The 128,110-nt window shown below is 45.4% G+C and overlaps 1 protein-coding gene and 1 long non-coding RNA gene across 3 annotated transcripts; one reads left to right on the forward strand and one right to left on the reverse strand.

The window, feature by feature from the left end:
• The first annotated feature begins 5,641 nt into the window (after nucleotides 1–5,641).
• On the forward strand, nucleotides 5,642–10,776 carry LOC123491581. The gene is made up of 4 exons (XR_006661431.1): nucleotides 5,642–5,699; nucleotides 10,391–10,501; nucleotides 10,585–10,617; nucleotides 10,767–10,776. It is a non-coding gene; the product is annotated as an uncharacterized LOC123491581 (long non-coding RNA).
• A 13,790-nt stretch (nucleotides 10,777–24,566) lies between these two features.
• LOC121573394 (AF4/FMR2 family member 1) lies at nucleotides 24,567–117,627 on the reverse strand. 2 transcript variants are annotated; one of them, XM_041885334.2, is made up of 19 exons: nucleotides 116,512–117,627; nucleotides 98,609–98,726; nucleotides 87,136–87,951; nucleotides 60,890–60,931; nucleotides 60,150–60,236; nucleotides 59,674–59,710; nucleotides 56,931–56,988; nucleotides 48,705–48,858; nucleotides 43,956–44,927; nucleotides 40,490–40,584; nucleotides 32,731–32,920; nucleotides 30,876–31,009; nucleotides 30,708–30,771; nucleotides 30,447–30,583; nucleotides 29,915–29,986; nucleotides 29,630–29,723; nucleotides 25,482–25,522; nucleotides 25,005–25,231; nucleotides 24,567–24,788 (listed from the first exon to the last, which is right to left on the reverse strand). In XM_041885334.2, exons 1-19 carry the CDS (start codon nucleotides 116,526–116,528, stop codon nucleotides 24,664–24,666), a joined length of 3,480 nt encoding a protein of 1,159 aa, XP_041741268.2. In that variant the 5' UTR covers nucleotides 116,529–117,627; the 3' UTR covers nucleotides 24,567–24,663. The 2 variants fall into 2 exon arrangements, with proteins under 2 accessions (XP_041741268.2, XP_041741267.2); XM_041885333.2 differs by having other exon boundaries at nucleotides 25,005–25,234.
• Between the last annotated feature and the right edge of the window lie 10,483 nt (nucleotides 117,628–128,110).

Below are 128,110 nucleotides of genomic sequence, written 5' to 3' on the forward strand. Positions count from 1 at the left end.
TCATGCTTTGGGGCTGTTTTTCTGCAAAGGGACCAGGACGACTGATCCGTGTAAAGGAAAGAATAAATGGGCCATGTATCGTGAGATTTTGAGTGAAAACCTCCTTCCATCAGCAAGGGCATTGAAGATGAAACGGGGCTGGGTCTTTCAGCATGACAATGATCCCAAACACACCACCCGGGCAACGAAGGAGTGGCTTCGTAAGAAGCATTTCAAGGTCCTGGAGTGGCCTAGCCAGACTCCAGATCTCAACCCCATAGAAAATCTTTAGAGGGAGTTAAAAGTCTGTGTTGCCCAGCGACAGCCCCAAAACATCACTGCTCTAGAGGAGATCTGCATGGAGGAATGGGCCAAAATACCAGCAACAGTGTGTGAAAACCTTGTGAAGACTTACAGAAAACATTTTACCTGTGTCATTGCCAACAAAGGGTATATAACAAAGTATTGAGACACTTCTGTTATTGACCAAATACTTATTTTCCACCATAATTTGCAAATAAATTCATAAAAAATCCTACTATGTGATTTTCTGGAGAAAAAAAATCTCATTTTGTCTGTCATAGTTGACGTGTACCTATGATGAAAATTACAGGCCTCTCTCATCTTTTTAAGTGGGAGAACTTGCACAATTGGTGGCTGACTAAATACTTTTCCCCCCACTGTAACTGGGCAGGGGCTCAGCCACTGGGGAGCCAGGCCCAGCCAATCAGAATGAGTTTTTCCCTACAAAAGGGCTTTATTACAGACAGAAATAGTCCTCAGTTTCATCAGCTGTCCGGGTGGCTTGTCTCAGACGATCCCGCAGCTGAAGAAACTGGATGTGGAGGTCCGGGGCTGGCGTGGTTACATGAGTTCTGCGGTTGTGAGGCTGGTTGGACGTACTGCCAAATTCTCTAAAACGACATTGGAGGTGGCTTATGGTAGAGAAATGAACATTAAATTATCTGACAACAGCTCTGGTGGACATTCCTGCAGTCAGCATGCCAATTGCACGCTCCTTCAAAACTTGAGACATCTGTGGCATTGTGTTGTGTGACAAAACTGCACATTTTAGAGTGGCCTTTTATTGTTCCCAGCACAAGGTGCACCTGTGTAATGATCATGCTGTTTAATCAGCTTCTTGATATGCCACACCTGTCACGATCGTCTGAAGAAGCGGACCAATACGCAGCGCGTGGAGTGAACATGATGACTTTATTTAATAAAGCAACCACGAAAAACAACAAATGACGATAGTGAAGTCCTCTGTAACACTGACAGAAACATGGAACAAAAACCCACAACCACAAAGTGAAACCCCACAGTATAAATATGGCTCCCAATCAGAGATAACGAGCCGACAGCTGACACTCGTTACCTCCGATTGGGAGTCATTGACAAAACCTAGAAATAAACCCGACAGAAAAGCAAACATAGAAATACACCCAACAGAAAATGAACAACCCTGGCTCAATAATCAAAGTCCCGGAGCCAGAGTGTCACAGTACCCCCCTAAAGGTGCGAACTCCCGGGCGCACCAGCATACAGTCTAGGAGAGGGTCTGGGTGGGCGTCTGTCCACGGTGGCGGCTCTGGCACTGGTCGTGGTCCCCACCCCACCATAGTCACTACCCGCTTTAGTAACCTCCTCCACATGACCACCCCCCAACTAAACCCCACAGGATTAAGGGGCAGCACTGGACTAAGAGGCAGCACCGGACTCAGGGGCAGCACCGGACTAAGGGGCAGCACCGGACTAAGGGGCAGCACCGGGCTAAGGGGCAGCACCGGGCTAAGGAGCAGCACCGGGCTAAGGGGCAGCACCGGGCTAAGGGGCAGCACCGGACTAAGGGGCAGCACCGGGCTAAGGGGCAGTACCGGACTAAGGGGCAGCTCCGGACTAAGGGGCAGCACCGGGCTAAGGGGCAGTACCGGACTAAGGGGCAGCTCCGGACTGAACGGGCGGATCCTGGCTGGCTGGCTCTGGCGGATCCTGGCTGGCTGGCGGATCCGGCTGGACGGCTCTGGCGGATCCTGGCTGGACGGCTCTGGCGGATCCTGGCTGGACGGCTCTGGCGGATCCTGGCTGGACGGCTCTGGCGGATCCTGGCTGGACGGCTCCGGCGGATCCTGGCAGGACGGCTCCGGCGGATCCTGGCTGGACGGCTCCCGGGCGCGGATCCTGGCTGGACGGCTCCGGCGGATCCTGGCTGGACGGCTCCGGCGGATCTCTGCTGGACGGCTCCGGCGGATCCTGGCTGGCCGCCCGGGCGGATCCTGGCAGGACGGCTCGGCGGATCCTGGCTGGACGGCTCCGGCGGATCCTGGCTGGACGGCTCTGGCGGATCCTGGCTGGACGGCTCTGGCGGATCCTGGCTGGACGACTCATGGCTGGCCGACGGATCTGGCTGCTCATGGCTGGCCGACGGATCTGGCTGCTCATGGCTGGCCGACGGATCTGGCTGCTCATGGCTGGCCGACGGATCTGGCTGCTCATGGCTGGCCGACGGATCTGGCTGCTCATGGCTGGCCGACGGATCTGGCTGCTCATGGCTGGCCGACGGATCTGGCTGCTCATGGCTGGCCGACGGATCTGGCTGCTCATGGCTGGCCGACGGATCTGGCTGCTCATGGCTGGCCGACGGATCTGGCTGCTCATGGCTGGCTGACGGATCTGGCTGCTCATGGCTGGCTGACGGTGCTGGCTGCTCATGGCTGGCTGACGGATCTGGCTGCTCATGGCTGGCTGACGGATCTGGCTGCTCATGGCTGGCTGACGGATCTGGCTGCTCGTGGCTGGCTGACGGATCTGGCTGCTCATGGCTGGCTGACGGATCTGGCTGCTCATGGCTGGCTGACGGATCTGGCTGCTCATGGCTGGCTGACGGATCTGGCTGCTCATGGCTGGCTGACGGATCTGGCTGCTCATGGCTGGCTGACGGTGCTGGCTGGGCGGCTGGCGGTGGAGGCGGACCCCAGCCTCGGAGAGTGGTCATCACCTCCAGCAGGGCGGTTCCCATCTGCAGGAGCTGCTCTTGCTGGTCCCGAACCTGGGCTTCCAGTCTTGTACGGGCTGCGTCGGCTCCTGCTGATTCCATAGCTGGTGTATGCTTCTGTCTGGCGGAAGGCTCTAGCGGCTCCTGTCTGGCGGAAGGCTCTAGCGGCTCCGGTCTGGCGGACGGCTCTGAAGGCTCATGGCAGACGGGCGGCTTTGCAGGCTCAGTACAGACGGGCGGCTTATGCAGCGCTTGGCAGACGGGCAGTTCAGGCGCCATAGGGCAGACGGGCAGTACAGGCGCCGTTGAGCAGACGGGCAGTTCAGGCGCCCAAGCCATGTGCCCCCCCCCAAATTTTTTTTGGGGTTGCCTCCCGTCCTTCCGACGATAGCCCTGCCGACGCTGTTGCTCCTCTCGCCGTCGCCTCTCCACCGTTTCGCTCCATGGACGGCGATCCATCCCATCCAGGATCTCCTCCCACGTCCAGGACCCTTTTCCGTCCAACAGCTCCTCCCATGTCCAGACCCTTTGCTCCTGGACGCGCTGCTTGGTCCTTTTGTGGTGGGTTTTTCTGTCACGATCGTCTGAAGAAGCGGACCAATACGCAGCGCGTGGAGTGAACATGATGACTTTATTTAATAAAGCAACCACGAAAAACAACAAATGACGATAGTGAAGTCCTCTGTAACACTGACAGAAACATGGAACAAAAACCCACAACCACAAAGTGAAACCCCACAGTATAAATATGGCTCCCAATCAGAGATAACGAGCCGACAGCTGACACTCGTTACCTCCGATTGGGAGTCATTGACAAAACCTAGAAATAAACCCGACAGAAAAGCAAACATAGAAATACACCCAACAGAAAATGAACAACCCTGGCTCAATAATCAAAGTCCCGGAGCCAGAGTGTCACAACACCTGTCAGGTGGATGGATTATCTTGGCAAGGATAAATGCTCATTAACAGGGATGTAAACAAATTTGTGCACACAATTTGAGAGAAATAAGCTTTTTGTGCATATGGAACATTTCTGGGATCTTTTATTTCAGCTCATGAAACATGGGACCAACACTTTACATGTTGCTTTTATATTGTTGTTCAGTGTATATAGCAAATTCAAAACATAGCTTGTGGTATGGCTAGTTATTTCGTTGTTTCGCTATAAGCATTAATGTCGTTGACTCATTGTCACCTTTCCACCGTCACTGTTGAGAAATAAATCTGACACCATTATTGGAAAGCTGGCATTCCCCTCTATTAAACAGTAGGCTATCCATATAATTCAGACAACGTAAAAAATACTTAGAATAGCCTAATTGACAAATAAGTTCTATGCTGTGCATAGACCTCCCCTGAAACACAAATATTTTAACCTTACAAGGTTGTAGATAAACATGTCTATACAAGTAGCCATATTATCCCTGATTCATTTAATGAGGGAATAATTGTATAAAGACGTAAAAGTATTTGGTTGTAATGTTGCAATATTTTATATCAAGGGTGGCAACCATCCTCCAGGAGAGCTACTGGGAGTGCAGGCTTTTATTCCAGCCCCGCTCTAACCCACCACACTGTAGCCTAAACATCAGCTGCTCAACAGGACCTTGATAAGCAGACTCGGGTGTGTTTCAGGGTTCGATCAAAAGCCTGCACACCCAGTAGCTCTCCAGATGGAGGGTTGACCACGTGTTATATACAGCAGCCTAACAGTGCAGTTATCCAAATTTGTGGGGGGGTTAAGTGCCTTGATCAAGGGCACAACGGCAGGAGATATAATACATGGGATCAGAGACCAGTACCACATTAATGCAGACTTTTTCATGTAGGCTCCAATTATTGGTCATGGAAATTTGGTGATGGAAAAGTCATGAAATTCCGTCTGTAAAAATGTGTATGAACCCTTTACAGTGACTGATCAGAGGTCTCTATAGCATAATGTAATTCATTTGGAAATTTCTGTGAACATAGTCTGATGGACCGACTCCAGCACCTCTTTCATCCCAAGTCAAGCACTGGAGGCAGCACAGAACCTGGTAGGGTAATATTCTGTATTTTCTGCAGGATGGAATGAGAAGTGTCACTCACCACCTTCCGGAGACACTTGAAACCCCACCTCTTTAAGGACTACCTGGGATAGGATAAAGTAATCCTTCTACCCCCCCTAACCCCACCCCAAAGAAAAAAAAAGAAAAACATATTGTAAAGTGGTTATCCAACTGGCTATAAGGTGAATGCACCAATTTGTAAGTCGCTCTGGATAAGAGCGTCTGTTAAATGACGTAAATGTAAATGTAAGTGTGGCTCTTGGATGTCAGACCCATTCAATGACTACTGCTACCTGTTTAACTACCTGTCCATGAGGAAATGGGCTGATGCACGTGCTGACTGTGTGAACCAGGGAGGGGACCTTCTCAGCATCACCGAGCCCTTTGAACAGGCCTTCATTCAATGTAAAAATACTGCATAGGAATAACTTTTTTCCACACTAACAGTTCATTTACAACAAGATATGAAATAGTTCAATGGAGAACTCGTGTATAGAAATTAGAAATATTGAGCAGAAGTTCAATGTTTTGCATTTTGTCTATTTCATGAACAGCTCAGGTCCAGCTGATTCCTACGGGGGTGTCCATTTGGATGGGGGGACGTGACTCCAATATAGAGGGGGGCTGGGAGTGGACTGATGGCTCTCCTTTCAGATACATCCACTGGAACTCAGGTAATAGTCCTAATGCTTTCAGATATATCCACTGGAATGCAGGTAATAGTCCTAATGCTTTCAGATACATCCACTGGAAAGCAGGTAATAGTCCTAATGCTTTCAGATACATCCACTGGAATGCAGGTAATAGTCCTAATGCTTTCAGATATATCCACTGGAATGCAGGTAATAGTCCTAATGCTTTCAGATACATCCACTGGAATGGAGGTAATAGTCCTAATGCTTTCAGATACATCCACTGGAACTCAGGTAATAGTCCTAATGCTTTCAGATACATCCACTGGAACTCAGGTAATAGTCCTAATGCTTTCAGATATATCCACTGGAATGCAGGTAATAGTCCTAATGCTTTCAGATACATCCACTGGAATGCAGGTAATAGTCCTAATGCTTTCAGATACATCCACTGGAATGCAGGTAATAGTCCTAATGCTTTCAGATACATCCACTGGAATGCAGGTAATAGTCCTAATGCTTTCAGATACATCCACTGGAATGCAGGTAATAGTCCTAATGCTTTCAGATACATCCACTGGAATGCAGGTAATAGTCCTAATGCTTTCAGATATATCCACTGGAATGCAGGTAATAGTCCTAATGCTTTCAGATACATCCACTGGAATGCAGGTAATAGTCCTAATGCTTTCAGATACATCCACTGGAATGCAGGTAATAGTCCTAATGCTTTCAGATATATCCACTGGAATGCAGGTAATAGTCCTAATGCTTTCAGATACATCCACTGGAAAGCAGGTAATAGTCCTAATGCTTTCAGATACATCCACTGGAATGCAGGTAATAGTCCTAATGCTTTCAGATATATCCACTGGAATGCAGGTAATAGTCCTAATGCTTTCAGATACATCCACTGGAATGGAGGTAATAGTCCTAATGCTTTCAGATACATCCACTGGAACTCAGGTAATAGTCCTAATGCTTTCAGATACATCCACTGGAACTCAGGTAATAGTCCTAATGCTTTCAGATATATCCACTGGAATGCAGGTAATAGTCCTAATGCTTTCAGATACATCCACTGGAATGCAGGTAATAGTCCTAATGCTTTCAGATACATCCACTGGAATGCAGGTAATAGTCCTAATGCTTTCAGATATATCCACTGGAATGCAGGTAATAGTCCTAATGCTTTCAGATACATCCACTGGAATGCAGGTAATAGTCCTAATGCTTTCAGATACATCCACTGGAATGCAGGTAATAGTCCTAATGCTTTCAGATATATCCACTGGAATGCAGGTAATAGTCCTAATGCTTTCAGATATATCCACTGGAATGCAGGTAATAGTCCTAATGCTTTCAGATACATCCACTGGAATGCAGGTAATAGTCCTAATGCTTTCAGATACATCCACTGGAATGCAGGTAATAGTCCTAATGCTTTCAGATACATCCACTGGAATGCAGGTAATAGTCCTAATGCTTTCAGATACATCCACTGGAATGCAGGTAATAGTCCTAATGCTTTCAGATATATCCACTGGAATGCAGGTAATAGTCCTAATGCTTTCAGATACATCCACTGGAATGCAGGTAATAGTCCTAATGCTTTCAGATATATCCACTGGAATGCAGGTAATAGTCCTAATGCTTTCAGATACATCCACTGGAATGCAGGTAATAGTCCTAATGCTTTCAGATACATCCACTGGAATGCAGGTAATAGTCCTAATGCTTTCAGATATATCCACTGGAACTCAGGTAATAGTCCTAATGCTTTCAGATACATCCACTGGAACTCAGGTAATAGTCCTAATGCTTTCAGATACATCCACTGGAATGCAGGTAATAGTCCTAATGCTTTCAGATACATCCACTGGAATGCAGGTAATAGTCCTAATGCTTTCAGATACATCCACTGGAATGCAGGTAATAGTCCTAATGCTTTCAGATATATCCACTGGAATGCAGGTAATAGTCCTAATGCTTTCAGATACATCCACTGGAATGCAGGTAATAGTCCTAATGCTTTCAGATATATCCACTGGAATGCAGGTAATAGTCCTAATGCTTTCAGATACATCCACTGGAATGCAGGTAATAGTCCTAATGCTTTCAGATATATCCACTGGAATGCAGGTAATAGTCCTAATGCTTTCAGATACATCCACTGGAATGGAGGTAATAGTCCTAATGCTTTCAGATACATCCACTGGAACTCAGGTAATAGTCCTAATGCTTTCAGATACATCCACTGGAATGCAGGTAATAGTCCTAATGCTTTCAGATACATCCACTGGAATGCAGGTAATAGTCCTAATGCTTTCAGATATATCCACTGGAATGCAGGTAATAGTCCTAATGCTTTCAGATACATCCACTGGAACTCAGGTAATAGTCCTAATGCTTTCAGATACATCCACTGGAATGCAGGTAATAGTCCTAATGCTTTCAGATACATCCACTGGAATGCAGGTAATAGTCCTAATGCTTTCAGATATATCCACTGGAATGCAGGTAATAGTCCTAATGCTTTCAGATACATCCACTGGAATGCAGGTAATAGTCCTAATGCTTTCAGATACATCCACTGGAATGGAGGTAATAGTCCTAATGCTTTCAGATACATCCACTGGAACTCAGGTAATAGTCCTAATGCTTTCAGATACATCCACTGGAATGCAGGTAATAGTCCTAATGCTTTCAGATACATCCACTGGAATGCAGGTAATAGTCCTAATGCTTTCAGATATATCCACTGGAATGCAGGTAATAGTCCTAATGCTTTCAGATACATCCACTGGAACTCAGGTAATAGTCCTAATGCTTTCAGATACATCCACTGGAATGCAGGTAATAGTCCTAATGCTTTCAGATACATCCACTGGAATGCAGGTAATAGTCCTAATGCTTTCAGATACATCCACTGGAATGGAGGTAATAGTCCTAATGCTTTCAGATACATCCACTGGAACTCAGGTAATAGTCCTAATGCTTTCAGATACATCCACTGGAATGCAGGTAATAGTCCTAATGCTTTCAGATACATCCACTGGAATGCAGGTAATAGTCCTAATGCTTTCAGATACATCCACTGGAATGCAGGTAATAGTCCTAATGCTTTCAGATATATCCACTGGAATGCAGGTAATAGTCCTAATGCTTTCAGATACATCCACTGGAATGCAGGTAATAGTCCTAATGCTTTCAGATACATCCACTGGAATGCAGGTAATAGTCCTAATGCTTTCAGATACATCCACTGGAAAGCAGGTAATAGTCCTAATGCTTTCAGATACATCCACTGGAATGCAGGTAATAGTCCTAATGCTTTCAGATACATCCACTGGAATGCAGGTAATAGTCCTAATGCTTTCAGATACATCCACTGGAATGCAGGTAATAGTCCTAATGCTTTCAGATACATCCACTGGAATGCAGGTAATAGTCCTAATGCTTTCAGATACATCCACTGGAAAGCAGGAAATAGTCCTAATGCTTTCAGATACATCCACTGGAATGCAGGTAATAGTCCTAATGCTTTCAGATATATCCACTGGAATGCAGGTAATAGTCCTAATGCTTTCAGATACATCCACTGGAACTCAGGTAATAGTCCTAATGCTTTCAGATACATCCACTGGAATGCAGGTAATAGTCCTAATGCTTTCAGATATATCCACTGGAATGCAGGTAATAGTCCTAATGCTTTCAGATATATCCACTGGAATGCAGGTAATAGTCCTAATGCTTTCAGATACATCCACTGGAATGCAGGTAATAGTCCTAATGCTTTCAGATACATCCACTGGAACTCAGGTAATAGTCCTAATGCTTTCAGATACATCCACTGGAAAGCAGGAAATAGTCCTAATGCTTTCAGATACATCCACTGGAATGCAGGTAATAGTCCTAATGCTTTCAGATACATCCACTGGAATGCAGGTAATAGTCCTAATGCTTTCAGATATATCCACTGGAATGCAGGTAATAGTCCTAATGCTTTCAGATACATCCACTGGAATGCAGGTAATAGTCCTAATGCTTTCAGATATATCCACTGGAATGCAGGTAATAGTCCTAATGCTTTCAGATACATCCACTGGAATGCAGGTAATAGTCCTAATGCTTTCAGATACATCCACTGGAACTCAGGTAATAGTCCTAATGCTTTCAGATACATCCACTGGAACTCAGGTAATAGTCCTAATGCTTTCAGATACATCCACTGGAATGCAGGTAATAGTCCTAATGCTTTCAGATACATCCACTGGAAAGCAGGTAATAGTCCTAATGCTTTCAGATACATCCACTGGAATGCAGGTAATAGTCCTAATGCTTTCAGATACATCCACTGGAATGCAGGTAATAGTCCTAATGCTTTCAGATATATCCACTGGAACACAGGGAATAGTCCTAATGCTTTCAGATACATCCACTGGAACTCAGGTAATAGTCCTAATGCTTTCAGATACATCCACTGGAACTCAGGTAATAGTCCTAATGCTTTCAGATATATCCACTGGAGGAACTCAGGAAATAGTCCTAATGCTTTCAGATATATCCACTGGAGGAACTCAGGAAATAGTCCTAATGCATTCAGATATATCCACTGGAACACAGGTAATGCTATTTTTTCCCATGTATTTTAGAGGAGTGACTTCCCAGAGTGGCGAGGTGGGACAAATACCAAGCATGACATTTCTCTACCTCCTCTTTGCCTCACTCAGGCAACCCAGACGACTATGAAGGAGAGGATTGCCTTTCCATGCTCATCAACACCGGCTACTGGAACGATGACAACTGTGACTACAATAGAGGATACATATGCAAGCACAGAGGTAACCTGGTCCTGTACAAATGGTTGTGTCTTTGAAAATGTTAAAATGTTATTTTTAAACCCTACTTCCCTGGTTTCTTTCAGGAAACACACCAGTTTCTCCTCCACCCCACGATGGTAAGATAAATGAACCCTGCTCTTATAGACAAAGTATAAACTGTGGACTATTGATGCACATGTTTACTGTTGCCTTTTTTATCTGATTTAAGAGTGTGGAGACTCCTTTTTCACTATCCTTTTCACTAACGGCTGGTGATCTCCTGTAGGGTTTGAAACTGCTTACATCTGTGAGGATGTAAGCAGTTTCAAATCTTTCAATCTCCAAATACCTGGAAGGGGTGTACAGTTGTGAGAAAAATCCACATGATTGGTAGGCAACCAGACCCAATCCTAACCAGCCCCAACCCCCAACAGACCCAGCCCCCTCCAGCCCCAACCCCCACCAGACCCAACCCCCAACAGACCCAGCCACCTCCAGCCCCAACCCCCACCAGACCCAACCCTAACCAGACCCAACCCCCACCAGACCCAACCCCAACCCCCACCAGAACCAACCCCCACCAGACCCAACCCTAACCAGACCCAACCCCCACCAGACCCAACCTTCACCAGACCCAACCCCCACCAGACCCAACCCAACCCTAACCAGACCCAACCCCCACCCAGACCCAACACCCACCAGACCCAACCCTAACCAGACCCAAACCTAACCAGACCCAACCCCCACCAGACCCAACCCCCACCAGACCCAGCCCCCCTCCAGCCCCAACCCCCACCAGACCCAACCCCCACCAGACCCAGCCCCCTCCAGCCCCAACCCCCACCAGACCCAACCCTAACCAGACCCAACCCCCACCAGACCCAACCCCCACCAGACCCAACCCCCACCAGACCCAACCCCCACCCAGACCCAACCCCCACCAGACCCAACCCTCACCACATTTGGTATTTGTGAGAGAATTTGATTTTCCAGAAATGAACTTGAATCATGTTAATTTCCATCTCCTCTGACATCACCACAGTAAACTCCTGGATCCAGGTGAATCTGGGCGGGGCCAAAAATATCACAGGTGTCATGATCCAGGGGTGTCCTGGTGCAGATCACTGGGTGACTAAATTCAAGATCCAGCACAGTATGGATGGAGGCCAATGGACTGACTACGTAGACGACGGAGGGGTAAAAATCACATCAAACAAACAGGGCCAGTTTCCCAGACACAGTTTATGCCTAGTCCTAGACTAAAAAGCATTTTCATATTTTTTTGTCTAAGGCCAGGCTCAATATGTTTCTGGAAAGTTGTCCCACAATTTATAGGTCTTTGGTCCATCATTCCTGTTTGTCCAGGAATTCACAGGCTGTGTGGACAGGACCACTCCAGAGACACATCTTCTGGGCACTTCTGTCTCTGCCCAGTATGTCAGGATTCTTCCCCAGGAATTCAATGGACAGACTGGTCTTCCCTTTGACATCTTGGGATGTACGAAAACTGTTTTGCTACCCTCATATTCTGTTGAGAAATGTTTTGTGTCCACTCAGAATACTGAGAGATGTGTTTTCTTTTTCACAGATGCTGTGTCCTGTGATGCAAAGCCCAACTTTAACTTTGCCAATGAAGTCCCTGCATCTACTACCCTCTACTCCAAAATGCCTGCTCAGTGGCCCAGATCCTGATGACTACGCCAAGATCCTGACGACTATGCCAAATGTACCAGGATGGAAATGTGTGAAGTTATTTTGGATCTGGGCTGAGCAGGCAGTGTGAAGTAGAGGAAAAATATGATTTTAATAAGACATTAATGGAAAATACATTAAGCTAATTTCACATTGTGTATCTTTCAGTGTACACTGCCCAGCAGGATGTGCCCAAGTGCAATACACTGGGTATGGTTCTGACATATATCGTGGGGTGAGTGAATAAAGTGATTTAACCATCAACTCCCAATGCTTCAACAGAGAATTTGTAGAAGGAATGTGAGGACACTGATGTATGTTGATGTGTGCTTGCATTACATTGAGGACTCTGACATCTGTGCAGCTGGGATCTATGCAGGAGTAATCCTGAATGATATTGGAGGAGACTGTACTATGTTGAAGGAACCGGGCCAGAACTTCTACAGCGGCTCCACCAAGAACGGCATCACCTCCAGGCAGTTAGTGTCTCATTACTGCATGACGGTGCACTGTCACTGAGCCAGTTTCATCATAGCGCTTCATGGTTTTTGCGACTGCACTTGAAGAAACTTTCAAAGTTCTTGAAATGTTCCGTATTGACTGACCTTCATGTCTTAAAGTAATGATGGACTGTCGTTTCTCTGTGATTATTTGAGCTGTTCTTTCCATAATATGGACTTGGTCTTTTACCAAATAGGGCTATCTTCTGTATACCCCCCCTACTTGTCACAACACAACTGATTGGCTCAAACGCATTAAGGAAAGAGATTCCACAAATTAACTTTTAACAAGGCACACCTGTTAATTGAAATGCATTCCAGGTGACTACCTCATGAAGCTGGTTGAGAGAATGCCAATAGTGTGCAAAGCTGTCATCAAGGCAAAGGGTGGCTATTTGAAGAATCTCAAATATAAAATATATTTTGATTTGTTGAACACTTTTTTGGTTACTACATGATTCCATATGTGTTATTTCATAGTTTTGATGTCTTCACTATTATTCTACAATGTAATTTTTTTCCTCCAAACTTTTGACTGGTAATGTTCCTGAGACATAGCCTATACATTTTTGAGAATTAGTTAAAAATACATTTTTGTTATAAATAAGTGGGTAAATAATTCAAATATCATGAATGTTGAATATGAGAATGAATGTTGATAGCTTAAGGCTTGTTGTACTGCATATATTGTAGCTAATACATTGGTAATAAAACAAAAAACTAGAACAACTAATTAGTCTAATTATGTTTGACATAATGGCCCATTGCATTCAAAAGTACATTTTTCCTGTGTTTTGTATCATATTTACATTTACATTTACGTCATTTAGCAGGCGCTCTTATCCAGAGCAACTTACAAATACCCTATAGCCAGTGGGATCACCACTTTACAATGTTTGTTTTTTTGGGGGGGCTAGAAGGATTACTTTATCCTATCCCAGGTATTCCTTAAAGAGGTGGGGTTTCAAATGTCTCCGGAAGGTGGTGAGTGACTCCGCTGTCCTGGCGTCGTGAGGGAGCTTGTTCCACCATTGGGGTGCCAGAGCAGCAAACAGTTTTGACTGGGCTGAGCGGGAACTATGCTTCCGCAGAGGTAGGGGAGCCAGCAGGCCAGAGGTGGATGAACGCAATGCCCTCGTTTGGGTGTAGGGACTGATCAGAGCCTGAAGGTACGGAGGTGCCGTTCCCCTCACAGCTCCATAGGCAAGCACCATGGTCTTGTAGCAGATGCGAGCTTCAACTGGAAGCCAGTGGAGTGTGCGGAGGAGGGGGGTGATCATATTGTACAACAGCTGATGAAACTGTGAAAACATGTATTCAAATTCATGAAAATGTGTTCATTTAAGATACACTATATATACAAAAGTATGTGGACACCCCTTCAAACTAGTGGATTCGGCTATTTCAGCCACACCCGTTGCTGACAGGTGTATAAAATCGAGCACACCGCCATGCAATCTCCATAGACAAACACTGGCAGTAGAATGGCCTTACTGAAGAGCTCAGTGACTTTCAACTTTCAACACTGACTCAGCTCACCTTTCCAGCAAGTTAGTTAGTCAAATTTCTGCCCTGCTAGAGCTGCCCCGGTCAACTGTAAGTGCTGTTATTGTGAAGTGGAAACGTCTAGGAGCATCAACGGCTCAGCTGCGAAGTGGTAGGCCACACAAGCTCACAGAACGGGACCGCCGCGTGCTGAAGCGCGTAGTGCGTAAAAATCGTCTGTCCTCGGTTGTAACACTCACTACCGAGTTCATAACTGCCTCTGGAAGCAAGGTCAGCACAATAACTGTTCATCTGGAGCTTCATAAAATGGGTTTCCAAAGCCGAGCAGCCGAACACAAGCCTAAGATTACAATGCGCAATGCCAAGCGTTGGCTGGAGTGGTGTAAAGCTTTCCGCTATTGGACTCCGGAGTAGTGGAAACGCATTCTCTGGAGTGATGAATCAGGCTTCACCATCTGGCAGTCCGACGGACGAATTTGGGTTTGGCGGATGCCAGGAGAACGCTACCTGACCCAATGCATAGTGTCAACTGTAAAGTTTGTTGGAGGAGGAATAATGGTCTGGGGCTGTTTTTCATGGTTTGGGCTAGCCCCCTTAGTTCAGGTGAAGTGAAATCTTAATGCTACAGCATACAATTATATTCTAGACGATTCTGTGCTTCCATCTTTGTGATAACAGTTTGGGGAAGGCCCTTTCCTGTTTCAGCATGACAATGCCCCAGTGCACAAAGCGAGGTCCATCCAGAAAAGTTTTTTTGAGATCGGTATGGAAGAACTTGACTGGCCTGCACAGAGCCCTGACCTCATACTGTTGGTAGTGTCTTCATTTCCTTCTACCTGATACCTTTCATCAAGGTTTTCGATTGTGTTTATTTTTTTCGTAATCAAAAACCTTCATAAAAGGCATTGGGTAAAGGTAAATTAATTCACAAATATAATATAACATATGTCTTAAATTACCAAATGTTCATGAATTTGATGATATAAGCTTATATAAGCCCATTCAAAAACAGGGACCAGGAAGTAGGCAGGACTTTCATAGGGTATATAATGTTACCCAGGACCTTCTAATAAGCAGGTTTTACATGGGTGGAGTTTTGGCTTGCATGGTGACATCACTAGGTGGTATAAATCAATAGACCAATAACGAAGAGTTCCAAACTAGAGTTCCAAACTAGAGTTCCAAACTAGAGGGCTGCATTCCAGCCAGAACTTTGGGATGAAAATGTTTTTTTGGTCCCGCAGATTATAAGAGAAGCGGTCGTCTTTCTGCTTTGTATGCGTTAGCCTACCTATTGTATTAGACACGCCTCTTTTTTTATCTTTTTTTAAATTGTATTTTAGGGGTAGATCAGCTTTAATATTGTAGATAGATTGTAACTTCCATCAATGTAATTGTCTGCATCACTTCCAATCCCCCATATGTTTTTTTTCTCTCGCATATATATATATATATATCATACATACATATATACATATATACATATATACATACATACATATCCTTTAAAAATATATTTCCCTTTATTACTTTCCAACCCCACCATCCCCTCCCTAATTGGAGTAAACTAGTGAACAACAATGCTTAGGCCTCTACTTCATGCTTATACATACTATATACAGTGAGGGAAAAAAGTATTTGATCCCCTGCTGATTTTGTACATTTGCCAACTGACAAAGAAATGATCAGTCTATAATTGTAATGGTAGGTTTATTTGAACAGTGAGAGACAGAATAACAACAAAAAAATCCAGAAAAACGCATGTCAAAAATGTTATAAATTGATTTGCATTTTTATGAGGGAAATAAGTATTTGACCCCTCTGCAAAACATTACTTAGTACTTGGTGGCAAAACCCTTGTTGGCAATCACATAGGTCAGACGTTTCTTGTAGTTGGCCACCAGGTTTGCACACATCTCAGGAGGGATTTTGTCCCACTTCTCTTTGCAGATCTTCTCCAAGTCATTAAGGTTTCGAGCCTGACATTTGGCAACTCGAACCTTCAGCTCCCTCCACAGATTTTCTATGGGATTAAGGTCTGGAGACTGGCTAGGCCACTCCAGGACCTTAATGTGCTTCTTCTTGAGCCACTCCTTTGTTGCCTTGGCCGTGTGTTTTGGGTCATTGTCATGCTGGAATACCCATCCATGACCCATTTTCACTGCCCTGGCTGAGGGAAGGAGGTTCTCACCCAATATTTGACGGTACATGGCCCCGTCCATCGTCCCTTTGATGCAGTGAAGTTGTCCTGTCCCCTTAGCAGAAAAACACCCCCAAAGCATAATGTTTCCACCTCCATGTTTGACGATGGGGATGGTGTTCTTGGGGTCATAGGCAGCATTCCTCCTCCTCCAAACACGGTGAGTTGAGTTGATGCCAAAGAGCTCCATTTTGGTCTCATCTGACCACAACACTTTCACCCAGTTCTCCTCTGAATCATTCAGATGTTCATTGGCAAACTTCAGACGGGGATGTATATGTGCTTTCTTGAGCAGGGGGACATTGCGGGCGCTGCAGGATTTCAGTCCTTCACGGCGTAGTGTGTTACCAATTGTTTTCTTGGTGACTATGGTCCCAGCTGCCTTGAGATCATTGGCAAGATCCTCCCTGGGCTGATTCCTCACCATTCTCATGATCATTGCAACTCAACGAGGTGAGATCTTGCATGGAGCCCCAGGCCGAGGGAGATTGACAGTTATTTTGTGTTTCTTCCATTTGTGAATAATTGCACCAACTGTTGTCACCTTCTCACCAAGCTTGGCGATGGTCTTGTAGCCCATTCCAGCCTTGTGTAGGTCTACAATCTTGTCCCTGACATCCTTGGAGAGCTCTTTGGTCTTGGCCATGGTGGAGAGTTTGGAATCTGATTGATTGATTGCTTCTGTGGACAGGTTTTTTTTATACAGGTAACAAGCTGACATTAGGAGCACTCCCTTTAAAAGTGTGCTCCTAATCTCAGCTGGTTACCTGTATAAGACACATGGGAGCCAGAAATCTTTGATTGAGATGGGGTCAAATACTTATTTCCCTCATTAAAATGCAAATCAATTCATAACATTTTTGACATGCGTTTTTCTGATCATTTCTTTGTCAGTGGGCAAACATACAAAATCAGCAGGGGATCAAATACTTTTTTCCCTCACTGTACATTTTATGGACACAGTCAATAATTATATTTTGTTTGTTTTTACTCCTGAACTTCCTCCGATCATTTTCATGATGTCCTCTTTGTTGCATTATTCACACACTCTCAGCATTCACTGCTTCAAGTTCCTCTCCTATCCTAGTTGGAGATTTACAGCGCATTCGGAAAGTATTCAGACCCCTCTACCTTTTCCACATTGTTACGTTACAGCCTTATTCTAAAATAGATTAAATAAATAAAAATCCTCATCAATCTACACACAATACCCCATAATGACAAAGTGAAAACAGGTTTTTAGATCAAACATCTCTGTTGAGACCAGGAAATAGCTGTGCAGCGATGCTCCCAATCCAACATGACAGCAGTGTTGCCAATTTAGCGACTTTGTCGCTGTATTTAGCGAGTATTCAGACCCCTCTAGCAACACATTTTCAAAAAATCGACTAGCGACAAATCTAGCGTATTTTTCTGGTGTTAATGGAGACTTTTGGAGACTGTTCTATGTCTAAAATAAATCACTGCACAAAAATAAATCACTGCATTTGACTCACACAGCCTCAGTCAATTACTCACCTCGTCCACTGTGTGTGTGCCTCTCTGTGACATAAACTAAACATCTAGCTGGCTAGCTCATCATGTCTCAGTCTAAACTGTACACTCAAAAATACAGAAAGGAGTGAGAATCAAACCCTGAATTCAAAGGCTGGTTGAAGCCGTTTATTGGAGATGATACACGGGCATACTGCCTGTATTGTAAGGCTGATTTCTACGCCAAACTTAGTGATGTAAAAAAACACATGACAACTCAAAAACATACTCAAAAGGCAAAGCCTTATAACAGTTCCACCCAAAACAAGCTGCCATTTATTAAAAAGGCTGAGGCCACCATGGCATTAGTTATCGCTGAACACTGTTCCATGCTGGTATGTGATCACAATGGAGAAGCATATAGACCTGCTTTCTCAGACTCCACTGCTGCTACCCACTTCAAAATTCACAGGACAAAGTGCACAGAAATGATTAATGGTGTTCTAGCACCATACTTTCTGAAAAAGTTGGTCGCAGATGTGGGTGACCAGCGTTTCAGCCTCCTCCTCGATGAGTCCACGGATGTAAGTGTTTCTATGTACCTGGGGGTTGTGATAAGGTACTTTTAGTGACACCAAGCAGACAATTGTATCAACATTCCTGGGGCTTCTTGACGGAGGAGATGCCAAATCTATAGCCCGTGCTGTTGTGGCTTTCCTCGAGAAGTGTCTTAAAACAGAGAAACTCCTGGGGATATGGACTGACAATGCCTCTGTAGCTCAGTTGGTAGAGCATGGCGCTTGCAACGCCAGGGTTGTGGGTTCGTTTCCCCACGGGGGGCCAGTGTGAAAATGTATGCACTCACTAACTGTAAGTCGCTCTGGATAAGAGCGTCTGCTAAATGACTAAAATGTAAATGTTATGACGGGGATTAACAATGGGGTCCATAAAGTGCTGAAGGAGGAGTATGGCCTCAAAGATCTGGTTCATATTCGCTGTGTGTGCCACTCGCTGCAGCTTGCTGTAAGTCATGCTTCCAATGACACCATCCCCCGTAGTGTGGAGTACTTGGTACGAGAGACTTATAACTGGTTTTCAGTGTCTCCAAAGCGCAGGGAGGCCTACAAGGCCATCAACTGTGGGGGAGAAACCTTTACAGATAACCCAGGTGTGTGCCACACGTTGCCTCTCCATTGAACCTGCGGTTTCACGCATTTTGGACCAGTGGGAGGAGCTTAGGCTGCATTTCGCAGTCACCTAGTCCAGTGACCACTGCTACATGGCTGAGGTTTTATACTCCATGTACAGTGGTCCTCTGCAGAGATAGACAAGATTGTCCAGCAATGGCGTGCCATCCATCATAGTAAATGGAATGAGACAAAAAAACACACTGGGCTTCTGGAGTGAGATTTGGTGGGCTTCTGGAGTGCGATTTGGACGTTCAGGGATGCAGCTGATATCAACCCGTTTCAAGAACTTGCCATGGCTGCTGTGTCTGTGTTGTCCAGCCAGATAGCATTTGCTACGAAGACTGTTCTTACTGTATGGAAACCAGAGTTTGGCCACCAAAACAAGCTTCCTCTCATCATTATCCATACCCGAGCCATCTCTCCCTGGTACCTCATTATACACAATCACCAATTCATTCTACGGAATGCATTCTGTAGGTTATCATCACCAAACCATTCATAAAATCAATTGTCAGCTCCAGATACCCCTATCTCGAGTAAAACCCCATGTCCTTAACCAAACGCCTAGACTAGCTGCAGGGAGCTGAAGCAGGTAAACATATTACATGTTAATATTTCTCTCACAGTGACCAGAGTTCTTAAACCCCCATCGATTGGGGACGGCCCTTTTAGCTGTAGCCCCAGAGAGATCCTATTAAATTACTAATCATTCATTAGTATCCTAATTCTATGTGTAGCCCCCTATCCAAACTTATATTACGCTAGCTAGCCCAGCAGCAGCTGAAATGTTACTCAAGTGACGAGCTCGCCACCGGATGCTGGTGGTATCATCGTAGTAACGTTAGCTGCTATTCATCCCAATGCAATTGTCGAGGCAAAAAAAAAATGCAATGAACGGTTTACCTGACGACTGTGGATCCTTGTCTAACCGTTCATATTTAAATTTAAATTTAAATGAAGTGCGCATTAACAACTTTAAAATACTCAAAAACAGATTTGCAACATTGCTAGCTCTCGGAGTTCGCGGGTGTTCTGAGCTGTGGGTCGCACCAGAACTTCCAAACCTTCGGTCGGTGTACTGTTGTTGCCCATCAACGGTCCATCTCAAAACGTCCCACATACAACATATCATTCCGTTTTCAAAGTAGCGAGGGGGGTTACATGTCTTACCTTGAATTCATGTTTTATAGCAGATGTCATAATTATAAAATAAATAAGAATGCCATATTTCGATGTGGTACTGTAGTACTATAGTTATAACACAATAATTCACACAGCCAGCACATTTTCCCCAAAGTTTATTGCCTCAAACATTTTACAGTGCAGAGGTCTGGTCTAGATGGCGGAGATGTATTGTCGAGCCAGCTAAACTTTTTCAACAATTCATCTTCAGCTACAGCAGCCAAGCTACAAAAGGTCTGCAAAACAGCATCTTTGGAAAAAGGAACTTAAGAGTCAAAGAAAACCTAAATTCATTGTCAATCAGTCTTTATACATCTCTGTACATTGCAGCTCAAACTATTTACATATTTCCACAAGGCAAAAAAGTTTAATTACAAAACATTTCTGCACATTTTCCCAGTAAATGACCAAGGTGATGACGGTCCTTTTAGTGTGAGATCATATATTTATGGACAATAATTATAATTTTGCACACAGAATACCTACTGAAGCGCAAAAAAAAAAAAAAGATTTAAATGAAGCATGACAATGAAGCTTCAAAAATATGAAAGGACATGTAACATGACATAGAAACCAGAGCAATGTTTTAGTAAGTACAAATTGTAGAATGTTATCTCAAACATTCTACAATTGTTTGAGAACATTTAATTTCATGTGCAGTTTTTTGACATCCAAGTTGGGAAACTCAAAGTATGATTGATTACTTACAAAGCAGCCTACTTTGGGAGGGGAAAAAAAAATATATATAAAAAAAAAAAGAAAAGCCATGGTACCAGTGTACTCTATTCATACGGTTCATATTTGTGATCAAATACATACATAAAAGCATTGTTCTTTTGTGGTTCCAAGTGCAGCCCTTATATATTTGTACTCCAATAGAAATAGCTTTTCCAGTGAGTCCCCATTTTGTTTTTGTTTTACAGTATAGTAACAATAAAATAATTCATATAACTAAATGGCACATATTTAGTCAATTTAAAGCAAAGCATTTTATTATTGTTCTTTCTTTAATGTTCTAAATATTGTTTTTGCTTTTATCGTTCAGTTTTATTGCTCATAACCAAAATAACAACAAGCAAGAGGAAGTGACAGGTCAGGTCAAAGTGGTATTTTCAGTCCAACCCAGAGGAGAACACTGAAGGAAACCCGAAAATGATGCAAATGATGTTGTTGTTTATCTTGCTGTAAGCATTGATGTGTTAATGCTGAAATTAGAGGCAGGGTGGGAAGAAAATATCAGAATATTGATTGACTGATGCAAAATAAATAAGGAACACTAGTATTTTGCCATCGATAACATCCGTTAAACATTAAATAACCACTGATTTAATCAAATACGAGTGTGCAATTGTAATACCATCAAAAAAACCCACCTTTATTGAAATCCGAAAAACAAATACCATGATGTCATTCATTCTACAGAAATTGAACAGGGCTCTTTAAAAAGGGAAATGTCATTCATTCTACAGAAAGGCAGTGTCTAGGTCTGGTCATCTTTGATCTCCATGAATAGACGGTGCAATTTGGGACACAGCTCTTGTTATCGGGGGAGTTGTGTGGTCTAAAAATGGTGGTAACAGCCACTGAAGAGATAATGGCCAATAGGGTCAAAGGTCAGTCGTAAGATTTAGCCAATCATTTGCCCAGTCACTTCTGTTGACCTGTGTGGTACATAAACCTTAGTTGCAACTACTGTACGAAAAAACAGCAATCATTTAGATGTGTTGACAAGTGTTATTTTTCAAATTACTTGGGCTGTTATTGTATGTACGCACGGCTTGACACCAGATCTATGCAAAGGATGTAAACAAAAACAACCTGTCAGCGCTTCCTCACAGGTTGCCAGTCCTACGGTGAATCATTTCCAACTGTCATGGCTGTCAGTAAAGGGAAGAGAAATACTTGACCATCCTGCTCCCATACCACATACTCAGTCCACTTTTGGACTTCAGTTAAAATGGGACTTGATTTGTCATCGGCTCAATACAAGATGATACCATTGAAGAAGTATTCCATTTAGGGGAGAGGAAGTATCCTTTAACACCTCTAAGGCACTTGACTTTCTATTGAATTATGCCATGTTGTCTGTATAAAAACTGGTTACATGCACAGCTTCAGCCTGCGTGTTAAAAAGTATGTATGCTGAATAGATTGCAGACCTAGAGAAAACACTCTTAACCATCACACTAAACAACAGTCCCGCCCCTCCCTCCCTCCCGCCCCTCCCCTCCCCTCCCCTCCCCTCAGACAGCTTTACACTGCTTCCCATGTGCAGTGAAGATGAGGTAGTTACTTCCTCCTTCCTGTCTGAAGACTAGGGATCAGGCTACAGGTCAAACTCTACTCCATCAGCGACTATTTGGCTTCTTATCTCAAATGTTTTAGATGAACAGTTATTGTTGATAAAAAAAAAAGGAACTTAAAGTACAAAATCCAACTCAAATCAAAGCATATTTCTGTTATGACTGAATTAACATAGTGGACCCGCCCCCCGGCATGCAGAGTCCATCACTTTAGAAGAGAAAATAATAATATCGTCACAAAAAGCATCAAGGACCATCTTGTCTCCATGAATGAAAAAGGCCATTCAAGAATACTGACGTCCATATTTCAGGGCAATGCATCTAGCCACTTAAAAATACTTATATGGTAGAGCAGAGACATACTAATTATATCCTGCCGAATTTCACCAATATTATTATAGACGTATCTGGGATGGATGGATCCCTTCAGTTCTATAGGACTTTTCAGTTGGATGTGAAGTAAACATTGGCCACATCAACGCTTTTGATCAAACAAAAAACTTAATTGAAACATCAACAATATATTAATAGTGATAATAATGAAGACCATGATAATAAATAAGCTTTTTGTCGTCACTGCTTTTGCATTCCCACAGGAGAAAGGTGGGGCCTCTTTGACCCCAACCAAAAAGCAGGTTCTTCAGACAACCATCTCACAGGGACACAGGACCCAGGAGGGGTGGGCAGGCCACAGGGAGACTGGGCCCAGGGGGGTGGGCAGGCCACAGGGAGACTGGGCCCAGGGGGGTGGGCAGGCCACAGGGAGACTGGGCCCAGGGGGGTGGGCAGGCCACAGGGAGACGCCCTCACTGACCCCAGGACAGACAGGACCCAGGAGGGATGGGCAGGCCACAGGGAGACGCCCTCACTGACCCCAGGACAGACAGGACCCAGGGGGGTGGGCAGGCCACAGGGAGACGCCCTCACTGACCCCAGGACAGACAGGACCCAGGAGGGGTGGGCAGGCCACAGGGAGACTGGGCCCAGGGGGGTGGGCAGGCCACAGGGAGACTGGGCCCAGGGGGGTGGGCAGGCCACAGGGAGACGCCCTCACTGACATACACTGTATGTATGCATGCATGTGTGTGTAGTTGGGAGAAAATGATATAAAAAGGTGACTTGGTATCCATGTGAACAACTTATAGAGGGACATGGGATCCTGCTTTCATCTGACGGCCAGTCAATAAATAAAACCAAAATGGATGTCCTGGACAGGGGAATCCAGGGGTGGGCTGGGTATTGTCGCCAGGGCTGGGCTGGGTATTGTCGCCAGGGCTGGGCTGGGTATTGTCGACAGGGCAAGGCAGGGCTGGGAATTGTCGCCAGGGCTGGGCTGGGTATTGTCGACAGGGCAAGGCAGGGCTGGGAATTGTCGACAGGGCAAGGCAAGGCTGGGAATTGTCGACAGGGCAAGGCAAGGCTGGGAATTGTCGACAGGGCAAGGCAAGGCTGGGAATTGTCGACAGGGCAAGGCAGGGCTGGGAATTGTCGACAGGGCAAGGCAGGGCTGAGTATTGTCGACAGGGCAGGGCAGGGCTGAGTATTGTCGACAGGGCAGGGCAGGGCTGAGTATTGTCGACAGGGCAGGGCAGGGCTGGGTATTGTCGGCAGGGCAGGGCTGGGTATTGTCGGCAGGGCAGGGAAGGGCTGGGTATTGTCGACAGGGCAGGGCAGGGCAGGGCTGAGTATTGTCGACAGGGCAGGGCAGGGCTGGGTATTGTCGACAGGGCAGGGCAGGGCTGGGTATTATCGGCAGGGCAGGGCTGGGTATTGTCGGCAGGGCAGGGCAGGGCTGGGTATTGTCGACAGGGCAGGGCAGGGTATTGTCGACAGGGCAGGGCAGGGCATTGTCGACAGGGCAGGGCATTGTCGACAGGGCAGGGCATTGTCGACAGGGCAGGGCAGGGCTGGACATTGACGACAGGGCAGGGCTGGCCATTGTCGACAGGGCAGGGCAGGGCAGGGCAGGGCTGGGTATTGTCGACAGGGCAGGGCAGGGCTGGGTATTGTCGACAGGGCAGGGCAGGGCTGGGTATTTTCGACAGGGCAGGGCAGGGCTGGGTATTGTCGGCAGGGCAGGGCAGGGCATTGTCGGCAGGGCAGGGCAGGGATGGGGTAGGACCGGGATGCGAAGCGGTCACTGTGCCTCGCGGGTGTCCAGTCGGAGCCACTGCAGTCCCTGCCGAGTGTGACGCACCAGAGAGCTCATGGTGGACGCCAGGCTCAACGGTCCCAGAGCCAAGTCCAGCTCTGACAGCAAACCTAGAGAGACATGGAGAGATAAGGAAATACCAACAGACTGAGTAGGAGTAAAGAAATGCTCACATGAATATTACTACAAATGTCTATCCACGTCACCAGTATCTTTTCCCCACAGTGATCCTGACCTCTAGTGCTGACATACAGAACTACAGCTATAAAGAATCCATTCCTGTGTAATAATATCCCTGTGACTTTAACCCTCCGCTGCTCCCTCACCACTGCCTTTGTGGGCCAGCTCGTCAGCCTGCTCCCAGATGTCGTGAGCACTCAGGAAGAGTGCCGTGATGTTGACGTAGGACGACGCCACCTGCTGGATGACCTGTGGAATGGCCACGGTGCTGACGGTGCCCACCCCAACCCCGCTGCTGTGGTTGGAGCCCGGCCCAGAACTGGTTGTGCTGGCAGGAGATGGCATGGGAGACATGGGGGATGGGGTGCCAGTGCTTCTGAGGAAGAGAGAGCAAGCCAGGGCATGAGACTGAGCACGTCTACAACAGTCTACATACGTATTATGTTGGTTCACTGGGCTGTATATCTCACTGTCAATCAAACAAGTGTTCCTTATAATGCCCTTTTCATATCAACAGTATTGATTATTGATTGACTGATTTATTGTGCATGAGAGAAATGGTATATGTCTAAAAGGGAACAGGCTTTAGGGAGGACATACTGTACAATAGGTAAAATACTTACTTTGAGACACATGGCGAAGGAGCTGCAGACTTTAAAGAACTCTGAAAAGGAGGATGTGAGACAAAATCTAAATCATTTTTATTTCAAACGTAAAAAAAAAAAAACATAGGTTGACTGCTCCAAGGATCAGTTTCCCCAGACATACACTGAACAAAAATAAAAACGCAACATGCAACAATTTCAACATTTTTACTGAGTTACAGTTCACATAAGGAAACTAGTCAATTTAAATAAATAAATTAGGCCCTAATCTATGGATTTCACATGACTGGGCAGGAGTGCAGCCACTGGGGAGCCAGGCCCAGCCAATCAGAATGAGTTTTTCCCCACAAAAGGGCATTATTACAGACAGAAATACTCCTCGGTTTCATCAGCTGTCCGGGTGGCTTGTCTCAGACGAGCCCACAGGTGAAGAAACCGGATGTGGAGGTCCTGGGCTGGCATGGTTACACGTGGTCTGCGGTTGTGAGGCAGGTTGGACGTACTGCCAAATTCTCTAAAACGACGTTGGAGATGGCTTAAGCGAAATTAACATTCAATTCTCTGCAACAGCTCTGGTGGACATTCCTGCAGTCAGCATGCCAATTGCACGCTCCTTCAAATCTTGAGACATCTGTGGCATTGTGTTGTGTGACAAAACTGCACATTTTAGAGTGGCCTTTTATTGTCCCCAGCACAAGGTGCACCTGTGTATTTACATTTTAGTCATTTTAGCAGACGCTCTTATCCAGAGCGATTTCCAGTTAAGTGAGTGCATACATCTTCATACTGGCCCCCCGTGGGAATCGAACCCACAACCCTGGCGTTGCAAGCGCCATGCTCTACCAACTGAGCTACACGGGACTATAGTGAAGTGATCATGCTGTTTAAATCAGCTTCTTGATATGCCACACCTAGGGGGACGTTTTTGCCTGCGCTGCAGACGGCTATACAGGTCTGCTAATAGAAGACTATTAAAGGCCCAGTGCACTACTTTTGTGATAAATTAGATTTTTCAAAAATATGTATTTATTTATTCAGATTTTTCAGGGGGTGCTACAGCACCCACCGCTATGATGGGAACAACACTTTACATGTTGCGTTTATATTTTTGTTCAGTATAGATTTAAACCAGGTGAGAATGACTGCCCCCTCTCACTGAAACCATGGAAGTTTAAGACTGACCACGGTACTGCAGGCATTGTTTGCAGAAAACAGTATCCCCCCCATTATAGTGAATGGAAAAATTGCAATCTTCTTGGTCAATCGTCATGTAAATAAACAAAAGTTTAGATGACAATCTTGGTACCAATAATTGCTTCTAATAAACCAGGTGTATGTCTTTGAACCAATTATTTGAAAATCGCACACAGCAGAAGTTCTAAGGATAATTGAGTTGCTAATTGCAGCACCCCGGTCGACCTTCAACTCAAGTTACTCAATGAGTGGGGGCAGCACCGAGCTAGCCTGCAACGTCACTTCCTGGAGTAGCTCAAATGGCACGTTATGTCTCCATGAGAAGCCATCTTAACCAACTTAATTTCGCTTCAATGATCGGAGGCTTTGTCCATTCATATACAGTGCCTTCGGAAAGTATTCAGACCCCTTGACTTTTTAAACATTTTGTTACGTTACAGCCTTATTCTAAAATGAATTAAATTAAACAATTTCCTCAGCAATCTACACACCATACCCCATAATGACAAAGCGAAAACAGGTTTAGAATGTTTTGCAAATGTATAAAAAATAAAAAACTGATATACCTTATTTACATAAGTATTCAGTCCCTTTGCTATGAGACTCGAAATTGAGCTCAGATGCATCCTGTTTCCATTGATCATCCTTGAGATGTTTCTACAACTTGGAGTCCACCTGTGGTAAATTAAATTGATTGGACATGATTTGGAAAGGCACACACCCGTCCATATAAGGTCCCACAGTTGACAGTGCATGTCAGAGCAAAAACCAAGCCATGAGGTCGAAGGAATTGTGCGTAGAGCTCAGAGACAGGATTGTGTCGAGGCACAGATCTAGGGAAGGGTACCAAAACATTTCTGCAGCATTGAAGGTCCCCAAGAACACAGTGGCCTCAATCATTCTTAAATGGAAGAAGTTTGGAACCACTAACACTCTTCCTAGAGCTGGCCGCACAGCCAAACTGAGCAATCGGGGGAGAAGGGCCTTGGTCAGGGAGGTGACCAAGAACCCGATGGTCACTCTGACAGAGCTCCAGAGTTCCTCTGTGGAGATGGGAGAACCTTCCAGAAGGACAACCATCTCTGCAGCACTCCACCAATCAGGCCTTTATGGTAGAGTGGCCAGATGGAAGCCACTCCTCAGTAAAAAGGCACATGACAGCACGCTTGGAGTTTGTCAAAAGGCACCTAAAGGACTCTGACCATGAGAAACAAGATTCTCTGGTCTGATGAAACCAAGATTGAACTCTTTGGCCTGAATGCCAAACGTCTGGAGGAAACCTGGCACCATTTCTACGGTGAAGCATGGGTGGCAGCATCATACTGTGGGTATGTTTTTCAGCGGCAGGGACTGGGAGGCTAGTCAGGATCTAGGAAAAGATGAACGGAGCAAAGTACAGAGAGATCCTTGATGAAAACCTGCTCCAGAGCGCTCAGGACCTCAGACTGAGAGGCCCAGCCAGAGTCCAGACTTGAACCCGAATGAACATCTCTGGAGAGACCTGAAAATAGCTGTGCAGCGACGCTCCCCATCCAACCTGACAGAGCTCGAGAGGATCTGCAGAGAAGAATGGGAGAAACTCCCCAAATACAGTTGCCAAGCTTGTAGTGTCATACCCAAGAATACTCGAGGCAGTAATCGCTGGCAAATGTGCTTCAACAAAGTACTGAGTAAAGGGTCTGAATACTTATGTAAATGTGATATCAGTTAAAAAAAAACCTGTTTTTGCTTTATCATTATGGGGTATTGTGTGTATATTGATGAGGGGAAAAAACAATTTAACAATGTAACGTAACAAAATGTGGGAAAAAGTAAAGGGGTCTGAATACTTTCCGAAGACCTGGACTAAAAAAGCACTTTAGCAAAGATTTTTTATAACTAACCCAAGATAGACCACAGTCGTTTCCAATGGGAGCAAATTAATCATAGTGGGCAGAACAAGCAAGAAGGTGGGCAGAGCCAAGCACGAGCTAGCGAGATCCTATTGGCGCGTTCTAGCATGTATTTGCATATTTCCATTAGGGAGCGCCTACTCTGTGAAGTGCGTGTGTGCAATAACTCAATTCGCCCTTGCAATCCTAAACAATGCAATTGTTTGAAACTTTGGCAAACAGTAAATTAAATAAATAAAAACTTTGTCCACTCTGTTCGTAACAGATTATAGTTTTGGGAACATTAAACTGTATGGAGATCAAATGTTTAAATCGATTAGAACATTTTCAGAACGACGGCCAAAATATATCTCGCTCCATCTTCTTCCACTTCCTCTCATCACAATATTTGGTGGTGAGTGGAAATGCCAACCGGATGCTTCAGATTTATACATCCGGTGAAACTTCTGGCTCATTGTTCTATCTGTGACTTCAGTACTCCACTGGTTGATTCCTCAGAAGGCCACTGGTTGATTCCTCAGAAGGCCACTGGTTGATTCCTCAGAACGCCACTGGTTGATTCCTCAGAACGCCACTGGTTGATTCCTCAGAACGCCACTGGTTGATTCCTCAGAACGCCACTGGTTGATTCCTCAGAAGGCCACTGGTTGATTCCTCAGAACGCCACTGGTTGATTCCTCAGAAGGCCACTGGTTGATTCCTCAGAAGGCCACTGGTTGATTCCTCAGAACGCCACTGGTTGATTCCTCAGAACGCCACTGGTTGATTCCTCAGAACGCCACTGGTTGATTCCTCAGAACGCCACTGGTTGATTCCTCAGAACGCCACTGGTTGATTCCTCAGAACGCCACTGGTTGATTCCTCAGAACGCCACTGGTTGATTCCTCAGAACGCCACTGGTTGATTCCTCAGAACGCCACTGGTTTGATTCCTCAGAACGCCACTGGTTGATTCCTCAGAACGCCACTGGTTGATTCCTCAGAACGCCACTGGTTGATTCCTCAGAACATACGTGTAGACTAAGGAACATACGTGTAGACTAAGGAGCAAAGAACAAATTCAATAATCCTAAAAGCCTACCTTGAAATGATCTGTGAGGGTCCTTGAATACTTAAGTGCTACTTCTCTTTTGTAGCGAAACATGGCCATCTGTAGAAGGGACAGGCCCCTCATACTGCCAGACAGAAAATAACAACAAGGTTACGTTCCCATAATCCTCTCCAGGAACACTTCATTTCAATGACTTCTGAGGTAAAATAGATCCAAATGTGCCACTACTTTACATTTAACAGAAATATGGTAAACTATTGTTTGGTGTAGCAGAGTATACATTACAATACAGCAGGGTTGTGGTTATCTATTTACCATAAAACTGTAAAGTCCTTGTCTGTAGCAGGGGCCGAGGGGTTCACAGAGCCTTTTAGTTTCAGTATGAACCTGTGAAGACCGGCAGACGTGGCATTTAAATAAAAAAAATAACTAGACAAAGCACAGGAAACACAGTAAAGCAAAGGAGAGTTTCATATCCTGTCCTATGTCACACATCCAAACGGTGTTCGTCAGCAGTCAGAAGGGGACAGCAGAGGGAGTACTTTGATCATTATTTCATACATTTACATTTTAGTCATTTAGCAGATGCTCTTATCCAGAGCGACTTACATGAGCAATTAGGGTTAAGTGCCTTGCTCAAGGGCACATCGACAGATATTTCACCTAGTCGGCTCGGGGATTAGAACCAGCAACCTTTCGGTTACTGGCACAACGCTCTTAACCACTAGGCTACCTGCCGCCCCATACATGTCCTGTTTATATTAATCTGTGGGTAGTCTCAGTGCTCAGACTACTCACTACGGCTAAGGAGCTCTATCTAAAACATATTGGTTTTTTGTTTGCTCACCTGATCAGATCCAAGGTCTCAGCGAACATCGTATACGCCGACTTCGGGGTCTGGGGATCGGTTTCCATAGCGATGCCGCTCTCCACGAAGGACATGGCAGCATCTAGGTAGTTGAAAGCTTTGCCCACCTTATCCGGCTGGATGAAACACACAGACCTTAGTTTAATTGGGCCACAGAAACCACTGAGCTCATCTCTGATGACAAAGCGAAAGAGAAACAGAGAATTGAGAGAGAATTAGAGAAAGAATGGGGACAGTTACCGTGGCATCTGCTTTGTGCTTCAGTATTTTGGCTTCCTTCATATGATACTCCACTGGGTGCTGCCTGTGGGCAGCAGGAACATAGTTACATACCAGGCACAACAACAGCCCTTAGAGATGGAGAAATGGGCACTCACACAACAATGACAAACTGGGAGGGACGTTTACCTGTCCTCAAACTGGAGCAGGGGTCTGGAGGACAGGGCAGCCCCGGTGGGCTGGGCAGGCAGGGGTCTGGAGGACGAGGCAGCCCCGGTGGGCTGGGCAGGCATGGTGAAGGCAACACTGCTCTTGGGGGCATTCTGACAGAACCACAGACGAGACAGTATTAGAAAAGCCTTCATATCAACGTCTGATTCTCATTGATTTCATACAAGCTTTATACAACCAATTAATGCTACATAAATACTGAGCATCTTTCCTTTGTATAACATTAAAACATTACTGCAACACATGCATGAATGTACAGTACCAGTCAAAAGTTTGGACACCTACTCATTCAAGGGTTTTTCTTTATTTTTACTATTTTCTACATTGTAGAATAATAGTGAAGACATCAAAACTATGAAATAACACATATGGAATCATGTAGTAACCAAAAAAAGTGTTAAACAAATCAAAATATATTTTATATTTGAGATTCTTCAAATAGCCACCCTTTGCCTTGATGACAGCTTTGCACACTCTTGGCATTCTCTCAACCAGCTTCATGAGGTAGTCACCTGGAATGCATTTAAATTACCAGGTGTGCCTTGTTAAAAGTTAATTGTGGAATTTCTTTCCTTCTTAAGGCGTTTGAGCCAATCAGTTGTGTTGTGACAAGGTAGGGGTGGTATACAGAAGATAGCCCTATTTGGTAAAAGACCAAGTCCATATTATGGCAAGAACAGCTCAAATAAGCAAAGAGAAACAACAATCCATCATTACTTTAAGTCATGGTCAGTCAATCCGGAACATATCAAGAACTTTGAAAGTTTCTTCAAGCAAAAACCATCAAGCGCTATGATAAAAATGGCTCTCATGAGGACTGCCACAGGAAAGGAAGACCCAGAGTTCCCTCTGCTGCAGAGGATAAGTTCATTAGAGTTACCAGCCTCAGATTGCAGCCCAAGTAAATGCTTCACAGAGTTCAAGTAACAGACACATCTCAACATCAACTGTTCAGAGGAGACTGTGTGAATCAGGCCTACTAAAGGACACCAATAAGAAAAAGAGACTTGCTTGGGCAAAGAAACACGAGCAATGGACATTAGACTGGTGGAAATCTGTCCTTTGGTCTGATGAGTCCAAATTTGAGATTTTTGGTTCCAACTGCTGTGTATTTGTGAGACGCAGAGTAGGTGAACGGATGATCTCCGCATGTGTGGTTCCCACCGTGAAGCATGGAGGTATGATGGTGCTTTGCCGGTGACACTGTCTGTGATTTATTTAGAATTCAAGGCACACTTAACCAGCATGGCTACCACAGCATTCTGCAGCAATATGCCATCCCATCTGGTTTGGGCTTAGTGGGACTATCATTTGTTTTTCAACAGGACAATGACCCAACACACCTCCAGGCTGTGTAAGGGCTATTTGACCAAGAAGGAGAGTGATGGAGTGCTGCATCAGATGACCTGGCCGCAACAATCACTCGACCTCAACCCAATTGAGATGGTTTGGAATGAGTCAGATGGCAGAGTGAAGGAAAAGCAGCCAACAAGTGCAGAGCATATGTGGGAACCCCTTCAAGACTGTTGGAAAAGCATTCCTCATGAAGCTGGTTGAGAGAATGCCAAGAGTGTGCAAAGCTGTCATCAAGGCAAAGGGTGGCTACATTGAAGAATCTAAAATCTATTTTGATTTATTTAACACTTTTTTTGGTTACTACATGATTCCATATGTGTTATTTCATAGTTTTGATGTCTTCACTATTATTCTACAATGTAGAAAATAGTAAAAATCAAGAGAAACCCTTGAATGAGTAGGTTTCCAAACTTTTGACTGGTGCTGTATTACATACATATTGACTCAAATATCCTACCTTGGCGTGCTCTGTGCGTTGTTTTCCAGTGCTCTTCTTGTGCTTGACGGCCTCCCTGTTCCTGCGGTTGGCTGCCGAGGCTGTGCTGGGCTCTGGGGCATCCACTGCTTGCCGTTTGTGGCTCCCCTGCCCTTTCCCAGGGTCCTGCTGCAGAGGGACAGGAGCCCCCTTAGAACGCTTCCTCTCCGTCCTGTGAGACAGAACGCCAGACAGCATGTTACAGAGGGGTGAGCAGAATGCCAGACAGCATGTTACAGAGCGGTGAGCAGAATGCTGTGGATCTCTACAGGGGGACATTCCACGTCCGACACCCAGCCCAGTCTCTTGGGATATGGGCAAACAAGAGGTTATTAAAGGTGCTTGGAAATCACCAAACATCTCCAATATCTTTGTAATGTTATGGTATAGGTATACGAGAATAATGATATACCAGAAGTAGTTTGGGGCAGAGAAGCTATGGGTGGATGGGTGCGCTGCAGAGCTTTGAAGACACTAGCTAGGAGGAGGAGAGAGATGGTGTAGTGTTACTGACTAGCTAGGAGGAGGAGAGAGATGGTGTAGTGTTACTGACTAGCTAGGAGGAGGAGAGAGATGGTGTAGTGTTACTGACTAGCTAGGAGGAGGAGAGAGATGGTGTAGTGTTACTGACTAGCTAGGAGGAGAGAGATGGTGTAGTGTTACTGACTAGCTAGGAGGAGAGAGAGAGATGGTGTAGTGTTACTGACTAGCTAGGAGGAGGAGAGAGATGGTGTAGTGTTACTGACTAGCTAGGAGGAGAGAGATGGTGTAGTGTTACTGACTAGCTAGGAGGAGGAGAGAGATGGTGTAGTGTTACTGACTAGCTAGGAGGAGAGAGATGGTGTAGTGTTACTGACTAGCTAGGAGGAGGAGAGAGATGGTGTAGTGTTACTGACTAGCTAGGAGGAGGAGGAGAGAGATGGTGTAGTGTTACTGACTAGCTAGGAGGAGGAGAGAGATGGTGTAGTGTTACTGACTAGCTAGGAGGAGGAGAGAGATGGTGTAGTGTTACTGACTAGCTAGGAGGAGGAGAGAGATGGTGTAGTGTTACTGACTAGCTAGGAGGAGGAGAGAGATGGTGTAGTGTTATTGACTAGCTAGGAGGAGAGAGATGGTGTAGTGTTACTGACTAGCTAGGAGGAGGAGAGAGAGATGGTGTAGTGTTACTGACTAGCTAGGAGGAGGAGAGAGATGGTGTAGTGTTACTGACTAGCTAGGAGGAGGAGAGAGATGGTGTAGTGTTACTGACTAGCTAGGAGGAGGAGAGAGAGATGGTGTAGTGTTACTGACTAGCTAGGAGGAGGAGAGAGATGGTGTAGTGTTACTGACTAGCTAGGAGGAGGAGAGAGATGGTGTAGTGTTACTGACTAGCTAGGAGGAGGAGAGAGATGGTGTAGTGTTACTGACTAGCTAGGAGGAGGAGAGAGATGGTGTGAGTGTTACTGACTAGCTAGGAGGAGGAGAGAGATGGTGTAGTGTTACTGACTAGCTAGGAGGAGGGAGAGAGATGGTGTAGTGTTACTGACTAGCTAGGAGGAGGAGAGAGATGGTGTAGTGTTACTGACTAGCTAGGAGGAGGAGAGAGATGGTGTAGTGTTACTGACTAGCTAGGAGGAGGGAGAGAGAGATGGTGTAGTGTTACTGACTAGCTAGGAGGAGGAGAGAGATGGTGTAGTGTTACTGACTAGCTAGGGAGGAGGAGAGAGATGGTGTAGTGTTATTGACTAGCTAGGAGGAGGAGAGAGATGGTGTAGTGTTACTGACTAGCTAGGAGGAGGAGGAGAGATGGTGTAGTGTTACTGACTAGCTAGGAGGAGGAGAGAGATGGTGTAGTGTTACTGACTAGCTAGGAGGAGGAGAGAGATGGTGTAGTGTTACTGACTAGCTAGGAGGAGAGAGATGGTGTATGTGTTACTGACTAGCTAGGAGGAGGAGAGAGATGGTGTAGTGTTACTGACTAGCTAGGAGGAGGAGAGAGATGGTGTAGTGTTACTGACTAGCTAGGAGGAGGAGAGAGATGGTGTAGTGTTACTGACTAGCTAGGAGGAGGAGAGAGATGGTGTAGTGTTACTGACTAGCTAGGAGGAGGAGAGAGATGGTGTAGTGTTACTGACTAGCTAGGAGGAGGAGAGAGATGGTGTAGTGTTACTGACTAGCTAGGAGGAGGAGAGAGATGGTGTAGTGTTACTGACTAGCTAGGAGGAGGAGAGAGATGGTAGCTAGGAGGGAGAGATGTAGTGTTACTGACTAGCTAGGAGGAGGAGAGAGAGATGGTGTAGTGTTACTGACTAGCTAGGAGGAGGAGAGAGATGGTGTAGTGTTACTGACTAGCTAGGAGGGAGGAGAGAGATGGTGTAGTGTTACTGACTAGCTAGGAGGAGGAGAGAGATGGTGTAGTGTTACTGACTAGCTAGGAGGAGGAGAGAGATGGTGTAGTGTTACTGACTAGCTAGGAGGAGGAGAGAGATGGTGTAGTGTTACTGACTAGCTAGGAGGAGGAGAGAGATGGTGTAGTGTTACTGACTAGCTAGGAGGAGAGAGAGATGGTGTAGTGTTACTGACTAGCTAGGAGGAGGAGAGAGATGGTGTAGTGTTACTGACTAGCTAGGAGGAGGAGAGAGATGGTGTAGTGTTACTGACTAGCTAGGAGGAGGAGAGAGATGGTGTAGTGTTACTGACTAGCTAGGAGGAGGAGAGAGATGGTGTAGTGTTACTGACTAGCTAGGAGGAGGAGAGAGATGGTGTAGTGTTACTGACTAGCTAGGAGGAGGAGAGAGATGGTGTAGTGTTACTGACTAGCTAGGAGGAGGAGAGAGATGGTGTAGTGTTACTGACTAGCTAGGAGGAGGAGAGAGATGGTGTAGTGTTACTGACTAGCTAGGAGGAGGAGAGAGATGGTGTAGTGTTACTGACTAGCTAGGAGGAGGAGAGAGATGGTGTAGTGTTACTGACTAGCTAGGAGGAGGAGAGAGATGGTGTAGTGTTACTGACTAGCTAGGAGGAGGAGAGAGATGGTGTAGTGTTACTGACTAGCTAGGAGGAGGAGAGAGATGGGTGTAGTGTTACTGACTAGCTAGGAGGAGGAGAGAGATGGTGTAGTGTTACTGACTAGCTAGAGGAGGAGAGAGATGGTGTAGTGTTACTGACTAGCTAGGAGGAGAGAGATGGTGTAGTGTTACTGACTAGCTAGGAGGAGGAGAGAGATGGTGTAGTGTTACTGACTAGCTAGGAGGAGGAGAGAGATGGTGTAGTGTTACTGACTAGCTAGGAGGAGGAGAGAGATGGTGTAGTGTTACTGACTAGCTAGGAGGAGGAGAGAGATGGTGTAGTGTTACTGACTAGCTAGGGAGGAGGAGAGAGATGGTGTAGTGTTACTGACTAGCTAGGAGGAGGAGAGAGAGATGGTGTAGTGTTACTGACTAGCTAGGAGGAGGAGAGAGATGGTGTAGTGTTACTGACTAGCTAAGGAGAGAGATGGTGTAGTGTTACTGACTAGCTAGGAGGAGGAGAGATGGTGTAGTGTTACTGACTAGCTAGGAGGAGGAGAGAGATGGTGTAGTGTTACTGACTAGCTAGGGAGGAGGAGAGAGATGGTGTAGTGTTACTGACTAGCTAGGAGGAGGAGAGAGATGGTGTAGTGTTACTGACTAGCTAGGGAGGAGGAGAGAGATGGTGTAGTGTTACTGACTAGCTAGGGAGGAGGAGAGAGATGGTGTAGTGTTACTGACTAGCTAGGAGGAGGAGAGAGATGGTGTAGTGTTACTGACTAGCGAGGAGGAGGAGAGAGATGGTGGAGTGTTACTGACTAGCTAGGAGGAGGAGAGAGATGGTGTAGTGTTACTGACTAGCTAGGAGGAGGGAGAGAGATGGTGTAGTGTTACTGACTAGCTAGGACGAGGAGAGAGATGGTGTAGTGTTACTGACTAGCTAGGAGGAGGAGAGAGATGGTGTAGTGTTACTGACTAGCTAGGAGGAGGAGAGAGATGGTGTAGTGTTACTGACTAGCTAGAGAGGAGGAGAGAGATGGTGTAGTGTTACTGACTAGCTAGGAGGAGGAGAGAGATGGTGTAGTGTTACTGACTAGCTAGGAGGAGGAGAGAGATGGTGTAGTGTTACTGACTAGCTAGGAGGAGAGAGAGATGGTGTAGTGTTACTGACTAGCTAGGAGGAGGAGAGAGATGGTGTAGTGTTACTGACTAGCTAGGAGGAGGAGAGAGATGGTGTAGTGTTACTGACTAGCTAGGAGGAGGAGAGAGATGGTGTAGTGTTACTGACTAGCTAGGAGGAGGAGAGAGATGGTGTAGTGTTACTGACTAGCTAGAGAGGAGAAGAGATGGTGTAGTGTTACTGACTAGCTAGGAGGAGGAGAGAGATGGTGTAGTGTTACTGACTAGCTAGGAGGAGGAGAGAGATGGTGTAGTGTTACTGACTAGCTAGGAGGAGGAGAGAGATGGTGTAGTGTTACTGACTAGCTAGGAGGAGGAGGAGAGATGGTGTAGTGTTACTGACTAGCTAGGAGGAGGAGAGAGATGGTGTAGTGTTACTGACTAGCTAGAGGAGGAGGAGAGATGGTGTAGTGTTACTGACTAGCTAGGAGGAGGAGAGAGATGGTGTAGTGTTACTGACTAGCTAGGAGGAGGAGAGAGATGGTGTAGTGTTACTGACTAGCTAGGAGGAGGAGAGAGATGGTGTAGTGTTACTGACTAGCTAGGAGGAGGAGAGAGATGGTGTGAGTGTTACTGACTAGCTAGGAGGAGGAGGAGAGATGGTGTAGTGTTACTGACTAGCTAGGAGGAGGAGAGAGATGGTGTAGTGTTACTGACTAGCTAGGAGGAGGAGAGAGAGATGGTTACTGACTAGCTAGGAGAGAGATGGTGTAGTGTTACTGACTAGCTAGGAGGAGGAGAGAGATGGTGTAGTGTTACTGACTAGCTAGGAGGAGGAGAGAGATGGTGTAGTGTTACTGACTAGCTAGGAGGAGAGAGAGAGATGGTGTAGTGTTACTGACTAGCTAGGAGGAGGAGAGAGATGGTGTAGTGTTACTGACTAGCTAGGAGGAGGAGAGAGATGGTGTAGTGTTACTGACTAGCTAGGAGGAGGAGAGAGATGGTGTAGTGTTACTGACTAGCTAGGAGGAGGAGAGATGGTGTAGTGTTACTGACTAGCTAGGAGGAGGAGAGAGATGGTGTAGTGTTACTGACTAGCTAGGAGGAGAGAGATGGTGTAGTGTTACTGACTAGCTAGGAGGAGGAGAGAGATGGTGTAGTGTTACTGACTAGCTAGGAGGAGGAGAGAGATGGTGTAGTGTTACTGACTAGCTAGGAGGAGGAGAGAGATGGTGTAGTGTTACTGACTAGCTAGGAGGAGGAGAGAGATGGTGTAGTGTTACTGACTAGCTAGGAGGAGGAGAGAGATGGTGTAGTGTTACTGACTAGCTAGGGAGGAGGAGAGAGATGGTGTAGTGTTACTGACTAGCTAGGAGGAGGAGAGAGATGGTGTAGTGTTACTGACTAGCTAGGAGGAGGAGAGAGATGGTGTAGTGTTACTGACTAGCTAAGGAGGAGAGAGAGATGGTGTAGTGTTACTGACTAGCTAGGAGGAGGAGAGAGATGGTGTAGTGTTACTGACTAGCTAGGAGGAGGAGGAGAGAGATGGTGTAGTGTTACTGACTAGCTAGGAGGAGGAGAGAGATGGTGTAGTGTTACTGACTAGCTAGGAGGAGGAGGAGAGAGATGGTGTAGTGTTACTGACTAGCTAGGAGGAGGAGAGAGATGGTGTAGTGTTACTGACTAGCTAGGAGGAGGAGGAGAGAGATGGTGTAGTGTTACTGACTAGCTAGGAGGAGGAGAGAGATGGTGTAGTGTTACTGACTAGCTAGGAGGAGGAGAGAGATGGTGTAGTGTTACTGACTAGCTAGGAGGAGGAGAGAGATGGTGTAGTGTTACTGACTAGCTAGGAGGAGGAGAGAGATGGTGTAGTGTTACTGACTAGCTAGGAGGAGGAGAGAGATGGTGTAGTGTTACTGACTAGCTAGGAGGAGGAGAGAGATGGTGTAGTGTTACTGACTAGCTAGGAGGAGGAGAGAGATGGTGTAGTGTTACTGACTAGCTAGGAGGAGGGAGAGAGATGGTGTAGTGTTACTGACTAGCTAGGAGGAGGAGAGAGATGGTGTAGTGTTACTGACTAGCTAGGAGGAGGAGAGAGATGGTGTAGTGTTACTGACTAGCTAGGAGGAGGAGAGAGATGGTGTAGTGTTACTGACTAGCTAGGAGGAGGAGAGAGATGGTGTAGTGTTACTGACTAGCTAGGAGGAGGAGAGAGATGGTGTAGTGTTACTGACTAGCTAGGAGGAGGAGAGAGATGGTGTAGTGTTACTGACTAGCTAGGAGGAGGAGAGAGATGGTGTAGTGTTACTGACTAGCTAGGAGGAGGAGAGAGATGGTGTAGTGTTACTGACTAGCTAGGAGGAGGAGAGAGATGGTGTAGTGTTACTGACTAGCTAGGAGGAGGAGAGAGATGGTGTAGTGTTACTGACTAGCTAGGAGGAGGAGAGAGATGGTGTAGTGTTACTGACTAGCTAGGAGGAGGAGAGAGATGGTGTAGTGTTACTGACTAGCTAGGAGGAGGAGAGAGATGGTGTAGTGTTACTGACTAGCTAGGAGGAGGAGAGAGATGGTGTAGTGTTACTGACTAGCTAGGAGGAGGAGAGAGATGGTGTAGTGTTACTGACTAGCTAGGAGGAGGAGAGAGATGGTGTAGTGTTACTGACTAGCTAGGAGGAGGAGAGAGATGGTGTAGTGTTACTGACTAGCTAGGAGGAGGAGAGAGATGGTGTAGTGTTACTGACTAGCTAGGAGGAGGAGAGAGATGGTGTAGTGTTACTGACTAGCTAGGAGGAGGAGAGAGATGGTGTAGTGTTACTGACTAGCTAGGAGGAGGAGAGAGATGGTGTAGTGTTACTGACTAGCTAGGAGGAGGAGAGAGATGGTGTAGTGTTACTGACTAGCTAGGAGGAGGAGAGAGATGGTGTAGTGTTACTGACTAGCTAGGAGGAGGAGAGATGGTGTAGTGTTACTGACTAGCTAGGAGGAGGAGAGAGATGGTGTAGTGTTACTGACTAGCTAGGAGGAGGAGAGAGATGGTGTAGTGTTACTGACTAGCTAGGAGGAGGAGAGAGATGGTGTAGTGTTACTGACTAGCTAGGAGGAGGAGAGATGGTGTAGTGTTACTGACTAGCTAGGAGGAGGAGAGAGATGGTGTAGTGTTACTGACTAGCTAGGAGGAGGAGAGAGATGGTGTAGTGTTACTGACTAGCTAGGAGGAGGAGAGAGATGGTGTAGTGTTACTGACTAGCTAGGAGGAGGAGAGAGATGGTGTAGTGTTACTGACTAGCTAGGAGGAGGGAGAGATGGTGTAGTGTTACTGACTAGCTAGGAGGAGGAGAGAGAGATGGTGTAGTGTTACTGACTAGCTAGGAGGAGGAGAGAGATGGTGTAGTGTTACTGACTAGCTAGGAGGAGGAGAGAGATGGTGTAGTGTTACTGACTAGCTAGGAGGAGGAGAGAGATGGTGTAGTGTTACTGACTAGCTAGGAGGAGGAGAGAGATGGTGTAGTGTTACTGACTAGCTAGGAGGAGGAGAGAGATGGTGTAGTGTTACTGACTAGCTAGGAGGAGGAGAGAGATGGTGTAGTGTTACTGACTAGCTAGGAGGAGGAGAGAGATGGCGTAGTGTTACTCACTCAGACTTGCGGGAACCAGGACCTGAAGAGGAGGGTTTGAGATCTTTCTGCAGCTTTGGCTTCTTCCTTGGCACGGCTTTCACATCCTTCTCAGCCTGAAAAACAAACCGTATTAGAGACAGGCTCGCTCTTTTTACCGTTGAAAAGGGCAAACCAAGCGTCTATGGCGAAACCACCATTATTATTTTGTATTGTCTAAAAAGCAAAAACAGAGGGTTTACCCTTCGAGTAGATGACATTCTCCATTTTACTACCACATTCACTATATATAACGTTAGTCAACCGTACAGGTTGGCAGTCCTTACAGGGCCAATGACGCACAGCCTTGTTAAGAGCCTTGTGAAGGAGGCCAGGCTGCCCTGTACACCTCATCAGCAGAGAGCCTGAGGAAACAAGGACCAGATACTGTACGTATCAATTCTTTGCAATTTTGCCTGCTATACATAGACTGGCGTCTCTAAATGTAAATCAAAAAAAAATCTAGAATACAGTATATACAGTGGGGGAAAAAAGTATTTAGTCAGCCACCAATTGTGCAAGTTCTCCCACTTAAAAAGATCAGAGAGGCCTGTAATTTTCATCATAGGTACACGTCAACTATGACAGACAAAATGAGAGAAAAAAATCCAGAAAATCACATTGTAGGATTTTTAATGAATTTATTTGCAAATTATGGTGGAAAATAAGTATTTGGTCACCTACAAACAAGCAAGATTTCTGGCTCTCACAGACCTGTAACTTCTTCTTTAAGAGGCTCCTCTGTCCTCCATTCGTTACCTGTATTAAATGGCACCTGTTTGAACTTGTTATCAGTATAAAAGACACCTGTCCACAACCTCAAACAGTCACATTCCAAACTCCACTATGGCCAAGACCAAAGAGCTGTCAAAGGACACCAGAAACAAAATTGTAGACCTGCACCAGGCTGGGAAGACTGAATCTGCAATAGGTAAGCAGCTTGGTTTGAAGAAATCAACTGTGGGAGCAATTATTAGGAAATGGAAGACATACAAAACCACTGATAATCTCCCTCGATTTGGGGCTCCACGCAAGATCTCACCCCGTGGGGTCAAAATGATCACAAGAACGGTGAGCAAAAATCCCAGAACCACACGGTGGGACCTAGTGAATGACCTGCAGAGAGCTGGGACCAAAGTAACAAAGCCTACCATCAGTAACACACTACGCTGCCAGGGACTCAAATCCTGCAGTGCTAGACGTGTCCCCCTGCTTAAGCCAGTACATGTCCAGGCCCGTCTGAAGTTTGCTAGAGTGCATTGGATGATCCAGAAGAGGATTGGGAGAATGTCATATGGTCAGATGAAACCAAAATATAACTTTTTGGTAAAAACTCAACTCGTCGTGTTTGGAGGACAAAGAATGCTGAGTTGCATCCAAAGAACACCATACCTACTGTGAAGCATGGGGTGGAAACATCATGCTTTGGGGCTGTTTTTCTGCAAAGGGACCAGGACGACTGATCCGTGTAAAGGAAAGAATGAATGGGGCCATGTATCGTGAGATTTTGAGTGAAAACCTCCTTCCATCAGCAAGGGCATTGAAGATGAAAAGTGGCTGGGTCTTTCAGCATAACAATGATCCCAAACACACCGCCCGGGCAACGAAGAGTGGCTTCGTAAGAAGCATTTCAAGGTCCTGGAGTGGCCTAGCCAGTCTCCAGATCTCAACCCCATAGAAAATCTTTGGAGGGAGTTGAAAGTCCGTGTTGCCCAGCGACAGCCCCAAAACATCACTGCTCTAGAGGAGATCTGCATGGAGGAATGGGCCAAAATACCAGCAACAGTGTGTGAAAACCTTGTGAAGACTTACAGAAAACGTTTGACCTGTGTCATTGCCAAAAAAGGGTATATAACAAAGTATTGAGAAACTTTTGTTATTGACCAAATACTTATTTTCCACCATAATTTGCAAATAAATTCATAAAAAATCCTACAATGTGATTTTCTGGATTTTTTTTCTCTCAATTTGTCTGTCATAGTTGACGTGTACCTATGATGAAAATTACAGGCCTCTCTCATCTTTTTAAGTGGGAGAACTTCCACAATTGGTGGCTGACTAAATACTTTTTTTCTTAGGTACACCGCAGAGTGAAGGAAAATGGTTCGCTCCTAAAGACAGTGAGTCACGTGGCCTTGGCTTGCTATATAAAGCAGACAGACAGGCATCAAGGCATTTGGTTACGGTTCGATTGAATGTTAGAATGGGCAAAACAAGTGACCTAAGCGACTGATCGTGGTATGTTCGTCGGGGCCAGGCGCGCCGGTTCCAGTATCTCAGAAACGGCCGGCCTCCTGGGCTTTTCACGCACAACAGTGTTTAGGGTTTACTGAGAATGGCGAGACAAAAAAACACCCAGACAGCGGCAGTTCTGTGGGCGAAAACAGCTCGTTGACGAGAGGTTGAAGGAGAATGGCAAGAATCGTGCAAGCTAACAGGCGGGCCACAAACAGGCAAATAACGGTGTGGTACAACGGTGGTGTGCAGAGCGGCATCGCAGAACGCACAACTCATCGGTGCTCGTCACGGATGGGCTATTGCAGCAGACGACCACACCGGGTTCCACTCCTATCAGCTAAAAACAAGAAGAAGTGGCTCCAGTGGACACGCCATCACCAACACTGGACAACTGAGAAGTGGAAAAACAACAGCCTGGTCCGACGAATCCCGGTTCCTGTTGCATCATGCTGATGGCAGAGTCAGGATTTGGCGTAAGCAGCATGAGTCCATGGCTCCATCCTGCCTGGTGACAACGCTACAGGCTGGTGGAGGTGGTGGAATTTTTCCTGGCACGCGGTAATCCCTAAGGTACCGGGTGGTAGCCGGCTAGTAACAATGACTAAGTTCAGGGCAGGGTACAGGGCGGAGGCTGGCTAATGATGACTGTTTAACAGTGATGGCCTGGAGATAGAAGCTGTTCATCAGTCTCTCGGTGCCAGCTTTGATGCACCTGCACTGTCTCCTCCTCCTAGATAGAGGTGGGGTGAACAGGCCGTGGCTCAGGTGGCTGAGGTCCTTGATGATGTTCTTGGCTTTCCTGTGACACCGGGTGCTGTAGATGTCCTGGAGGTCAGGCAGTGTGCCCCCGGTGATGCGTTGGGGTGACCGCGCCACCCTCTGGAGAGCCCTGCAGTTGGCGTAATGTTTAGGCGATGTAAGAGGAAGGCGTACAGTCAGTACGGGACATTGTGTCTGGTGGTATGATGGCAAGCACAACCCCATTGTGTTTTAGAGTTGGATACTACTACTACTACTACTACTGATGCTACTGCTACTACTGCTACTACTACTGGTGCTACTGCTACTGCTACTGCTGCTACTACTACTACTGCTGCTACTGCTACTGCTGCTGCTGAACCCAAACCATCTCATAAATCCTAAACAACAACCACTACTATCAGCAACACCATGCATACCATATCATCATAACAACAAAAAGCCAACCCACCGGTCTCTTTTTGCAGACTTTGGTAGGGATGGGGGCAGTAGGGTTGGTGTCTCCCCTCTCTGGGGTCGTGTAGGGTCCCTTCCTGGTGGCTGGGTCCTGGCCCCCCGGAGAAGGCCTGGAGCCCTGGGGGGGAACCCTAGACAGCAGGCTCAGCTCTATCTTTACCAGCAGGGCCCGTGGAGGCCCCTGGCGGGCCCTGGAAGCTTTGGCTGAGGACTCCCGCTTGGCCTCGTGTGCTGCGGCTGGACAGTGGCGCCTGGGCTTTTTCTGGCCCCTCCGAGGGGCCGGGAGGGTCTCTGTCCTGACGCTGGTGGTCTTCACCACAGCTGGGGTTGGCTGGTCTACCCCCTGGGCATGGCTGGGACTAGGAGCCGTCTCTCTCTTACAGACCAGCACCAGAGACACCTTGGGGCCACCCTGTGACTCTGGTTGTTCCGTCTTCCTCTTCTCAGAGGCGCCGCGCTTGGCAGGCTTCCTGCTGTCCGTTTTGGCGCCGCCGCTCTTGCTGCTGCGCCCGGTTTTCGTTTTGACCTTTGGCCTGTCTGTGAACGAGGGGTCTTTGTCGCGGGGGGCCACCTCCACACTCTCCACCCGTAACCCAGCCTGAGGGTCTTCAGGGCGGGGAGCCTTGGCTGGTCTGGAGGGGTGTTTGTTCCCCACAGTCTTTCTCTGGCTGATGCTGCTGCTGTCCCCAACGTGCGAGGCGGCCGGCGACGTGTGGCAGACATGCTGGTTGTGGGCAGCGCCCTCACTGCGTTGAGGTTTGGCTTCACCGTCACTGAACTCTGGGTGGTGTGGGGGTGTGTGGGATTTGTAGTCCCTGGGAGGAATGGCCTCCTCCTCATCATGGCTCTGCTGCGGTTTGGGTAGAGGGCTCAGTAGAGCGTCACTCTGGATCTCTGTGCTGGGGTTCTGCTGGCTCACTCGGATCCAGTTATTCAACTGCCAGTTAGTCACCATGGGGCCCTCAGTCTAGACAGACAGACAGACAGACAGACAGACAGACAATATATAATACATGTTAAGAAACATATAGGCCCGATTTCAACATCCTGGACTCTAAAGCCCATTTAAATGGTTTGATTTGTGTTGGTCACAAATCAAACCATTTAAATGGCAGTTGGACAGACAATATATGATCAATGTAAGGAAACACAAATATATATTAGTGGAGGGGAGGACGGCTCATAATAATGGCTGGAACAGAGCGAATGGAATGGCACCATTCCACTCATTACCATGAGCCCGTCCTCCCCAATTAAGGTGCCACCCACCTCCTGTGGGGGAGAGATATATATATACACACACACACACACACACACACACACACACACACACACACACACACACACAGTACCAGTCAAAAGTTTGGACACCTACTCATTCAAGGGTTTTTCTTTTTTTTACTATTTTCTACATTGTAGAATAATAGTGAAGACATCAAAACTATGAAATAACACATATGGATTCATGTAGTAACCAAAAAAAAGTGTTCAACAAATCAAAGTATATTTTATATTTGAGATTCTTCAAAGTAGCCACCCTTTGCATTGATGACAGCTTTGCACACTCTTGGCATTCACCCAACCAGCTTCATGAGGTAGTCACCTGGAATGCATTTAAATTAACAAGTGTGCCTTGTTAAAAGTTAATTTAATGCATTTGAGCCAATCAGTTGTGTTCTGACAAGGTAGGGGTGGTATACAGAAGATAGCCCTATTTGGTAAAAGACCAAGTCCATAATATGGCAAGAACAGCTCAAATAAGCAAAGAGAAACGACAATCCATCATTACTTTAAGTCATGAAGGTCAGTCAATCCGGAACATATCACGAACTTTGAACGTTTCTTCAAGTGCAGTCGCAAAAAAACATCAAGCGCTATGATGAAACTGGCTCTCATGAGGACCGCCACAGGAAAGGAAGACCCAGAGTTACCTCTGCTGCAGAGGATAAGTTCATTAGAGTTAACTGCACCTCAGATTGCAGCCCAAGTAAATGCTTCACAGAGTTCAAGTAACAGAAATCTCAATATCAACTGTTCAGAGGAGACTGCATGAATCAGGCCTTCATGGTCGAATTGCTGCAAAGAAACCACTACTAAAGGACACCAATAAGAAGAAGAGACTTGCTTGGGCCAAGAAACACGAGAAATTGACATTAGACCGGTGGAAATTTGTCCTTTGGTCTGATGAGTCCAAATTTGAGATTTTGGGTTCCAACCGCTGTGTCTTTGTGAGACGCAGAGCAGGTCAACGGATGATCTCCGTATGTGTGGTTCCCACCGTGAAGCATGGAGGAGGTGGTGTGATGGGTGTGGGGGTGATTTGCTGGTGACACTGTCTGTGATTTATTTAGAATTCAAGGCACACTTAACCAGCATGGCTACCACAGCATTCTGCAGCGATACACCAACCCATCTGGTTTGCGCTTAGTGGGACTATCATTTGTTTTTCAACAGGACAATGACCCAAAACACACTCCAGGCTTTACCAAGAAGGAGAGTGATGGAGTGCTGCATCAGATGACCTGGCCTCCACAGTCACCTGACCTCAACCCAATTGAGAATGTTTGGGAAGAGTCGGACCGCAGAGTGAAGGAAAAGCAGCCAACAAGAGCTCAGCATATGTGGGAACTCCTTCAAGACTGTTGGAAAAGCATTCCTGGTGAAGCTGGTTGAGAGAATGCAAAGAGTGTGCAAAGCTGTCATCAAGGCAAAGGGTGGCTATTTGAAGAATTTAAAATATATTTTGTTTAACACTTTTTCGGTTACTATATGATTCCAAATGTGTTATTTCATCGTTTTGATGTCTTCACTATTATTCTAACGTGTAGAAAACAGTAAAAATAAAGAAAAACCCTTGAATGAGTAAGTGTCCCCCCAAACTTTTCACTGGCACTATATATATATATAATTACCTGAGGGCTACAGACAAGACAGACAATACAGCATCAATGTAAAGAAACACAGTGCCTTGCAAAAGTATTCATCCCCCTTGGCGTTTTTCCTATTTTGTTGCATTACAACCTGTAATTTAAATTGATTTTTATTTGGATTTCATGCAATGGACATACACAAAATAGTCCAAATTGGTGAAGTGAAATGAAAAAAATACCTTGTTTCAAAAGATTCTAAAAAATAAATAACGGAAAATGGTGTGTGCATATGTATTCACCCCCTTTGCTATGAAGCCCCTAAATAAGATCTGGTGCAACCAATTACCTTCAGAAGTCACATAATTAGTTAAATAAAGTCCACCTGTGTGCAATCTAAGTGTCACATGATCTCAGTGTATATACACACCTGTTCTGAAAGGCCCCAGAGTCTGCAACACCACTAAGCAAGGGGCACCACCAAGCAAGCGGCACCATGAAGACCAAGGAGCTCTCCAAATAGGTCAGGGACAAAGTTGGTTATAAAAAAATATCAGAAACTTTGAACATCCCACGGAGCACCATTAAATCCATTATTAAAAAATTGAAAGAATATGGCACCACAACAAACCTGCCAAGAGAGGGCCGCCCACCAAAAACTCACGGAGCAGGCAAGGAGGGTATTTATCAGAGGCAACAAAGAGACCAAAGATAACCCTGAAGGAGCTGCAGAGCTCCACAGCGGAGATTGGAGTATCTGTCCATAGGACCACTTTAAGCCGTACACTCCACAGAGCTGGGCTTTACAGATGAGTGTCCAGAAAAAAGCCATTGCTCAAAGAAAAAAAGTAAGGAAACACATTTGGTGTTCGCCAAAAACCATGTGGGAGACTCCCCAAACATATGGAAGAAGGTACTCTGGTCAGATGAGACTAAAATTGAGCTTTTTGGCCATCAAGGAAAACGCTATGTCTGCCGCAAACCCAACACCTCTCATCACCCCGAGAACACCATCCCCACAGTGAAGCATGGTGGTGGCAACATCATGCTGTGGGGATGTTTTTCATTGGCAAGGACTGGGAAACTGGTCAGAATTGAAGGAATGATGGATGGCGTTAAATACAGGGAAATTCTTGAGGGAAACCGGTTTCAGTCTTCCAGATATTTGAGACTGGGACGGAGGTTCACCTTCCAGCAGGACAATGACCCTAAGCATACTGCTAAAGCAACACTTGAGTGGTTTAAGGGAAAACATTTAAATGTATTGGAATGGCCTAGTCAAAGCCCAGACCTCAATCCAATTGAGAATCTGTGGTATGACTTAAAGATTGCTGTACATCAGCGGAACCTATCCAACTTGAAGGAGCTGGAGCAGTTTTGCCTTGAAGAATGGGCAAAAATCCCAGTGGCTAGATGTGCCAAGCTTATAGAGACATACCCCAAGAGACTTGCAGCTGTAATTGCTGCAAAAGGTGTCTCTACAAAGTATTGACTTTGGGGGTGAATAGTTATGCACGCTCAAGTTCTGTTTTTATTTATTGTTTGTTTCACAAGAAAAACAATTTTGCATCTTCAAAGTGGTAGGCATGTTGTGTAAATCAAATGATACAAACCCCCCCAAAAATCAATTTTAATTCCAGGTTGTAAGGCAACAAAATAGGAAAAATGCCAAGGGGGGTGAATACTTCCGCAAGCCATTGTATAGGACTGCTTTCCCAGACACAGATCAGGGGCCTAAAACCTAGTTCTGAGATTGACAGGACTTTTAATTTGTTTCCGGGAAACTGACCCACAGTGTATGTATGATCAATCAAAGACAAAGCAAGTCATTGAAGTGTTCTGAGTGCATGACTAAGCAGTGTGCTGTGTGATTGTACCTTGGGCACAGGTGGGCTGCTGCTGCTGAGGGGTTGTGGGGCCTCCTCTGTCCCACTCTCACTGCTCTCACTGCTCGACTCAGACCCTGGGCTGCTCTCAGAGTCACTGGAGCTGGCCGACTCCACCCCACTGGAATGTGCTGTTACAACCGTACTGAGGGACCAGAAAGAGCGAGAACAGGGTTACAACCGTACTGAGGGACCAGAAAGAGCAAGAACAGGGTTACAACCGTACTGAGGGACCAGAAAGAGCGTAGAACAGGGTTACAACCATACTGAGACGGAGACCAAGTAGGGTTACTTGCAACCAGAGAACACGGAGACAGACGCAGGTTAAATCAGAGCAGCAGGTGAGAGAGTAGGGCAGAGAATGAAAGTCTCATATCCTGACACAGCATGATAAAAAAAAAAAAAAAAGCAATACCGTTTAAAAAGCAATGTAGTGAGTTAAGATTAGGGCTGACATTTTGCCAGCCGGTTATTGTCATGCAAATGACTGGCGGTCTCACGGTAATTGACCGTTAATTAACAAACACGTTTAGCATCTCCAGGCCGCTGATATTTGGAACATCTACATTTAAAAATGTCTAATAAATCCGTTTAATATACACCATCACAACAAATGGATTGCGCATTCAGATGGAACAGAGTAAATAGGCATTTTAACGTCATAGATTTAGCCGGTGGTGATTTGAGGAATAGACACTGGCTGGAATGTGGTTTTAACCAAATCAGCATTCAGGATTAGACCCACCCGTTGTATAACTGGCTATGTGCCATGCCATAGGCTGTAGGCTAGTCCATTCCGGAGCGAGTGCGCATATGAAGTGGCTATGTTGAGCGTAAAAGCGATCATTTGAAACAGGTCTTAAATGCTGGAGATTCAGAGTTATTTGGCAACTTTAGTTGTGAATGATACAAACCCTAGAATGTCTTCGAAATCAAAAACATATCTGGGCTTCAGGATGCGACTATAGGCTATTGATGATTTGAGAAAGTCGAAGAAAAAAAAAAGATTGCGCTCTGTTCCTTGCCTCAGGCTGCACACCTGTTCTCTTTATCAAGTGATCATATTTTCAACCATCAGACTCATGGATAGAAAGTTTGGAGCGTAGCATTGGGTAACCAAGTCCATCCCGTATGCATAATAACACAGTCCACACTCAAAGGCGATTACTAGAATGTGTTTAATTTTTGGAGTATAGGCTAGGCCAATTATGTACCAAAGACATCTTAAATCACCCTGTGTAGGGTGTCGTCTTTCAGATGGGACGTTAAACGGGTGTCCTGACTCTCTGTGATCACTAAAGATCCCATGGCACTTATTGTAAGAGTAGGGGTGTTAACCCCGGTGTCCTGGCTAAATTCCCAATCTGGCCCTCATACCATCATGGCCACCTAATCATCCCCAGCTTCCAATTGGCTCATTCATCCCCCCTCCTCTCCCCTGTAACTATTCCCCAGGTCGTCGCTGTAAATGAGAATGAGTCCTCAGTCAATTTACCTGGTAAAATACGTTTTTGTTATACCATATAGCCAATTTACCTGGTAAAATACGTTTTTTTTGATACCATATAGCCAATTTACCTGGTAAAATACGTTTTTTTTATACCATATAGCCAATTTACCTGGTAAAATACGTTTTTTTAAATACCATATAGCCAATTTACCTGGCTATATGGTATATCAGGGCATCTTGTGCCTTATTGATTAATTATACTATATACAATACTACATGACAGGTCCATATAAAGGGGGCTTTGTCAAATGTCACAAATATCACACATCTTAGTGTGTCACAACCCATTAAGTCCCATTGCAGAAATTATCATTTATAATTAATTATAGTAAAATACGGTTAAAAAAATATGTATTTTTACATGTTTTTCTGCCATTCGTAATATGCGGTAGGCTATGCTTGGGCTCATTATAGACCTATGCATATGCATAAGCTCTAATATGCATATGGGTGTTTTTAATTAAAATCACCACCTTAGAAAGCGCTGTCCATTTCATTGTGTTAGGCTTTGAAACAACATCCACAACGACCATGTTTTCCACTCAGTTTCAACCCGTTGTTGAACATCTTTCTTCAAATTGATCATCACAGTGAGTTTTAAAAGCATGATACTGTTTTGATGATAAGTGTTTGATGTGATTTTTGATGTGATTTTGCGGGACAGTGTAGCCTACATGAATACATGTTTTAGACATGGCCAGTACCACATCCTTAGGAGATATATACACTACCAGTCAAAGGTTTAGACACACCTACTCATTCAAGGGTTTTTCTTTATTTTTACTATTTTCTACATTGTAGAATAATAGTGAAGACATCAAAACGATGAAATAACCCATATGGAATCATGTAGTAACCAAATAAGTGTTAAACAAATCAAAATATATTTTATATTTGAGATTCTTCAAATAGCCACCCTTTGCCTTGATGACAGCTTTGCACATTCTTGGCATTCTCTCAACCAGCTTCATGAGGTAGTCACCTGGAATGCATTTCAATTAACAGGAGTGCCTTCTTAAAAGTTAATTTGTGGAATTTCTTTCCTTCTTAATGCTTTTAAGCCAATCAGTTGTGTTGTAACAAGGTAGGGGTGGTATACAGAAGATAGCCCTATTTGGTAAAAGACCAAGTCCATAATATGGCAAGAACAGCTCAAATAAGCAAAGAGAAACAACAGTCCATCATTACATTAAGTCATGAAGGTCAGTCAATCTGGAAAATGTCAAGAATTTTGAAAGTTTCTTCAAGTGCAGTTGCAAAAACCGTCAAGCGCTATGATGAAACTGGCTCTCATGAGGACCGCCACAGGAAAGGAAGACCCAGAGTTACCTCTGCTGCACAGGAGTTACCAGCCTCAGAAATTGCAGCCCAAATAAATGCTTCACCGAGTTCAAGTCACAGACACATCTCAACATCAACTGTTCAGGGGACTGTGTGAATCAGGCCTTCATGGTCGAATTGCTGCAAAGAAACCACTACTAAAGGACATCAATAATAAGAAGAGACCTGCTTGGGCCAAGAAACACAAGCAATAGACATTAGACCGGTGGAAACCTGTCCGTTGGTCTGGAGTCAACATTTGAGATGTTTGGCTCCAACCGCTGTGTCTTTGTGAGATGCGGTGTGGGTGAACGGATTATCTCTGCATGTATAGTTCCCATCGTGAAGCATGGAGGAGGAGGTGTTATGGTGTGGGGGTGCTTTGCTGGTGACCCTGTCACACTTAACCAGCATGGCTACCACAGCATTCTGCAGCAATACGCCATCCCATCTGGTTTGCGCTTAGTGGGACTATCATTTGTTTTTCAACAGGACAATGACCCAACACACCTCCAGGCTGTGTAAGGGCTATTTTACCAAGAAGGAGAGTGATGAGTGCTGCATCAGATGACCTGGCCTCCACAATCCCCCGACCTCAAACCAATTGAGATGGTTTGGGATGAGTCAGACGGCAGCATGTAGGAAAAGCAGCCAACAAGTGCTCAGCATATGTGGGAACTCCTTCAAGACTGTTGGAAAAACATTCCAGGTGAAGCTGGTTGAGAGAATGCCAAGAGTGTGAAAAGCTGTCATCAAGGCAAAGGGTGGCTATTTGAAGAATCTCAAATATAAAATATATTTTGATTTGTTTAACACTTTTTTGGATTCTACATGATTCCATGTGTTATTTCAGAGTGTGGATGTCTTCACTATTATTCTACAATGTAGAAAATAGTAAGAATAAAGAAAAACCCTTGAATGAGTAGGTGTGTCCAAACTTTTGACTGGTACTGTACATATTAGTCATAAACGCAACATGACTGCAAAAGAGACAGGTTCGGAAGTCAATTCTCATCAGGTAAATAGGAAGTCTGATATGGGAAAATCTACCTTTGTAAATTAGTGATGTTTTAATTTGTTGATAGAATGCAGGAAATTATTGTTTGGTTGCGGGACATCATGTCACCTTATCTGGACCCTACACAGAGCCTCCAGGATCACTGAGCCATCTCCTGTTGTAACACCACCAGATGTGCTCCCCTCTCACCAGGCAAGGAGCTCCCCTCTCACTAGGCAAGGAGCTCCCCTCTCACCAGGCAAGGAGCTCCCCTCTCACCAGGCAAGGAGCTCCCCGCTCACCAGGCAAGGAGCTCCCCGCTCACCAGGCAAGGAGCTCCCCGCTCACCAGGCAAGGAGCTCCCCGCTCACCAGGCAAGAAGCTCCCCTCTCACCAGGCAAGGAGTTCCCCTCTCACCAGGCAAGGAGCTCCCCACTCACCAGGCAAGAAGCTCCCCTCTCACCAGGCAAGGAGTTCCCCTCTCACCAGGCAAGGAGCTCCCCTCTCACCCAGGCAAGGAGCTCCCTCTCACCAGGCAAGGAGCTCCTCTCACCAGGCAAGGAGCTCCCCCTCTCACCAGGCAAGGAGCTCCTCTCACCAGGCAAGGAGCTCCCTCTCACCAGGCAAGGAGCTCCCCTCTCACCAGGCAAGGAGCTCCCCTCTCACCAGGCAAGGAGCTCCCCTCTCACCAGGCAAGGAGCTCCCCTCTCTCACCCAGGCAAGGGCTCCCCTCTCACCAGGCAAGGAGTTCCCCTCTCACCAGGCAAGGAGCTCCCCTCTCACCAGGCAAGGAGTTCCCTCTCACCCAGGCAAGGAGCTCCCCTCTCACCAGGCAAGGAGCTCCCCTCTCACCAGGCAAGGAGCTCCCCTCTCACCAGGCAAGGAGCTCCCCTCTCACCAGGCAAGGAGCTCCCCTCTCACCAGGCAAGGAGCTCCCCTCTCACCAGGCAAGGAGCTCCCCACTCACCAGGCAAGGAGCTCCCCTCTCACCAGGCAAGGAGCTCCCCTCTCACCAGGCAAGGAGTTCCCCTCTCACCAGGCAAGGCTGGAGGAACTAGTACTACAAATCTACTATGCCACAACAAATAGCTGTTCTATAATCATAGTAAATTAATATAGCCTAGGCTAGGCTAGGTGGCGTAGCTGCAATTTGACAAGAGAGGGACACATATTCCATGAGCTAGCAAAATATTTTGGTCAAGCAAAGACAGAGCAGGGGTATTCAACCGGGGGTCCGCGGCTCCCTAGGAGTGAGCGGAGAGTAGTGATGCGCGGGTTGTCTCATAACCAAGTAAAGCCCCCCCGGCCAAACCCTCCCCTCACCCGGACGACGCTGGTCCAATTGTGCGCCGCCCAATGGGAATCCCGGTCACAGCCGATTGTGGGATCGAACCCCAGGCTGTAGTGACGGCGCAACACTGTGATGCAGTGCCTTAGACCGCTGCGTCACTCAGGAGGCCCTGTACATACCCCTTTTAAAGGACACAAAAAATGTTGTCTTGCCCATTCACCCTCTGAATGGCACACATACACAATCTATGTCTCAAATCCTTCTTTAACCTGTCTCCTCCCATTCATCTACACTGATTGAAGTGGATTTAACAAGTGACATCAATAAGGGAAGAGCAGGTGTCCTTAATGTTTTGTACACTCAGTACAAAACATACCTACAATAGAAAAGTGTAGAATATCTTCTAATGATGTGACCTTCATTTCTCAACTCCTAATATTGAGCAAATTACACTCATTGGAGTATCTGACATAGGCTTTGAAAAAGCACCTGCTAATTGGCTACCAGTGTGGCAAGTGCTGGCTGCTGGTTAGCATTCTTGACTTGACATAATGTTTTGCCAACACATGGCTAACCTCTGTTTAACCAGCTAAACAGCTGCTCTTAGCGAAAATGTGTTTGGAGTTACCTCTCTAACTAATAGGCTATTTTAGAGTTCACAGTTCCACTTCCAATTATAATGTGGGGAGGTCAAAATAATGAAAATCTATCTACTAATTCATTTAACTATTCGTTAAAAAAATGTTTTACTTCTCCTTGCCATTAACATTCACCTGATGATAAGAGATTCTAATTATTATTTTTATTTTTTTTACTAACGTATGACAGGGGTCCTTGGGTTGCCGGTTTGCCGGGGCAAGAAAAGTTTGAAGACCCCTGATATAGTGTTCGAGTTAGACTCACTCTTCCTTACAAGCTTTCCTCTCGTCTAAGTATTTCTTTTTTTTTATTGTTGTTCTACTACACTCTGAAAGGGCCTTGTTAAAGGAAGCCAGGAGGCCTTTGGTTCACAAAGAGAGAACTAAGGAAGTCTCCTAACAGCTGTAGAGCTATAATGTCCTCAGACGGTGAGAGGACTGTCTCAGGTGTAGGTGAGAGGACTGTCTCAGGTGTAGGTGAGAGGACTGTCTCAGGTGTAGGTGAGAGGACTGTCTCAGGTGTAGGTGAGTGAAGGGGGATCCTGTAGAGCTCTTTCCCCCTCCACCCCACCTGTACTGTAGCTATAAATAGGACCGTCACACCACCTGTCTATTGTAATAGGACTGTCCCGTGGGTGCCTACCCCAACAGAAGCTGTGTCCGCTCGGGGCCGACTAGCCTGAGCCCTGCCTGCAGCCCCAGACTCCTTCCTGGGCTCAGGTGGCTCAGGTGTTAGGGTGTCACCTGGGGGGACACTTTCTTTCAGAGGTCCCCATCACACACAGGTGAGGTGCATGCATGACATTGCGTTTTTTGTATGTCATATCGTAAGGGGACTTCATCTCACCTCAATGGTTTTGGTGCTATTTAGACTAATCTAAGCCATTTACTAAAACTAATATCAACAGCTTGAATTAAAATCACTTTCAACCACCAGGAGGAAGGCAGTATTACTCAAAAGCAGTTAATAAATAGAACAAGGGAAAATAGTGATGAAAGAGCATCATCTTCTCAACACCATGCAAATTAGACTGTCCTCACTGACGTTAAAGAGCCGGGAGCGGAATTTCCCGCTGTGTTCTACTACAACACATAGAAAGGTGTTTAGATAAGAAACGGGACACACGCGGCTGTCTGGGGACACCGGCCCTGCAGGGCTCAGTCTGCTCTGCATGTGGCCATGTAAAGAGAGAAAGGGAGTCTGTGGTACTCATGCAAATGGCACACCCACATGTGAGTAGATGCTCCTGCAATGTGTCCCTGCCGATGAAACCTTTAATCTGAGAGCAGGGTGGTATATCTGCTGGTTTAACCTCTAATCTGAGGGCAGGGTGGTATATCTGCTGGTTTAACCTCTAATCTGAGGGCAGGGTGGTATATCTGCTGGCTTAACCTCTAATCTGAGGGCAGGGTGGTATATCTGCTGGTTTAACCTCTAATCTGAGGGCAGGGTGGTATATCCACTGGTTTAACCTCTAATCTGAGGGCAGGGTGGTATATCCGCTGGTTTAACCTCTAATCTGAGGGCAGGGTGGTATATCTGCTGGTTTAACCTCTAATCTGAGGGCAGGGTGGTATATCTGCTGGTTTAACCTCTAATCTGAGGGCAGGGTGGTATATCCGCTGGTTTAACCTCTAATCTGAGGGCAGGGTGGTATATCCGCTGGTTTAACCTCTAATCTGAGGGCAGGGTGGTATATCTGCTGGTTTAACCTCTAATCTGAGGGCAGGGTGGTATATCTGCTGGTTTACCCTCTAATCTGAGGGCAGGGTGGTATATCTGCTGGTTTAACCTCTAATCTGAGGGCAGGGTGGTATATCTGCTGGTTTACCCTCTAATCTGAGGGCAGGGTGGTATATCTGCCGGTCTAACCTCTAATCTGAGGGCAGGGTGGTATATCTGCTGGTTTAACCTCTAATCTGAGGGCAGGGTGGTATATCTGCCGGTCTAACCTCTAATCTGAGGGCAGGGGTGGTATATCTGCTGGTTTTAACCTCTAATCTGAGGGCAGGGTGGTATATCTGCTGGTTTAACCTCTAATCTGAGGGCAGGGTGGTATATCTGCTGGTTTAACCTCTAATCTGAGGGCAGGGTGGTATATCTGCTGGTTTAACCTCTAATCTGAGGGCAGGGTGGTATATCTGCTGGTCTAACCTCTAATCTGAGGGCAGGGTGATATATCTGCTGGTTTAACCTCTAATCTGAGGGCAGGGTGGTATATCCACTGGTTTAACCTCTAATCTGAGGGCAGGGTGGTATATCTGCTGGTTTAACCTCTAATCTGAGGGCAGGGTGGTATATCTGCCGGTCTAACCTCTAATCTGAGGGCAGGGGGCTATCTATACACACACTACATGGGGTCACCGCAACGTTTTCAACCCGAAGGGGAGGCCAGGGCCTGGGGCACAGTGTGGCCCCTCGTTGGGGACTTGACACAGGGTGAGAGGAAAGTATACTCACCATGAGCTCTGTTGACAGATGGTGGAGGACTGGGCTAGTGGAGGTGATCCATAGTGTTCTGGGAAGAGAAGATAGAACACCAAACGTCATTACTAAAACGCAGACAGAATAAAGGATACACCACTAAACAGCATCACGGCCAGTCACCAATCAGTGAGTTTAGTGGAGGGGATTCAGGCATACGAGGTCAATACAACTTTTAAGAGAGACCCGGGGGATCAAGGGTCAGAGCTGGACTCATTTGAGAGGAGAAGCTAGCGGTTTATTCTTCCTTGGCCGGCCAGATCAATAGACGGGAGATGAACAACATGGCTGTGATCAACAACTTTCTACCTGTGGGGGACCAGAGGTTGTAGTGTTTGTGACTGCGTCCGGCGGAGGAGGGAGAGAGAGAGAAGAGAGAGAGTAGAGAGAGTAGAGAGAGAGGAGAGAGGAGAGAAGAGAGAGATAGGAGAGAGAGAGAGAGAGGAGAGAGAGAGAGAGGAGAGAGAGAGAGGAGAGAGAGAAGAGAGAGGAGAGAGAGAGGAGAGAGAAAGAGCGAGCGAGAGCGAGAGAGAGAGAAAGAGCGAGAGAGAAAGAGAGCCACAGCAGCGGAGGAAGTGATCATTCTCCAGTGGCTTTGATGTTAAGAGGCCATGGGAGAGTTTTAAAGTCTCCTCTGTGAAGAGGATAATACACGCTGACACCAAAGGGAAGGTTTTACCCCCAGTGTCGTCATGGTGGGTTGAGAGAGAGGAGTGAAAGGGAAGGAAGGAGAGGGAAAGCAAGAGACACAGAGAAACAAATGCAGAGAGAGAAAGCAAGAAAGAGAGAAGGAGAGAGTGAGAGGGCACCCAGCTGGCATTTACAGCACAACCACGGAAACAGGGCTGCACAGAGAGACCCCCATCAACTGCCAATGAGCTAATAAAGCCTTGTTCTAGATGGGGAAATTTGCTTTGAGAAGTACATTGCTGAGCGAGTGTTTTCAACTTGATGCATGTTATATGGTACAGTGGGGGGAAAAAAGTATTTAGTCAGCCACCAATTGTGCAAGTTCTCCCACTTAAAAAGATGAGAGAGGCCTGTAATTTTCATCATAGGTACACGTCAACTATGACAGACAAATCGAGAGAAAAAATATCCAGAAAATCACATTGTAGGATTTTCTATGAATTTATTTGCAAATTATAGTGGAAAATAAGTATTTGGTCACCTACAAACAAGCAAGATTTCTGGCTCTCACAGACCTGTAACTTCTTCTTTAAGAGGCTCCTCTGTCCTCCACTCGTTACCTGTATTAATGGCACCTGTTTGAACTTGTTATCAGTATAAAAGACACCTGTCCACAACCTCAAACAGTCACACTCCAAACTCCACTATGGCCAAGACTAAAGAGCTGTCAAAGGACACCAGAAACAAAATTGTAGACCTGCACCAGGCTGGGAAGACTGAATCTGCAATAGGTAAGCAGCTTGGTTTGAAGAAATCAACTGTGAGAGCAATTATTAGGAAATGGAAGGCATACAAGACCACTGATAATCTCCCTCGATCTGGGGCTCCACGCAAGATCTCACCCCGTGGGGTCAAAATGATCACAAGTGAGCAAAAATCCCAGAACCACACGGGGGGACCTAGTGAATGACCTGCAGAGAGCTAGGACCAAAGTAACAAAGCCTACCATCAATAACACACTACGCCGCCAGGGACTCAAATCCTGCAGTGCCAGACATGTCCCCCTGCTTAAGCCAGTACATGTCCAGGCCCGTCTGAAGTTTGCTAGAGTGCATTTGGATGATCCAGAAGAGGATTGGGAGAATGTCATATGGTCAGATGAAACCAAAATATAACTTTTTGGTAAAAACTCAACTCGTCGTGTTTGGAGGACAAAGAATGCTGAGTTGCATCCAAAGAACACCATACCTACTGTGAAGCATGGGGGTGGAAACATCATGCTTTGGGGCTGTTTTTCTGCAAAGGGACCAGGACGACTGATCCGTGTAAAGGAAAGAATGAATGGGGCCATGTATCGTGAGATTTTGGGTGAAAACCTCCTTCCATCAGCAAGGGCATTGAAGATGAAACGTGGCTGGGTCTTTCAGCATGACAATGATCCCAAACACACCGCCCGGGCAATGAAGGAGTGGCTTCGTAAGAAGCATTTCAAGGTCCTGGAGTGGCCTAGCCAGTCTCCAGATCTCAACCCCATAGAAAATCTTTGGAGGGAGTTGAAAGTCCGTGTTGCCCAGCGACAGCCCCAAAACATCACTGCTCTAGAGGAGATCTGCATGGAGGAATGGGCCAAAATATCAGCAACAGTGTGTGAAAACCTTGTGAAGACTTACAGAAAACGTTTGACCTGTGTCATTGCCAACAAAGGGTATATAACAAAGTATTGAGAAACTTTTGTTATTGACCAAATACTTATTTTCCACCATAATTTGCAAATAAATTCATAAAAAATCCTACAATGTGATTTTCTGGAATTTTTTTTCTCATTTTGTCTGTCATAGTTGACGTGTACCTATGATGAAAATTACAGGCCTCTCTCATCTTTTTAAGTGGGAGAACTTGCACAATTGGTGGCTGACTAAATACTTTTTCCCCCACTGTATATCCAGTGAGTGCAGACTCCCAATCCCCCACATTAACGTGATGTAATATGGTATATCCAGTGAGTGCAGACTCCCAATCCCCCACATTAACGTGATGTAATATGGTATATCCAGTGAGTGCAGACTCCCAATCCCCCACATTGACTTACTTTGTCCTGGAAATGCAGGTGGGACATGCTGTGCTTCCTGTGAGGGGACAAAGTAGAGGCAACCAGCCTTAGTGACAAACACACACAGTGAAAACACACAGGCCATGAAACACACACACACAGGCCATGAAACACACACAGTGAACACACACAGGCCATGAAACACACACACACAGTGAACACACACACGCCATGAAACACACAGTGAACACACACACGACAAGTGAGGCGTTATGCTTTCCCCTCAGAATCTACAACAACACTGATGACTAATGTATGTGGTGTAGGTACTGTGAATGGCTGTCCGTGACTACGTGGAACATGCCTAAGAGGACATTTTGGGGGGTTCTAGGTTGCTAGTACAGTAAAGCACATTGCCTGAAGTGTTTTGGGGTTGAATACCTAAAGCTAATACAATGGTGTGTCTTTACAGTAGGTTGTGCAGCTCAGGGAACACAGAGGGCCTTCAGGCTCACCTTGACTGGGAAGGAGAACTTGGAGGGCTCAACTGTGCTGGGTGTGTGGATGGCAGTCAGGAGAGGAGGCCAGGAGTGGGTCATTTCCTGAAGGAGGGAGAGAGGTGGAGAGAGAAGGGCGTCAACCCAGAGAGGACAAACTAAAGCAGGTCAACTACTAAAACCCAGAGAGGAGGACTGACTACACTACACAGCAGGACCCAGAGAGGAGGACTAACTACACTACACAGCAGGACCCAGAGAGGAGGACTAACTACACTACACAGCAGGACCCAGAGAGGAGGACTGACTACACTACACTACACAGCAGGACCCAGAGAGGAGGACTAACTACACTACACAGCAGGACCCAGAGAGGAGGACTAACTACACTACACAGCAGGACCCAGAGATGAGGACTAACTACACTACACAGCAGGACCCAGAGAGGAGGACTAACTACACTACACAGCAGGACCCAGAGAGGAGGACTAACTACACTACACAGCAGGACCCATATGACTCATTCATACAGCACATTAAGTGGCGTTCGGTCCTAAATGAATATTAGCTAGTTCTGTAAACATGGGTTGGATTTAACACAGGAATGTGAAAAGCTGCCATGTGCTCAGCGACTGATCCCTCTTTAGCAACCCAACATTCTTCATGATGTTAATAAACACTAGCAAACTGAGCCACCACCACCTCTCCACTCTGTAGGATTGATACCAGCTGTAAGTAAAGATTTGAGAAGTGCTTACCCTCAGAATGTCCTCCACACAGTCAGCTTCATTTGACGGCGTCTGGAAGGCAGCACAACAGTGTTTGAGTGACACAGAAACCAGCCAATAGGGGAAGCTTGAACAAAACACATACATAACACAGGCATGGTGGTAAATGCTGTGAAACAACTAGGACCATGTGACTTTCCCTGACACACACACACACACACACACACACACACACACACAGAAACAGAGTGAACCCTTGTGCGACCTCACACCTGATACAGTCCAGTGAGCTCGAGATGGACCTTCTCAGAGGTCAGACTGAGGCCAGGACAGGGTGTGTGTGTAATATATATATGTGTGTGTGTGTGTGTGTGTGTGTGTGTGTCCTCCATGATTGGAATCTCAGAGCTAAAAGATGGTCACAGAATTTCAGTTCAAGTTCAGACAAATCACAGAAATTGCCTTTTTAGGTGGACTTTCATATTTAACAGCTTGCCCTTTTAATGCTCTCTCTGTTGTTATTATTATTATTATTATTATTATTATTATTATACACACTAACAAATACAAAATAATAATGTTAAAGATTTGGGATAATTGTTTACAGCAATGTTTCAAGTTGTTTCTTTTAAAGAACAGCAATGTCTTGAGTGCACAGAAGTGTCAACTAAGGCGTCCATGAGTTAGGTTATTCATTTATAGGAATGTAAACAAGGCAGCCATCCAAGAAACGATGCAGCGTGCGTCAAATACATTTATCAGATTAACATTCTGGGGACACATTCTGACAACACAAACAACGGTGTTCTGTTGTCACCTCGGCTGACAGTCAGCCGAGCCAGGCAGCTTTCAGTGAAACATGTCAACTGACAGGTACTCTATAGGCTACTGAAACCAAAGACAGACTTTTAAAAGATGTAGGCCTAAATTACACCGTTTTCACACCGTTTTTTTTTCGGCTCGCCTAAGCACAAACAGTGTTATAAAACAACAACAAATACGAAGATATTAAAATACGCTTTCAGTGTAAACTTAAAAAACGTCCAAAACCAGATATAAACGTATGTTGAAAAGATAAATGGACCTGTATATTATTAAATAATAATCTAAACAATCACCAAAATAAAAGCTAGACCAGGGGTTCCCAAACTTATGAGCCGCGACCCCATTTTGATATTTAAAAACAATTGTATACTTTTCTTTTTTAGAAAAGTGATGTAATCTAATGCCAATGTTTACTTTTTAAATTGGAGCTATGACAGTCTACTATAAATCAGCCTGACAGTACTTTTGATGATATTTCATTGTGAAGGAAATATGGTTTAAAGTCACTGAAATGCATCAGAAATGTATTGGGAAGTTCAGAAGATCATCAGGCAATAATTTCTGTATAAGCTTGTGTGTAAAAAAAGAAGTTCATCATTGTCTTATTTAATGTCTGGTCTTGTCCACTCTGTTCTAATGAGTCTTGTGGGCATTGCAGAGGAAAACAGAAGACCTATATAATGCATTCACCCCCTTACATTTAAGTACATTACATTTAAGTCATTTAGCAGACGCTCTTATCCAGAGCGACTTACAGTTAGTGAGTGCATACATTATTGTTTTTTTATTTTTCATACTGGCCACCCCCATGGGAAACGAACCCACAACCCTGGCGTTGCAAACGCCATGCTCTTCCAACTGAGCTACATCCCCTTGACTTTCCACATTTTGTTACATTACAGCCTTATTCTAAAATGGATTAAATTGTTTTTTTCCCCCCTCATCAATCTAGACACAATACCCCATAATGACAAAGCAAAAACTGTTTTTTTTAGACATTTTTGCAAATGTATTAAAAATAGAAAAAGGAACTATCATATTTACATAAGTACTCAGACCCTTTACTCAGTACTTTGTTGAAGCACCTTTGGCAGAGATTACAGCCTCGAGTCTTCTTGGGTATGACGCTACAAGCTTGGAACACCTGTCTTTGGGGAGTTTCTCCCATTCCTCTCTGCAGATCCTCAAGCTTTGTCAGGTTGGATGGGGAGCGTTGCTGCACAGCTATTTTCAGGTCTCTCCAGAGATGTTCGATCGGGTTCAAGTCCTGGCTCTGGCTGGGCCACTCAAGGACATTTAGAGACTTGTCCCGAAGCCACTCCTGCGTTGTCTTGGCTGTGTGCCTAGGGTCGTTGTCCTGTTGAAGGTGAACCTTCACCCCAGTCTGAAGTCCTGAGTGCTCTGGAGCAGGTTTTCATCAAGGATCTCTGTACTTTGCTCCGTTCATCTTTGCCTCGATCCGGCCTAGTCTCCCAGTCCCTGCCACTGAAAAACATCCCCACAGCATGATGCTGCCACCACCATGCTTCACCGTAGAGATGGTGCCAGGTTTCCTCCAGACGTGACGCTTGGCATTCAGGCCAAAGAGTTCAATCTTGGTTTCATCAGACCAGAGAATCTTGTTTCTCATGGTCTGAGAGTCCTTTAGGTGCCCTTTGGCAAACTTCAAGCGGGCGAAGGTTCTCCCATCTCCACAGAGGAACTCTGGCGCTCTGTCAGAGTGACCATCGGGTTCTTGGTCACCTCCCTGACCAAGGCCCTTCTCCCCTGATTGCTCAGTTTGGCCGGGCGGCCAGCTCTAGGAAGAGTCTTGGTGGTTCCAAACTTCTTCCATTTAAGAATGATGGAGGCCACTGTGTTCTTGGGGACCTTCAATGCTGTTTTGGTACCCTTCCCCAGATTCCAAATCATGTCCAATCAATTTAATTTACCACAGGTGGACTCCAATCAAGTTGTAGAAACATCTCAAGGATGATCAATGGAAACAGGATGCACCCGAGCTCAATTTCGAGTCGCATAGCAAAGGGTCTGAATACTTATGTAAATAAGGTATTGGTATTATTATTTTTTTGCATACATTTCTAAAAACCTGTTTTCGCTTTGTTATTATGGGGTATTGTGTGTAGATTGATGAGGATTTAAAAATAAATACACGTGGAAATAGTCAAGGGGTCTGAATACTTTCTGAATACCCCACTTTTTTTGTTGTAATTTTTACCCCCTTTTTCGTGATTATGATCTCTCCCGAGCCCGTTGGGGAGTTGCAGCAATGAGACAAGATCGAAATTGGGGAGAAAAGGGGGGGGTAAAAAATTATAAAGAAAATATGCTAAAATGTCACCGCCTCTAAAATTATCTCTAACATTTAAGCCAGGCCGACTGGGCCCAATGCCACATCCCCTGCCACACCCACCACCTAAGCACTTTTTGATCCAGAAAATAACCTGCATGTTAAATTTACCCTTCAAGATCATGTGTCTGGAAAGCATCAATTCCCAGCTTGGAGGTTGGTAGAGACTTTTACAGCACACAGAATATAGTTGAGGCCTTCTTTCCACATAACCTATCCCTCAGTCTCTAACCAAGGGCTTCTTTGCACAAGGGTGTCAAAACCTTGACCAAACATCAGCCTGCTCTCTGAGGGGCTATTCTCATTGATGAAATGTCGAGAGGTATTGATTCTCGAAACATATTATTGTAATGTAATGTAAACTTGCGAAATTCTCACGTCTCGAGTGCTACCTCCGGAGGTCACGCCTGACAGTTGCCCCCCTCCAGTCAATCACTTTGGATTAAAAAAAAGGCCCAGAAGTTTGAATATAAACCAAATTTGATGATATTCACATTTTCTCAGAACACAAATAAATGGGCCCATTTTGGGCTATAAATACATAGCTTTCCCCGGGCCCAGATGGGATCAGAGAGCATAGGCTGCTCTAGGCTACCTGCAGCTGTGTTTGTTATCAGTAGGCTACCTGCAACTGTATTATCAGTAGGCTACCTGCAACTGTGTTTGTTATCAGTAGGCTACCTGCAACTGTGTTTGTTATCAGTAGGCTACCTGCAACTGTGTTTGCTATCAGTAGGCTACCTGCAGCTGTGTTATCAGTAGGCTACCTGCAGCTGTGTTTGTTATCAGTAGGCTACCTGCAACTGTGTTTGCTATCAGTAGGCTACCTGCAACTGTGTTTGCTATCAGTAGGCTACCTGCAGCTGTGTTTGTTATCAGTAGGCTACCTGCAACTGTGTTTGTTATCAGTAGGCTACCTGCAGCTGTGTTTGTTATCAGTAGGCTACCTGCAGCTGTGTTTGTTATCAGTAGGCTACCTGCAGCTGTGTTATCAGTAGGCTACCTGCAGCTGTGTTTGTTATCAGTAGGCTACCTGCAGCTGTGTTTGTTATCAGTAGGCTACCTGCAGCTGTGTTTGTTATCAGTAGGCTACCTGCAGCTGTGTTTGTTATCAGTAGGCTACCTGCAGCTGTGTTTGTATAGTAGGCTACCTGCAGCTGTGTTTGTTATCAGTAGGCTACCTGCAGCTGTGTTTGTTATCAGTAGGCTACCTGCAGCTGTGTTTGCTATCAGTAGGCTACCTGCAGCTGTGTTTGCTATCAGTAGGCTACCTGCAGCTGTGTTATCAGTAGGCTACCTGCAGCTGTGTTATCAGTAGGCTACCTGCAGCTGTGTTTGTTATCAGTAGGCTACCTGCAGCTGTGTTTGTTATCAGTAGGCTACCTGCAGCTGTGTCTGTTATCAGTAGGCTACCTGCAGCTGTGTTTGCTATCAGTAGGCTACCTGCAGCTGTGTTTGCTATCAGTAGGCTACCTGCAGCTGTGTTTGCTATCAGTAGGCTACCTGCAGCTGTGTTTGTTATCAGTAGGCTACAGTTGATCAGACTGAAGCTTCCATATAAAACAGCCTGTCGCAAATCCGCAGTGAATTCACTTATACCCACGTTTTCCGTCACAATTTGCTTTTACCACATGTAATGATTTGCATGATATTGATAAAAATGAAGCCTGGTTTGTTGTATTGTTGTACTGTAATGTAATATTCGTATGAGAGGGTTAATTCTTCATTTCTGATAGGCTAACATTACTCCCTTTAAATCGTCTGTAAAAGCTTGTGAATGGTTGGTTAAGATGAAAAGTCGCTTGCATAGTTCAAGCACCCCTTATCACACAACAGTGAGTTCGTTTGTAATTAAACAGTGTTTTGTTTCCTCTTTCAAGACAGACTGACTCACCAACATAACAGCTCCCAGACACTTACCCACCGACTCCTTGGCTGAGTCCCAAATACCCACCCTATTCCCTTTATAGTGCACTACTTTTGACCAGGGCCCCTATGGTTTCTGGTCACAAGTAGTGGACTATGTAGGGGATAGGGTGCCATTTGGGACTCTAACCACAAACAGTAGAGCTGTCAAACCACAGACAACACATTGACTTCTCCTCTCCCCCTCCTCAGACGACTGCTGTCTGTCTACCCGCTGCACCATAAACGTCTAGGTTGTGGTTAGGGGTTAGCGCCTACCAACTACTGTACTCCAACACACCGGCTTGAAGTGAAATATTTGTTTATAAAACTGTGGAAGTAAAGGGACTGTCCCAGATGATACGCTACCTCTTTCAAAAAGCCTCAGCCTCGTAGCTGCTTTTTTCAACAACAAGAAGCCTCAGCCTCGTAGCTGCTTTTTTCAACAACAAGAAGCCTCAGCCTCATAGCTGCTTTTTTTCAACAACAAGAAGCCTCAGCCTCGTAGCTGCTTTTTTCAACAACAAGAAGCCTCAGCCTCGTAGCTGCTTTTTTCAACAACAAGAAGCCTCAGCCTCGTAGCTGCTTTTTTCAACAACAAGAAGCCTCAGCCTCGTAGCTGCTTTTTTCAACAACAAGAAGCCTCAGCCTCAGAGCTGCTTTTTTCAACAACAAGAAGCCTCAGCCTCGTAGCTGCTTTTTTCAACAACAAGAAGCCTCAGCCTCATAGCTGCTTTTTTTCAACAACAAGAAGCCTCAGCCTCGTAGCTGCTTTTTTCAACAACAAGAAGCCTCAGCCTCGTAGCTGCTTTTTTCAACAACAAGAAGCCTCAGCCTCGTAGCTGCTTTTTTCAACAGCAAGAAGCTTCAGCCTCGTAGCTGCTTTTTTCAACAACAAGAAGCCTCAGCCTCAGAGCTGCTTTTTTCAACAACAAGAAGCCTCAGCCTCGTAGCTGCTTTTTTCAACAACAAGAAGCCTCAGCCTCATAGCTGCTTTTTTCAACAACAAGAAGCCTCAGCCTCATAGCTGCTTTTTTCAACAACAAGAAGCCTCAGCCTCATAGCTGCTTTTTTCAACAACAAGAAGCCTCAGCCTCATAGCTGCTTTTTTTCAACAACAAGAAGCCTCAGCCTCATAGCTGCTTTTTTCAACAACAAGAAGCCTCAGCCTCATAGCTGCTTTTTTCAACAACAAGAAGCCTCATGGTGAAACATGGTGTTGTGTGACATCAAGTATCAAGTATTTTGCTGTGTTTTTCCTCAGGTTTCCATGTTTCAGATAAAGGGGACTTAAGTGGTCCTCACTCAGCTACCAGCAGTAGTTACGTAAGGAGGCGATGACAAAGCAAATGTATTGTGCTGCTGAAGGGAGGGCTGCTGCTGGCAAGCTCTCAGTGGCAGCTGAGGTCACTAGCTGCCTGGCTGGCTGCAACACAAACAGCACTATAACGTGGAGGGCTGGGGGTGGGGTGGGAGGAGGGCTTCTCTCTCTCGCTGTTGGAGTGAACAATGCCACACCACAAAACACAGCCTGGACCAGAGAGCCACTTAATACTTAGCCAACTAGCACTGACTAGGTCATTGGTCTAATTTAGACAGGCGGCAGGTAGCTTAGTGGTTAAGACCGTTGTGCCAGTAACCGAAAGGTCGCTGGTTCTAATCCCCAAGCCGACTAGGTGAAAAATCTGTCGATGTGCCCTTGAGCAAGGCACTTAACCCTAATTGCTCCTGTAAGTCGCTCTGGATAAGAGCGTCTGCTAAATGACTAGAATGTAAATGTAGATAGACACACATCAAGGGTTCCAGGATTTAGTCTTTAGAAAACCTCAAAAAGGAGGACTGTGCGTGGGCTCGTTGGCTACTGCTGCTCTGAGACAGAACACCACCACCTGGGTCTGGGTGAAGAGAGAGGGGGACAACCCAACCCTGACATGTAAATCAAATTAAAGATTTATTGGTGGCGTACAAAGTTTTGCAGAACGTTATCCCAGGTGCAGTGAAATGCTGATGTTTCTAGCTCCAACAGTGCAGCAATATCTAGCAACACAATAACAACACACACATCATCCACAAGTTAATACAATTATTAAAAGACATATCAGAATGAGCAGTATCAAAAAGTGCAATGTCCGAGTCTGGAAAATAAAAATCTATGTATGTCAATGATGGGTATGGACAGTATGGACAGTATATTAATATAAACAGTGTGTTCAGCAGTATTTATATAGGATGATCCATGACTAGAATACAGTAAGTATTCTTGGGCGGTATCCAGATTGTCATACCGGGATATTCGGTAATACTTGCACTGAAAACAAGGGCCGCTGTTTTCAAACCCCACTGGGCTTCTGTAATCCGAAGGTTAGCAATGCTAACAAGTACATGTATAAAATCCCATTGAGAATGCTAACTAAAATGCTAACCAGCGCATTGCGAACATTTTATACAAAAATTCTACCAACAGTTTGCTGCATGCACAAACCAAATATTAGACAGCAAGACTCTTGATACAGGAGGGGATTCTCTGCTGTTAGCAAGGTTGCGTTTGGAATTGTTGTATTTTATAAGGATCCCCATTAGCTGTTGCTAAAGCAGCAATTATTCTTCCAGGGGTCGACACAGAACATGAAACATGACATGATACAGAACATTAATAGACAAGAACAGAACTACATACATTTTAAAACGGCACACGTAGCCTACAAATCAGTGAGGTGTTGCTTTATCTGTTTTTTGAAACCAGGTTTGCTGTTCATTTGAGCTGGAACGGAGTTCCGTGCAATAATGGCTCTATATAATGCTGTACGCCTTCTTGAATTTGTTCTGGATTTGGGGAATGTGAAAAGACCCCTGGTGGCATGTCTGGTGGGGTAAGTGTGTGTCAGAGCTGTGCGTTTTCAACACATTAATGTTTCTTATAAAAAGAAGAAGTGATGCAGTCAGTCTCTCCTCAACTCTTAGCCAAGAGAGACTGGCATGCATAGTATCTATATTAGCCCTCTGATTACAATGAAGAAGAGCAAGACGTGCCGCTCTGTTCTAAGGCCAGCTGCAGTTTAACTAGGTATTTTTTAGTAGCAGATGACCACATGACTGGACAATAATCAAGATAAGATAAAACTAGAGCCTGCAGGATTTACTTTGTGGAGTGCGGTGTCAAAAATGCAGAACATTTCTGTATTATGGACAGACCACTCCATCTTTACAACCATTGAATGTATATATGTTTTGACCATGACAGTTTACAATCCAAGGTAACACCAAGTCATTTAGTTTCCTCAACTTGTTTAACAGTCACACCATTCATTACAAGATTCAGCTGAGGTCTAGCACTTAGGGAATGATTTGTACCAAATACAATGCTCTTAGTTTTAGAGATGTCCAGGACCAGCTTATTACTGGCCACCGATTCCAAAACTGATCGCAACTCCTTGTTAAGGGTTTCAGTGACTTTATTAGCTGTGGTTGCTGATACATACAGTTGAAGTCGGAAGTTTACATACACTTAGTCATTAAAACTTGTTTTTCAACCACTCCACAAATGTCTTGTTAACAAACTATAGTTTTGGCAAGTCGGTTAGGACATCTACTTTGTGCATGACACAAGTAATTTTTCCAACAATTGTTTACAGACAGTGTATGTACTCTGGTGCGAAAAGTGCTAATCATTCCCAGAACAACAGCAAAAGGACCTTGTGAAGATGCTGGAGGAAACAGGTACAAAAGTATCTATATCCACAGTAAAACGAGTCCTATATTGACATAACCTGAAAGGCCGCTCAGCAAGGAAGAAGCCACTGCTCCAAAACCACCATAAAAAAGCCAGACTATGGTTTGCAACTGCACATGGGGGCAAAATCGTACTTTTTGGAGAAATGTCCTCTGGTCTGATGAAACAAAAATAGAACTGTTTGGCCATAATGACCATCGTTATGTTTGGAGGAAAAAGGGGGTCGCTTGCAAGCCGAAGAACACCACCCCAAGCGTGAAGCACGGGGGTGGCAGCATCATGCTGTGGGGGTGCTTCGCTGCAGGAGGGACTGGTGCACTTCACAAAATAGATGGCATCATGAGGAAGGAAAATGATGTGGAAATATTGAAGCAAAATCAAGACATCAGTCAGGAAGGTAAAGCTTGGTCGCAAATGGGTCTTCCAAATGGACAATGACCCCAAGCATACTTCCAAAGTTGTGGCAAAATGGCTTAAGGACAACAAAGTCTAGGCATTGGAGTGGCCATCACAAAGCCCTGACCTCAATCCTATAGAACATTTGTGGGCAGAACTGAAAAAGCGTGTGTGAGCAAGGAGGCCTACAAACCTGACTCAGTTACACCAGCTCTGTCAGGAGGAATGGGCCAAAATGCACCCAACTTATTGTGGGAAGCTTGTGGAAGGCTAACCGAAACGTTTGACCCAAGCTAAACAATTTAAAGGCAATGCTACCAAATACTAATTGAGTGTATGTAAACTTCTGACCCACTGGGAATGTGATGAAAGAAATAAAAGCTTAAATAAATCACTCTCTACTATTATTCTGACATTTCACATTCTTAAAATAAAGTGGTGATCCTAACTGACCTAAGACAGGGAATTTTTCCTAGGATTAAATGTCAGGAATTCTGAAAAACTGAGTTTAAATGTATTTGGCGAAGGTGTATGTAAACTTCCGACTTCAACTGTATATGGTTGAATCATCAGCATACATGGACACACAGGCTTTGTTTAATGCCAGTGGCATGTCATTGGTAAAAATGGAAAAAAGTAGAGGGCCTACATGTTTGACATTCCATTAAAGAAATCAGAAGGTTTTCTATTAGATAGATAGCTCTGAATCCACGATATGGCAGAGGTTGAAAAGTCATAAAACATAAGATCTCAACAACAGGTTATGGTCAACAATATCAAAGGCTGCACTGAAATCTAACAGTACAGATCCCACAATCTTCTTATCAATTTCTTTCAACCAATCATCAGTTATTTGTGTCAGTGCATGTTGAGTGCCCTTCTCTATAAGCATGCTGAAAGTCTGTTGTTAATTTGCTTACAGAGAAATAGCATTGTATTTGGTCAAACAATGTTTTCTAACAGTTTGCTAAGAGCTGGCAGCAAACTGACAGGTCTGCTTTCAGAACCAGTATAGGCCGCTTTACCACTCTTGGGTAGCGGAATGACTTTGGCTTCCCTCCAGGCCTGAGGACAAAGACTTTCCTCTAGACGCAGATTAAAGATATGACAGATAGGAGTAGCCAGAGTCAGCTACCATCCTCATCTAAGTTAATATATTTCCATCTAAGTTGTCAATGCCAGGGGGTTTGGCATTATTGATCGATAATAATTTTTCCAACTTTACAAAATTAAAACGCTTTTCTTTCATTGTTAGTTTTTTTTAAATATTATGCATGAATATGATGGCTCACTGTTCGTTGTTGGCATTTCCTGCTTAAGTTTGCCCACTTTGCCAATGAAGTAATCACACACACACACATACATATACATTTAGCAGTCCATTAATCAGTTGGTGTGTGTAAGTGCTGTGGGGTTGAAGGTACGAACCCATAGGCTTGGCTCTCTCATCTCTTCCAGGGTTTTGGGAGGGAGGGAGGACAATGAGCCTGTCCTAGCAGATGTAAGCAATGCCCCCATGCGCTCTGGGAGCTATCATGGCAAGGATAAGTTATTTTCTCTTCTGGCGCACAGCTTCAGGATAATCCTTGTTGATGAAAATGTACGTTCCCCTCAAGTTCTTGGCTCTTTCCAGAACCACTACCTTGTCCTTGAACATCAGGTTCTTGACGACTACAGGAACTTGACGACTATCGGCCTGTCACCTGGGCCGGTGGTGGGTTTTCCAGTCCTGTGGACGCGCTCCAACTCAATCTTCCTGTGGTCTACCTTCAGTTTCTCCGAGATAGTTTCCCTCACTTTGTCCTCAGATTCCGTCCAGTCTGGAAGAAGCTAACCGTCCAGTGAAGCTAACCACTTAGCTAGAAAGCTAACTAGCTACTAAATTAGCAAACCAAATGCACAACGGCAGAGCATTTAGCACATTTTAGACAGTTGTTCCATACTTTATCTATACTGAACAATAAACATGCAACAACTTCAACGATTTTACTGAGTTACAGTTCATATAAAAGGAAATTAGTCAGTTGAAAAAAACTATTTAGGCCCTAATCTATGGATTTCACATGACTAGGCAGGGGTGCAGCCATGTGTGGGATGTCCACCCACTGGGGAGACAGGCCCAGTCAATCAGAATGGGTTTTCCCCACAAAAAGGGCTTATTACAGACAGAAATACTCCTCAGTTTCATCAGCTGTCTGGGTGGCTGGTCTCAGATGATCCTGCAGGTGAAGAAGCCGGGTGTGGAGGTCCTGGGCTGGCATGGTTACACATGGTCTGCGGTTGTGAGGCCGGTTGGACGTACTGCCAAATTCTCTACAACATTGGAGGCGGCTTATAGTAGAGAAATTAACATTAAATTCTCTGGCAACATTCCTGCAGTTAGCATGCCAATTGCAGGCTCCCTCAAAACTTGAGACATCTGTGCCATTGTGTTGTGACAAAACTGCACATTTTAGAGTGGCACATTAATTGTCCCCAGCACAAGGTGCACCTGTGTAATGATCATGCTGTTTAAATCAGCTTATTGATATGCCACACCTAGGTGGATGGATTATCTTGGCAAAGGAGAAATGCTCACTTACAGGGACGTAAACAAATTTGCACAAAATTTGAGCGATAAGCTTTTTGTGCACTATGGAACATTTCTGGGATCTTTTATTTCAGCTCATGGGACCAACACTTTACATGTTGCGTTTATATATTTGTTCAGTATAGATCACCTGGCGCGTGCTGCACAACAGTGAGTGACTCATCGCTCCGGTCTTTCCTCATTGTGTGCTTGTAAACAAAACACCATGTAACTGGGGACTACAAGTAAGCGTCATAATGAAGAATTATGCGACAGGTGAAATGAAGAACGCGATCTTCTTTATCACAAGTTGACTGCAGTTTCTACTTAAAAAGTAGCTACAAATATTCACATAAAAAAATTAAAAAAATACTTCAAAAGAAATAGTTTCAACAGTATTGACAGCATTGAAAAAGCATCCCGTGGCCATTTCCAGATACCCCTGTAAACATGGTCTACCGCCCAAGCCTAGAATACAGTATATACATATGAAGTAGGTAAAACAGTACGTAAACATTTGACCAGTGTTCAATGACTATGTACATAGGGCAGCAGTCTCTAAATGGACAGTGTCTAAAGTTCAGGGCAGGGTACCGGGCAGAGGCCGGCTAACAGTCTGATGGCCTGGAGTTAGAAGCAGTTTATCAGTCTTTCTTTCCCAGCTTTTATGCACCTGTACTGTCTCTGCCTTCTAGATGGTAGCGGGGTGAATAGGACATGCCTCGGATGGCTGAGGTCCTTGATGTTCTTCTTGGGCTGCTTGTGACACTGGGCGCTGTAGATCTCCTGGAGGGCGATGATCCGTTGGGCTGACTGCATCACCCTCTGGAAAGCCCTGCGGTTGCAGGCGGTGCAGTTGCCATACCAGATGGGGGCGTGCTCTCTCTGCTGTCTCCTGAAGTCCACGATCAGCTCCTTTGTTTTGTTGACGTTGAGGGAGGGGTTATTTTTCTGGCACCACTCCGCCAGGGCTCTAACCTCCTCCCTGTAGGCTGAAGGTTTAGGCCCAAGGAGTCTGGGAAAGGAGTGAATTGGATCTGGCAGATACTCTACCAAGGTTCCACCCTAAAGTCTACGCCTGTTGTATTCGGAGCATGTGACAAATACATTTTGATTTGCCTCGTCGTTGTTGGTAAATCAGGTCTACCACTGTCGTGTCGTCAGCAAACTTGATTGAGTTGGAGACGTGCATAGCCACGCAGTCATGAGTAAACAGGGAGTACTGCATCCCTAACCCTTTCCCCTAACCCTTTCCCCTAACCATTGGGCCTAACCCTTTCCCCTAACCCTTGGGCCTAACCCTTTCCCCTAACCCTTGGGCCTAACCCTTTCCCCTAACCCTTGGGCCTAACCCTTTCCCCTAACCCTTGGGCCTAACCCTTTCCCCTAACCCTTGGGCCTAACCCTTTCCCCTAACCCTTGGGCCTAACCCTTTCCCCTAACCCTTGGGCCTAACCTTCAATGTTCTGAAGGGTCTGGATAGTAGCTTAAACTATGCATAAAATAGAGCGCCACCATTGACACAGAAAGACAAGTTAAAGTCAAACTCAATAAACAACCTGAAAGGAGAGGTTCAATAAAACCCCAGAAAGGAGAGGCTCAATAAAACCCCAGAAAGGAGAGGCTCAATAAAACCCCAGAAAGGAGAGGTTCAATAAAACCCCAGAAAGGAGAGGTTCAATAAAACCCCAGAAAGGAGAGGCTCAATAAAACCCTAGAAAGGAGAGGTTCAATAAAACTCCAGAAAGGAGAGGCTCAATAAAACCCCAGAAAGGAGAGGCTCAATAAAACCCTAGAAAGGAGAGGTTCAATAAAACCCCCAGAAAGGAGAGGGCTCAATAAAACCCCAGAAAGGAGAGGCTCAATAAAACCCCAGAAAGGAGAGGCTCAATAAAACCCTAGAAAGGAGAGGTTCAATAAAACTCCAGAAAGGAGAGGCTCAATAAAACCCCAGAAAGGAGAGGCTCAATAAAACCCTAGAAAGGAGAGGTTCAATAAAACCCCAGAAAGGAGAGGCTCAATAAAACCCCAGAAAGGAGAGGTTCAATAAAACCCCAGAAAGGAGAGGTTCAATAAAACCCCAGAAAGGAGAGGTTCAATAAAACCCCAGAAAGGAGAGGCTCAATAAAACCCTAGAAAGGAGAGGTTCAATAAAACTCCAGAAAGGAGAGGCTCAATAAAACCCCAGAAAGGAGAGGTTCAATAAAACCCCAGAAAGGAGAGGCTCAATAAAACCCCAGAAAGGAGAGGCTCAATAAAACCCTAGAAAGGAGAGGTTCAATAAAACTCCAGAAAGGAGAGGCTCAATAAAACCCCAGAAAGGAGAGGCTCAATAAAACCCTAGAAAGGAGAGGTTCAATAAAACTCCAGAAAGGAGAGGCTCAATAAAACTCCAGAAAGGAGAGGCTCAATAAAACCCTAGAAAGGAGAGGTTCAATAAAACTCCAGAAAGGAGAGGCTCAATAAAACCCTAGAAAGGAGAGGTTCAATAAAACCCCAGAAAGGAGAGGTTCAATAAAACCCTAGAAAGGAGAGGTTCAATAAAACTCCAGAAAGGAGAGGCTCAATAAAACCCTAGAAAGGAGAGGTTCAATAAAACCCTAGAAAGGAGAGGTTCAATAAAACCCTAGAAAGGAGAGGTTCAATAAAACTCCAGAAAGGAGAGGTTCAATAAAACTCCAGAAAGGAGAGGTTCAATAAAACCCCAGAAAGGAGAGGCTCAATAAAACCCCAGAAAGGAGAGGCTCAATAAAACCCCAGAAAGGAGAGGCTCAATAAAACCCTAGAAAGGAGAGGTTGAGAGCTTGTTATGAACATGTTGTGACAGAGCATTAGTGATGGGGGGGAAAAAATCTATACAGTTACTTCGGGATATAATTTGTCGATATATCGTATCGTTTTGACAATATCGCTATTATACTTTTTGCGCTAGTTGGCTGCACCCTCGACCAAAATCCCAGTATTTTTCCTTCATAGCTTGTTCTCCATCTTCTTATTAAATAGGGAGCCAATTTGTTTTCAGCACTTTTATTTCCATGACTGATCAGAACTCGTTTTCTCATGGTTCTCTCATGTCCCTCTGCAGCAGACATATGGTGAGCAATATGTTTGGAACATCGAATCGCAATAAAATCACAGTATCGAATCACAATACATACAGTTGAAGTCGGAAGTTTACATACACTTAGGTTGGAGTCATTAAAACTCGATTTTCAACCACTCCACAAATGTCTTGTTAACAAACTACAGTTTTGGCAAGTCGGTTAGGACATCTACTTTGTGCATGACACAAGTAATTTTTCCAACAATTGTTTACAGACAGATTATTTCACTGTATCACAATTCCAGTGAGTCAGAAGTTTACATACACTAAGTTGACCTTTAAACAGCTTGGAAAATTCCAGAAAAGTATGTAATGGCTTTAGAAGCTTCTGATAGGCTAATTGACATAATTTGAGTCAATTGGAGGTGTACCTGTGGATGTATTTCAAGGCCTACCTTCAAACTCAGTGCCTCTTTGCTTGACATCATTGGAAAATCAAAAGAAATCAGCCAAGACCTCAGAAAATAAATTGTAGACCTCCACAAGTCTGGTTCATCCTTGGGAGCAATTTCCAAATGCCTGAAGGTACCACGTTCATCTGTACAAACAATAGTACGCAAGTATAAACACCATGGGACCACGCAGCCGTCATACCTCTCAGGAAGGAGACGTGTTCTGTCTCCTAGAGATGAATGTACTTTGGTGCGAAAAGTGCAAATCAATCCCAAAACAACAGCAAAGGACCTTGTGAAGATGCTGGAGGAAACAGGTACAAAAGTATCTATATCCACAGTAAAACGAGTCATATATCGATATAACCTGAAAGGCCGCTCAGCAAGGAAGAAGCCACTGCTCCAAAACCGCCATATAAAAGCCAGACTACGGTTTGCAACTGCACATGGGGACAAAGATCGTACTTTTTGGAGAAACATCCTCTGGTCTGATGAAACAAAAATAGAACTGTTTGGCCATAATGACCATCGTTATGTTTGGAGGAAAAAGGGGGGTGGGCTTGCAAGCCGAAGAACACCATCCCAACCGTGAAGCACGGGGGTGGCAGCATCATGCTGTGGGGGTGCTTTGCTGCAGGAGGGACTGGTGCACTTCACAAAATAGATGGCATCATGAGGAAGGAAAATTGATGTCTTGAAATGTTGCTTCAAAATTTCCACAGTCAGGAAGTTAAAGCTTGGTTGCAAATGGGTCTTCCAAATGGACAATGACCCCAAGCATACTTCCAAAGTTGTGGCAAAATGGCTTAAGGACAACAAAGTCTAGGTATTGGAGTGGCCATCACAAAGCCCTGACCTCAATCCTATAGAAAAGTTGTGGGCAGAACTGAAAAAGCGTGTGCGAGCAAGGAGGCCTACAAACCTCTCAGTTACACCAGCTCTGTCAGGAGGAATGGGCCAAGATTTACCCAATTTATTGTGGGAAGCTTGTGGAAGGCTAACCGAAACGTTTGACCCAAGTAAAACAATTTAAAAAGGCAATGCTACCAAATACTAATGGAGTGTATGTAAACTTCTGACCCACTGGGAATGTGATGAAATAAATAAAAGCTGAAATAAATAATTCTCTATTATTAATCTGACATTTCACATCCTTAAAATAAAGTGGTGATCCTAACTGACCTAAGACAGATGTCAGGTACTGTGAAAAACTGAGTTTAAATGTATTTGACTAAGGTGTATGTAAACTTCCGACTTCAACTGTATATAATCGTAATACATATTGTCTCAGCACCTAAGTATCGTGATAATATCGTATCGTGAGGTCCCTGGCTGCCCTACAGAGTATGCCTCGAAATGTCTAGAATATTCTAACTCTCTCTCAGCAGGAAATATGATTAGTCTTGACTACTAACACGACACACCCTTCTGTCCAAACCTCATCCTACACTACTACTGCAGAGTCGGGCACCAGACTTACTGCTCAACCAGATTCCAACACACACACAAACACAGTAGACTAACTAATGCTGGGGATATAGGACGGGGTACAAATGGCATGGACTGTTTCCAAACAGGAAACCAGGTCTGTATAACAACAACATAAACAATCACCATAGCAACACCACCTCACTGCATTCCTTATGTGTACCAGCCAGGTAGTATAGACTAGATACTTTCAGTGTTGCAGTTCAAAGGTGAGACTTAGGGCTGCCCAATTATGGGCAAAAGATCTGATCTAATTGGTCAAAAGACCAAATAGTGGAAAAAATATCAGAATTGGGCTGATGTGTAAATTCAGCCTAAGAAATGTACAACTGTGTAATAAAAATCTAGGAATCTGTTTGGCCAGTGGCTAAAGAGAAGCCTTCTCAACAACCATGTTGTATTACTACGGACTGTGATTGTCTCTCTGTGTGTTAACAGGCATCAGACTGCTGGCCCTGATGACAGTGTGTGCGTGTGGGTGTTTTGCTGAAGTGCAAAGCCACACAAAAACACACACCCATTTATCGGAGCGCCCTTATTTCAGCCTCGTCACTGACCCCAGAAGACTTTCCCGACTGTCCCCACTACTAAGAGTAGCCTAAAGCAAACACCATTAAGCAGAAGCTATGGCCGCCATGTGTGCTACAGATCCAAAGCATGACTGTTTAGTCTCTGCTTCACTTCTGTTATCAGTACTTTATTTAAAAACAGCAAACATTTGGTGAGCATATTGAAGATTGTGACTGTTCACTAGCAGGCATTTCTTTAGTTAAGTTAGTAGGTCAATGAGGAAACTTATTGAACCAAATATTTCCTCTCAGTACCCTTCAGCTCAACTAAAGTTCCTGGGTGTCTCGGGAGTCTGAGCTGCCCAGGCAAACAACCTGAGAGAGAGATTACTGTGCTACATTCCATTGCTATCACAGAAGGGTTCAAGCATTACACTACTATATGGCTGAGGGCTTAGACAGCAGAGTAAAGCACAATAATTCATGTAGCTGGGGACGGAGAGGGCAGGCAGCTTCAAGCTCGATAAAGATAGAAACACCAATGGAATCCCAGACACCTCTACATCCCCCCCTCTCCAGGACATTCACTATGCATTCAAATCAAATGGAACCCCAGACACCAAACACCTCTACATCAAATCAAATTTGTCACATGCGCCGAACACAACAGCTTACTTATAAGCCCTTAACCAACAATAACAGTTGCGAGGCTATATATAGGGGGTACCGGTACCGAGTCAATGTGCGGGGGCACCGGTTAGTCGAGGTAATATGTACATGTAGGTAGAGTTATTAAGGGGGGGGGGGGGCAATGAAAATAGTCTGGGTAGCCATTTTATTAGATGTTCAGGAGTCTTATGGCTTGGGGGTAGAAGCTGTTTAGAAGCCTCTTGTACCTAGACTTGGCGTTCCGGTACCACTTGCTGTGCGGTAGCAGAGAGAATAGTCTATGACTAGGGTGGCTGGAGTCTTTGACAATTTTTAGGGCCTTCCTCTGACACCGCCTGGTATAGTCCTGGATGGCAGGAAGCTTGGCCCCGGTGATGTACTGGGCCGTACGCACTACCCTCTGTAGTGCCTTGCGGTCGGAGGCCGAGCAGGTGCCATACCAGGCAGTGATGCAACCAGTCAGGATGCTCTCGATGGTGCAGCTGTAGAACCTTTTGAGGATCTGAGGACCAATGCCAAATATTTTCAGTCTCCTTAGGGGGAATAGGTTTTGTCGTGCCCTCTTCACGATTGTTAGTTTGTTAGTGATGTGGACACCAAGGAACTTGAAGCTCTCAACCTGCTCCACTACAGCCCTGTCGATGAGAATGGGGGCGTGCTCGGTCCTCTTCTTTTTCCTGTAGTCCACAATCATCTCCTTTGTCTTGATCACGTTGAGGGATAGGTTGTTGTCCTGGTAAAATGGATTTAAGTTTCCCTGCATTAAAGTCTCCGGCCACTAGGAGAGCCGCCTCTGGATGAGCGTTTTCCTGTTTGCTTATGGCCGTGTACACTTCTTCTTTAAGAGGCTCCTCTGTCCTCCACTCGTTACCTGTATTAATGGCACCTGTTTTAACTTGTTATCAGTATAAAATACACCTGTCCACAACCTCAAACAGTCACACTCCAAACTCCACTATGGCCAAGACCAAATAGCTGTCAAAGGACACCAGAAACAAAATGGTAGACCTGCACCAGGCTGGGAAGACTGAATCTGCAATAGGTAAGCAGCTTGGTTTGAAGAAATCAACCGTGTGAGCAATTATTAGGAAATGGAAGACATACAAGACCACTGATAATCTCCCTCGATCTGGGGCTCCACGCAAGATCTCACCCCGTGGGGTCAAAATGATCACAAGAACGGTGAGCAAAAATCCCAGAACCACACGGGGGGACCTAGTGAATGACCTGCAGAGAGCTGGGACCAAAGTAACAAAGCCTACCATCAATAACACACTACGCCGCCAGGGACTCAAATCCTGCAGTGCCAGACATGTCCCCCTGCTTAAGCCAGTACATGTCCAGGCCCGTCTGAAGTTTGCTAGAGTGCATTTGGATGATCCAGAAGAGGATTGGGAGAATGTCATATGGTCAGATGAAACCAAAATAGAACTTTTTGGTAAAAACTCAACTCGGTCGTGTTTGGAGGACAAAGAATGTTGAGTTGCATCCAAAGAACACCATACCTACTGTGAAGCATGGGGGTGGAAACATCATGCTTTGGGGCTGTTTTTCTGCAAAGGGACCAGGACGACTGATCCGTGTAAAGGAAAGAATGAATGGGGCCATGTATCGTGAGATTTTGAGTGAAAACCTCCTTCCATCAGCAAGGGCATTGAAGATGAAACGTGGCTGGGTCACGCCGCCCGGGCAACGAAGGAGTGGCTTCGTAAGAAGCATTTCAAGGTCCTGGAGTGGCCTAGCCAGTCTCCAGATCTCAACCCCATAGAAAATCTTTGGAGGGAGTTGAAAGTCTGTGTTGCCCAGCGACAGCCCCAAAACATCACTGCTCTAGAGGAGATCTGCATGGAGGAATGGGCCAAAATACCAGCAACAGTGTGTGAAAACCTTGTGAAGACTTACAGAAAACGTTTGACCTGTGTCATTGCCAACAAAGGGTATATAACAAAGTCTTGAGAAACTTGTTTTTTGACCAAATACTTATTTTCCACCATAATTTGCAAATAAATTCATTAAAAAATCCTACAATGTGATTTTCTGGATTTTTTTCTCTCTCATTTTGTCTGTCATAGTTGACGTGTACCTATGATGAAAATGACAGGCCTCTCATCTTTTTAAGTGGGAGAACTTGCACAACTGGTGGCTGACTAAATACTTTTTCCCCCCCCCCACTGTAGATGAAAACTCTCTTGGTAGATAGTGGGTCTACAGCAAAACCTTGAGACTTCCTTCGATATCGTGCACCCCTGGTCTTACCTGCCGTTCGATCCTGCCGATACACTAGAACCCGCCAGCTCTATGTTATTCATGTCATCGGTTCAGCCACGACTCGGTGAAACATAAGATATTACAGTTTTTAATGTCCCGTTGGTAGGAAATACGTGCTTCTAGTTCGTCCATTTTATTATCAAGCGATTGTACGTTGGCCAATAGTATCGACGGCAGAGGCAGATTAGCCACTCGTCGCCGGCTCCTTACCAGGTATTACCCACTTCTCCAGGACATTCACAATGGATTCAAAATCAAATGGAACATCAGGGCTGCATGTGTTCAGTAGGACCCAACATTGTGGAACGTTCAGACATAAATATATTATCTAGAACAGATGTGCCTCTCTGACAATGACTAGGGGGGTCATCTGACATGTCAGCTCTATTCGTGTTCAGTTTGTTGAGGGAGGGGTGAGTTGAAAGGAGCGGGTGGGGAGTTATGAGTCACTACACAGCTATCCTCTGCTGGATTAGGGCCCGCAATGGGTGAAAACGCCAGCCTGCCAAATCAGCACTGCTGGGTTAGTGTCCACATGTGCCAGGGCAGGCAGGGGCCAGGGAGGGGCCAGGGCAGGAAGGGGCCCCAAAAATGAGCAGAGCTGCTGCAGGTGCAGCCTGGGCTGTGGGGAGGGCAGGGGATTGGCCACATTCCTCATAAAGAGAGGCATTTAATATATCTGGATTGTGGACAGCCTTGGAAAGGCAGGATTCATAAAACTATGAAGTGTGCTGCTCTGCTCTCAGAAGTTGTCCTCTCTGGGTGGAGTGGAGAGAAAGTTGAAGAATAATCTTGGCTCAAAACAGTATCGTCAACAAGCTCAGCTCTTCTTAGTCCAGGGTTTTTTCTGCATAGAAAAGTATTGGGCGGGCAACATACATTTTTTTTTTTTTTAAGATTCCAAAAATGTCATGGTTTGAGGCCCTGATTGATTTTGTTGTAATGTTTGAGTCACTCAGATAGAATACGAATATGGCATTCAAAATGTGTAGAATTGCAGGAAACTAGGTTTAAAGATTTCTCTCCGCACCATGGCAAAATGTGTAGAACCGCTTTAAAACAGTAAAACGTTGTCTCTGCGGCCGAGAGGGGCACTAAAATATTAGATCGGAGACCGCGCCATTGGTCACACCCTCGCCATGCCCACCACCTAAGCCCCATTTTGGGCGGCAGGTAGCTTAGTGGTTAAGAGCGTTGTGCCAGTAACCGAAAGGTCGCTGGTTCTAATCCCCGAGCCGACTAGGTGAAAAATCTGTCGATGTGCCCCTGAGCAAGGCACTTAACCCTAATTGCTCCTGTAAGTCGCTCTGGATAAGAGCGTCTGCTAAATGACTAAAATGTAAAATGTAAATGTTTGATCCAGAAAAAAACCCTGTGAAAACAACATGAGGGAGAATTCTCTAGTTGGCTTTGAGACTTTCAGAGACATTTTAAAAGGGCAATATTATATTCCGATCTGCAAGTATGATGAGGGCCGTGAGGTGATTAGTGGGGGAATTAATTCATTGCAAAGTGCAATCTTTTGGTTAGGCCTACAAAAACATACAGTACCCGATTAGTCAAGTTGACTCAAGTCACTGAAGGCATAAGAAAATCACAAATGATTAGTAGGGATGTAACGATTCACGGATATGCATCGGCCTCCAATTCAAATGTTTATGATACAAGTGCATCGGTCCGCAGACCCCAAACCGATCCAAATGTAGCATGCATTGGTCTGAAAATTGATTCAAACGTCATAAAATCGGCGTTCACAAAAATATTTTGCTCATATTACATTATTTCTACCCTCCAAAAATACCTCTCATCGTTTGTGACAACTGATGCGTCCTCTCCTTAATTAAGTGACAACCTGTGTAATTTGCTTGGTTATTGTCATCTATCCGCTGTTGAAAATGGTGTTTTACTGGAATAAAAGTAAGCTACCGGAGACACAACGCATCTGGCCTTTACATGCTGAATGGGGATTACAATAGATTTACATTTTGATTGTTCAGGTTCACCATCAGTCAGCAATAGTTTTGGTAGTAGTTTTGGTAGTTAAGTGTATTATGGTCATTTTTAGATATACAGTGTAAAGTTGATAATTTCATAACAAGGAATCACTTTTGCGAAGCGCACTGCATGGCCAAAGAGAGAAGAGAGAGGGGATCATAAAACGGTCAAAACCATTCCATTGTTATATTCACTGGCTATGTCAAAGATCATTTGTAATTGATAAGTGTTGATACATTACTAGCTCAAACACCTAATCTGCAAAAATGACAAGTGAATTAGTGGATGATGGCGATTTCAGAGCCAAAGTGGGGGGGACAAAAAAACAACATAGGCTACATTGCTCTCCCCTAATCTGATAGTGGTAGTAGGGGTAGACGCCTAGTCTCCATTATGGCTCTAATCTGATAGTGGTAGTAGGGGTAGACGCCTAGTCTCCATTATGGCTCTAATCTGATAGTGGTAGTGGGGGGGTAGACGCCTAGTCTACATTATGGCTCTAATCTGATAGTGGTAGTAGGGAGGTAGACGCCTAGTCTCCATTATGGCTCTAATCTGATAGTGGTAGTGGGGAGGTAGACGCCTAGTCTCCATTATGGCTCTAATCTGATAGTGGTAGTGGGGAGGTAGACGCCTAGTCTACATTATGGCTCTAATCTGATAGTGGTAGTGGGGAGGTAGACGCCTAGTCTCCATTATGGCTCTAATCTGATAGTGGTAGTGGGGAGGTAGATGTCTAGTCTCCATTATGGCTCTAATCTGATAGTGGTAGTGGGGAGGTAGACGCCTAGTCTCCATTATGGCTCTAATCTGATAGTGGTAGTGGGGAGGTAGACGCCTAGTCTCCATTATGGCTCTAATCTGATAGTGGTAGTGGGGAGGTAGACGCCTAGTCTCCATTATGGCTCTAATCTGATAGTGGTAGTGGGGAGGTAGACGCCTAGTCTCCATTATGGCTCTAATCTGATAGTGGTAGTAGGGAGGTAGACGCCTAGTCTCCATTATGGCTCTAATCTGATAGTGGTAGTGGGGAGGTAGACGCCTAGTCTCCATTATGGCTCTAATCTGATAGTGGTAGTGGGGAGGTAGACGTCTAGTCTCCATTATGGCTCTAATCTGATAGTGGTAGTGGGGAGGTAGACGCCTAGTCTCCATTATGGCTCTAATCTGATAGTGGTAGTGGGGAGGTAGACGTCTAGTCTCCATTATGGCTCTAATCTGATAGTGGTAGTGGGGAGGTAGACGCCTAGTCTCCATTATGGCTCTAATCTGATAGTGGGGAGGTAGACGCCTAGTCTCCATTATGGCTCTAATCTGATAGTGGGGAGGTAGACGCCTAGTCTCCATTATGGCTCTAATCTGATAGTGGTAGTGGGGAGGTAGACGCCTAGTCTACATTATGGCTCTAATCTGATAGTGGTAGTGGGGAGGTAGACGCCTAGTCTCCATTATGGCTCTAATCTGATAGTGGTAGTGGGGAGGTAGACGCCTAGTCTCCATTATGGCTCTAATCTGATAGTGGTAGTGGGGAGGTAGACGCCTAGTCTCCATTATGGCTCTAATCTGATAGTGGTAGTGGGGAGGTAGACGCCTAGTCTACATTATGGCTCTAATCTGATAGTGGTAGTGGGGAGGTAGACGCCTAGTCTCCATTATGGCTCTAATCTGATAGTGGTAGTGGGGAGGTAGACGCCTAGTCTCCATTATGGCTCTAATCTGATAGTGGTAGTGGGGAGGTAGACGCCTAGTCTACATTATGGCTCTAATCTGATAGTGGTAGTGGGGAGGTAGACGCCTAGTCTCCATTATGGCTCTAATCTGATAGTGGTAGTGGGGAGGTAGACGTCTAGTCTACATTATGGCTCTAATCTGATAGTGGTAGTGGGGAGGTAGACGCCTAGTCTCCATTATGGCTCTAATCTGATAGTGGTAGTGGGGAGGTAGACGCCTAGTCTCCATTATGGCTCTAATCTGATAGTGGTAGTGGGGAGGTAGACGTCTAGTCTCCATTTTGGCTCTAATCTGATAGTGGGGAGGTAGACGCCTAGTCTCCATTATGGCTCTAATCTGATAGTGGTAGTGGGGAGGTAGACGTCTAGTTTCCATTTTGGCTCTAATCTGATAGTGGGGAGGTAGACGCCTAGTCTCCATTATGGCTCTAATCTGATAGTGGTAGTGGGGAGGTAGATGCCTAGTCTCCATTATGGCTCAGATCAACTGCCTACATAGTATACACCATAGACATACATTACATTCACCCACCCAAACATATCCAGCTCAGAGACCCAGCTCATGAGCAGCAGATTTTTATTTAGAATGGAAAATGAAGTTTTATGCAAGCGATTCACATCGACTCGTTCTCCAATCAAAACACTTCAAACTAAAACCTATCTTTCCTGCGTCGTATCAGAGCATTGGGGTATTGTGATTCTACCTCAGGGGAATACTTACGTAAATTAGATATTTCATTTTCAATAAATGTGCAAACATTTCTAAAAACGTGTTTTCACTGTCATTATGGGGTATTGTGATTCTACCTCAGGGGAATACTTACGTAAATTAGATATTTCATTTTCAATAAAATGTTCAAACATTTCTAAAAACATGTTTTCACTGTCATTATGGGGTATTGTGATTCTACCTCAGGGGAATACTTACGTAAATTAGATATTTCATTTTCAATAAATGTGCAAACATTTCTAAAAACGTGTTTTCACTGTCATTATGGGGTATTGTGATTCTACCTCAGGGGAATACTTACGCAAATTAGATATTTCATTTTCAATAAATGTTCAAACATTTCTAAAAACATGTTTTCACTGTCATTATGGGGTATTGTGATTCTAACTCAGGGGAATACTGAGTTTTCAATAAAATGTGCAAACATTTCTAAAAACATGTTTTCACTGTCATTATGGGTTGAGATTTTTTGGGAGAAAAAAAAGAAAAATAATAATTCACCCATTCAGGCTGTAACAACATGGAATATGAATACTATCTGAAGGTATCCAGAGATCCAGAGACACACACAGGAGCAATTGCTCAAGGGCACATCAACAGACGTATCTTTTTCACCTAGTCGGCTCGGGGATTCGAACCAGTGACCTTTCGGTTACTGTCCCAACGCTCTTAGCCGCTATCAAGATAAGCATGAAATCGTCATGAAAGGGAAAGATGCACATCCCTAACGATTAGGCTAATTATGTAAGCGTTCACTCATTTAGACAAATTGTCACCTGTCATCATCACAGGAGACTATTGTAATGACCATCATTACAGGATACAGGTGTGCATAAACTAAAGCTATAGGACAGATTATTTTCCTGTTGGTGTCCGTCGTCTGTTCCTCCCACAGGCAGACAGGCAGGACGAGGTCCCGTCGCAAAGTCTGCATCCCAAATAGCACCCTATGCCCTTTATAGTGCACTGCTTTTAAATCAGAGCCCCTGGTCAAAAGTAGTGCACTATGCAGGGAATAGGGTGCAATTTGGGATGTAACCCAAGTCTCATCAAAGCCAATTATGGAAATATTCCCCCAGAGAGAGAATAGGACTGGACTAGATCATGCAAATCTATCTGCCTGTTCGTTCTGCATGACCTCCACTGACCTGGCCTCACAGGGTGTGTCAATAAGCTACATGGAAACTGGGCCTGAATGCAGTCTCTCCAAAATTGGCATCCCTCTGTAGTTTTAAGCTGACTAAACTTTGTCCAATTTTCAAGTGCTACCTTCCAGAGCGAGTCGAGGCACCCAAAAGTTCAATATTAACCAACTAAGAAACAGGCCCATCTGATACATGTTCTATTTCAGGATATGTTCAAGGTTTGTTTGTTTTTTACGCAATCTTTTTCTTGATTTTTCTTTGCTGATCAACTATTGCCTCTATCTAAAGTCCACCGTCCAGTTCTAATCTAAAGTCCAGTTCAATCTAAAGTCCAGTTCTTGGCTGTTCAAACCCAAATCTCCCTGGCTTGTGTGTTCAGTATGTCTGGCATTAACTGATATTTCTCACACAGCACGCTATAAAGGCTAGTCAAAAAAAAAAAGGAACCACACACAAACAGGATTCTGCTTACCTCTATAGACTGTGATGGTATCTTCAGTTTGGAAAGGCTGGGCTTGGTGCTTTTCAAGTCTGGTAAGGGTTCAAGATAAGACTGTCCATGGAAGTCTTCTGGAAAGGGCTTGAGGTCCGGAGACTCGCTGGTCACCTGGTCCTGGCCGTCCATGGGCCGGACGTAGGCTGTGGGCTTCTGGGGCATGACCAGGTTGGGCTTGGAGGCAAGTGGTGGAGGGAAGGTCTGAGAGGGCAGGGTTGTCCCCTCGATGGCCGGAGGTGGGATGTCTCTCTGGGGGTCATCCAGGGGGGACACCACCATGGGGATGGGGTAGTCGGGGTGTAGGGGAGAGGCCGGGTGCCTCTCAGGGTGCAGGGGGGAGTCCTGGGGCTCAGAGTCGCTGGGGTCACTGGAATGTAGGGGGGATAGGGGCTCGGCTGGGGGGGACAGGGCGGAGAGGACCGGAGGAAGACTGGCACACTCCCTCAGGTCTGACCAGGGCTCAGTCTTTCTCTGGTGTGGGTCTGGGCTGGCCTGGCCCTGGCTGAGACCCAGGGAGGACTGGGTGTAGGAGGAGGAAGGACCCTGGAGCTTCTTCAGAGGCTGGCCAGAGTGGCCACCGCTCTGGCTTGCCCCGTACTGTGGAGGGTTCTGGAATGGAGGCTTCGCTCGGTCTCGGCTGTGAGATGGCCTCCCATACTTTGTGGTGACGTGAGATTGAGGATCCTTAGAGAAGCTGCTGTCCAAACACTGGTGAGTGTTGGGGTTGTTCACGTCTTCATAACTACCCAGCATCCGCTGGATACGGCTAGACAGTTCATCCCCTTTGATCGTCTGAAACAGAAAAGAAAAGTTACTCAGGTACTTCAGTGTTGTTGAGAAGATGGATCATAGCAGGGCTCTTATCAGCTCTGCAGTAGTTGTTAGCCTTGAAAATGAACAAGAACGATACAGTATGAGACTGAGAACAACAACAATAGCTACGTGCTCTCTGTTGTTGCGGAAGTTGACCTGATACTGCTAATGTTTACTTTGTGTCGCTGAGTCTACCTTTAAACCCAAACACCGTAACATGCAGCGAGGATGAAACTGTAGTTCACAGACAGAATGAGCATGACAGTTTAGCTGATTTCTTTCAGATAAAACCATGGTTTAAGTAGCTAAATATACTGTTGCCCTTTGTCTCTGTACGTGGCTGACTTTTTGACAACCAACCAATATGACCTTTAAAAGCAGGAGAGTAGACAAGACAAAGTTCTCTGTGACAGTAGCTAGCTAACCCCACGGGCTGTGGGTTCCATGTATGGGCTCACTGCGTCACTCCAAACATCCTCCTCAGAAAAAGGACAGCGTTGGGCAGTGGTTCAGGAGATGGGTTGCGTCCCGATTCTCTAGCCTTCACCCACACACTCCCTGTCATGGATTTAAAAGTATTGGACTGGTGTAAGCATTGGCTTGAAGACTCCTGAACATTTTTGATTTGAGTTTCCACTATTGTTGAATGCACGGCAGGGAGTCTGAAAGTGCACACACACTTCAGGAGAAATGTGGAGAATACGGTTGCCAAAGACCCTACAGTAGTAGAGCCGGAGACGGAAGAGGGAGCGAGACAACTCACTGCCTCCTTTTTTTCCTGGTTCATATACAGCCAATTAACTAAGTAGATCAGACCCAGCTGCTATCGCGTTGGTGCCTATGGGAGAGCCTCCCCTTAAGAAGACCGGAACTGTGGCAATTTTTTTTTTATATGGTAAACGGCCTGAGTAAGACATCTTAAAATGTATCCACCATCTTTGGTAGAGCATCACCTCTTGAAGACAAAGAACCCACCTACGCTTTGCTTCACAATCAATTCACATGGCCCGGCCACTACAATGCCTGTCCCTAACAGACTCCTGCCTTGCTTTTCTCTGGTCAATATGAGACGCTATGCATTGTGAACTAGAAGGGTGAACTCACGACCAGCAGTACCTAAACCCTAAGCCCTGGGATGTTAGTGACAGCTAATTCACCTCCTACAACATTGTTCACCTTGAGAGGCTGGCCTTGTTCACAGGCCCAGCTGACGACTACACAACATAAGGATTTGCCAGAATGAGCCAAATGCATCACAACAGGCAGCCGACCAAGGAAACAGAGCCTCTCATTCATCCACTGCAAAAACAAAGCAATCAGCTTAGCCATGGTAAAGAGATATACTTTACAGCTGCCAGCCACCGAGGGAAAGTTGTGCTTCTTTAAGAAACAAATAAATGAGTTTACAGTAGAAAGGGAGGATAGACTGAAGAAAGAGAGAGTGATGGAGTGAGTGAGACAGTTAAGTAGAAAGGGTGGTAGGCTACTTGAGGACTAGTCTATACTATGTCCATTATCTAACAACATGATATTATAGGTTAATATTTTCACAATTTCAAATTCTCTCATGGTTAATGAAGGATTGCTTACAAATGCCTGAAGCCCACTTCCTTGACCCCACAGACAACGCATCACTTCCCGTGAGGTCACAGCTCTGCCTTCTCTCTCTCTCTCTCTCTCTCTCTCTCTCTCTCTCTCTGTCTCTCTGTCTCTCTGTCTCTCTGTCTCTCTCTCTGTCTCTCTCTCTCCCACTCTCTCTCTCACTCTCTCTCTCTCTCTCCTCTCTCTCTCTCTCTCTCTCTCTCTCTCTCTCACTCTCCCTCTCTCTCTCTCTCTCTCTCACTCTCTCACTGACCCACTGACCCACTGACCCACTGACCCACTGACCCACTGGGCGCCCAGGCCAACCAGCACACGGCACGGAAGCAGACAGACACGGAAATAAATAGTCTCGCCAAATTACGTTATTTTAAGCCGCACCCTCCTGTTTCCAAGGAACCTAATTAGCCAACTGTGTTCCTGTAAGATCAGGAGAGGGCAACTTCGATCGTAACTCACGAGGAGCCGCAGTGGCTCGTGGGTCTGCGCAACCACATCCATACCGACAAAGGCCCTAGCCTTTTGGGGAGCCCGAAAATGTGCTTGCGGGGCACCCCCCCCACCTTGCAAGAAAAACATTTTAGCACCCCCCTCCATTAAATAACAAGCGGCTGCTGGAGCTGACAGGCTCTGATGGGGCACAGGGACAGGACTAGCTGTCTGTTCACCCAGTTTAGGCTACTCCTCAGGGGTTCCCACCCTCTCCCGTGTCTTGACAGGGCAGGGCACGGGGCTCCAAGAGGCCTCATTAACTGAACAGCTCCTTGGTCTACAGAAGACATGGCAGGCTGGGGGTTTCATCAGGCTCCGGAGAACATGGCTGGCTGGGGGTTCCAGCAGGCTCCAATCACAGGCTGGGGTTTCCATGCTCACTAGAGGACATGGTGGTCCTCACCCAATCACAGGCTGGGATTTCCATGCTCACTAGAACATGCTCGACCCAGAACATATCAGTTTTTCCGTCGCTACCAGCTGGCTACAACAAAACGGACGTAGCACACGCTAGCCGTGGCCTCTTGCTCACTGGCGCTTCACCACCGGACCTTGTGATAACTCAGCTATACAGCTGATATCTGCTGGACTGTTCCTTTTTACGGTACTACATCCTGTTTATGTTTAGCCTCAGCCCAAACATGGTTAGTTTATTGTTGTTTCGGTTATTTCTAATTGTACTATATCACTGTAGACCCCCCAGCCTAGCTGAACCTGCCTTGGTTAGCCCCTTTGTCCCTCCACCCATACACTCAGAGACCGAATCAATTTATGCCTCTAGAGATACTATCTCTTTCATTGTTACCCAACGCTTAGGTTTACCTCCACTTTACTCATATCCTTCCATATCCTTGTCTGTTCATAATGCCCTGAATCTTTTCTATAACACCCGAAATCTGCCCCCCTTTATTCTATGTACCCAACGCACTAGAAGACCAGTTCTTAAAGCCTTTAGCCGTATCCTTATTCTAGTCCTCCTCTGTTCCTCTGGTGATGTAGAGGCTAACCCAGGCCCTGTAGCCCCCAGTATCACTCCTACTCCCCAGGAGCTATCATTTGTTGACTTCTGTAATCGCAAAAGTCTTGGTTTCTTGCACATAAATATCAGAAGTCTACTTCCTAAGTTTGAGTTATTCACTGCGTTAGCACACTCTGCCAACCCTGATGTTCTAGCAGTGTCTGAATCCTGGCTCAGGAAGGCCACCAAAAATTCTGAAATTTCCATCCCCAACTATAACATTTTCCGTCTAGATAGAACTGCCAAAGGGGGTGGAGTTGCAATCTACTGTAGAGATAGCCTGCAGAGCTCTATCATACTATCCAGGTCTGTGCCCAAACAGTTTGAGCTTCTACTTCTAAAAATCCACCTTTCCAGAAATAAGTCTCTCACTGTTGCCGCTTGCTACAGACCCCCTCAGCCCCCAGCTGTGCCCTGGACACCATATGTGAATTGATTGCCCCCATTTATCCTCTGAGTTTGTACTGCTTGGTGACCTAAATTGGGATATGCTTAATACCCCCAGCCATCCTACAATCCAAGCTAGATGCCCTCAACCTCACGCAAATTATCAACGAACCTACCAGGTACAACCCTAAATCCTTAAACATGGGTACCCTCATAGATATCATCCTGACTAATATACCCTCTAAATACACCTCAGCTGTCTTCAACCAGGATCTCAGCGATCACTGCCTTATTGCCTGCGTCCGTACGGGTCCGCGGTCAAACGACCACCCCTCATCACTGTCAAACGCTCCCTAAAACACTTTAGCGAGGAGGCCTTCCTAATTGACCTGGCCCAGGTATCCTGGATGGATATAGATCTCATTCCGTCAGTAGAGGATGCCTGGTTGTTCCTTAAAAGTAATTTCCTCTCAATCTTAAATAAACATGCCCCATTCAAAAATACAGAACTAAGAACCGATATAGCCCCTGGTTCTCCTCAGACTTGACTGCCCTTGACCAGCACAAAAACATCCTGTGGCGTACAGCATTAGCATCAAATAGCCCCCGCGATATGCAACTTTTCAGGGAAGTTAGGAACCAATATACACAAGCAGTCAGGAAAGCAAAGGCTAACTTTTTTCAAACAGAAATTTGCATCCTGTAGCACTAACTCCAAAAAGTTTTGGGACACTGTAAAGTCCATGGAGAATAAGAGCACTTCCTCCCAGCTGCCCACTGCACTGAGGCTAGGAAACACTATCACCACCGATAAATCTACAATAATCGAGAATTTCAACAAGCATTTTGCTACAGCTGGCCATGCTTTCCATCTGGCTACCACTAACCCGGCCACCAACTCTGCACCCTCTGCTGCAACTTGCCCATGCCCCCCCGCTTCTCCTTCACACAAATTCAGACAGTTGATGTTTTGAAAGCGCTGCAAAATCTGGACCCCTACAAATCAGCTGGGCTAGACAATCTGGACCCTTTCTTCCTAAAACTAGCCGCCGAAATTGTCGCAACCCCTATTACTAGTCTGTTCAACCTCTCTTTCATAACGTCTGAGATCCCCAGAGATTGGAAAGCTGCCGCGGTCATCCCCCTCTTCAAAGGGGGGTGACACTCTAGATCCAAACTGCTACAGACCTATATCCATCCTGCCCTGCCTTTCGAAAGTATTCGAAAGCCAAGTTAACAAACAGATCATCGACCATTTCGAATACCACCGTACCTTCTCCGCTATGCAATCCGGTTTCCGAGCTGGTCACGGGTGCACTTCAGCCACGCTCAAGGTCCTAAACGATATTATAACCGCGATTGATAATAGACAGTACTGTGCAGCCGTCTTCATCGACCTGGCCAAGGCTTTCGACTCTGTCAACCACCGCATTCTTATTGGCAGACTAAATAGCCTTGGTTTCTCAAATGACTGCCTCGCCTGGTTCACCAACTACTTCTCAGATAGAGTTCAGTGTGTCAAATCGGAGGGCCTGTTGTCTGGACCTATGGCAGTCTCTATGGGGGTGCCACAGGGTTCAATTCTTGGGCCGACACTTTTCTCCGTGTATATCAATGATGTCGCTCTTGCTGCTGGTGACTCTCAGATCCACCTCTACGCAGACGACACCATTTTGTATACATCTGGCCCTTCATTGGACACTGTGTTAACAAACCTCCAAACGAGCTTCAATGCCATACAACAATCCTTCAGTAGCCTTCAACTGCTCTTAAACACTAGTAAAACTAAATGCATGCTTTTCAATCGAACGCTGCTAGCACCCGCCCACCCGACTAGAATCACCACTCTCGACGGGTCTGACCTAGAGTATGTGGACAACTACAAATATCTAGGTGTCTGGTTAGACTGTAAACTCAACTTCCAGACTCACATAAAGAATCTCCAATCCAAAGGTAAATCTAGAATCGGCTTCCTATTTCGCAACAAAGCCTCCTTCACTCATGCTGCCAAACATGCCCTCGTAAAACTGACTATCCTACCGATCCTTGACTTCGGCGATGTCATTTACAAAATAGCCTCCAACACTCTACTCAGCAAATTGGATGTAGTCTATCACAGTGCCATCCGTTTTGTCTCCAAAGCCCCATACACTACCCACCACTGTGACCTGTACGCTCTTGTTGGCTGGTCCTCACTACATGTTCGTCGTCAAACCCACTGGCTCCAGGCCATCTATAAATCACTGCTAGGCAAATCCCCGCCCTATCTTAGCTCATTGGTCACCATAGCAGCACCCACCCGTAGTCTGCGCTCCAGCAGGTATATCTCACTGGTCATTCCCAAAGCCAACACCTCCTTTGGCCGCCATTCCTTCCAGTTCTCTGCTGCCAATGACTGGAACGAATTGCAAAAATCTCTGAAGCTGGAGACTCTTATCTCCCTCAATAACTTTAAGCATCAGTTGTCAGAGCACCTTACCGATCACTGCACCTGTACACAGCCCATCTGAAATTAGCCCACCCAACTACCTCATCCCTATATTGTTATTTAATTTGCTCTTTTGCACCCCAGTATCTCTATTTGCACATAATCTCTTGCACATCTAGCATTCCAGTGTTAATACTATTGTAATTATTCTGCACTATAGCCCATTTATTGCCTTACCTCCATAACTTGCTACATTTGCACACACTGTTATATATATTTTCTGTTGTATTTTCTGACTTTATGTTTTTTTCTTTACCCCATATGTAACTCTGTGTTGTTTTTATTGCACTACTTTGCTTTATCTTGGCCAGGTCGCAGTTGTAAATGAGAACCTGTTCTCAACTGGCTTACCTGGTTAAATAAAGGTGAAATAAAAAAAAAAAAAAAAAAAAAAATAGAGGACATGGTGGTCCTCACCCAATCACAGGCTGGGATTTCCATGCTCACTAGAGGACATGGTGGTCCTCACCCAATCACAGGCTGGGAATTCCATGCTCACTAGAGGACATGGTGGTCCTCACCCAATCACAGGCTGGGGTTTCCATGCTCACAAGAGGACTTGTGGTCCTCACCCAATCACAGGCTGGGATTTCCATCCACATGGCCTATCCTCAGTGATGTCATCAACAACTGAACTGTGAGGCAAACCTATCAATCGCATAGCTACTTGCATAGCCTACACTCTGTAGTCTGTACAGCAGTGGTTCTAAAAACGTCCATGTGTTTGATCTATTCCAGAGCTGGCACAACTGAATCAACTAGTCAACTAATCATCAAGCCCTTGACTACGTGAATCATGTGAGCTAGTTCAGGGCTACAACAACATTGTAAACCGTCTGGGGGTTCCCGAGGAGAGGATTGAGAACAACTGCATCTCATTGCAAAGTCATGGGCATTAATATGGAGTTGGTCCCCCCTTTGCTGCTGTAACAGCCTCCACTCTTCTGGGAAGGCTTTCCACTAGATGTTGGAACATTGCTGCAGGGACTTACTTCCATTCAGCCACAAGAGCATTAGTGAGGTCGGGAACTGATGTTGGGCCGATTAGGCCTGGCTCATAGTTGGCGTTCCAATTCATCCCAAAGGTGTTCGATGGGGTTGAGGTCAGGGCTCTGTGCAGGCCAGTCAAGTTCATCCACACCGATCGACAAACCATTTCTGTATAGATCTCGCTTTGTGCACAGGGGCATTGTCATGCTGAAACAGGAAAGGGCCTTCCCCAAACTGTTGCCACAAAGTTGGAAGCACAGAATCATCTAGAATGTCATTTTATGCTGTAGCGTTAAGATTTCCCTTCACTGGAACTAAGGGCCATAGCCTGAACCATGAAAAACAGACCCTGACCACTATTCCTTCTCCACCAAACTTTACAGTTGGCACTCTGCATTGGGGCAGGTAGTGTTCTCCTGGCATCCGCCAAACCCAGATTCGTCCGTCGGACAGCCAGATGGTGAAGCGTGATTCATCACTCCAGAGAACACGTTTCCACTGCTCCAGAGTCCAACGGCGGCAAGCTTTACTCCACTACAGCCAACGCTTGGCATTGCGCATGGTGATCTTAGTCTTGTGTGCGGCTGCTTTGCCATGGAAACCATTTCATGAAGCTCCCGACGAACAGTTCTTGTGCTGACGTTGCTTCCAGAGGCAGTTTGGTACTCAGTAGTGAGTGTTGCAACCGAGGACGGTCCCGTTCTGTGAGCTTGTGTGGCCTACCACTTCGCGGCTGAGCAGTTGTTGCTCCTAGATGTTTCCACTTCACAATAACAGCACTTACAGTTGACCGGGGCAGCTCTAGCAGGGCAGAAACTTGATGAACTGACTTGTTGAAAAGGTGGCATCCTATGACGGTGCCACGTTGAAAGTCACTGAGCTCTTCAGTACGGGCCATTCTACTGCCAATGTTTTGTCTATGGAGATTGCATGGCTGTGTGCTCGATTTTATACACCCGTCAGCCGAATAGACAAATCCACTAATTTGAAGGGGTATTCACATACTTTTGTATATACAGTGCATTCGGAAAGTTCAGACCCCTTGACTTCTTCCACATTTTGTTACGTTACAGCCTTATTCTAACATTGATGCTGAAAAAAAGAAATTTAATCAATCTAAACAATACCCCATAATGACAAATTGCAAATGTATTAAAAACAAAAAAACAGAAATATTACATTTACATAAGTATGTTGAAGCACCTTTGGGCAGCGATTACAGCCTCGAATCTTCTTGTGTATGACGCTACAAGCTTGGCACACCTGTATTTGGGGAGTTTCTCCCATTCTTCTCTGCAGATCCTCTCAAGCTCTGTCAGGTTGGATGGGGAGCATCGCTGCACAGCCATTTTCAGGTCTCTCCAGAGATGTTTGATCGGGTTCAAGTCCAGGCTCTGGCTGGGCCACTCAAGGACATTCATAGTCTTGTCCCGAAGCCATTCCTGCGTTGTCTTGGCTGTGTGCTTAGGGTCATTGTCCTGTTGGAAGGTGAACCTTCGCCCCAGTCTGAGGTCCTGAGCACTCTGGAGGAGGTTTTCATCAAGGATCTTTGTACTTTGCTCCGTTCATCTTTCCCTCGATCCTGACTAGTCTCCCAGTCCCTGAAAAACATCCCCACAGCATGATGCTGCTACCACCATGCTTCACCGTAGGGATGGTGCCAGGTTTCCTCCAGACGTGACGCTTGGCATTAAGGTCAAAGACTTCAATCTTGGTTTCATCAGACCAGAGAATCTTGTTTCTCATGGTCTGAGAGTCCTTTAGGTGCCTTTTGGCAAACTCCAAGCGGGCTGTCATGTGTCTTTTACTGAGGAGTGGCTTCCGTCTGGCCACTACCATAAGGGCATAATTGGTGGAGTGCTGCAGAGATGGTTGTCCTTCCCCAGATCTGTGCCTCAACCAAATCCTTTCTCGGAGCTCTATGGTCAATTCCTTCGACCTCATGGCTTGGTTTTTGCTCTGACATGCTCTGTCAACTGTGGGACCTTATATAGACAGGTGTGTGCATTTCCAAATCATGTCCAATCAATTTCAATTTCCAACAGGTGGAATCAATATCTGTTTTAAATTTTTAATACATTTGCAAACATTTCTAAAAACCTGTTTTTGCTTTGTCATTATGAGGTATGTTGTGTAGATTAATGAGGAAAAAAGGTGCTTCAACATACTTATGTAAATGTGATATTTCTGTTTTTTTGTTTTTAATACATTTGCAATTTGTCATTATGGGGTATTGTTTAGATTGATAAAAAAAAAAATTCAGCATCAATTTTAGAATAAGGCTGTAACGTAACAAAATGTGGAAAAAGTAAAGGGGTCTGAATACTTTCCGAATGCATGTATAGTGTAAGTGCACACAGCCCACCCCAGCCCTACTCACTTCAGATCTCACTAAGAATGACTCACAAGGCAAGTACATCAGGGATGGTCAACTCCAGGCCTCGGGGACCAGAGTAGTGTCACACTTTGTCCCCATCCCTAGTCAACACAGCTGATTAAACTGAAGATCATGATGATTGGAGTCGGGTGTGTCAGCTGGGGCAAAGGTGTGATGCCAATCAGGCCCCAGAGGACTGGAGTTGCCCATCCCTGCGCTAGGCTGAGCCAGTTCTATAAGAGGAGAACGGCGAAAAACGACCTTGAGCCTGGAGCTAGCCTATACTACAGCTGCACCGTCGAGAGCATCCTGACTGGCTGCATCACCGCCTGGTACGGCAACTGCTCGGCATCCGACCGCAAGGCGCTACAGAGGGTAAGGGAGTACAGCCCAGTACATCACTGGGGCCGAGCTCCCTGCCATTCAGGGCCTGTATACCAAGTGGTGTCAGAGAAAGGCACTAAAAATTGTCAAAGACTCCAGCCACCCAAGTCAACGACTGTTCTCTCTGCTACCGCACGGCAAGCAGTACAGATGCATTAAGTCTGGCACCAATAGGACCCTGAACAGCTTCTACCCCCAAGCCATAATACTGCTAAACAGTTAACCAAATAGCTACCTGAACTATCTGCATTGACCTTTTTTTCCCCACTAACTCTTTATCATCTATGCTGTTGCATAGCCCTACCTATACGTACATATCTACGTCAATTACCTCATACCCTTGCACAGACTCGGTACTGGTACCCAGTTACTCATTGTGTTCTCTCTCTGCATTGTGGGTAAGGTCCCGCAAGTCAGCATTTCACTATTAGTCTACACCGGTTGTTTACCAAGCATGTGACAAATACAATTTGATTTGACTTCAGTGTTAACTAGACCTAGGCCACAGAGGGGTCACAGTATGAACGCAGGTCATCACCTCCGGAGCAACTCTTAAATACATCAACAAGACATTCTGAAGAGTTTCTAATAAAATGTTAGAGTCGGGTTCACAACAGCTCCTCTCTTAAGAGCAGAGAGCAACACACTGACACGTGGGCTGCGTTACAAAACAAAGATAACGGTTACATTATCAACACGCAAAAGCATTGGTCATGAACTCATCAAGCAAAACACTCTTCCTCTGGCCTCCAATTCTCTTATTTCAAATAGAATGGAATAATTAATAGCATAACATAAAATAAGCTGTATTTTGTGGAATACGTCACACTACTAACAATGTTTGTAGTTGTTATTAGGACTGCAGGAGGACATACTAAGGAAGAACAGGAAGTAGTCTGACCTTGTAGGGTTCCCCGAACAGGGGGACAGTCTCCTGATAGAACTCCTTCTCCTGGCGGGCTCCCTGGTTCCTCCGCTCCCACTCTCGGATGCGAAGGAGGTTCCTCTCTTCATTGTAGCTGTGGGGAATCAGACAGACAGACAGACAGACAGGTTTAGAGAGTGTTCACTTAGACCGGTATACAGACTTGAGAAATGTGCGCTTAACTCAGACTTCAGGGTAAATTAAATTATGCACGGATGTTAATGGAAGACAAGTTCAGGAGTAAAAAAAAAATGTGCTTAACACGTCACATAATAAGTTGCATGGACTCACTGTGAGCAATAAGTGTTTTACACTATTTTTGAACGACTACCTCATCTCTGTACTTCACACATACGATTATCTGTAAGGTCCCCTCAGTCGAGCAGTGAATTTCAAAACACAGATTACACCAAAGACCAGGGAGGTTTTCCAATGCTTCGCAAATTAGGGCACCTATTGGTAGATTGGTTAAAAAATAAAAAATAAACAGACATAAAATATCCCTTTGAGCATGGTGACGTTATCAATTAAGCTTTGGATGGTGTATCGATACACCCAGTCACTACAAAGATACAGGCGTCCTTCCTAACTCAGTTGCCGGAAACAGCTCAGGGATTTCATTAGCTAGTTAACATTAGCCTACTACATCTAGCTACATGTTGAACTTCCATCCTTTCAGGACAGGGGCACAATGTATGATTTTATGGTTGGATCAGAATCGCTGTTATAATCATTGGCCAGTACGGAAAATTAAGTAAAACCACAAGTCCAAATCCCCATCTCCATCCATGGCTAATTTATGAGCCAATAAGGGACTTTATTTAACTTGCTAGCTAGCCACCGGAAGACAACAACGAGATGAAACAATTCAAGTTATCATATTATTATTTTTGACCAGACAGCATCAGATAGATGCGCTGTTTCACTCGCTCAGATGCTTTCTCCGCTCTTGCGAATTGAAGGAAAATTATGAAACACTGAGAGACGAAAGATACATGATTATTTTTATTGCCACCAAGGGTCTTTTCACAGTCCCCAAATTCAGAACTAATTCTAGAACGCTTACAGGATTATCTAGAGCCATTAAGTCCATTAACTCCGTTCCATCTCATATTGCTCAAACGAACAGCAAACCTGATTTCAAAACATATAAAGCAACACCTCACAGCACAACGCCTCTCCCCTATTTGACCTAGATAGTTTGTGTGTATGTATTGATGTAGTTCTGTCCTTGAGCTGTTCTTGTCTATTAATGTTCTTGGTAAAATTTTTTGGGGAAGCCTGGCTTCCCTTGGCATCCATGAATACACGCCGCTGACGCCTAACTGGCAGAAAGCGATCATGATTACAGTGGCTTGCGAAAGTATTCACCCCCCTTGACATTTTTCCTATGTTGTTGCCTTACAACCTGGAATTAAAATGGAAAAAAAAATTTGGGGGGGGGTTGTATCATTTGATTTACACTTTAAAGATGCAAAAGAAAAGAAAAAAGTGAAACAAACAAGAAATAAGACAAAAAGTTTTGGTGGGCGGCCCTCTCTTGGTAGGTTTGTTGTGGTGCCTTATTCTTTCAATGTTTTAATAATGGATTTTAAAATGGTGCTCCGTGGGATGTTCAAAGTTGCTGATATTTTCTTTAACCCAACCCTGATCTGTACTTCTCCACAACTTTGTCCCTGACCTGTTTGGAGAGCTCCTTGGTCTTCATGGTGCCGCTTGCTTGGTGGTGCCCCTTGCTTAGTGGTGTTGCAGACTCTGGGACCTTTCAGAACAGGTGTGTATATACACTGAGATCATGTGACACTTAGATTGCACACAGGTGGACTTTATTTAACCTATTATGTGACTTCTGAAGGTAATTGGTTGCACCAGATCTTATTTAGGGGCTTCATAGCAAAAGGGGTGAATACATATGCACGCACCACTTTTCCGTTATTAATTTTTTTGAATTCTTTATAACAAGTTATTTTTTTCCATTTCACGTCACCAATTTGGACTATTTTGTGTATGTCCATTACATGAAATCCAAATAAAAATCAATTGAAATTACAGGTTGTAATGTAACAAAATAGGAAAAACACCAAGGGGGGATGAATACTTTTGCAAGGCATTATTTGCATCAATCCAGTGGCCATTTGTTTTGCAACTCTGCAATCCCATGAGCGCTACAGAAACATCGCTAATAAAATAAATAAAATAATCAAACAACGGTCACTTGAATTAAAAGGGTAACTACATCCAAAACTGTTATTTCTTAGATTTTTCCCAGACCTCAAAAGTGGTCGCCTGGTGTGGTTTAAGCATGGTTGTGGACTTAGAAAAACAACAAAAGTGGATGTTCTATTTAATAAAGTGTGATTTTGCGAGCGAAAACTTGGAAAAACTGGGGGAAATGGAAACCTGAAAAAACAAAAAAACTGAGAAAACAGAATCAGGCCCAAAAAAAAGAAAAAATAATGCTTTTATAGTGCCCTAGAGTCATCCATCACCAACCAGGTGCCTCTAGCGAGTTCCTCAATGAGCTTGACACGCTAATTTCCTGACGATGTCTCTGCGCTTCTTACTGGGGGACTTCCAACATCGGCCTTCGATTAATTTCTCTCAACCTCTTTCTTTCCCCTCCCACCCATAAAGGCAGGCAATAAATACGCTTGACCTCATCTTTACAAGAGACTGCTCCCCTGCTAATCTCACTGCAACCTCCCTCCAGGTCTCCGATCACTACTTTGTTTCCTTTTCTCTCACTCTGCTCCAACCTACCCACTCAGTCCAGATGGTCTCCTCTATCCTATCATCTCTCCCTTCTGCTAAATCCTTCTCCCTTCCCGTCTCCTGATTCTGCCTCTTCGACCCTACTCTCCTCATCCTATGACTCGCACTGTCCCCTTTTCCCCAGGCCGGCTCGGGCCTCCCCTCCTGCTCCGTGGCGGAGTGACTCATCGCGAGCTCACAGAACAGGGCTGCGGGCAGCTGAGCGAAAATTGAGGAAAACTAAACTTCCAGAGGACACATCATCCTTTCACTCCCTCTTCTCTACCCAGATCAAATCAAATTGTATTTGTCACATGCACGTGTTTAGCAGATGTTATAGCGGGTGTAGCGAAATGCTTGTGCTTCTAGCGCCGACAGTGCAGTAATATCTAACAAGTAATATCTAACAATTTCACAACATATACCCAATACACACAAAACTAGTACGGAATGGAATTTACGAAAATATACATATGGACAAGCAATGACAGAGCGGCATGGACTAAGATAATAATAATAATAATAATAATAATAATAATAATAATAATAATAAGCCATTTAGCAGACGCTTTTATCCAAAGCGACTTACAGTCATGCGTGCATACATTTTTGTGTATGGGTGGTCCCGGGGATCGAACCCACTACCTTGGCGTTACAAGCGCCGTGCTCTACCAGCTGAGCTACAGAGGACCACAATACAGTACAGTAGAATATTATAGAATGCGGTATATACATATGAGATGAGTAGTGCAAGATATGTAAACATTATTAAAGTCACTAGTGTTCCATTTCTTAAAGTGGCCAGTGATATCAATAGGCAGCAGCAGCCTCTAATGTGCCAGTGATGGTTATTTAATAGTCTGATGGCCTTGAGATAGAAGCTGTTTTTCATTCTCTCGGTCCCAGCTTTGATGCCCCTGTACTGACCTCGCCTTCTGGATGATAGCAAGGTGAACAGGCAGTGGCTCGGGTGGTTGATGTCCTTGATTATCTTTTTGGCCTTCCTGTGACATTGGGTGCTGTACAGTGGGGAGAACAAGTATTTGATACACTGCCGATTTTGCAGGTTTTCCTACTTACAAAGCATGTAGAGGTCTGTAATTTTTATCATAGGTACACTTCAACTGTGAGAGACGGAATCTAAACCAAAAATCCAGAAAATCACATTGTATGATTTTTAACTAATTATTTTGCATTTTATTGCATGACATAAGTATTTGATCACCTACCAACCAGTAAGAATTCCAGCTCTCACAGACCTGTTAGTTTTTCTTTAAGAAGCCCTCCTGTTCTCCACTCATTACCTGTATTAACTGCACCTGTTTGAACTCGTTACCTGTATAAAAGACACCTGTCCACACACTCAATCAAACAGACTCCAACCTCTCCACAATGGCCAAGACCAGAGAGCTGTGTAAGGACATCAGGGATAAAATTGTAGACCTGCACAAGGCTGGGATGGGCTACAGGACAATAGGCAAGCAGCTTGGTGAGAAGGCAACAACTGTTGGCGCAATTATTAGAAAATGGAAGAAGTTCAAGATGACGGTCAATCACCCTCAGTCTGGGGCTCAATGCAAGATCTCACCTCGTGGGGCATCAATGATCATGAGGAAGGTGAGGGATCAGCCCAGAACTACATGGCAGGACCTGGTCAATGACCTGAAGAGAGCTGGGACCACAGTCTCAAAGAAAACCATTAGTAACACACTACGCCGTCATGGATTAAAATCCTGCAGCGCACGCAAGGTCCCCCTGCTCAAGCCAGCGCATGTCCAGGCCCGTCTGAAGTTTGCCAATGACCATCTGGATGATCCAGAGGAGGAATGGGAGAAGGTCATATGGTCTAATGAGACAAAAATAGAGCTTTTTGGTCTAAACTCCACTCGCCGTGTTTGGAGGAAGAAGAAGGATGAGTACAACCCCAAGAACACCATCCCAACCGTGAAGCATGGAGGTGGAAACATCATTCTTTGGGGATGCTTTTCTGCAAAGGGGACAGGACGACTGCACCGTATTGAGGGGAGGATGGATGGGGCCATGTATCGCGAGATCTTGGCCAACAACCTCCTTCCCTCAGTAAGAGCATTGAAGATGGGTTGTGGCTGGGTCTTCCAGCATGACAACGACCCGAAACACACAGCCAGGGCAACTAAGGAGTGGCTCCGTAAGAAGCATCTCAAGGTCCTGGAGTGGCCTAGCCAGTCTCCAGACCTGAACCCAATAGAAAATCTTTGGGAGGGAGGGAGCTGAAAGTCCGTATTGCCCAGCGACAGCCCCGAAACCTAAAGGATCTGGAGAAGGTCTGTATGGAGGAGTGGGCCAAAATCCCTGCTGCAGTGTGTGCAAACCTGGTCAAGACCTACAGGAAACGTATGATCTCTGTAATTGCAAACAAAGGTTTCTGTATCAAATATTAAGTTCTGCTTTTCTGATGTATCAAATACTTATGTCATGCAATAAAATGCAAATTAATTACTTAAAAATCATACAATGTGATTTTCTGGATTTTTGTTTTAGATTCCGTCTCTCACAGTTGAAGTGTACCTATGATAAAAATTACAGACCTCTACATGCTTTGTAAGTAGGAAAACCTGCAAAAATCAGCAGTGTATCAAATACTTGTTCTCCCCACTGTATGTGTCTTGGAGGGCGGGTAGTTTGCCCGGATAATGCGTTCGGCAGACCGCACCACCCTCTGGAGAGCCCTGCGGTTGCGGGCAGTGCAGTTGTCGTACCAGGTGGTGATACAGTCCGACAGGATGCTCTCAATTGTGCATCTGTAAAAGTTTGTGAGGGTTTTAGGTGCCAAGCCGAATTTCTTCAGCCTCCTGAGGTTGAAGAGGCTTTGTTGCGCCTTCTTCACCACACTGTCTGCGTGGGTGGACCATTTCAGTTTGTCAGTGATGTGTACGCCAAGGAACTTGAAGCTTTCCACCTTCTCTACTGCGGTCCCGTCGATGTGGATAGGGGGGTGCACCCTCTGCTGTTTCCTGAAGTCCACGATAATCTACTTTGTTTTGTTGACGTTGAGTGAGAGGTTATTTTCTGGCACCACACTCCCAGAGCCCTCACCTCCTCCCTGTAGGCGGTCTTGTCATTGTTGGTAATCAAGCCTACTACTGTTGTGTCATCTGCAAACTTGATGATTGAGTTGGAGGCGTGCTTGGCCACGCAGTCATGGGTGAACAGGGAGTACAGGAGGGGGCTGAGCACGCGCCCTTGTGGGGCCCCAGGTTGAGGATCAGCGAAGTGGAGATGTTGTTTCCTACCTTCACCACCTGGGGGCGGCCCATCAGGAAGTCCAGGACCCAGTTGCACAGGGCGGGGTTCAGACCCAGGGCCTCAAGCTTGATGATGAGCTTGGAGGGTACTATGGTGTTGAATGCTGGGCTATAGTCAATGAACAGCATTCTTACATAGGTAATCCTCTTGTCCAGATGGGATAGGGCAGTGTGCAGTGTGATGGCGATTGCATCGTCTGTAGATCTATTGGGGCGGTAAGCAAATTGAAGTGGGTCTAGGGTGACAGGTAAGGTAGAGGTGATATGATCCTTGACTAGTCTCTCAAAGCACTTCATGATGACAGAGGTGAGTGCTACAGGGCGATAGTCATTTAGTTCAGTTACCTTTGCTCTCTTGGGTACAGGAACAATGGTGGCCATCTTGAAGCATGTGGGAACAGCAGACTGGGAAAGGGAGAGATTGAATATGTCCATAAACACACCAGCCAGCTGGTCTGCGCATGCTCTGAGGACGCGGCTAGGGATGCCATCTGGGCCGGCAGCCTTGCGGGGGTTAACATGCTTAAATGTCTTAATCACGTCGGCCACGGAGGCTTAGTAGTGGGCCTCGTCAGTGGCACTGTGTTATCCTCAAAGCGGGTGAAGAATGTGTTTAGCTTGTCTGGAAGCGAGACGTTGGTGTCGGCAACGTGGCTGGTTTTCCTTTTGTAGTCCGTGATTGTCTGTAAACCCTGCCACATATGTCTTGTGTCTGAGCAGTTGAATTGCGACTCCACTGTCTCTATACTGATGTTTTGCCAGTTTAATTGCCTTGTGGAGTGAGTAGCTACACTGTTTGTATTCTGCCATATTCCCAGTCACCTTGCCATGGTTGAATGCGGTGGTTCGCGCTTTCAGATTGGCGCAAATGCTGCCATCTATCCACGGTTTCTGGTTAGGGTAGGTTTTAATTGTCACAGTGGGCACAACATCACCTATACACTTCCTAATAAACTCAGTCACCGTTTCAGTGTTTTCGTCTAAATTATTTTCGCAAGCTACTCGGAACATATCCCAGTCCGCGTGATCAAAACAATCTTGAAGCGTGGATTCCGATTGGTCAGACCAGCGTTGAATAGTCCTTAGCACGGGTATTTCCTGTTTGAGTTTCTGCCTATAGGAAGGGAGGAGCAAGAATGGAGTCGTGGTCAGATTTGCCAAAAGGAGGGCGGGGGAGGGCCTTATAACCATCCCGGAAGTTCGAATAGCAATGGTCGAGGATTTTGGCAGCGCGAGTACAACAGTCGATATGTTGATAGAACTTCGGCAGCCTAGTCCTCAAATTTGCTTTGTTCAAATCCCCGCCTACAATAAATGCAGCCTCAGGATATGTGGTTTCCAGTTTGCATAAAGTCCAGTGAAGTTCCTTGAGGTCCGTCATGGTATCGGCTTGAGGGGGGATATACACGGCCGTGACTGTAACCAAATAACATTTGATTGTGAGGTATTCTTGGTCGGGTGAACAAAAGGACTCGAGTTCCTGTACGTTACTACAATTACACCATGAGTCGTTAATCATGAAACACACACCTCCGCCCTTCTGCTTCCCGGAGAGATATTTATTCCTGTCTGCGCGATGAACTGAGAACCCCTCTGGCTGGACCGATTTCGACAGAATATCCCAAGAGAGCCATGTTTCCGTGAAACAATGTATGTTACAGGCCTTGATGTCTCTCTGGAAAGAAATCCTTGCCCGGAGTTCGTCGATTTTGTTAACCAAAGACTGAACATTAGCAAGTAGTATACTTGGAAGCGGGCCGCTCCGAGTGCCTCTCCTCCGCCGGCGATGTTTTGGGTCAGCCGCTGGAATCAGTTCAGTTGCCCTGGGGAGAGCAAACAAAGGATCTGCTTTGGGAAAGTCGTATTCCTGGTCGTAATGGTGGCGAGTTACCGCCGCTCTGATATCCAAACACTTTCTGAGCTAATAATGTAAAAAATAATACATAAAAAAACTAAATACTGCAAAGTTTCCAAAGAGCTAGTCGCGAGGCCGCCATCTTCGTCGGCGCCAGGTCATGTTGATGGGCATGCCCCTTCGCAATCGTCGCCCTCTCTCTCCCACGACTCTATCCTTTCATCTCTCCCCTCTGCTAAATACTTCTCCCTCCTGTCTCCTGATTCTGCCTCTTCGACCCTACTCTCCTCATCCTATGACTCGCACTGTCCCTTTTCCTCCCAGCCATGGCTTAGTGACTCATTACAAACGTACACAACAGGACTACGGGCCGCTGAACAAAAATGGAGGAAGACTCGAGGACCTATCATCCTTTCTACCTTCTCTTCCTCTGTATCCGCTACTAAAGCCACTTTTTATCACTTCACATTTCAAGCTTCTGCCTCTAACCCTAGGAAACTATTTTCCCACCTCCTCCTCCTTCCTCAATTCTCCACGGAAGACTGTCAACCACTTTGAAAAGAAGGTTTGACGACATCCGCTCCTCATTCACTCAGCCTATTGAGTCCACTTGTCCCACTCACACAGAACTACCCTACTACCTTTCTCCCCCCTCTGTCCAGATGAAATCATATGACGAGTGAGGTCCGGCCACCCGACAACCTGCCCGCTGAACCCAGACCCTCCTCCCTGGAGACCTTCTCCCATTTCTTACTTCCCTCATCAACTCATCCCTGACTACTGGCTGCGTCCCCTCTGACTTCAAAATGGCCAGAGTCGCTCCCCTCCTCAAGAAACCAACACTCAACTCCTCTGACGTCAAAAACTACAGACCGGTCTCCCTTCTTTCTTTTCTTTCCAAAACAGTTGAGCGTGCAGTCTCTGAACAGCTCTCTCGACATCTCTCTCAGAACGATCTTCTTGACCCTAACGAGTCAAGCTTCAAGACGGTTCAATCAACGGAGACTGCTCTTCTCTGTGTCACAGAGGCTCTCCGGACTGCCAAAGCTGACTCGCTCTCCCCTCATCCTCCTAGATCCATCCACTGCCTTCGACACCTTGAACCATCAGATCCTCTTCTCATGGATGGGCGTCACAGGTTCTGCACACTCTTGGATTGCATCCTACCTGGCATGCCTCTCCTACCAGGTGACGTGGAGAGGATCCACGTACTCGCACTATTGGTGTCCCTCAGGGCTCGGTTCTAGGCCCTCTCCTCTTTATACACCAAGTTACTCGACTCCGTCATTTCCTCACATGATCTCTCCCATCATTGCTATGCGGATGGCACTCTACTTTTCTCCTCCCCCCACCCCCCCTTCTGACACCCAGGTGGCAACACGCATCTCTGCGTGCCTGGCAGATAGGTCCTAATCCAGGCACTGTCATCTCCCATCTGGACTACTGCAACCTGATGTTGGCTGGGCTCCCTGCTTGTGCCATCAACCCCTGCAACTTATCCAGAACGCTGCAACCCGTCTAGTGTTCAACCTTCCCAAGTTCTCCCATGTCACCCCGTTCCTCCGCACACTCCACTGGCTTCCAGTCGAAGCTTGCATCCACTACAAGACCATAGTACTTGCCTATGGAGCAGCAAGAGGAACTGCCCCTCCCTACCTTCTGGATATGATCAAACGTTACACCCCACCAGAGTACTCCGTTCTGCCACCTCTGGTCTCTTGGCCCTCCCACCCCTACGGGAGCTCCCGCGCTCAGCCCAGGCAAAGCGCTTCTCTGTCCTGGCACCCCAATGGTAGAACCAGCTTCCCCCTGAAGCTAGGACAGCGGAGTCCCTGCCCATCTTCCAAAAACCTACCTCTTCAAAGAGTATTCGCTCCAGCGTCTGCTAAATGACTAAAATGTTTTTAAAAATCTAATTATATGTTTATAAAAACGTGTATCCGTAGGCTGCCACTCAAAAAAATTACAAATAAAATACATACAGCGTTTAAGTGATAATAAATTCTGTATAAACAGGAAAACGAAACAGAAGTTTCTCATTCCCCCAACCCCACCCAGCCAACATGTCTCCATCCAAAGTCTTCTAATAGTAACTGTATCCAATGGCGAAATGGGAGAGAGTGAGGTGATCTAAGAGCCAACATCTTTTTTTGCAGCAGTGCTGCCTGCCAGCAGTAATAGTATCTGATTGATTGAAAGATTCAAGGAGCTATCATCGTTAAGTAACATAATAGATGCAAAGCATTGAATATTTATATTCATGCACTTTGCAATGAATGTTGTAACTTTGCCGCAGAAGCATTTAACTCCCACATCTTATGGAGGAATGTGCCTACCTGATTTAGAGGACAGTGAACAGTTGGGGCCAATTTTATCATACAACGTTTCCTTGGTATTAAATACAGTCTGCACAAACTTAAAATGTATAAATTCAGATTACGGGATGCCAAGGTCATATTTTTCCATATTCTGTTTCAGTTAAAAGGGTTATTCCGATTTAAATTAGATCTGTGGACCATACTTTTTTAATGGCTAGTTCAGAATAAGAGCTTTCCAAAAGTAGTTTATAGATTTTAGAGATCAGTCCTTTCGAGAGCCCAGATTTGTTTTGAAATCTCATCATTGGATGGTTCGGTAGATGGGTTTCCCAAAGGGACTCCATAGGCCAGCATAGCTCACCTAAGTTGTAAATATAGAAATAAGGATTTGCCGGGTAATGTACATGTACTGGATCCTGTACTTCCTGACAGGACGCCCCCAGGTGGTGAGGGTAGGTAACAACACATCCGCCACGCTGACGCGCAACAAGGGGCCCCTCAGTGGTGCGTGCTTAGTCCCCTCTGTACTGCCTGTTCACCCACGACTGCATGCCCGTGCACGACTCCAACACCATCATTAAGTTTGCTGTCGACACAACGGTGGTAGGCCTGATCACCGACAACCCATGTTCCCTCTAATTTATTTCCGCCACTGAGCAAATTTCAGGTCTGCTGAGCGCAAACTTGAATGTTGTGAAAATGATGTGCGACTTCCAGCGCGAGAACACTGAACACTGATGCTGTACCCGCTTTAAGTTACCGTTTAACGGTGGCCATGTAGGCTACTGTGGCTATTTGATCATAATGTAGGACTACCAGAGTGGCCTACCATCAAAAACAAAAAAATGCATCCCACAACATTTTAACATGGAAAAAGCTGTTCTATCATTCAGCCTACAGTAGCTACCAATGTGTGGTGTTCAATGTAGGCCATTCCATGAAAAACAAAAATAACATGCAGGGCTTGACATTAACCTTTGTATCCACGTCCTTCAGACAAGGTGACTGAAAATGTTGTGATGATTGATGCCAGAAACTTACTTTACAAAATAAAATGCATTATTATTCCCATACCATTATTACAGAGAATCAGACAAATTATGCTACCCTCTGCCTATTGGCTACTTAGCTTATTCAAGCCTGTCTCAAAATACAACACTGCCCCTTTAAGACAACAAAAAAAAGCTCTTTACCTGATTCGCTTTTCAAAGAGGTCTAGAAATGTACACGTTTTGTGCTCCTGTAGGAAGTAATCACTCCACTATTGCTAACTACAAATGATCAATAACTGGAATAATAACTCACTAACTAGCAAAGGATATGAACAACATGTGCACAAGTGGCTACATGCAGCTCTCGCTTTGATCTCAAAACAAGCTCATCTACTCACGACCGCTCATGTTGTAAACACGGTCCAGTTCAAAGTAAATAGCAGAGATCCATATATGGCAATGGTCTATTTGCATATAGGCCTACCGCAGCTCTGATTGTTTACGCCGCACCGGTCTGTGTAGAGTACGGAGGGAGTAGAATGTCAATGCAATAGAATCCTACTCCGATGTGTTCTGCCTACAACAAAATCTCTTGCATAATTAATTTTGTTTCTGTATGTTGCATCGAAAGTGGATAATATTGCATTGATTCGATCACAATTGCCACAGTAAAAAGAGAAAGGTTGATAGTGTTAACAGGGAAAACTCTAGAACAGTGGTCACCAACCTTTGAGTCAAGATCACGGAGTCAAAACGCAAGCCGAGATCTACCGCAATTATTTTAAAAATTACGACTTAAAAAAAAAAAAACGTAAGCCTATGCAACATTAACCAATTAAAAACAATACTGTAGCAATGAGGTTTGTGCAGCAAGCTATAGGCTCAATACCTTCTTGACAATATAGTTTATATTTGAGAATCTTCAAATAGCCACCCTTTGCATTGATGACAGCTTTGCACACTCTTGGCATTCTCTCAACCAGCTTCACCTGGAATGCTTTTCCAACAGTCTTGAAGGAGTTCCCACAAATGCTTAGCACTTGTTGGCTGCTTTTCCTTCACTCTGCCGTCCGACTCATCCCAAACCATCTCAATTGGGTTGAGGTCGGGGGATTGTGGAGGCACTCCATCACTTTCCTTCTTGGTCAAATAGCCCTTACACAGCCTGGAGGTGTGATGGGTCATTGTCCTGTTGAAAAACAAACGATAGTCCCTCTAAGCCCAAACCAGACAGGATGGCGTATCGCTACAGAATGCTTAGGTAGCCATGCTGGTTCAGTGTGCCTTGAATTCTACATAAATCACAGACAGTGTCACCAGAAAAGCACCCTCACACCATAACACCACCTCCATGTTTTACGGTGGGAACTAGACATGCAGAGATCATCCGTTCACCCACACCGCGTCTCAGAAAGACACAGCAGTTGGAACCAAACATCTCAAATTTGGACTCCAGACCAAAGGACAAATTTCCAATGGTCTAATGTCCATTGCTTGTGGTTCTTGGCCCAAGCAGGTCTCTTCTTATTGATGTCCTTTAGTAGTGGTTTATTTGCAGCAATTCGACCATGAAGGCCTGGTTCACACAGTCCCCTCTTAAAGTTGATGTTGAGATGTGTCTGTGTCTTGAACTCTGCAAAGCATTTATTTGGAATGCAATTTCTGAGGCTGGTAACTCTAATGAACTTAACCTCTGCAGCAGAGGTAACTCTTGGTATTCCATTCCTGTGGCGGTCCTCATGAGAGCCAGTTTCATCATAGCGTTTGATGGTTTTTGCGACTGCACTTGAAGAAACTTTAAAAGTTATTGAAATGTTCCATATTGACTGACCTTCATGTCTTAAAAGTAATGATGGACTGTTGTTTTCTCTTTGCTTATTTGAGCCGTCTGTTACCAAATAGGGCTATCTTCTGTATACCCCCCTACCTTGTCACAACACAACTGATTGAATCAAACGCATTAAGGAGGAAAGAAATTCCACAAAAAAACTTTTAACAAGGCAGGGGGGTATACTGTTAATTGAAATGCATTCCAGGTGACTACCTCATGAAGCTGGTTGAGATAATGCCAAGAGTGTGCAAAGCTGTCATCAAGGCAAAGGGTGGCTATTTGAAGAATCTCAAAAATAAAATATATTTTGATTTGTTTAACACTTTTGGTTACTACATGATTCCATGTGTTATTTCATAGTTTTGATGTCTTCACTATTATTCTACAACGTAGAAAATAGTAAAAATAAAGAAAAACCCTTGAATGAGTAAATGTATCCAAACTTTTGACTGGTAGTGTAAGTATTCAGACCCTTTACTCAGTATTTTGTTGAAGCACCTTTAGCAGCAATTACAGCCTCGAGTCTTCTTGGGTATGACGCTACAAGCTTGGAACACCTGTATTTGGGGAGTTTCTCCCATTCTTCTTTGCAGATCCTCTCAAGCTCTGTCATATTGGATGGGGAGCATCGCTGCACAGCTATTTCCAGATCTCTCCAGAGATGTTCGATCAGGTTAAAGTCCGGGCTCTGGCTGGGCCACTCAAGGACATTCAGAAACTTGTCTCGAAGCCACTCCTGCGTTCTCTTGGCTGTGTGCTTAGGGTCATTGTCCTGTTGGAAGGTGAACCTTTACCCCAGTTTGAGGTCCTGAGAGCTCTGGAGCAGGTTTTCATCAAGGATCTCTCTGTACTTTGCTCCGTTCATCTTTCCCTCAATCCTGACTAATCTCCCAGTCCCTACCACTGAAAAACATCCCCACAGCATGATGCTGCTAACACCTTGCTTCACCGTAGGGATGGTGCCAGGTTTCTTCCAGACGTGACGCTTGGCATTCAGGCCAAAGAGTTCAATCTTGGTTTCATCAGACCAGACAATCTTGTTTCTCATGGTCAGAGTCTTTAGGTGCCTTTTGGCAAACTCCAAGCGGGCTGTCATGTGCCTTTTTACTGAGGAGTGGCTTCCGTCTGGCCAATCTACTGTAAAGGCCTGATTTGGTGGAGTGCTGCAGAGATGGTTGTCTTTCTGGAAGGTTCTCCCATCTCCACAGAGGAACTCTGGAGCTCTGTCAGAGTGACCATCGGGTTCTTGGTCACCTCCCTGACCAAGGCCATTCTCCCCCGATTGCTCAGTTTGGCTGGGTGGCCAGCTCTAGGAAGAGTCTTGGTGGTTCCAAACTTCTTCCACTTAAGAATGATGGAGGCCACTGTGTTCTTGGGGACCTTCAATGCTGCAGAAATGTTTTGGTACCCTTTCCCCAGATCTGTGCCTCGACACAATCCTGTCTCTGAGCTCTACGGACAATTCCTTCGACCTCATGGCTTGGTTTATGCTCTGTCAACTGTGGGACCTTATAAATACAGGTGTGTGCCTTTCCATCAATTTTTTATTTGCAAAAAAATCTAAAAACCTATTTTAGCTTTGTCATTATGGGGTATTGTGTGTAGATAGATGAGGAAAAACATTTATTTTATCCATTTTAGAATAAAGCTGTAACATAACAAAATGTGGAAAAAGGGAAGGGGTCTGAATACTTTCCAAATGCACTGTGTACTGATGCTACCGTTTACTATCGGTCACTTTATTCCTAGTTATACCAGTATGTTTACTGAACAAAAAATATAAACACAACATGTAAAGTGTTGGTCCCATGTTTCATGAGCTGAAATAAAACATCCCAGAAATGTTCCATATGCACAAAAAGCTTATTTCTCTCAAATTATGTGCACAGTTTGTGAGCATTTCTCCTTTGCCAAGATAATCCATCCACCTGAAAGGTGTGGCATATGAAGAAGCTGATTAAACAGCATGATCATTACACAGGTGCGCCTTGTGCTGGGGACAATAAAAGGCCAGTAAAATGTGCAGTTGTCTCACAACACAATGCCACATATGTCTCAAGTTAAGGTTCAGTATACATACATCTACCTCAATGACCTTGTACCCCTGCACATCGACTCGCTACTCGTACCCCTTGTAGACTGGTACCTTGGGTACATAGCCAAGTTATTGTTACTCAGTGTGCATCTATTATTACTTCATGTTTAACTTTCCTATTATTTCTCTATTTTCTCTCTCTCTCTCTCTGCATTGTGGGTAAGGGCCCGTCAGTAAGCATTTCACTGTTAGTCGACACCTGTTGTTTACGAAGCATGTGACAAATACAATTTTATTTTATTTGTATCTTTCAAATCTTGGAATGTTCTCAAACCCATTACTGTCCATGATGTCGGCAAGGGTACGGATTCCACATTTTGACCATTGGGGGGCGTGCAAAAGTCTGCCCTCCAGATCGCAAGACGGGCATGCCATTTTGATTCCCATGTGATGTTATTTACAGGTGTAAATCATTTACTGCCACTGTAGTAAAGCTGCCTGCCACAGTGATGGTCTGTGGGGTGAGGTACACTAACCCCTAGGTCCCCTTAAAACGGATTATCACCCTCCTCACCCCACCTCATCTTACATCTATGCTTCCTGTCTCCGCTTCCAGGCACAAGAACACACCAGTCTGATAAAGGCCTAGAAGGATCATTCGTGAAGCGAGGCCGACTTCTAAATCCATCCGGCCCATAGGTGTAGCTTATGTGTAGTGCCTGGCTTTTTAGAAGGGGATGCAAGAATTAGCCTTTATCCTAAATGTAGGCCTATAGCACAACAATGTATGCATGAAATCATTCAAATGCATAACTGCATACTGTGACCTACAGTAGGCCTAGCTTAGGCCTACAGGCAGACCTTCGGCAGGCGTCTGCACAGAAATTCCTTCGAACCACAGAAGTGGGATGATGGCAGGCTTTTAAGGTTTTATAGGAGGCGCAGGGCTGTCTGTAGTTAGCAAAGTAGAAGCAACACGTAGCATACTAGCCTCCACTAAAGAGAAGGGCTGTGTGATGAGTGGGGGAGGGGAATGATACAGAGACTCCTTCCCCTGCAGTGGGGAAAGGTCAACATGTGGTTCACCCTGTATCATTAATCACAATCCACTGACTCTAGTATACATTGAAGGAGGTGAAAAGATATTCAGCCACTGATTGTAAACACAATGGAAGTTAAGTTTGAGTCAAGATGGCTTTTTAAAATTTGCCTAATATCCTTATTCCACCTTGGTTGGTAAGCAAGGTGCGACAGCATTTATTTTTCTCTAGTCTAGATTCGAAGGGACTACGGAGTTGATATCTAAGCCCAAATAGCTACATTCTTTATATAAAAATGGGCCATTTCTCCTGTGCTACACCTTAAGGTGTAGCTTCATGAGCTGACCCTTTATCCCTCGACATCAGCTGGTGCAATAGTTTCTCCCAGTAGTAGACATGGGTAGGATTCAATGGAGACCGAATTAACTTTCATCAACAGAAAACACAGGTGTGTGTCTGCGATGCTGCATGCATGGGATGTGAGGGCCAGTGCTCAATAGAAGGGCGTGACAGCAGGGCACAATTAACTTGCATTATTTGCCTTATTAGGCCAATCAATCTACGTCTAAGACTATTATGGCTTTATGCAGAGACAGACAGTATGGGGAGGTTTTTTAGACAAAGGACTATCAGCAGCTATAGATGGGTTATCAACAATAAACAGGACACATTCATATGTGAATGAGACACTCCTGTTCTCTAGTCAGTGTTGTCGAACCACTACGTGACTAAGACTCACTTGCTATTCATCTCAAGCCTGATATTCAAAGTTGTTGAGTAGCTTCAAAGATTTCTAGAAAGGTACATTGAATGGGCACAAGGTCAACTCGCATTCCTTCCTTTCTTTCCCCCTGAGTTTGGGGAAATGGGATTTATTGCAAATCAAACAAGTTAGAAAAAAGTTTAGATTTGAGACCTCTAAAAAGGCAATCAGCTGTTCGTGCGCGGTGGTTAGCTATTCGTCATATTCAATCCTGCTGGTTAGCAAGTCAACAATAATAAGGAATGATTGAAAGTACACTAGTAGCTAGTTCTTCTGAACAAAGTTAAACTACGGTTAACGTTACATATCAGTATCAGGTTAAAACGCAAAAGCTCGTTATAACAGCCTGCGAACTGCTAAATAAGAGCTAGTTAGGCATCCCACTAACACGTTATTTCCATCTGACACTGCCTGGTTGGCTAAGAGTTAGTGAATTATCAAACTTCTGACTTGCCAATTAAATGCCTAGCAGCTAAATTCGTGTGTAACGTTTGCTAACTAGCTAGTTAAACTCGCAGGACCACACATTACATAAATGGGCAGTTATTTTATTATCCAAAATGTTGTTAGCTAGCAAACTATCTACACTTATTTTAAACACGATGGAATTGTTTTTAAAATTAGCTAACTAATGTTAGTAGCTAGCGCACAACCTCATCGGCTATCTAAAAATACACTGACATCGTCGATCAGCTGGTTAGCAGCGGCACCAGCTTGCTACCTAAATCACACCACAGCTGTGGGAGTGAGCAGGCTACTTCCAGCTGATTCCACCTTCTTCGGCTTGGATGGCTACGCTAGCTGCGTTACCATACAGTTTTATTACGTTTAAACGGCAAATAACTTTGCCAAACTCCGTTTGTTACAACACGCTTCTAGCGATATCCAAACTTAGTTATCAAAGTAACAAGCCAAACTCAACTTTTGGACTAGAGTCTCTTAGCTAGCTATGGCTATGCTGTGTCAACTGATTGAGCTAGCTAAAGCTAACGTTATCGTTCTCTGCTTACCTTGAGCGAGCTGCCATGGTGCGCCTCAAAAAACAAATTGCAAGTTGCTTGCCATGTGTTTCTGACAATCCGTAATTGGATAATCTCCCCTCTTGATTACATTGTTTACCTGTCAAATGCCATCTAAATCTTTACATAAAATAACTGTCTATAAATTGTTCTTTCATAGTTCTCTGCTAGTAACTGTGCGTGTAGATCTTGGTCTCAGCGCATACTGGGTTCTTCTATTTCATGCAGTCATCCGGGGGACGCAGTGGAGTCTGATTCGATAGCTTTTGTATCTAAACAGAAAAGCAACGAGCAATAAACACGTAACGACTGTTCATATGTTCTACTTATATCCAACTAGTTTTTTTTTAGATGTATATTATAGAATGTGTTTTTTTCTGTCGCGTTTTTCAATTGTCAACTTTAAAAACAAAGTTTGCACAGTTCCCCCTGCACGTAGGAAATAGTACAGCCACACCATTCCTATTATGGACATGTTATTATTCTCTCTGAATCGCCACCTAAACTATTGCCAGGGATAGCATCAAAAGTTTGATTGTATATCTGAACTGAACATGTCATTAGACACCACAGGCTTCCGCTGGATACAGAATCATACTGAAAGAGTTCATCTTAATTTCCCCCAGTTAAGTTATAATTGCTGATATATTTTATGATTATGTGGATATTTAAAATAGGCCTTGCTATAAATGAATCTAAGTTATTGATAAATGTGAAGAATCTATCTGATAATGGCATCCCATAGATCCTGAACAACATTCCAATAGTAGGTCTCTATAAATTGTATTTTCCTAGGGACACTCCTTGAATTGAATAGAGTGATATGAAAAACAAGTGCAATGGAGCCTTAATGGGTAGGCCTATAGTTCATACTGTGTAGCAGGAGAGAACGAATGCCCCCTCTCATTGAAGCCACGGAAGTTCAAGGCCGAACGCGGTACTGCAGTATTGTTTGCAGAAAACAGGATCCCCCATTATAGACATGTTGATTGTCTAGTGACAAAACAGAGCGTGCGCAACTATAGGGGCATTTTAGATTGTTTTTTACATTTACATTTGAGTCATTTAGCAGACGCTCTTATCCAGAGTGACTTACAGGAGCAATTAGTGTTAAGTGCCTTCCCCAAGGCACATGGACAGATTTTTCATGTAGTCGACTTCGAGAATTCAAACCAGCAACCTTTCAGTTACTGGCCCAACTTCTTAACCGCTAGGCTACCTGCCAACATGTAAGCTATATTTTGTCACTAATGTTTATTGAGAATATAAATACATTTGCACAATGAGCGCTTGTCTCTCAAATACATTGTTACAGTTGTTGGTTAGCTAGCTAGTGAATTTGAGCTATATTAGCTTTGAAATGAAATCTGTCAAAACACCTCAAAACAAGACATGGTATCAAGAACAAGATTAAACAAGCCACTTAAGATTCCCCACATGGCAGTTTCTTGTCATTCTTACTAACAATCTGGCCATCCAGAATCACAACAACATACTTCTTCCCCATGGACGAGCGCACATCGTTTTTCGTAATGTTGCCAGCTAACCCATCTATAGTGAATGGACAAATGGCAATCTTCGTGGTAAATCATTGTATAAATACAAAACAAATTCCAAGGCAATCATAGTACCAATAATTGCTTCTAATACACCAGATGTACAGTACCAGTCAAAAGTTTGGACACACCTACTCGTTCAAGGGTCTTTCTTATTTTTTTACTATTTTCTACATTGTAGAATAATAGTGAAGACATCAAAACTATGAAAAAACACATGGAATCATGTAGTAACCAAAAAAAAGTGTTAAACAAATCAAAATATATTTTAGATTCTTCAAAGTAGCCACCCTTTGCCTTGATAACAGCTTTGCACACTCATTAGTAAAAATAAAGAAAAACCCTTGAATGAGTAGGAGTGTCCAAACTTTTGACTGGTACTGTACATCTGGTGTATTAGAAGCTGGTTGAGAGAATGCCAAGAGTGTGCAAAGCTGTCATCAAGGCAATGGGTGGCTACTTTGAAGAATCTAAAATATAAAATATATTTTGATTTCTTTAACACTTTTTTGGTTACTACATGATTCCATATGTGTTATTTCATAGTTTTGATGTCTTCACTATTATTCTACAATGTAGAAAATAGTAAACATAAAGAAAAACCATTGAATGAGTAGGTATGTCCAAACGTTTGACTGGTACTGTATGTCCTTGAACCGATTATTTTAAAATCACACACAGAAGAAGTTAAACTGATCATTTAGATGCTGTACCCCGGGCCGGCCTTCCACTTGAGTTACTCAATTTTTCATCCGCTGAGTTGACAAATAAAAACAACTGATCCGACTGTTGTACTTGACATTACAGCGTCCATTTGTCACTTGGCTCTAAACCTTGAAAGTAAGTCTTTTAAAAACACATACTAGATTCGTATCAGTTATTCCACAATTACCAGTTCACCACAGCTGAGAAAGAGAGCCTCACCAAAAATGTATGTTCAAATGTAACCTATGAACTCACTGTATTGTATGTGTAACTACCACGGACACTGATTGATCTGTGATTGGAGACAGTAAATCCTCATTGCTCAGGTAAAAAATCATTTGAAAGGCAACTATACTGTATGCTGTATTAGCCTGGCTCTTACCTAACCTGATGTGAATGAAGCACCGTGTTTAGATTCTACTGGATGTCTCTCTGGCTGACAACACGTGCACTGCTTTTTTTTTTCATAGCTAGGGCTGTTGTGGTCATGTGATCAGGTCAGGCTTCTCTGTTGAAAGCTCTTAAGCCCTTTCTCTCCTCACCTCCACCATGGTGGAGACACAGAAAATCCCCAGGTCTTTGAGGCTGGAGCCAGTAGGCTACATAAGTGCATGGCGCTGTAGTGTAGTGGCAGCCTGACCCACACAGAGACAGACATAGACAGACAGACCAGACTGTAGTAGGCTATCCTATCTATCACCCTAACCAATCTGTTTAGAGCTGGAGCCAGAGACAGGACACACATCCAACCTGTCTGTTGGGAGAAGCTGTGACACTACTGTGTCACTGAGCGGACCAGCAGCCATTAAATGAATCACTGGGCCATTAGCCAGCCAACTGCTCTTTAAAAAAAAGTTTTGTTAGATGCAACAGAATGTTGTGTAAGATTGTTTTATGGCAGTTATTTGAACTACACTGAACAAAAATATAAACACAACGTGTAAAGTGTTGGTCCCTTGTTTCATGAGCTGAAATAAAATAACCCAGAAATTGTCCATGTGCACAAAAAGCTTATTTCTCTCAAATTTGGGGAATAAATTGGTTTACATCCCTGTTAGTGAGCATTTCTCCTTTGCCAAGATAATCCATCCACCTGACAGGTGTGGCATATCAAGAAGCTGATTAAAAAGCATGATAATTACACAGGTGCACCTTGTGCTGGGGACAATAAAAGGCCACTCTAAAATGTACAGTTTTGTCACACAACACAATGCCACAGATGTCTCAAGTTTTGAGGGAGCGTGCAATTGGCATACTGACTGCAGAATGTCCACCAGAGCTGTTGCCAGAGAATTGAATGTTAATTTCTTTACCATAAGCCGCCTCCAATGTCGTTTTAGAGAATTTGCCAGTATGTCCAACCGGCCTCACAACCGCAGACCACGTTTAAGGCGTCGTGTGGGCGAGCGGTTTGCTGAAGTCAACGTTGTGAATAGAGTGCCCCATGGTGGCGTTGGGGTCATGGTATGGGCAGGCATAAGCTACGGACAATGAACACAATTGTGTTTTATCAATGGCAATTTGAATCCACAGAGATACCGTGACAAGATCCTGAGGCCCATTGTCATGCCATTCATACGCCGCCATCACCTCATGTTTCAGCATGATAATGCACAGCCCCATGTCGCAAGGATCTGTACACAATTCCTGAAAGCTGAAAATGTCCCAGTTCTTCATTGGCCTGCATACTCACCAGACATGTCACCCATTGAGCATGTTTGGGGTGCTCTGGATTGACGTGTATGACAGCGTGTTTCAGTTCCCGCCCATATCCAGCAACTTCGAACAGCCAATGAAGAGGAGCGGGACAACATTCCACAGGCCACAATCAACAGCCTGATCAACTCCATTTATTTTAATTTGTAAAAAAAAATGTATTTCACCTTTATTTAACCAGGTAGGCCAGTTGTGAACAAGTTCTCATTTACAACTGCGACCTGGCCAAGATAAAGCAAAGCAGTGCGATAAAAACAACAACAACACAGAGTTACATATGGGATAAACAAAAACGTACAGTCAATAACACAATGTTGTTTTTGGTGGACGGTTGTTGTGTTTGGTCCTGTGTTCTCCCTGGCGTCCTTTCCCCCTTGCGCCAGGTGTGGGATGCAGGCGCGCGCTCGGCCCCTATCCTCCGCAATCAGCCATGTGGAGTGCGTTTTTGTGTTTGGAAAAGTCTGGCGTTAAGTGAGTGAGAGGGGAAATGGTTGCATATCCCAGAACCAACGGGTGTCTATGAGCAGGGGTTGTGAGAAGGAGCGTTCAATTTTGTGTAGATGAGGGATATACATTTTTAAATATAGTATACAATCTATTTTTTTATTGTCCTATCATGATGGAACGATCCCCAACCCTATATCCTGGATTACCCACCTGAGCGACCCATACACCAAAGAGAAGTTCCCATCTGTTTTATGGACCTGCTGTGAATTGCCTATAGGCAGCCTAAACAGAGAAATACATGCGGTCAGAGACCTACTAGAGCAGCACCGCCCCCTCAAGATTCTGAGCCTGCCTGGCAGGGTTGGTCCGACAAAGCCAGAGCCCCCGATGGAGGAGCATAATATACAAGGACATTCTCAAAGCTGCTAATGAGAACCTTGACGACCTTGTACCTAGCCGGTGGGGGATTCCGGTGGGGTACCCCCACCCAGGTAGTGGCAGTGCTGGCAACACTGGCTGCAGTAACCCATGGGGAGGGGGGTCACACTCGGACAATCAGAGAGGGGGCTTACTATTGTGGCCCAAGTGGCACAAAAATAATCAAAGGTATGACTGCACGGAGATGCTTGGGGAAAATGGTTACAAAGGGGGACCAGAGTGTTTGTGTCTCAGGTGAAGAGGGTGGATCTGATCTCCATCACCTAGGACTTAACATAGATTAAATAGATTAATCAAATCTCACATTGTTGTTCACTTTTGAATCGCAGTGGTTGTTTGCTGAAGTGGTAGTTGCTTGTTAAAAATGTAATGTAATACAATGGCAATTAGGGTTATAGGTTAAAATCCTACGCATGAATGCCGACATTATTACGCACATTAATTGATAATGATGGAAAATAAGATATGCAAGACATTTGAATGTATATTTTTTAAATAGCTATTGAGGTGAGAACATTGGAAATGCTTTTGGCGGTTAATCTGCTTCTGTTTTGTGGGTGCCACTGTGTGCTGTTTTCGATGGATGGGTCCTGGCCTCTCGGGGCCATAGGAATCCGGAGGGACGTGGGTGGGATGCCGATCACTGGGATGACGGCTCAACTTGGGATGGGGAGGGGTTTTAGCGGGGGAATTAGTGGAGAACAATTGAAGGGATACTTAGTAGCAATGCAAATATCATGGTACAGCTATATGGACACTCAATCATTACGGTATTTTTTAATGGTAAATTTACAAACATATATAATGATAAATAGACTTGAAACTTGTATCTCATTATGGTATGTGGTGAAATAAGTATAGCCAGTTATAATTGTAATGGCTTAGCAGATAATAACAAAAGAAGAACAATATTTACACGGCTCCAAGAGAAGGAATATAATATCTATTGTTTACAGGAAACCCATTCAACAATTCTAGATGAAGTTGGGTGGAAAAAGGACTGGGAGGGGGGGGGGGGGCGAAATATACTTCTCCCATGGGCAAAGAAACTCAAAAGGGGTGATGATATTAATTAACAGTAATTTCGATCCGAATGTGCAAATTGTCCAAACAGATACGTTGTCCAAACAGGTAGATGGATTATTTTAAATATGTTATTGGACCATAAACAAATATGGCTCATTAACCTTTACGGACCAAATAATGATGATCCACACTTCTTTGAAAATATATAAAATAAATTATCGACCTTGCAAGCAATTCAAGACTCTATTATTATGGTGGGAGATTATAATACCGTTTTAAATAGGTCAATGGACCGTAAAGGAAATCACACTACAAACAATCACCCTCATGCTCTTAAGGAAATCGTGAATGTCATGGATACATTAGAACTAGTAGATATATGGAGGCTTAAATATCCTTATCTAGTGAGATATACATGGCAGAGACTCAATCAAGCTAGTCGTCTTGACTTCTTTCTTATGTCATTCTCGTTGGCACCAAAAGTTTTTAAAAAGTGTTGATAGGGGACAGAATGTGGTCGGACCATCATATAATTGGTATATACATGACTCTTACTGAATTTCCACGTGGGCGAGGATATTGGAAATTTTATCAAAGCCTATTGGATGATAACTTGTTTTTAACTAGGACAGAGGAATTTATAACTATTTTTTTCCGACATAACATAGGTACAGCAAATCCCCTTATTGTATGGGACACCTTTAAATGTGCCTTTAGAGGCCATGCAATTCAGTACTCATTTCGAAAACAAAAGCAATTTAGGTCAAAAGAGTCCACACTAACAAAGGAAATAGAAGGTCTAACAGAACAGATAGATAGCAATAAAAACTGTAACATAGAGGCTCAGAATAAAGTAGAGGAAAAACAAAAAGAAATGGAGAAACTTATTCAAGAAAGATCAAGTGTAATATATTATAAAAATAAAGCAAACTGGATGGAATATGGGGAAAAATGCACCAAAATATATTTTAATCTTCAACATAGGAATGCTACCAAAAATAATTTATTGAAACTGGTTACAAATGACGGAGTCACCCATGATTCACCAAATGATATTTTGAATGTAACGATCCCGGCTGTCTGAGTCGGGTCCTGGCTGGTGACTAGTGTTCCTGTTCGTAATCTCCAGTTTCCCGAGGGTTCGGGAACGCTCCGGGGAGCGCTCTTGTTTTCCGCACCTGCATCCCATCAGCAATCTGCACACCTGGTCCTGATCATCACCCTTCTTAGGCTCTGGCCTAACATCCAGTTCCTGCCGGATCGTTAGCTATGAACAGTATGTTTGTCAGCGTATCAGCCTCTGAGCCATTAGTGTTAGTTTTGTTGTTTTGCACCTTGTGACTTGCTGTGTACTGACCTCGTTTTTGTTCTGTCTGCAGTCTCTCACCCGGAACCTTCACCCAACCTCTGCCTGATGGTCGGCGCGGCTGCCGAGCCAGTACCGACCAACCACTGCACCCTCAACAACCCATCCACGCCACCCGCTCTGTTCCCTGGATTATTCAGCCTCACTCGGAATCGATTAAATAAACACTCACCTTTCTCTCAACGTACCTTGTCCTGGTCTGCTTCTGGGTTCGGGCTTAGTAAACCGTGACAGAACGATCCGGCCAGTAATGAACCCAGCGGACCTGGACTCTGTTCGCCATGCTATTACCCAGCAGGAGAAGATGTTGGGCCATCATAGCACGGTACTACAGGAGATCGCGTTGTCAGTTCGAACCTTTCTACCGGTCTGACGGAGGTCCAGAACCAACGCAAGTGTCCGGTGGAGGATCCACTACCGGTTTCACCCATCTCGCCTGCCGCTTCTGAAGCTGTGTCCATCCGTGAGCCCAAGGTTCCGACGCCGGATAAATATGAGGGGGGAGATGGGAAGATGCCGTTCCTTCCTTATGCAGTGTGGATTAGTGTTCGATCTACAGCCCTACTCTTATGCCACAGACAAGGCTAGGATAGCCTTTGTGATTGAGTTGCTGCGTGGTCGAGCGCTGAGTGGGCGTCAGCCGTTTGGGAACGACAGGATCCCTGCATGGCTTCATACCAGGGGTTCACGGCCGAGATGAGGAAGCTCTTCGACCATTCCGTCCGAGGGAGGGACGCAGCTAGGCGCCTGTTTTCGCTTCGCCAAGGAACTCGCAGCGTGGCCGACTTCGTGATCGAGTTCAAGACGTTGGCTGTGGAGAGTGGGTGGAACGAGGAGTCTCTGCAAGCGGCCTTTTACCAGGGTCTGTCGGAGCAGCTCAAGGATGAGTTGATCTCCTATCCGGAGCCTAGTGACCTGGACAGCTTGGTAGCCTTGTCTATTCGGGTGGATAATCGAGTCCGAGAGCGAAGGAGGGAGAAGCAATGGGGTCCGTCCAATCGATCAGCTTCTCAGTTCCCAGTCGGGTCGGGTGGTGGACCAGAACACGTCGATCATTCTCCACCACAATGGATTAGTGGAGAGGTCCTCTCTCCCGATTCTGAACCCATGCAAGTGGGGCGGCACGGGTTAACCAAGGAGGAGCGTCAACATAGACGTAAGACCAACTGCTGCCTCTACTGTGGTAGCTCGGGACATTACATCTCCACTTGTTCCCGGCGGTCGTCAAACTGCCCGGCTCGCTAAAGTTGGGAGGACTTTTAGCGAGCCAGTTTCAACCTCTCAGTACCTCTGTCAGACCCCGTTTCCCGGCTACCCTTGTGAACAGGAATCAGAGCTTAGCGCTTAACGCCTTTATCGATTCAGGTGCCGATGGACGCTTTCTTGATGCCGAGTTGGTGGAACAGCTGGGGCTTTCCAAGGAGCAATTGCCGGAAGCCATTGAAGCGACCACTCTGAACGGCAGTAGTCTGGCACGTATCACGATGAGGACTGAACCGGTTAAGATGCGGTTGTCGGGGAATCATTCTGAGATGATTTCATTCTTCATTCTGCCGTCTTCCCATGTTCCTCTGGTCCTTGGATACCCCTGGCTGAAGGAACACAATCCCACGTTCGATTGGGTGACGGGCAAGGTAACGAGTTGGAGCCTTGATTGTCATGCTAACTGTCTCAAGACTGCCTGCCCCCATTCGGTTCCCAGTCAGGTGATTGAGGCTAAACCCCCAGATTTGTCCCTGGTTCCCGAGACATATCACGATTTGGGGGAAGTTTTCAGTAAGCAGAAGGCTCTGTCACTCCCTCCCCACCGACCATATGATTGTGCCATCAACCTGGTCCCTGGAGCTGTCTACCCCAAGGGAAGGTTATACAGTATCTCCCGACCTGAACGTGAGGCGTTGGAGACCTACATCAAGGAGTCCCTAGCTGCTGGTCTCGTTCGTCCCTCGTCATCACCCCTGGGGGCAGGATTCTTCTTTGTGGGTAAGAAGGATGGCTCTCTTCGACCGTGTATTGATTATCGGGGGTTGAATGACATCACGGTCAAGAACAAGTATCCCCTGCCCTTGATGAGTTCTGCCTTCGACTCCTTACAGGGTGCTACGGTGTTCACCAAGCTAGACCTACGCATGCGTATCACCTGGTCCGGATCAGAGAGGGGACGAGTGGTTGACGGGTTTCAATACACCGATGGGTCACTTCGAGTATCAGGTGATGCCGTTTGGACTGACCAATGCTCCAGCGGTATTCCAGAGTATGGTGAACGACGTCCTGAGAGATATGATCGGTCTCTTTGTGTTTGTTTACCTGGATGACATTCTGATCTTCTCGAAGGAACCTTCCGACCACGTCCAGCATGTCCGGCAGGTTCTGCAGCGATTGTTGGAGAATCGCCTGTTCGTGAAGGCCGAGAAGTGCGAGTTTCACGCCCACACGACATCCTTTCTCGGGTACATCATCTCCAGGGGAGAGATTAGGATGGACCAGGAGAAGGTTAGAGCGGTTCTGGAATGGGGCCAGCCCGGTACGAGATTGCAGCTCCAGAGATTTTTTTGGGGTTTGCGAATTTCTACCGCAGATTCATCCGGGATTACAGCCATGTGGCCGCTCCGTTAACTGCCTTGACTTCCAGTATCAGGACCTTCAAGTGGAATCCGGAGGCGGATCGAGCGTTTCTGGATTTGAAGAGGCGATTCACCAACGCACCGATTCTCTCTCAACCGGACACGGCCCGTCAGTTCGTCGTTGAAGTGGACGCGTCTGATGTGGGAGTTGGCGCCATCCTGTCGCAGCGATGCTCCACGGACAGTAAACTCCATCCCTGCGCCTACTACTCTCGTCGCCCTTTCGCCTCGCGGAGAGGAATTACGATGTGGGTAACCGGGAGCTTCTCGCGGTGAAACTTGCCTTGGAGGAGTGGCGCCACTGGTTGGAGGGGGCGGAGCAACCGTTTATTGTCTGGACTGACCACAAGAATCTTGCTTACGTGCAATCGGCTAAACGTCTCAACTCCCGTCAGGCCAGGTGGGCGTTGTTTTTCGGACGATTCAGGTTTGCCCTGACGTTCCGACCTGGATCTAAGAACGGCAAGGCGGACGCCTTGTCCCGGATGTTCTCCAAGACGGAGGAGAGTGGGTCCAAGACCGAGACAATCCTCCCCCGGAACTGCGTCGTGGGAGCAGTTATGTGGAAGATTGAGGAGGAGGTGCTGGCGGCCCTTCGGACTCAGCCCCGGTCCCGGTAACGGTCCACCCGGTCGGTTGTTTGTGCCTGAGTCGGTTCGTCCTGCTGTCCTCAAATGGTCCCACGCCAGCAAGATGGCTTGTCACCCTGGCGTGGCTCGGACAATGGCGTTTCTTCGCAGACGCTTTTTGGTGGCCTGCCATGGCCGAGGATACTCGGGGTTTTGTTGCTGCCTGTCCAGTGTGTGCGCAGAATAAGAGTACCAATCGGCCCAGCTCTGGACTACTTCACCCCCCTTCCTATTCCCCGGCGACCATGGTCGCATCTGGCCCTGGACTTCGTCACTGGGTTGCCTCGCTTCTGAGGGGAACACGGTCGTTCTGACTATCGTGGACAGATTCAGCAAGTTCGCCCACTTTGTGCCTATTGCCAAGCTTCCCTCTGCCTCGGAGACGTCCGAGATCCTGGTTAGGGGAGGTTTTCAGGGTCCACGGTTTGCCCAGTGATATCGTTTCCGACCGTGGCCCTCAGTTTACCTCTCTGCTGTCTGGAAGTCCTTCTGTTTGGCCATTGGAGCTACAGTCAGTCTCACATCTGGTTTTCACCCCCAATCCAATGGTCAGGGCGGAGAGAGCCAACCAGAAGATGGAATCCACGCTACGCTGTCTGGTCTCTTCCAACCCCACCTCCTGGGTCTCTCAGTTGCCTTGGGTTGAGTATGCCCACAATACTCTTCCTACATCTGCCACTGGGATGTCTCCCTTCCAGTGCCTGTATGGCTACCAACCTCCCCCTGTTTCCTTCTCAGGAGAAGGAGCTCTCAGTGCCTTCTGTTCAGGCCCATATTCGTCGTTGCCACCGGACCTGGCATCGGGCCAGAAAGGCACTCCTTAGAGTTTCGGACCGGTATCAGCTCCAGGCGAATCGTCGCCGGATCCCCCGCTCCCACCTATACCATCGGAGATAGGGTTTGGTTGGCCACACGGGATCTTCCGTTACGGACTGAGTCTAGGAAGTTGTTACCGAAGTTCATTGGTCCGTTTGTGGTGGAGAAGGTGATCAATCCAGTGGCAGTTCGACTCAAACTACCGAGGACGCTCAGAGTCCATCCCACCTTTCATGTCTCCTGCCTCAAGCCTGTCTTCCTCAGTCC

This window comes from Coregonus clupeaformis, chromosome 9 (genome assembly GCF_020615455.1).
Source record: "Coregonus clupeaformis isolate EN_2021a chromosome 9, ASM2061545v1, whole genome shotgun sequence".
Taxonomy (NCBI): Eukaryota; Metazoa; Chordata; class Actinopteri; order Salmoniformes; family Salmonidae; genus Coregonus; species Coregonus clupeaformis.

What these genes read in the sequence shown, in the direction of transcription:
- LOC121573394 (XM_041885333.2), bottom strand. An exon ending in GTGTGGAGGACATTCTGAGG is followed by an intron (nt 60,237 to 60,889) that starts GTAAGCACTTCT and finishes TCCCTCCTTCAG; the next exon opens with GAAATGACCCACTCCTGGCC. An exon ending in ACCTGCATTTCCAGGACAAA is followed by an intron (nt 56,989 to 59,673) that starts GTAAGTCAATGT and finishes TTCTCTTCCCAG; the next exon opens with AACACTATGGATCACCTCCA.